The following is a 144,179-nucleotide window of genomic DNA, read 5'->3' as shown; positions in this document are numbered from 1 at the left end:
CTCCTATCTGTATTTTCATACCCAGTATATAATCCCTCTTGTATGATGTCTATATTATTTGACAGACTTAATTACTTGAATTTCCTGGACTGTGTTTCTCATTTTGACTCTTGTGCCTGAGAAATGGAGTATTTCCCACCATATCAGTCAACAACAGATGTCACAGTTATGGACAATTGCAGCCACCACAGATGGTGAGCTGGTAGCCCTCAGGGATCTCAGGAAGGAAAGAATACTTGTCATCTAGCAAATATCACTGAGAAGACAATGGCACCCCACTCCAGTATTCTTGCCTGGAAAATCCCATGGACGGAGGAGGCTGGTAGGCTGCAGTCCATGAAGTCACTAAGAGTCGGACACGACTGAGCGACTTCACTTTCACTTTTCACTTTCATGCATTGGAGAAGGCAATGGCAACCCACTCCAGTTTTCATGCCTGGAGAATCCCAGGGACGGGGGAGCCTGGTGGGCTGCTGTCTGTGGGGTCGCACAGAGTCGGACATGACTGAAGTGACTTAGCAGCAGCAGCGGCAGCAGCAAATATCAAGTTGCAGCTACTTCTCACAGTGAGCCCTGAGGAAACTGGCCCCAAATAGCTGAGATGTGTATCAAATGAATGACTTCAATGAGTCCAGACTCTTGCATCTTCCCATATAGAGAAAAGTTCTAAATTCCTTAGCTTGGGTTATCTGACTTTCTTTAATCTACAATAATCTTTTGACATTGACTACCTGCCCTTTGATGCAAAATTTCTATACATTATCTGGCTTTTCCTCTTGGCTCCTCCCCTTGCCTCCTCAGAGCAGTTCTCTCAGAGTTACTTGAGACGCTGTCTCTTGAAGTCTTAAAAAAAATTTCCTACCAAATATAACTCTCTGGTTTCCCTGGTGGCTCAGGGGTCAATAATCCACCTGCCAATACAGAAGACATGGGTTCCATCCCTGATCCAGTAAGATCCCACATGCCACAGAGCAGCTAAGGCTGTGTGCCACAACTATTGAGCCAGCACTCTAGGGCCTGGAAGCCAAAACTACTGAAGCCTGAGTGCCCTAGAGCCCACGTTCTGCAACTAGAGAAGCCACTGCAATGAGAAGCCAGCACACCGCAACTAGAAAGTAGCCCCTGCCTGCCACAACTAGAGAAAAGCCTATACAGTAATGAAGACCCAGCACAGCCAAAAGTAAAATAAATAAATAAATATTTAAAGATCCTGTTTATATATTTAAAAAAATAACTCTCAACGTTTAGGTCATAAATATTTTTTAAGTTTACATGCCATTTTCTCACAAGGTATCTGTTTCTGCTACTAGACTCAGAGTTCCTGGAGAACAGATTCCCCCCATGTCTTATTCATTATTGCACTGCAGATTCTGAAGTCCTGGTTTCTGTCTTCCTGTGCTCAGAGATACATATTTAATTGCTAGGCCATGCTGGTTCCTCACTTTTGCCTTTTGAATTAGCCACAGTGACTCTTCGTGTGCTGCTGCTTCCTGTTGTTCCTAGCTAAAACTTGGCTCCTGGCTGCTGTCCATCTTTTTTTTTTTTTTTTCCTCTTCCTCCATGAGAAGGAAGTGAACCTTTACTGATGAGGAGCTGAAAGCCAGTGGTCATCATTCTACTGTAGAGATCTCCCCACCCTAGTGACCTCTGTCCTTTACTAGGAGAGAGAAACTTTACCTCTTGGAAGTCTCTATTTCCCCATCTATAAAAAGGGTACACTTTAGTCTAATTCTCTTATAAGAGAATTAAATAAGTGAGAAAAATAATTTTCCCTCTACCTTTCTGCATTCTTGGCTGAGACTCCTGAAGGGGAGTAGAATATGCCTCTTTGGCATATGGATTATCTTGAGTAGGTGATTTTTAAGAAAGAGCAGACATAGGAGAAGCTCAGAAAACTAAGTATTAGAAGTTACTTTTTTGTAAAAGACATTTACGTTTATAAGGGAAATATTCATTTGTGAGAATGTCTCCCTCTCAGGAAGAGAAAGATGAGATTCTAATCTCCAGAAACTATGAATGCAGAAGTTTCTGCTTAAATCTACACAATAAGCATACCCTTGTTTATCATGCTTTTCTTGGTAAACTCCCATAACCAGCTTCTTCCAACTCCTGACATCTTTATTTTGTCTTTGGCGGAAGATGGTTTTTAATGGGGGCTCTTGGCCAAGAATCTAGAAGGGTAGGAGGAAAATTATTTTTTCTCCCCTATAGCTTTATGTAATAAAAGACAGATTACAAAGAGGAAAAACAAAGAACATGAATAACATGTATACCTCCTGTATACATAGGAGAAACCCAGGAAATCTGATTAACTCTTCAAAATGGTCCAGTGCTTAGTCACTTAGTCATGTCCAACTCTTTGTGACCCCATGGACTGTAGCCCTCCAGGTTCTTCTGTCCATGAGATTTCCCAGGCAGGAATACTGGAGTGGGTGGCCATTTCCTTCTCCAGGGGATCTTCCCGACCCAGGGATCAAGCTAGCATCTTCAGTGTCTCCTGTATTGCAGGTGGATTCTTTACCCGCTGAGGAATCAGGGAAGCCCATCTTAAATGCCATCTTCAGCTCGTGACATAAGAAAGACATTTGGGGTTGAGTATTGTTTTTGTTGTTTAGTTGCTAAGTCACGTCAGATACTTCTGCAGCCCTATGGACTGTAGTCCACCAGGCTCCTCTGTCCATGGGATTTCCCAGGCAAGAATACTGAAGTAGGTTGCCATTTCCTTCTTCAGGGGATCTTCCCAATGGAAGGATCAAACATGCATCTCCTGTAGGGAGATTCTTTTACTGCTGAACCACCTGGGAAGCCCTGGGGGAGCCTGAAATGAAATGTTACCAGGAAAACCACTGTAAACAAGAAGAGTGAAAAAATGAAACAATTCCATTCTTCATTTGGGAAAGAATGAGGAGGCTGGGCAGAAGTAGAAAGATGCTCAGTTGTGGATGTGTCTGGTGGTGAAAGTAAAGTCTAATGCTTTAAAGAACAGTATTACATAGGGACCCAGAATGTTAGATCCATGATCAAGGTAAATTGGACGTGGTCAAACAGGAGATGGCAAGAGTAAACATCAACATCATAGGAATCAGTGAACTAAATTGGACAGGAATGGGAGAATTTAATTCAGATAACCATTATATCTACTACTGTGGGCAAGAGTCTCTTAGAAGAAATGTAGTAGCCCTCATAGTTAACAAAAGAGTCCGAAATGCAGTACTTGGGTGCAATGTCGAAAATGACAGAATGATCTCTGTTTGTTTCCAAGGCAAACCATTCAACAGCACAGTAATCCAAGTCTATACCCCAACCACTAAGGCCAAAGAGGCTAAAGTTATCTGGTTCTATGAAGCTCTACAAGACCTTCTGGGCTTCTCTGGTGGTTCAGATGGTAAAGAATCTGCTACAATGCAGGAGATCCAGGTTCTATCCCTGGGTCGGGAAGACCTCCTGGAGAAGGGAATGGCTACCCACTTCAGTAGTTTTGCCTGGAGAATTCCATGGATAAAATAGTAAAGGATGATGCTATTAAAGTGTTGCACTCAATATGTCAACAAATTTGGAAAACTCAGCAGCGGCCACAAGACTGGAAAAGGTCAGTTTTCATTCCAATGTCAAAGGATGTTCAAACTATCCTACAATTGCTCTCATTTCACATACTAGTAAGGTTATGCTCAGAATCCTTCAAGCTAGGCTTCAGCAGTACATGAACTGAAAACTTCCAGATGTACAAGCTGGGTTTAGAAAAGTCAGAGGAACCAGAGATCAATTTGTCAACATTTGTTGGATCATAGAAAAAGCAAGGGAATTTCAGAAAAATATCTATTTCTGCTTCATTGATTATGCAAAAGCCTTTGACTGTGTGGACCACAACAAACTGTGGGAAATTCTTAAGGAGATTGGAAGAGCAGACCACCTTACCTGTCTCCTGAGAAATCTGCATACAGGTCAAGAAGCAATAGTTAGAACCGGACATGGAACAACAGACTGGTTAAAAATTGGGAAAGGAGTACCTCAAGGCTGTATATTATCACCCTGCTTATTTAACTTATATGCAGAGTACATCATGTGAAATGTCAGGCTGGATGTAGCACAGGCTGGAATCAAGATTGCAGGGAGAAATAGCAATAACCTCAGATACGCAGACGACATCACCTTTATGGCAGAAAGCGAAGAGGAACTAAAGAGACTCTTAATGAAAGAGAAAGAAGGTGAAGGTGAAGTCATTCAGTCATGTCTGACTCTTTGCGACCCCATGGACTGTAGCCCACTAGGCCTCTCCATCCATGGAATTTTCCAGGCAAGAGTACTGGAGTGTGTTGCCATTTCCTTCTCCAGGGGATCTTCCAGACTCAGGGATCGAACCTGGGTCTCCTGCATTGCAGGCAGACGCTTTACCGTTCTGAGCCACCAGGGAACCCCATGTGATCTCACAAAGAAAAATCCCATGTGATCTCACAAAGAAAGAGAAAGAGGAGAGTGGAAAAGTTGGCTTAAAACTCAACATTCAAAAACTAAGATCATGGCATCATTTCATGGCAAATAGAAGGGGAAAAAATGGAAACAGTGGGAGATTTTATTTTCCTGGGCTCCAAAATCACTGTAGATGGTAACTGCAACCAGGAAATTAAAAGATGCTTGCTCCTTGGAAGGAAAGCCATGACAAATCTAGACAGCATATTGAAAAACAGAGAGATCACTTTGCCAACAAAGGTCCATATAGTCAGAGTGGTGGTTTTTCTAGTAGTCATGTACGGATGTGAAAAAAAGCATAAAGCATGAGTTCTCAGTCATGTCCAACTCTTTGTGACCCCATTGATTGTAGCCCAGCAGGCTCCTCTATCTGTGGGATTTTCCAGGTAAGAATACTGGAGGTAAATAAAGACCACTAAGTGCTGAAGAATTGATGCTTTTGAATTGTGGTGCTGGAGAAGACCCTTGAGAGTCCTTTGGACTGCAAAGAGATCAAACCAGTCTGTCCTAAAAGAAATCAGCCCTGAATATTCTTTGAAAGGACTGATGATGAAGCTCTAATACTGACTCATTGGAAAAGGCCCTGATACTGTGAAAGATTGAAGGCAAAAGGAGAAGGGGGCAACTGAGGATGAGATAATTTGATAGCGTCACTCATTCAATGGACATGAGTTTGAGCAAACTGTGAGATAGTGAAGGACAGGGAAGCCTGGAGTTCTGCAGTCCATGAGGTTGCAAAGAGTTGGACATGACTTAGTGCCTGGAGCAAGAACAAAAGAAAAACACTGTAAACAAGAATAAGGTTGCTATGCAGATTTAAATGGAATCCTATTGGTAAAGAGTTTCTAGAGATTAGGAGTCTTATCCTTCTCTTCCTAGTAATAAAGGGAAAAATCCTTATAAATGGAGATTTCCCTGTACATGTAAATATCCTTCACAAAAGGGCAACTTTTGCTCTGCTTTCAGAGATGCTCAGCTATCTACAGCTTCTCAAGATAAGATAATCTTTATGCCAAAGAGGTATATTTTGGTGGGACAAATTCTATTCCCTTTCAGTTACATGTTATTTTCTACTCCATTTGCTTAGGCTTTCTATTAAAAGAGGTCATTTCATTTAGTACTTTATGCTAATTTGTCAAAGTTCATCAGTTATCAGTAGAAAACTATGTTATTTTTTGAGCATTATATGAGTCAAAGACCAGTGTGCTCCTTTGGATTCTTTGTGTTTTCATTCTATGGAGATTTTTAGAGTAGACTCACTGGAAAAGACTCTGATGCTGGGAGGGATTGAGGGCGGGAGGAGACGGGGATGGCAGAGAATGAGATGGCTGGATGGCATCACCGACTCGATGGACATGAGTGAACTCCAGGAGCTGGTGATGGACAGGGAGGCCTGGCGTGCTGTGATTCATGGGGTCGCAAAGAGTCAGACACGACTGAGCGACTGAACTGAACTGACTGAACTGCAGCTTAGCACAGTTTACAGCGATAAATGACTCTTATTCTAAAAGTTCCATATATTCATTGCTTGTTTTTACTACCGTTTAAGACAATATATTTTGTAGCTAAAAAATGAAGGAATCCCTTGAAGAAGAAAAACATGGACACTGGCAGTAAAAACACATTCGTTTTGAAATATCCTTGTGAAGATTGAGTAGTTTCTACACTGACGAAATAGATCACATGCTTAAGCTTTGTCTGTTCGGAAGGTAAGAGGTATGATTCCGGAACGAATGCCACGTCTTTCTTATTCAGCGCTTGATTCCGGTGCCTCAGACGGCGCCTGACCCTGCTGTCCGTGAATTTAAGATTCTTTCTTTGTTAGGAAAGAAACTGGAGATGAAGCAGAGAGATTAAGGAAGTAAAGTGAAAGTTTATCTAATAAGGATATGCTTCAGAGGGAGAGCGGGCAGGCAGGTGCGGAGCTGCAGCCCCAGGCCTCCTTGACAAGCTGGCTATAAGGAACATGCAAATGAAGGGGTGGAATAATTACTGGGGAAGGAGGAGTTTTGGGATCATATTCTCTGATTTTTGTCTCAGCTCCCATTTCTTGAGGAGAGGAGGGATCCTTGTCCTAATTCAGCTTAGATCAGAAGTCTCATGGCATTGGTGCCTGATGGGTGCTTGTTATCTGGAAGGCTGATTTTATTGCAATGAGAGCATAATGAACAATGGGTTACATTTGGACACAGGATATCCCCACCTTTCCCACCTTTCTCTGTCTGCCATTTGGTTCCTGCTTTCCTCTTTCTGCCCAGGGACCCCTGCTGTCCCCAAGCTGTATAATTTCCTGCCACCTGGCCCCTGCCCCCCTTTCTCTGCTCATACCTGTCTACCTGCCTGTTGTAACAAACCTAGTAGGAGCTCAACAAATATTTGGTGAATGGATAAGTGAATGAGGTAAATAAGCTCATTTGGGGGACTGTCGGAATTTAAAGAACCTAAATATATTGAAGCAAACGAAGACACCTCTGAAGAGACAGGTTCTTTGAGGTTCAAAATTTTGCCGTTTGGAAACCACTTGATGATTCTGCTTGATCTATAATAAAGATGATCAGTTGTAACTAGCACAGGGCTTTTCAACTGGATATTCTCCAAATGTTTCTGGAATTGAAGGTGGTAACAATATTTTTTAGTCCCTTTGTGTTCCTGCTGTTTGTTGCACACTACAATTTTTGAGTCAGGGTTTTCTGGAGTAGTTTTGCTGTAATAAAAGGCTGAAGTACTGATAGTTATCTTGTCTTTGTCAACATTATACAGTTCCCTATACTTGTCATTGTTGGGAAAATGATACTGCTAACGTTAGTATACATCGAGTGACTCAGTTATTTCATATTAGTCTTCTCGTTCATATACTCTATTCACATTTTAAATAATTTGCAGCTATTTTCTTATTTTCTTGTCAAGTTCCTGTTTATCTGCTTGTCTCAGATTTTCTGAACACTTTTTTGTCTTTTTGCTCCTCTTCAGTCTGAAGAATTGACAAATGACAATATTGGGATGGGGTGGGGGATGGGGAAAGTACTCTATAAATCATCAAAATGCAATGTACTGCATATTCTCAGCATTAACTGAAATGAAAAATTTAAAAAACTGCAAATCATTTCCTTTGGGCTTATACTGGATTGACTGCAACACAGATACTGCTGTGGGTTGAAGGCATTTTCTACTTTGGCACGACTATGTCCATGGGGAATGGTGGAGTCATGATACAGCAGCAAGGTTCTGGGAGCAGGCCAGCATCTACATCTGTTCTGAACTGTAAGTGGACTGGGAAAATGTTTTGAAAAAAAGCCAGAGAGGGAGGTGAAGGAAAACACAAAACCTTTGCCTTCAAAAGGCCGTGGAAAATGATTCAATCAATTGGAGATTGAATTTAGAGAAAAAACTTTATAGAAAAAAAATATATACAATTCTATGTCTTACCCATTAAGTCTCTCCTTATACTATTAGAATCATAATACATAATACAAGCACATCTTATTAGGAAGAACCAAAGAGTCATTCAGACTTCGGATGAGTCTTTGTGATTGAAGTACAATGCCTTAGTAACAGCTTATAGACCTTAAATATACTTTTAGTGGATCTCTTTTTCCCAAATATGTGACTATATCATCTTGCAGAGATCCTTTATTTATTTATTTTTTATTGTTTGCATTAAGAAATACTCTATCAATTGCATGTCATAAAGATCAGGGATAGGAGAGAATGTGGCTGATTGATTTACTGGAAAGAGTTTGGAAACAGACTGGCCTGGGTTCAAATTCAGATTCCATCATTTCCTGCCTGAGTGACTTAATGCAAGTTGCTTTCTGGCCTTCAGCTTTTTCACCTGCAGTGGGGATCAGTTCAGTTCAGTTCAGTCGCTCAGTCGTGACCGACTCTTTGTGACCCCATGAATCACAGCACGCCAGGCCTCCCTGTCCATCACCAACTCCCGGAGTTCACTCAAACTCATGTCCACAGAGTCGGTGATGCCATCCAGCCATCTCATTCTCGGTCGTCACCGTCTCCTCCTGCCCCCAATCCCTCCCAGCATCAGAGTCCTTTCCAGTGAGTCAACTCAACGCATGAGGTGGCCGAAGTATTAGAGTTTCAGCTTTAGCATCAGTCCTTCCAATGAACACCCAGGATTGATCTCTTTTAGAATGGACTGGTTGGATCTCCTTGCAGTCGAAGGGACTCTCAAGAGTCTTCTCCAGCACCACAGTTCAAAAGCATCAATTCTTCGGAAATCAGCTTTCTTCGTAGTTCAACTCTCATATCCATACATGACCACTGGAAAACCATAGCCTTGATTAGATGAACCTTTGTTGGCAAAGTAATGTCTCTGCTTTTTAATATACTATCAAGGTTGGTCATAACTTTCCTTCCAAGGAGTAAGCGTCTTTTAATTTCATGGCTGCAATCAGCATCCACAGTGATTTTGGAGCCCCCAAAAATAAAGTCTGACACTGTTTCCAATGTTTCCCCATCTATTTGCCATGAAGTGATGGGACTAGATGCCATGATCTTTGTTTTCTGAATGTTGAGCTTCAAGCCAACCTTTTCACTCTCCTCTTTCACTTTCATCAAGAGGCTTTTGAGTTCCTCTTCACTTTCTGCCATAAGAGTGGTGTCATCTGCATATCTGAGGTTATTGATATTTCTCCCAGCAATCTTGATTCCAGCTTGTGCTTCTTCTAGCCCAGCGTTCCTCATGATGTACTCTGCATATAAGTTAAATAAGCAGGGTGACAATATACAGCCTTGACGTACTCCTTTTCCTATTTGGAACCAGTCTGTTGTTCCATGTCCAGTTCTAACTGTTGCTTCTGGACCTGAATATAGATTTCTCAAGAGGCAGGTCAGGTGGTCTGGTATTCCCATCTCGTCAAGAATTTTCCACAGTTTGTTGTGATCCACACAGTCAAAGACTTTGGCATAGTCAATGAATCAGAAATAGATGTTTTTCTGGAACTCTCTTGCTTTTTCACCTAGAGCCAGACATCTTGGAATGTGAAGTCAAGTGGGCCTTAGAAAGCATCACTACGAACAAAGCTAGTAGAGGTGATGGAATTCCAGTTGAGCTATTTCAAATCCTAAAATATGAGGCTGTTAAACCACTGCATTCAATATGCTAGCAAATTTGGAAAACTCAGCAGTGGCCACAGGACTGGAAAAGGTCAGTCTTCATCCCAATCCCAAAGAAAGGCAATGCCAAAGAATGCTCAAACTACCGCACAATTGTACTCATCTCACACGCTAGTAAAGTCATGCTCAAAATTCTCCAAGCCAGGCTTCAATAATATGTGAACCGTGAACTTCCAGATGTTCAAGCAGGTTTTAGAAAAGGCAGAGGCACCAGAGATCAAATTGCCAACATCCACTGGATCATGGAGAAAGCAGTGGGGATAGTAATACCTAATTCATAAGGTTGTTGTGAGGATTAAGTGAATCCCTGGCTGCATGGAAAGCATGGGATAAATGTTAGCTTGTTTTCTCTATTTTCTATCAGCTCCCTTTTCTTTTATCTTAATGTCCTGCAGACACTGTTGAATATCCAGAGACTTGGTTTCCAGAGAAAGTCTTTTTGTCTGATTGGAGTCAATTAAACAAACTTGGCTTATCTAAACCTGAAATTGTTTTTCTCTAACTAGTAAAGAGTGACTAGAAAAACCAAGAGAGAAAACAGGCTGCATCAAAACACATACGGAGGGAGATTCTTACTTGGAGAAGCTGGGGCAAGGATCAAGTGAGCTATTTAGCCAAAATGCCAAATTCTTTTTGGAAAGACTTTCTGAAACAGCAGCTGAATTTCAGTAAGTGGCAAATGGAAGATTCAAAATAATAGAAATTATAGATATAATTTATGCATAATTTAGGAAACTTATGTTTCTTAATTAATTTGTGAGACCTATAAAGAGAGTAACAGGTCCAAGAGCCCTACTCAACTTCTTTGAGTTACTGTAAAATGAGAGAATTGAAATGAAATTGATTACTTCTAAGGTCGCCTTTAATCTAAAATTCTAAAAATTTGAGGAAAGTGGTAGTTTTCTTCTTGAGGAAGCTGAAGTGAAGTGAACTCGCTCAGTCATGTCCGACTCTTTGCGACCCCATGGACTGTAGGCCACCAGGCTCCTCCCTCCATGGGATTCTCCAAGCAAGAGTACTGGACTGGGTTGCCATTTCCTTCTCCAGGGGATCTTCCCGACCCAGGGATCAAACCCAGGTCTCCTGCATTCCAGGCAGACACTTTAACCTCTGAGCCACCAGGGAAGCTAAAGAGAGTATTCAAATTATTTTTCCAAGGTCATCCAGTTAGCAAAAGGTAAAGCTTAGATTTAACTGGAATTCTGATTCTAGCTCATGCTTTTAACCCACATACTTTGGCCACCTCATGCAACAAGTAGACTCACTGGAAAAGACTCTGATGCTGGGAGGGATTGGGGGCGGGAGGAGACGGCGACGGCAGAGAATGAGATGGCTGGATGGCATCACCGACTCGATGGACATGAGTTTGAGTGAACTCCGGGAGTTGGTGATGGACAGGGAGGCCTGGCATGCAGTGATTCATGGGGTCGCAAACAGTTGGACACGACTGAGCGACTGAACTGAACTGAACTGATATTGACTACTAGTATATAGTAAGCACATTGCTTATTGACAATGAAACTATATTCAGTATAGTTCAGTCGCTCAGTCATGTCCCACTCTTTGCGATCCCATGGACTGCAGCACGCCAGGCTTCCCTGTCCATTACTAACTACCGGAGCCTACTCAAACTCGTATCCATTTAGTTGGTGATGCCATCCTACCATCTCATCCTCTGTTGGCCCCTTCTCCTCCTGCCTTCAATCTTTCCCAACATTAGCGTCTTTTCCAATGAGTTGGTTCAAACTCATGTGGTCAAAGTATTGGAGCTTCAGCTTCAGCATCAGTCCTTCCAGTGAATATTCAGGACTGATTTCCTTTAGGATTGACAGGTTAGAACTATATTAGCAACAGAGAAAATTCAATCTTTCTGAAAAATATTCTCTAAAATAAATGGTATAGTGAATAACTGTACATATCAGAACTGGGAAATTTGTCAATGCTCTGGACTGTGAATCCCAAGGGTAGACAATTTGTTTTGTTTTGTTTTACTTTGGCTCTCATTTGCCTGGTGTAATAGGCATTGAGTAAATTTTTATTGAATGAAATATAGTGTATAACCACATTATAAATCATTATAAAGGTTTTTAGGCTAGAAGCAACTTTCTAGCAACTTTCTAGCTCATTTAATCTCCCACCCTACTACTTTATAAAAGGAACTGAAATTTGAAGAGTGGAATAAGGAAGCAGTGACTAGCACCCAGGGCTCCTAAGCAGTCCAGAGCTCTTTCTACTTTATTGCAACATGAATCATTTGCTTCCTGACAGTGTATTCAATGCCTATCTCCTCAGCAGCTGAGATGCTCAGGTCTCAAGTTTATGGCCTCTACATTTTTGCCCATTGTCCATCCTTGAAAAAAGCTGAGGGCACAGCAGGAAATGCCAGCTAGCATGAAAAAGAACTCCTTTGAGAGAGAACTAATTTTGCCTGGCCTTGGAGAACTTGCTTGCCTTTTTTCCAGCTGTGTCTGGAAAGGATGTTTCACCATCTGCCTGTTAGTGGGGGAATTGCCCTTTCTGCTCCTCCAACAGGGTTTTGGAAGGCTAGGTGGCTCAGGGCCAGTCCACTGAGGCGCTCATGCTCCTCCTTGGATTGATCACATGTTGCTAAAGGAAAGGAAATTCTGTGTTGAGCTCCAGAGCCAGGGGTGACAAATGGCTCGCGTGAATGTGCAACAGGAAGTATGATCCGAACAGAATTGCACACTGTTGCAAACTTTCTTCTAAATACATGTCACCACATTGGGACAATCAACTGAGAAAGACTAGACTTTAAAGAAAAGAAAGAAACTTTTTTTTTCTTAATTACAAAAGTACTACATCTTTATTATAGAAAATTTAGAAAGTGTAGACAAATACAAAGAAGAAAATAAATGCCAACTATTAGATTATTATTCCAGGGGAATAATCAGGAAGTGCTTTTTTAAAATGTTATTTATTTATTTATTTTTAGTCACACCACACAGTTTGTGAGATCTTAGTTCCTCAATCAGGGATTGAACCCAGGCCAATGGCAGTGAGAGTGCAGAGCCCTAACTACTGGATCGCCAGGGAATTCCATATTATATACATTCTTTACAGATTTTAAAACATGCATATATGGATTCTACATGTAATATATTCTTTTTTCTTAAAATACATCATAAACATTTTTGTGTGCCATTAAATCTTATTTAACACTATTTTTAGCAGTTTTGAATAGTCATTTTATGCTGATAACCCTATTGCTGGGTATTTAAGTGCTCTTCAGTGCTTTTTTTTTAATGTAATGTGGTGATAAACCTTAACTATGATTGTATTCAAAAGCAGAGTCTGTTGAATCATAGCATGACTAGTTTCTAGTTTTAAAGCTTTGTTATCTACTGCTGAATTGCCTTCCAGCAAGGTTATGCCAATTCACATTCCCACCAATGGTGTATTAGCCAGTTTTTCAGTGTTGCGACTAACACAGGGAGTTAGCTTGTACAATCTTTGCCGATATGATAAGTGAAAAACGTTAGCATTTCACCTTTACACTTAAATATAGGTGGTTGACCACAATACATTTCCTTAATTTCAGTTCAGTTCAGTTCAGTTCAGTCGCTCAGTCGTGTCCGACTCTCCAAGCTAAAGTTACAAAGAGGGCTTCCCTGGTGGCTCAGTGGTAAAGAATCTGCCTACTAATAATGAAGGAGACGTAAATTTGATCCCTGGGTTGGGAAGATCCCCTGGAGAAGGAAATGGCAACCCAGTCCAGTATTCTTACCTGGGAAATCTCATGGACAGAGGAGCTTAACGCTGCAGTCTATGGTGTCGCAAAAGAGTCAGACACAACTCAGTCATTAAACAACAAAAGTTACAAAGATTCATACACAGTCAGGTTTGTTCCCAAAGACAGTCATAACTGAGCCACTTCTGTATGCATAATTTTTTTTTCTTGTTCCTTGCACAAAAGTCATGATGCCATCCCAGACTCAGTTTTTCCACTTGCAGCTAATAATACTCATCTTGGAGGAGATAAAGTTTTGTATCTTTTTTTTGTTTCAGAGAGGAAAAGTGGTTGTTCTGCCTTTTGCAGTTACGATAAGGAATATTTCCAACAAATATTTATTTCATGAGTATGATAAGTACGCTGCCAGTAAAGTCCGGGTAAATTCTTCTGTGTAGCCATATTTTGATAAGAATGAAATGTTTCATACAGTAGAGGTATTGTTGGAGTAGACTTTTTTTCACTTTCTGGGAAGAAAAACTTGAAACATTTTTGTGGAATTATTTATAAGTTGTTAGAGAGGAGCAAGTCATTCTGGTTGGTTGGACGGTTTCAATAGTCAGGAGTAAGTATGGCTAGGTTGTTGTGCTCAAGAGAATGACATACTCATCTTCATATTCCTAGTGCCTATGGCTGTGCTGGAAAATATGTTCTCATAATTTACTATTTCTCATGAAAGCTGGTACTTGATCTGAAAACAAAACCATCAATGGTAAAGGAGAAAAAAAGTTTATTGTATATCAAAGAAAAGGAGATGATTAAATTAAAATTTTATTTCAAGTAAACTCGTGTAATGTGACCTACCTTTGGTTTCCCCAATATTTGTAAAATCATCTTTTATAAAAATATATGCACTATATTTCCAAAGCATTTATAGTTTTTCACTTGGATGAAAAATGTTTGCAATTAATAAATATTTAGTATTGAATGTTTATTCTCTGTATAGATAGAAAAGTTTTTCTATAATTGCAACAAGGGGAGAAAATCCTAAGAAAGATGATTTTATTTGTTTTATGATTTTGGCTTTTCTTGTGTTATGAAAGATCTCGCTATAATACAAATGCTGTAGCTAAACACTTTGTTGTTCTTCAGTCACTCAGTCATGTCCGACTCTTCGCAACCCCATGGACTGCAGCTCACCAGGCCTCCCTGTCCCTCACCACTTCCCAGAGTTTGCCCAAGTTCATGTTCATTGCATCAGTGATGCCATCCGGCCATTTCATCCTCTGGTACCCTCTTCTTCTTCCACCCTCAATCTTTCCCAGCATCAGGGACTTTTCCAGTTAGTCATCTGTTCGCATCTGATACCCAGAATACTGGAGCTTCAGCTTCAGCATCAGTCTTTCCAGTGAATATTCAGGGCTGATCTCCCTGAAGATTGACTGGTTTCATCTCCTTGCTGTCCAGGGGACTTTCAGGAGCCTTCTCCAGCACCACAGTTCGAAGGCATCAATATTTTGGCATTCTGCCTTTTTTACAGTCCAGCTCTCACTACCGGATGTGACCAGTGGGAAGACCATAGTCTTGACTATACAGACCTTTGTCGACAGAGTGATGTCTCTTCTTTTCAATGTCCTGTCTAGGTTTGAGGTCACTTTTCAATCGTCTTCTGATTTCATGGCCGCAGTCACTGTCCACAGTGATTTTGGGATCCAAGAAGAGGAAACCTGTCACTCCTTCCACCTTTTCCCCTTCTATTTGCCATGCAATAATGCGGTTGGATGCCATGATCTTAGATTTTTTAATATTTAGTCTTAATCTGGCTCTTTCGCGCTCCTCCTTCACCCTCATCAGGAGGCTGTTTAGTTCCTCTTCACTTTCTGCCATTAGAGCAGTATCATTCACTCATTCACATATCTGCCTATATTGATTCCAGCTTGTAACTCATCCAGCCCGGCCTTTCTCATGATGTGCTCAGTATACAGGTTAAACAAACAGTGACAGCAAACAGCCCTGTTGTACTCCTTTCTCTTAAACCAGTCAGTTGTTCCATACAGGGTTCTAACTGGTGCTTCTTGACACGCATACAGGTTTCTCAGGAGACAGGTAAGTTGGTCTGGTATTCCCATCTCTCTAAGAGCTTTCCACAGTTTGTCATGACCCACACAGCCAAAGACTTTAGTATAGTTGATGAAAGATAGATAGATGTTTTTCTGAAATTCCTTTGCTTTCTCTATAACCCAGCGAATGTTGGCAGTTCTTCAGCTACACACTTAGCTGAAGAAAATATGTTGAAATGGACAAAAGAGGGAGGATCAATGGATCTGAATTTTGATTCCACTTTAATGACCAGTGAGGGAATTTTGGACAACCCAATACTGAGTCTCAGTTTCTGATCTGTAAAATGTTGGATTTGGACTTATTGATCTCTTCCAGGTCAAGCAGTTCCTGACTCTATTTGTCAATTTGATAATGCAGTTTAGCCAGGGGGTGTCAAATTTGGCTGATGTCAAATCTAACTAAAGCAAACATCATTTTGCAAAGTATCTCTTTATTGAAGTAGTTTCTTTTTCTTCTGTTCTTTCCCTTCTCTTTTTGGCAGTATGATATTTCCATCACTTTTTTTTTGGCTGCACCAAGCAGCTTGTTGGATCTTAGTTCCCCAACCATGGATCGAATCCACGCCCCATAATTATAACAGCAAAGTAAAAGAAATATGAGTCTTCATATTCCCTGTAGTGGAAGCACAGAGTCCTAACCACTGAACCACCAAGGAATTCCCCCCGTCACTTCTTAGGTGGTATAGATAGAAATACAGTCTTTCCCTTTTCTTCACTTCCCAAAGGACATCTTTTTCTGAGAGAGGGAATGGAAAAGATGCAATGCTGAAGAAGAAACTGAATTTTTGCCATAGAAGCAAGCACAGGGAACTACTCAAAGAAAGAAAAAATAGGGAAGAGGACAATTGAGAAGGAAGGCTGGAATGGTGAGCGTTTTAAGGAGAATGATTCAAGAAGTTAAAGCAACTGACACTGGGGAAAAGGAAAGAACAGGTGGGTGTTTACTAAGGAAAACATTTATAAAGGTTTGCTCTGTGTTGTGCAATGAGACCTAGAGTTAAGATCTATATCTCTTGGTTGCTCCCTGGAGCAGGATTGGTCTTTCTTTTAGACATGACAGTGTAATAAACCAGGACATGAGATGGTCCTATTGTTTTCAGGTTAGACTTATGAGCTAGAGAGAGTTACTTCAATTGCAGCCATCACTCATACAATAATGTTATGAATAAATAGGAAAAAAATAATTTATTATGTACCAGCCCTTTCATATATATTTTGTCTAATATTTTGAACAATTCAACAATGGGTTTTTTCCCTTCATATAAAATTCTGCCTCTGGAAATATGAGCATTTTTATCTTGAAGCATTGCATGCCTATTTTTAGGAGAGTCTCAAAGAAATATTGAATCGAATATGCACAAGTTTGCAAATTTCTGCAATATTCAGCCATTGCTATCTGTCTTCTGCCAGATTAAAAATCAGTTAGGTAATTCTGTATTATATTAATATTACATTGTGAACAGTAGCTGTAGTTAAATCTTTAAATATATTATGAATAAAAAGTATGAATGTATTCTTCCACATCAAATATTTAATGAATATTTAAATGATAGAAATATAAATTTTCATAATTATAACAGCAAAGTAAAAGAAATATGAGTCCTCATATTGAGCATGAATATTAAAAGCCAAGGCAAAGCTTCTAGTACTACTATAGAACTTGGTTCCTTCGCTTGTACAAAGTTATTTAGAAATTGGTCTAGCTTGAAAAGAGAACCAGGTCTCTTGACCCCCAGGCCTTGTCTGACTTTTGTTGCCTGACCTACTACAAAGACATGTCCTCAACTCTTACTCTTTATCCATATTTTCAGCAGCCTCTAAAAACAGTCATTCAATTATAATTATATTCTGTTTTCTCAGCAGGGATAAGGCTGAACTCAGGATCTTCCGGGTGTTGAAGAGATCAGGGGCATTTTTAGAAGAGCTTGAAGCTCCACACAGGTGCAGTAGCAACCTACCCTCAATCATACCCACACTGGCTGGGTTATTACTTCAGAGAGAAAGAAACCAAGAGCTAGAAGCAGAAGTTCTTAATAATAAGCTCTCTTTGCCTGATAGGCAATGGTGCCCTCTGCTGGCAGAGCAGAGCATTTCCAGAAAGGGGATAGAGAATCTGACGGCTGATGGCTTTGGGTACTCAAATCATTCTATAGCCCCTAAATCTTCTACTTACCTCTGTATTTATTATGAACTTTACTTGAGCTAGGTGGAAAGCAATATATTTATATTTGTAATTTAAAATGCAAATTTCTATGTCAGTCTAAAATAGTTTACAATATTCCTTTTATGTATACTTCATATTACCCTTTTAGACATTTTTCAACATATAAAAGGAATAAAGTTAATCATTATGAAGTTTAACAATAATCATAAATTTCTTCAGATGAATTTCCTTAGTGTGATATTAGTATAAAGCTCATAATAACCAAGCTATTTATATTAAGGACACATTTCTTTTAAAAATGCTATTGGAGAAGGAAATAGCAATCCACTCCAGTATTCTTGCCTGGAAAAGTCCGTGGACAGAGGAGCCTGGTGGGCTGCAGTCCATGTACATGACTGAGCTTGCGTGCGTGAGGGTGGACGGAGATGGGTTGGTGGCAATAAACTGGTAGAACTAAAAAAAAAAAAAAATGCTAAAGAAGAAAATGCAGCCAAATATGCACTATACTTTTCAAAAGGACATAAACAATACTTTCATGTATTATCTTCAGATTTCCCTTACCAACAATATATTCAATGTCCAAATGCCATTGTAGAAAGATGACTAAAGCAACTTTGTAGAAAAAGTTTGCATATAATGCAGAGAAAATGTAAGATTCATTCCAAAAGTCTGCAATGATAGTTAATACCTGAAAGGCTTGGAGTGTCTTCATATAATTTAAAATTATACACCTATTATATTATGTCACTGGAGTTATATCTTAAATAGTATTTGATGTACAGAATTTGTACCTTTAAAGTGACTTTTAAAATTTATTATATTTCAGATATTTCACTTCTGTACTTTTTCATAGTCTCTGACTATGTGTAGTAGCATTTATTTGTAATTAAGATATTTATTTATAATAAGGGCTTCCCTGGTGACTCAGTGGTAAAGAATCTACCTGCTAATGAAGGAGACTCAGGCTCGATCCCTGGGTCAGGAAGATCCCCTGCAGAAGGAAATGGCAACCCACTCCAGTATTCTTACCTGGGAAATCCCATGGACAGAGGAGCCTGGTGGGCTACAGTCCATGGAGTCACAAAGAGTCAGACATAACTTAGTGACTAAACAACAGTAACAACAATGTATACTAAATGTCTGATCAGTCATGAAAGCTAACTCATAAATCCTAGTGTAAAATAGATACATTCTAAATAAGCATTTGTTAAACATATGGATATTGGACTTTTAAAAATGACAATTTTAGAAATTCCCCATGTTTCATCACACTGCCTCGCTGAACTTCATCTACTTCTTATAAAAAGTATTCTGCTTATTCAAGCAGAATTTTGCTCCAATCCCCTTCAAATTCTTTCTTTCATAGGTATAGTGGATCCACAAGTTTATTGTGTATGTTCATTAAAACTTTCAGCAGTTTACAGTTTTAACTCAGTTCTAAAATAGCATCTTCATCATATCCAAAACTAATTCAGGCATGCTGCTTGAAAGGTGAAACCATCCGCATGTGCTAGACTCCTCCTTCTATTCCTTTGTGCAGGACAATTGCTATTCCTCCAGCTTCTTTATATTTTCTTTTCAAATGCATCACACTTTTTGTAATTATTCAGCACTCCCATCAAAAATATGAGTAATTCTTAAGATCTATGTCAATGTGTTTTTAAAAGTTATTCTACATGGAAGAATAGTAGCTTTGGGGGGACTTCCCTGACAGTGCGGTGGTTAGGACCTCAGGCTTCCATTGCAGGGATCTGGGATTCTGTCCCTGGTCAGGAAAACTAAGATCCCACAAGCCAAGCAGCCAAAAAAAAAAAAAAAGTGGTAACTTTCAGGATGATTGCTGGGAAATCTTGCATATTCATGCATGTTCGATATCTTCACATATTTAAAAGGAAGGTATCCATTCTTATAACATTTTATTAGTTCTTTTATAAGATACTGTAGGCATTTGGAACAGGCCTCCCCAAGATGTGCCACCTTGGCATGTGGATTATTTTGAGCTAAAGGCAAAGAAGACTCTGTGAACTGGAGAGAAACTACTGCCCTTAATTTAATTGGGGATTTTTCCCAGAAAAAATGTTACTATCAGAAATGCATTGTATCTAAGTGGCCCCAGCTATATGGCAAGGTAAACATCTAATTACCAAATACATGCTCTTTTTTTGGCCAAGTGGCATGTGGGATCTTAATTCCTCAACTAGGGATCAAAGCCGTGCCTCCCTGCATTGGAAGGGCAGAGTCTTAACCACTGGGTCACCAGGGAAGTTCCCATCTTGTCTAATCATCCTGTGAATGATCCTCCTGGCCTTGGAAACCCCAAGCTCCTATTCCATTCCTTGTCTCAGGATGGCATATATACCTCATTTTACCTTTCTGTCTAAAAACTCTCATGTGTGGAAGTCTCTGACTCTCTTATGTATGTTGGATTCCTGTATATACAAAATTAAATTTTATTTTCTTTTGTTAATCTATCTCATGTCAATTTAATTAATTCTTAGACTAGTTAGAAGAATCTAGGAGAGAAGAAAGTGTTCTTCCTCCCAAACAATATTAATGATGTATATTAGTACACCCAGTGGACCGATAGACTCTTCTGATGCTAGGGCAACAGGCACCCCAGACAGCTCTTTCAGAGAGGAAACGTCTCCTGCTTTATCTTGAGTTATTAGTTGACCACCTATACAACGCTAGCTTCTGAACCTGCAGTTATTTACAGAGTAACTTGAATGATGCTACAAATTAAGATGCAACAACTTAAACTGTATTCTACACAAAAAAATAGATGCCATTTTCTATTTTTTTAAATTAAACTATTCTGTTCTTAATCGTGATGATTTTACCTCGTTCTTTTGTGCTGGTATAGACATGTATTAACATAATAGCCAAAGTTGATGAGTCATTGGACAAAGAACCAGATTTGAAGAGGCAATCTGCATGCCATTCATGACTTGACTGCAGCAAAATAACCATACCCACTTTGTATTTTCCTTTCATGGGATCATTGCCAACAGAGGCCTGCCATGATCCCACAGCCCACCACTAAGGACTGCTGCATTTTGAGACACGAAGAATTTGCAGCAAGCAGCCTGATATGGCCATGTGGGAAGAATTGCTTCCATCTTATTTTTAATTTCCCATACATGTCATGAAATATTTCCATAAGAAAGTACTCTATCGAGTAAAATATTCTAATTCAAGGGCCTACCTGCCACAATAGTAGATGGCCTAGAAAGCAAATGCAGTTTCAAACACTTGGAACTGGGGCAAGGCAACCTCTCTATTGGCACCCCTGCCAACCTTGCTGAAACACTATATTGAATTTCCTTAAAGCAAGAGAAAACAAAAGGCTTTTATATTGCCCTGTATTTTTATACTAATGGCTTCTTTTGTATAGTTCTATGTATTGCATAATTAAGAAGAAAAAAGCCTATTCACTCTGAGAAGAAAATTCTTTTAAAAATGTTGTTTCTGTTTTTGAATCTCATTGTCCTCACTTTCAGATCTCATTCCCCTCCAAGTCCTTCAACTCTCCCCCAAAGCACCTCAGTAAAATGGTTTGATTTCCCCAGAACATTTTTAATAAACTACCAAATGTTGCAAGCCTTGTAAAATATAGCATATGATGAAAAATACTGTTTTCTTTTCAATGAGAAAAACATTTTTTAAAAAGATTAAAGTTTAATGTATGCACTAATAATCTTACAAGTCTATATATTAGGTGTCAATGAAGTAAAAAATATTTTACAGTGATGGAAATATGCCACACATTATCTTTTCTTCATGCTCTGTACAAACAATGTGGTATCTTCAAAAATAGAACAGATAGAAAATGGAAGCGTATGTTTAAAGAAATGATCTGAGGCAACTGCAAGTATCACACATGCTGAAATCTGGCTTGCTCTACTCTTGTTGAAGTGTTCCAGAAAGTTTAAACCCTCACAACATTTATATATCTCTCATGGTTGAATAAATATTCAAAGACAAGCCACTAATAATACTAATAAAAATAAGTCTCTCTGTCCTAAGTGAAAGTGTTAGTCTCTCAGTTGTGTCTGACTCTTTGTGACCCTATGGACCGTAGCCAGCCAGGTTCCCCTGACCGTGGAATGTTCTAGGCAAGGCTATTGGCATGGGTTGCCATTCCCTTCTCCAGGAGATTTTCCCAAGCCAGGGATCAAACCTGGGTCTCCTGCATAGCAGGCAGATTCTTTACCACCTGAACCACTAGGGAAGCCCCTAATATCCTTATTTGAAAAAAATCTCAAAGCTATTGGCATGTTATCAAAAATTATTAATGTTATTTTAAAAATTATTAACACTATTAAAAATTTAAAGTCCACGTACAAAACTCTTGAGCTTTGCCTGTTAACAACTTGGAACATGTAATGCAAAAAAACTGAGGCATAGCCTGTCAAACCCTTAAAAAAATCAGCTTGAAAAAAATAGTAACCTTACTTGTATTTCCTTTTCATAGAGGGAAGTCTAAGGGCTTACAGATACTACTATTATTCCTACAAATCCTATTTCAAACTGTCACTAAATTTCACAGCTTGATTCTTTCTATTGAGGTAAGATATGAAGGGACTTGTACTCATTTCAATCTCTGTTTTATTTTTTTTAACAAAGAAATGACCACACTGTGACTAATTTTAAACATTGAGTGAACTTCTAATTTTTATTTATTTATTATTTTAAAATTTTTTCAGCATATGGGATCCTAGTTCCCCAACCAGAGATGAACCTTGTCCCCTGCAGTGGAGTCTTAATCATTGGACTTTGAGAGAATTCTCTCAGGTGAACTTCAATTTCTATAGCTTAATTTTGAATGTAATGTTTCCTACTGAGAAATTTTTGACAGAAGGTAAAAAACAGGTTTAAAAGAAATTATCCTGAATGTAGTACTTTCCCAACATTCTCATTTAGGGTGCTCATAAATTGGGGGATTGTTTAGGGAGGGTCATTTTCTAACTCAGTTCACTCAGCTCATTCTGGGAGGCAGAAAATTCCCTTCTGCGAAAAGACTGCAGTAAACTTCACTCCAAGGCTGTCATTTAGATGGTGCTGTAATATTATTATAACGTGCGACAGCTCATGTTTCCACATTTGTTCATTCATTTGATTCTCTTAACAACTCTAAAGTAGTGAAAATAGACATACCGACCTGTTTTACAAGGTTCCAGAGGTAAACTAACATATGCAAGGATATGCAGAGCTATTAAGAGGTAGAGGCAAGCTTTCAGCTCCTAATTTTTGTGACTCCAAACCTCAAGCTCTTTCTACAACCTTAGAGTAAAAGGTTCTAGATTCCCTTTTTTTGCCACGCCACTTGAGAGATTTTAGTTCCCAACCAGGGACTGAAGTTGGGCTGTGGCAGTAAAATCACAGAGTCCCAAACACTGGACTACCAGGTATCTCCCTGGATTCCGTTTTTAAAATTGAGATACAACTGACATGTATTAGTTTTAGTTGTACAACACAATGATTTGACATTTATATACATTGTGAAATGATTCTCACAATAAAAAGCTAGAGACTTTCATAAGCAAACTCTTACTGCTGCCAACACCCATCACCCCTCACTGAACCCTTCTAGTGGGCCTGAGTCGTGGCCTTCTTGGGTCACAAGGAAAGGAAGGAGAGATAGAGGCAAGTGTAATCTCAGGATGCTCACCAAAATTTTGGCAGCTAGGTATGTGCTGTCACAGTTTTACCTCTCAGGAGTAAACGTTAGTAAAGTTTAAATAGATTAGGACCGTCTGTTGCACAACTCCGTCCTATTATCCCATCACCATGGCAACCCACTTGACAAATAAGCAAAAGTTTTATCAGGAAAGCTTGTAAGAAAGTGCCAGCAAATGGAACCCCCATTCCTAGTTCCAAAATTATTTCTAGGATCTCAACTGGTGTTCAGTCTCCTTGCTTCCTGGCATCCTGTGACATTCAGCTGTCACCCATGAGCACTGGAAAAGTCCCAGGTGGATCCCAATACTCCAGACATTTGGCACCAAAGATGTCACATGGATTTTCCCATGACTTTCCCAATATCCAGGCTCCATAGATAAGAATGATTGCATAACGGAGAAGGCAATGACAACCCATTCCAGTACTCTTGCCTGGAGAATCCCATGGATAGAGGAGACTGGTAGGCTATAGTCCATAGGATTGCTAAGAGTCGGACACGACTTCATTTGCACTTTTCACTTTCATGCACTGGAGAAGGAAATGGCAACCCGCTCCAGTATTCTTGCCTGGAGAATCCCAGGAACAGAGGAGCCTGTGGGCTGCCGTCTATGGGGTCGCACAGAGCTGGACACGACTGAAGCGACTTAGCAGCCGCAGCAGCAGCAGCATTGCATAAATGCTCCTGGTTAAAAAAAAAAAGAAAAAACTGTCCTAATAGATTACACACAGTTCAAAAAAGGATTGTCATCTATCACTGAATGGCCCTTATGATAACAATGAAAAACAAAACTTACTGAGCATTTTTTATGTGCTAAGGAGTATGCTGAGAACTTAACACGCACTGTATTATTTAATCCTTACAGCCATGTCATAAGACGAGTATTACTTTTATCCCATTTTACAGATGAAGAAACTAAGTCCAAGAAAGTTAAAGTGACTTGCTAAAGCTCACTTCAATTGTAAATTAAGAAGCTGAAATTTTCAGCAAGACTTACATCAGAATGTTGGTTATAAAAGCATTGTTTGGGGAGACAAAAGGAAGGACATAGGGGCTAAGAGGTGGTTGAAATAACCACTGACTTCCTTCCTTAAGTGTAAACTTGATTTTATTTATACAAAGCTTCTATGATTTGATGGGAAATGACTGAGATGAATCATGAATGGGCTCTAATTTTATTTGGATTGGTTAATTGATCAAATATTTTGTTGTACTGTTGTGTAAATAATGCTCTATGAGAACATCTTTTTCTGCCATGCAAATCATACGCAAGAATCTTTCAGGATGTACTATGTAGACCGTGCTACAAAGTAGTTTCTTTGCACTGGAAAAGGAAGTAAGAGTAGATTGAACTTAAGATAATATGCTTCTCCTTTTGTATTTGTGCTTTAATAGCCATGAAACAGGTGACCTTATCTTTGTGTCTCTTGTATGTTATTTCTTCGTTCATTTCAACCTGAGACCGTGTCAGGGATTTTTCCCATGTGAAGCTACTAAAGTCAAAATAGTTGGTCCTGTAAACAGTGTACTATGACTCCTTCAATCCTGTGATAAAACTGAAAAAGAGTTGCCTCTCATACACAGGCTTTGATACATTACCTCTCTTTTTTTTTCCTCTACTGAAAAGGAGCAAAGACATTTTAATGGAAAGCAGTAAAAGATACCCAATCTGGGAACTTTCTTTTGGGTGCCTCTACTTGGTACTTTCCTTCATAGAAGAAAATAAAAACAAAGAAGCAAAGAAACTAGCAAACAAAACCGCATAACTGAATTTCCTTACTTTTCTTTCATATATCATTTTTAAAATTTATAATTAGTTTATTGATATAACATATTCATTAAGTATACATTCACTCACTGATTTTTCTTTAGTGTATATCAGTTCAGTTTAGTTCAGTTCAGTTGCTCAGTCATGTCCGACTCTTTGCGACCCCATGAATCACAGCACGCCAGGCCTCCCTGTCCATCACCAACTCCCGGAGTTCACTCAAACTCATGTCCATAGAGTTGGTGATGCCATCCAGCCATCTCATTCTCTGTTGTCCCCGTCTCCTCCCGCCCCCAATCCCTCCCAGCATCAGAGTGTATATAGTAGACCTTATTTTTTAGAGCAGTTTTAGATTCACAGTCAAATTGAGTAGCATGTACAGAGGTTTCTGATATACCCTCTGTCCCTACGTGTTCATAGCCTCCAACATTATCAACCTCCACAACCAGTGATACATTTGCTATAATTAATGAACCTACACTGATACATCATTATCACTCAAAGGCCACTAGTGTTAGCTCTTGTTGCTGTACATTCCATGAGCTTGGAAAAATGTATAATGATACCTATTCACCTTTGTAGTATCATACAAATTAGTTTCCCTGCCATAAAAATTCTCTTTGCTCTGCCTGTTCATCCCTCCATCTCCCTTAACCTCTGGCAACCACTGATCTTTTTCACTGTTTCCATGAATGTCATATAATTGGAATCATATAGCATATAGCCTTTCAGATTGGCTTCTTCCACTTAGTAACATGTGTTTAAGATTTCCCCATTTTTAATGACTTGATAGCTTAAGTATAAAAATAGAATATAAATATTTTAAATATATAAGTAAAATAATATTTAAAAATAAAAGTTTGAAAATGCAGAATATATTTTAAAAAGGATAATAGTGCCTGAATACAGAAAAGAATTAAAAGACATAATGTAGAAAGTGATCTCCAACTTTTTTGGTACCAAGGACTGGTTTTGTAGAAGACAGTCCCTCACCTCCTACTGTGTGGCTCAGTTCCTAACAAACAGGCCACTGAACAGCATCGGTCTGTGTATTAAAGGTTGGAGACCCCTGGTGTAGAAAGACATAGAACTCCCAAGATAGTCATCTTTTGAAAGGCCTGCTTGCAAGGCTAGCCCAAGGTTGACACCTGGGAAATTGGATTTGGAGGGGAGTTCCACCTTTCTTTTATAAGAGTGGCTATTTTCCTTAAACTGCACACAATATGGTTTATATTGGATACCTGTTTTCCTTCTGAGGGTCTGGAATTTTAGTACATCCTAGGCAGAGAGTACCTATGTGAATAGCCTTGATAAAAATTCTTGTGGTTTCCTCCAAACTTCACCCCTTGCACCTTTTGCCTTTGCTGATTTTTCTTTATATTTATTTACTATAATAAATTACAGCCATGAATATGACTGTATGTTGAGCTTAGAGAGTCCTCTGAGCAAATTGCTGTACTTGGAAGTGGCCTTGTGGACCCCTCACACAGCCTCCTTTACTAGCTTTTTCCAAGTATTAAAGTAATTTCCAAGTAATTACACTCAGCATAAATTATGACAATAAATAATAATAACACAAATAAATGATAGCTAGGAGTATTACTTATCTTGTGATAATCTGGTAGATTTGAGTCATATGCTTAAAGGACATGGAACAGAAAAATGGCACTAACTACTCTTGAACTTTATGAATACTTTCCAAAGTGAATGCCCTTAAAATAACTGCAAATAAGTCCTGAGCTTTTATTTATAATAGAACAATGCTGTATACTGCTTAGACCCTTCTAGCAGACTTGAGTCAATGAAAATTTACACATAACAGCCAGGTATATTCTCAGATATCTTTTGTGTGTTGGGGGCAGGGAAGGAACAACACTGTACCATTCTGGGCCTTTGAGAAAATTTGTTCTTGCCACTTCCTGTGTTTAAAGAATTGTAATGTATTAGTATCTGACAAGACCCCATTTGTGATTAAAAAAATGAAGACAACAGGACGTACTTTTTTCTTGTCAAGGTAGAACTTTCACACCTGGCTAATCAACTAGAAAGTTTGATTTTTGCATGTCTTGGGAAGAAAAAAAAGGTTCTAGATGACTTTGGGGTTATATTCTGTAGTTTTTACTTACTCTGGCTGGGTTCCTATATACAAATTAAAATTGTTCTGCTGGGTCCCCTGGTGTTCAACTACCTTCACTGTCATGTTTATCAAAAACAGATGAATGCTTGAAAGCACATGTATGTGTTAGTTACCTCTCCAGCTCATATGCTCAGTGATGTGAAAGACTGCCAGGTGCATGTTAGGCTTTGGGGGCCTTGTGCAATAAAGCACTTTGCAGCAGGTCCAGGTTGAGGTGTGAGCACCCTTGTCACCTGGGCCCTATGAGCCTGCAGTCTCCATGGTTTTGGAGGTATCAGCAGTAGGAAAAGATGCTGTATGGATTTTGTGGCAAAAAAAATCTCCAGTGGGAGAATCACAATTCAGAGCCTTGGGAATTGGGAGTCAGGCCATGTTATCTGCAGTAGGGAATCACATGCCTTTGAAAAAGTACTCCTGCCATGCTTTCAGGCCCTAGTAAAGACAGAAAGTCTGTCAGTCTCACTAAGTGAGCACATAGTGAAACATCTTATCATGCACTGCAGCTGATCAACCCAGTCATAAGAGAAGCAATACCTCACAAAAAAGGTGCTACATCCAGGATTGAGCACAAGCAAGACCAGAGGGCACAAGTAAGCTGCATGAACAGTAGCCCGAACACCCCCATGGGACCTCCCACTGTTGCTCCCATACTGCCTTCTCGCTCACACATAAAGCTGTATGGGGATTTGGCATGACCAGCTGAAGGAGGAGAAAAGAAGCTGGGTTTGCTTTGCATATGTGAATGCAAGCTGGAGAAGGAGGCTGGCTTCTCTACAGTTTCCTCAGAAGTGGCCTTGAGAGACAGTGTAAATAGAAAATCCTCCAGTACATGGAGTGCAGAGTGGTACACTTGAACATTCATTTTATACAGAATGAAAAGTAACGTGGGGTTAGAATATATATGAACTCAAGGGCAGTGGCAAATAGCGTGGCCAGTTGGCCAGTGATCTGCACAGAAGGATAAATAAGTTAGGAAATTTGCAGACAAAGAGGTCTGGAGTAGAGGCATATGGATAAACACAGCAGTGGGCACGAAGTGTATAAAATGTTCACATCTACCAGAGAGAATCTACAGAAGAGACACTAAACAGCCAGTGGTAGGAGATAAGATGCGATGATTAATCTTTTCAATTTGGAGGGAGCTTTGGGCTCCTTGAAATTCTGTAGATATGGCAAGCCCTGAATCTTCACAGGGCTTCTTTCTCTGGAACACATGTGTCTTACAAAGCCCTCTGAAGTGCTAGCCATTTCTCTCTCACCCAGTCCAATCAGCACATCATCACCAGTAATAATGGATCAGTGTGTTGTTCTGTGAGATGCCCAGGTTCTCCAGATTTCTTTGGACTATATTGTAATGGAAGGAGAGTTAATATATCCCTGGGGAGAAACTGAAAATATGTATTTTTGCCTATTACATGAGAATTGACACTTTCTGTTTCTTCTTTTCTGATGGAGAGAAAAGAACACATTTGCAAAGTCAAAGTCAATTTCTGAATTGCCATTGTCCCAACTATTGAAAAAGCTTACAATAATGTACATAGAAATATTTTTTAAACACTTATTTATTTGGCTCTGTCGGGTCTTAGTTGAGGCATGAAGGCTTAGGTGCCCTGCAGTATGTGGGATCTTAGTTTCCTGACCAGAGACCGAACCTGTATCCCCTGAATTGCAAGGAATATTCTTAACCACTGAATCAGCAGGGAAGTCCCCCGTTTATTTATTTGGCTATGCCAGCTGTTAGTTGTGGCCCTCAGGATCTTTGATCTTTTTTGTGGAATACAGACTCTTAATTGTGGCATGTGGGATGTCGTTCCCTGACCAGGGATTGAACCCAGCCCTCTTTCATTGGGAGCGAGGAGTCTCAGACATTGAACCACCACAGAAATCCCACAAGTAGTGTTTTTCTCTGGGATATTTGCAGATAGCCAATATAAAATGTGTACAGATGCTATACACTCTAGCACAAGTTTTTGGGTATACAGCTGTCTTGGAAAAGGATGATACTGTCTAGAAATTCAAGGGTTACAGATACTTGGCAACCACAGCCAAAGCTGAAGTAAAATGTGGACAGGAATATTTATGAAAGTAATATAAAAACAATCAAGCACTTAAGCTTGATCCACACAAAGATATTTTGATATTCTTCCAGACTAGAGGGAAAAAATAGACTTTAGCTGCTGACTCAGCTATCATTCCAAAGTAAGGTTTTATTGGTTTAGACCTCAAAGGTCTTGTCTCAGATGTCAAGCTAGATCATCATCTGTGCTCACAACAGATATTGCTGAGTACATGTGTCCAACAGAAGTGTCTACCAAAATCTACTGATAGGTCCTCTTCAGTCTATATTCCTGAGGCCATATTATCTCCTCAATGAAAACTATCACATCTGGCCTGGCATCTGTGATTAGACTATTATTTAGTTGAGTTTGCAGTGGTCCACAATTATCCTACTGGATCCATTCTGCAAGTGACAGACCAGTGAATTAATGAAATGTGATAAAGACTACAATCCTTAAATACTGTAGGTCCTAAGATGCAATATAGCTGTGTGTTAGTCGCACAGTGGTGTCCGACTTTTTGCGACCCCATGGAGTGTAGCCCACCAGGCTCCTCTGTCCATGGAATTCTTCAGGTGAGAATACTGGAGTGGGTTGTCATTCCCTTCTCCAGGGGATATTCCTGACCCAGGGATCAAACATAGGTCTCCTGCATTGCAGGCAGCTTCTTTACTGTCTGACCCAACAGGGAAACCCAAGATGCAATATCATTTGTTTCTTAATAACAGGATATAGACAACATCTGCAGCCTCAGAAAGTTCAAGGAAATCTAAGGAATCAAAATCTTTGGGGATGTCTGCCCAGATGTTCCAAGTCATGTGTCAGAGTCCCTAGTTCCCCAAACAGATCTCTGACCTTAGTGTAGCAGAGTTTCCTTGGTTAGGCTTTTAATCATCTCTGATGTTCAAGCATTCTATTAAGACTGACGCTTGGACCTTGACTTTCTATACTTTCCAGCATCAGAAGATAAGAACTCGTCTGCAAGAGGCCCTCCTCCTTTCACATCTGAGTTTCAATGCCTTGTTTCTTACTTTCAGCTATTCTGTCTTTCTATAGAACAATAGTTCTTAGCAATAGCTCTTCAATACGGCTACCCTTACAGCTTCTACTTCCTCCCTATGTCTCATGTGCCTGGTTCATCACATCTGCTAGTGTGTTCCTTTCTCGATTCACTACCAGTGAAAGTTTATGACAGAGATTATCTGTGCTCCACTGATGGAGTCCTTATCTCCAGTCTGGGCAGTGAGTGATCTGGCTCTAAATCCCATTTTATCATCTGTTTTTTCGGAACTTTCCTGGGACAGCCCAGGTTCTCCGGAAGCAGATGCTGAGACAGTTTGGCTTGCAAGATATTTGTTGCAGTTAACACTTCTGTAAGGAAGGGGACGCAGAGGGAGAAATTTATCTTTGATGTATGCCTGACAAAGTTTCCAGCAACTCAGCTGGCAATGTTGGAGTGAATTACTGTTATAGTTGTCCATCAGTGAGCAAAAATGGGTAGGCCTTTATAACACTTGTCTGTCAGTCACCAGATGCAAGCTGCCCGTCAGATAAGGAGCCCCTCAGATGAGGCTCTCTGCAGCCAAGGCAGACCCAGAGGGACTGATACTCAGAGGCTGTCTGCTGATTGCCAGACGTGAAGGAAAATCTGAGCAGTGTCTCTCTGCTACACAGACTCAACCTTTCTTCATGCACTGCCCCCAAACTTCTCTCTCTTCCATTCACTTTTTCTCTTTTCTTCTTACTCTGTAAAATCCTAACCTGCCTTCCAACACCCCTCTCCATGCCCCAAACCCCCTCCCCCATCTCCAAGAGTGGAATCCAAGAGATAGTGGGAGAACCATTTCCTTGTTTTGTCGCGTCCTTCTTTTAGGGGCTTCTAAGTCTGAGCTGGGTTAAGACTGAATTGGAGAGGAGTAAGGTTTTAAAAATAATTCCTTACATTTGCCTAGGATTCACAAAGCCCTTTCAAATACATTTTTGAATTTTACTTCTCATAACTGCTCTGTGAAGAAGCTAGCATTATTCTCATCTTACAGATGAAGAATTTGAGGTCCAGAGAGATCATGTGACTTACCCAAGCTATGCAGGTCCTATGAAGTGCTGGACCCAGGCCTTCTGATCCCAAGTCCAGGCCTTTGGGTGCTGTGTCTTAGCTACTGTGTCTCCCTTGCAGTGGGAAGTGCAAGTCGCTCAGTTGTGTCCGACTCGTTGAGACCCAATGGACTCTTTGGAATTATCCAGGCCAGAATACTGGAGTGGGTAGCCTTTCTCTCCTCCAGGGAATCTTCCCAACTCAGGGATTGAACCCAGGTCTCCCGCACTGCAGGTGGATTCTTTACCAGCTGAGCCACAAGAGAAGCCCTGTACAAGGGAAGACTGAGGAAAAGGCAAGGCATTATTTGCATAAAGAAGATAAGAGCTAATAGTATTCTGGCACCAGTTCTGGAAACCAAGGTCGGGAGTGGTTTCTCACATAGTACCAAGCACTTTTCAGAGATGCTGACGTGGGTGTTGTGCAAGTCAACTCAACTCTGACACTACCTACCTACAGATAATGTCATATTCCACAGGTTAAAGGTGCAGTCCTACAAGACTGCCTATTCCCTGGGACCTCCCATAGTGGTTAAGACTCTGCACTCTCAAAGCAGGGGGCCCAGTGTTTGATCCCTGGTCAGGGAACTTGATCCCACATGTTGCAACTAAAGATCCTACATGCTGCAACTAAGACCTGGCACTGCCAAATAAATAAACAAATAAAAATATATTTCTTTTAAAAAGCATTAAAAAGACTGCCCCACACACTCCACTTCAGATGCCAATGGCAGGTCCAGTTTGTCTTCAGAGCTTCCAACAGGCCAGCTATAGGTGGGAGGTTCCCGAAACAACCCCCTTAGGTTGGGTTAATTTGCTAGAGGGGTTCACAGGACTCAGAGGAAATATTTTACTTACTAGGTTACTAGTTTATTATAAAAAAGCATGTTATTCAGCAACAGCCAGATACAAGAAATGAATAAGGAAGGTGTGAGGATAGGGTGCAGAGCTCCCATGCCCTCCCCGAGCTAACCATGCTCCCTGAATCCCCATGTGTTTCCAAACCTGATCCCTGTCTGTTTTTATGGAGTCTTCATTACACAGACATGGTTGATTAAAGAATTAGTCACTGATGACGGATTCAACCTCCAGCCCCTCTTCCCTTCCCCAAGACAGGGAAGTTTCAATCCTCTAATCCTGTGGTTGGCTCTGCTTAGGCTTGGTCCCAAAGGCACCTCATTAACACAACAAAAGATACTTAACTCTCATCACTTAGGAACTTTTAAGGGTTTTTGGAACTCTGTCAGGCATGGGGATGAAGACCAAATATTTATTTTTTATTATAAGTCGTAATATCACAGCTAATGTTAGGTGGGTGATTGCTGTCTCTCTCCTAGGACCCACCAGCTAGATGTTAGTGACATACTGGGTGGAATGAACTCGGTGTTTCCCAGGTGATACTAGTGGTAAAAAGTCCATCTGCTAATGCAAGAGACACAAGAGACGTGGTCAGGATGATCCTCTGGAGGAGGGCAAGGCAACCCACTCCAGTATTCCTGCCTGGAGAATCCCATGGACAGAGAGGAGCCTGGCAGCCTACAGTCCATCGGGTTGCAAAGAGGCAGGCACAATCAAAGCGACTTAGCACAAAAAGGATCCAGTTTGATCCCAGTAATCTTTGTACCTATGTTCTATTCCTAGGCCCAAAATAAAATCCTGGGTACCGTGTGGAATTGGAAAATAAGCATTTCCTACCTCTTCTCTGCCTTCACACTCATCCTCCTACTTTTTCTTTTCCACATAGCAGCTGGAGTGACCCATCATAAACTAAGTCAAATCAAAGTCCCTCCTGTGGCCTCCAAGCCTTTATGAGGTTTGACTCCAGGATGCCTCCCGGACCTCCCACCACTCCCTCCCTTACTCACCTCACAGTGGCCTCCAAGCTGTTTCTCAAACACACGGAGTGCATTCCCGTTTGGAGCCTTTGCATTTCCTGTTCTGTTTTCCTGGAAAACTCCCCAGATGCTTGTGTGGCTTGCTCCTTCACTCCTCTCTGGCACTTGTTCAAGTGTTTCTTTCTTAGCCTTCCCTCACTGCCGTCTGCTAAACAACCTCCTCACTGCTTTCTTTCTTTTGCTGCATTTTTTTTTCTGGTACTTATCACAGTGTGACATTATGGCATGTAATTGTTTGTTTACTTGTTTATTGTCTCCCTCCCCCATCTCCACAAGAAAGCTAGTTCCACGTGGCAGACACTTTTTCTATTTTGTTATGTCTCCAGCTCTTGGAACAAGGCCTAGCATATAGTGGGAACTCAATATAGATTTGTTGAATAAATGAATGCATCTTCAGTTTTCTTTCTTTTTCTTTGTAAGGAATCATGAACTCTTGTCCTTAATTCACCACTTCGGACTATGGTGAATTATTTATTCTGAAAGGCATCATTTTAACTCAAAATATTAACCAGAAAAATGTATAAGCTTCCATTTTCTTCCTTTCTTCCTTCCTTTTAAGATCCAGTTGCTCTGGCTACATTTAAAGCAACCAAGATCCCCAATTCCAAACAGAAACAAGGGCTTGACCTCCGAAGTTTTACTGTCAATTCCGCCTATTCTTACCAGGTATGGTCATCTCCTGCTACAACTTGGTTAAGGTACTCTTCACATGGAGTTGCTGAACCTCGATTAAATTAATGGATGGGATTCTGGGGACTCAAGAATCTCCTGGAGTTAAGTCAGAATTATGTGTGCATCTTTCTGGATTTTAAAGGAGATCTAATGCCTCATACAGAGATTAAGAACTCCTCATATCATGACAGCTATCACCATACACCATGCCTTTATCCATTCTTTGTTGCCAGTATAGGACTACTGCTTGGGCAGAGGCTTGAGGAATAGCAGAGGCCTGAATTTCTCCCTTTTCTTCCTAAAGAGAGTATGCGTGCGTGCATGCTGTTGCTTCAGTCATGTCTGACTCTTTGTGGACATGTAGTTTGCCATGTACTGTAGTCCACCAAGTTCCTCTGTCCATGGGATGTTCCAAGCAAGAATATTGGAGTGGGTTGCCATTTCCTACACCAGGGGATCTGGCCGACCCAGGGATCAAACTTGTGTTTCTTTTGTCTCCTGCATCGTCAGACAGGTTCTTTACCACTAGTGCCACCTGGGAAGCCCAAAGACAGTATCAGTTCAGTTCAGTTTAGTCGCTCAGTCGTGTCCAACTCTTTGCGACCCTATGGACTGCAGCACACCAGGCTTCCCTGTCCATCACCAACTCCCGGAGTTTACTCAAACTCATGTTCATTGAGTCAGTGATGCCATTCAAACATCTCATCCTCTATTGTCCCCTTATCCTCCTGCCTTCAATCTTTCCCAACATCAGGGTTTTTTCAGATGAGTCAGTTCTTCACATCAGGTGGCCAAAGTATTGGAGTTTCAACTTCAGTATCAGTCCTTCCAATGAATATTCAGGACTGATTTCCTTTAGGATGGACTGGTTGCATCTGCTTGCAGTCCAAGGGACTCTCAAGAGTCTTCTCCAACACCACGGTTTAAAAGCATCAATTCTTTGGTGCTCAGCTTTCTGTATAGTCCAACTCTCACATCCATACATGACTACTGGAAAAACCATAGCTTTGACTAGATGGACCTTTGTTGGCAAAGTAATGTCTCCACTTTTTAATATGCTGTCTAGGTTGGTCATAACTTTTCTTTCAACAAGCAAGTGTCTTTTAATTTCATGGCTGCAGTCACCATCTGCCGTGATTTTGGAGCCCCCCAAAATAAAGTCTGTCACAGTTTCCACTGTTTCCCCATCTATTTGCCATGAAATGATGGGACCAGATGCCATGAAATTAGTTTTCTGAATGTTGAGTTTTAAGCCAACTTTTTCACTCTCCTCTTTCACTTTTATCAAGAGGTTCTTTAGTTCTTTGCTTTCTGCTATAAGGGTGGTGTCATCTGCATATCTGAGGTTATTGATATTTCTCCCTGTAATCTTGATTCCAGCTTGTACTTCATCCAGCCCAGCATTTCTCATGATGTACTCTGCATATAAGTTAAATAAGCAGGGTGAGTGACTGTAAAAGTTGGCTATAAATACTAATGTCTGAAAGCCTAGGATCAAATCTAGCAGTCCATCTGTCCTCCCACTGACCTCTAGTTCTTTATGGAATGATATTCCCTGCACATTTATACATGTTGAAGTCCATCCATCCATCCAAAATTTCCAAATGGCATGTCATTTCTCAATTGATACAGACACATTCTGTTTTCTCTTCAGATTCTAACCCTAATGACAAAATTCCATTTTCAAATACACTGTTGGTATGACTTTCTTCCCTGCTATCTTTTCTGATCTTGGACATTAAGAATAATGCCTCCAGTAAGAATTTCATAACATTGTTCAACACACTTTTGCTGGTGGTGAATGTTCACTAGTAAAAGTGAAAATGAAAAAAGATATTTGCTTCTTCCTGAAATGAAGATAACTTTATTTTACAAATAGTCACACTTTACTAAATATGAAAAAGTCAGTTGAAATCAATTCCAGTCTTCCTTAGAGGCCGTCACTAGTGATATTCTGGTATATTTATTTCCAGACATTTTCAACTCTCTCAGAAACACACACATACACATTTACTTTTACAAAAATGGAAATATACTACACATACTATTTTAGAGTTTGCTTTTCCATTTCATATATGATGGCCATCTTTCATTAAAAGTATATTTGCATTATTATTTAATAGCTACAGAGAATCTAATGTATTGACAAAATAATTTCAAAAAAACAACTCTTCATTGATAGACATTGAGATCATTTCCTTCCCAGCATTCTCCTTATTCTAAACACTGCTGGATGCATATCCTTGTAAGACAACCATGTGCACTTGTCTGATTATTTCTGTTGGATATAGTTTTGTGTTTTAGTCTCCTTTTCTGTAAAACAAGAAGTTAAATTGGATGATCTCTAAGGTTCTTTTTAAGAATCCATATTCTGAAAGATACCTTAAGTTATAATGTGATTTCTTGCTTTTCCATAAACATTTCTTATACATATCAGGCAAGGATCAATAGAGATTCCCTTAGTAATATGTTTTAGTGCTGAAATATTGTAGTCATGCCTAGTTTAAACCTGATATTACCATGTAAATTTTTTAAAAAATATTAATTTATTTATCTGACTGCACTAGGCCTTAGTCATGTCATGCAGGATCTTCGAACATTGATGAGGCATGTAAACTCTTAGTTGTGGCATGTGGGATCTAGTTCCTCATCTCGTATGGTATTTTATTGTGCTGAGCTGCTCAGTTGTGTTGAACGCTTTGCTACCCCATGGACTGTAACCTGCCAGGCTCCTCTGTCCATGGGATTTTCCCAGCAAGAATACTGGAATAGGTTGCCATTTCCTCCTCCAGAGGATCGTTCTGACCCAGGGATTGAACCCAGGTCTTCTGCATTGGCAAACAGATTTTTTACCACTGTACCACCTAGGAAGCCCTGATCAGGGATAAAACCAGGACCAGAGCATTGGGAGTGAAGTCTTAGCCACTGGACCACCAGGAAAGTCCCTATTGCCATGTAAATTTATTTAAATAAACTTATTCGCCAGTGGAGCCTCTCTGAACCGTCTGCCAAAGAATAATGCTCATTATATATACTTTCAAGGTTTAACGGTTAAAACTTTCTCTTCTCTTATAAATGTAATTCTAGCTTTTCCTGGAGAAGACAGATTGAATTGATAAAATACTTGGTATCACAGTCAATGAGAGTTACCATTATTATTTTGCCTATACTAAGGGAGATTATACGAAACAACTCGCCTGTACTTTCGTTGTTCATACCCAGAAAAACGAATGAAAGACTAAGGGATTGCTCCAGAGTCAGAGAAACTAAAGAAACCAATGGGAAGCAGAGGCTATGGATGATCCTAGACTGGATCCTGGATTCGGATTGGGTGGGCGGATTGGAGTTCTGTACGTGACATTGTTTGGCTAGCTGGAAAAATTAACATACAGACTGTACACCAAAATTTCGAACTGTGGTGTTGGAGAAGACTCTTGAGAATCCCTTGGACTGATCCAACCAGTCCATCCTAAAGGAAATCAGTCCTGAATATTCATTAGAAGGACTGATGCTGAAGCTGAAACTCTAATACTTTGGCCACCTGATGTGAAGAAGTGACTCATTGGAAAAGACCCTGATGCTGGGAAAGATTGAAGGCGGGAGGAGAAGGGGACAACAGAGGATGAGATTGCTGGATGGCATCACCGACTCAATGGACATGAGTTTGAACACACTCTGGGCATTGGTGATGGACAGGGAAGCCTTGCATGCCGGAGTCCATGGGGTTGCAAAGAGTTGGACACGACTGAGCGACTGAACTGAACTGATGCCAAAATTTCTGAATTTGATCATTACGCTGTTGTTCTGTGAAAAAAGTCTCTGTTTCCGTGAGATATACAATGAAGTAGTTAGGGGTAAAAGGGCATGACACATGCCATTTATTTCAAATGGTTCAGAAAAAATACAGGTAATCTGTAGATAGAGAGATGAACAAATGTGGCAAAGTGTTAATAATTGAAGAATATAAATGAAGAATACACAGGAGTTGTTCCTAGCATTCTTGCAACTCCTGTAAGTTTGAAATTAAAAATGAAAAGCAAGAAAGAAGAAAACAACCCTTTAGAGGATCTTTTTTTTTTTTTTCTTTTCTAAGAAATCTTTTTCACATTCAATGTATTAAGCTTCCACTTGTAATCTGGAGTTCTGCAGGGTGGGATGTGTCCAAAGACAGTTAATTTCAGTCAAATATGAGGTCAGGCTTTTTCCTCCATTCAGGTGTCATACAGTTTTTTTTAAATTAATTAATTTATTTTTTATTGGAGGCTAATTATTTTACAATATTATATTGGTTGGTTTTGCCATACATTGACATGTGTCACACAGTTTTTATACACTGAAAAGGAACCAAGGAAAAAGTAAAAGCACAAAAAACCTCTTTAAAAAGATATTTACATGTAAAAGGAGAACGTGTCACTTTTCCTCAACAGTTTTTCTTTTACTATGAAGAAAAGAAAGTCCATAGAAAAATAGAATAAGTGAAATAAACACCTATAAATCCATAAGCTAGAGTGAACAATTGTAACTATACTGTCACATGTGCTTCATTATTATTTTTTGCTAAATTTTTAAGAGATGTCTTAACATTTAATGCCTAATCTTCAGTGAGAGACTCTAAAAATAAGAAAAATTTTCTTTATAACTACAGCACCACTAACACACCTAACAAAGTTAGCAATAAATATCCCCTAATCTCTAGTCCATATTCAGATTTTCTTATTTACTCCCAAATGTGTCTTTCACTGATTTCTTCAAATCAGAATCTAGTCATTACACTTGCTTATTATTTAAGTCTCTTTAATCTATAACTGTTTCTTTTCTTGCTCTGCATTGTAATCTTTTTCCTCTTGTGTCCAGCAAATATAATCTTGGGGGGAGTGTTAATTAAGAAGTTTGAATCAGGCTGTCTTTGTATACAATATGGGCTAATCATAGAGACATATTTAATTAAAAAAACAAACAAACAGGTGATGTTTTTGTTTCTTAGAGACACACTTTCTGTCATCTAATATTTGAACCTCACTTTTCTCATCTATATAATGAGGATGATAATCCTTGTCATGTCTATTCCGTAGATGTGGTGAGGATCAAACAAGACAGACTTTGTGAAAGCATTCTTTTCACAAGCATGTGCAGGTAATTCAGGATTATTATTATTATTTTTTTTTCCAGCATAATGACTTTTTAACTTGAGAGTTAGCGGGAGACATTAATTCTAAATGCTGCCACAGGCAGAGGAGAACAAAAGAAAAGTCCTGTTATGACCAGTTAATCCCCCTGTTTCCTTATCCCTTCAGAATCTAAACCCCAAATCTAAATCCATGAAAATAACTCTTCAAACCGTAGTTTCAAATATGTAATGTGGGCACCCCAACCTCCCCTCCAAACAGCCTGAGCCTTGTAGGAGCAGCCGGCAGGAGTGGCCCGGGGCCGGAAGAGAGATGCAACTGAAACGTGTCGGCACAAACCGCCTCTCTCACCCACTCCTTTTCCGCCCTGCGTGCGTCAGCGCCCCGCAGCGCAAGCAGGAGCCGCAGCGCTGCTGACAATGTTATTTCCTGTGTGAACTGAAAAGTTCAAAAGAATGGAAGGATGGCTGGTCGCCCTGTCACACGATAACACCTAGGGTTTGGTTTTAGGAAACATTCTTGGTTCACTGCCCTGTCTCCTAAAGCCTGAGCCAGAGTGAGTGGCGTGCTCTCCCGAGCTTGGAAGATGTATGCTGCCTTTGGCCCCCATCCCTGGGTGGGCATCCACTGCTTCTCATTTTAAACTCCTTTCTCCTGTCTGTCCAGGTTGAATCCCTTTAGCTGTTCACCCCGTACTAAGATTAGGAGCTCCTGGGATCTCTGTGATGGAAGGAACCTCAAGGTCATTGATGCCAGCACCCACCCAATTAATAGTCAAAGGTCCATCATATGATTGCTTGTGTATACTTAGGTTGGAAAAGCAAGACTCCCTGAGTTCAAACTCCTGGCACTTACTAGCTGTATACTCACACAAACTACTGTGTTGTTCTTAGTCATTTCGTCTTTAAAGTATGGATAATAATAGCATTTACCTAGGGTTCTTATATGAAGATCACCAGAATTTATGTCTAACTATGTATCTCTGTCTCTATCTATACCTGTAAAACATACACAGCAGTTCCTGGCTCATAGGAAGCATTATATGTGTTAACAATTTACATGAAGCTGTCCAGCCTCTGCACAAACATCTCCAGAGATGGAGAACTCCCTACTTCATGAAGCAAGTCATTTAATTGTCGGTCTGTTCCAACTATCATGTACAAAGCTCCTTATACTGTAGGGGGGAGGAAGAGAAAGGTAGTGCCCAAAACGTACTAGTTCCTGTGGAATTATTTATCCTCATTTTACTGCTTTATATATGACTAAAACAAAGTACAGAGGATTTAAGAAATTTGCCCAGAGTCAAACAATGATCCTGTCAGAATTTGAACTTTGGGCCTCTTAGAGGCTCCAGTATCTTTAATTATTGGAAGGTAACTGCCTTTTTCCCATTGAGACTCTGTTTTTTCACAGAGGTTGGCACATAGTAAGTTCTCAAATGATAGGAATTATCATTGTTAATTTCCACTAATACTTTATATGTTTGAACCATTCTTTCTCTTTTTTTTTTCGTGCTGAGGTAGGCTGCTTACAACATCTACTTGACTGGGTTTGTTTGTTTGCCACCCGTTTTGTTTCAACTGAAATAGAGTTGATTTACCATGTTGTGCCTTCTTTACTGGGCTTCCCTGGTGGCTCAGCAGTAAAGAATCTGCCTGTAATGTAGGAGACCCAGGGTTCTTTCTTTGGGTGGGGAAGATACCCTGGAGAAGGGAATGGCAACCCACTCCAGTACTCTTGTGGAGAATCCCATGGACTGAGGAGCCTGGAGAGCTACAGTTCATAGGGTCGCAAAGAGTTGGACATGACTGAAGTGATGGCATCACCGACTCGATGCACATAGGTTTGGGTGGACTCCGGGAGTTGGTGATGGACAGGGAGGCCTGGCGTGCTGTGGTTCATGGGACCGCAAAGAGTTGGACACGACTGAGAGATTGAACTGAACTGAACTGAACTGAAGTGACTGAGCATGCCTGCCTTCCTTACTAAGTTTTACCTATATGAATTATTAGTAGCATAGTCCTGCCCCGGTCACCAGTGTCCACAGAGACAATTACTCACCAGATAGAGAAGTATTTGATAAGAATCCCTTTTCAAGTTAGTTTCTTCTGTTGTATAGAAAGTTTTAAATTCAAAAGTCAGTCCCTTAGTGGTTCTGAGAACTTCTTTTTCTTTTTTGCACTAGGGTCATTTTTCTTCCTGAAGATTCAGCTAGAATAATTAGATGTGCTGTGCTATGCTTAGTTGCTCAGTTGTGTCCAACTCTTTTCAATCCCATGGACTGGGACCTGCCAGGCTCTTCTGTCCATGGGGATTCTCCAGGCAAGAATACTGGAGTAGTTTGCCAAGCCCTCCTCCAAGGGATATTCCCACCCCCAGGAATCAAACCCAGGTCTCCCGCATTGCAGGCAGATTATTTACCATCTGAGCTACCAGAGAAGCCCATGAATCCTGGAGTGGGTAGCCTATCCCTTCTCCAGGGGAACTTTCCGACGCAGGAATTGAACTGGAGTCTCCTGTATTGCAGACAAATTCTTTACCAGCTGAACTATCAGGGAAACCCAAGATAACTAGATACCAATAGGTTATTCTAACTCTCCATCAGATGCTTAGCTGTAGCTTCTTCTTACATGTGACCAGAATGGAGTGCTTCTGAGGTAGCCTGTTTCATTCTGGATATACTTATTATTTTATTCATTTATTTATTCATAAATATTTATTAAGATCTGTTGCCAACCAGCTAGGGACTAGGGATACAATGGAAGGTCAAGATAGCAGTTTCTTCATAAGACTGGACCAGATTTTGCATCCCTTGACTTTCTACCTGTTGATATATCACTTTCCCCTCTAGAGCAGCAAAACAACATTAATTTCTGGTCCTTACAGCAACCCTTCATATACTTGAAGATAGTTTTCCAGTTGCTTGTGTAACTAAGACTTTTTCCCTCCATGTTTCCTTGTAAAGATAGTACTTTCTTTAATATTGGCAGGTGATCCAAAGTGATGAAGAAAAGTGGGTCTCCTTTACTTTGTCCAAGCCTCAGTTTCCTTATTTGTGAAATGAAGATAATTATCCACAAATGGTGACTGCAATTTTGAGATATTGTGTTACTTATCTGAAATAGAATGTGTGTGTATATTAGTACATATTAATAGCATTAAATAACTTTAACTGTATGCCTAAATGCAGGTACTCTTCTAAATGCTTCACATTTATTATCTCATTTACTGTCATAACAGCTCTGTGGGGTGGATGTGATTAGTCTCATTTTACAGACAAGGAGACAGGCACAAAGAGCTTCAATCCCTTGTCCAAACAGCTAGTAAGTGGTATTGCTAAGGATCTGAAACAGTATGACTCCAGACCCTTGTTTAAGGGTCCTTGGTTGGTAGCTGTTTTTAAATTGGGAGGGGCTGGGAGAGGGACAAGAGTCAAATGGTCTAGAAGGTGAAGTGGAAATGAGACTGAACTGATCTTTGATTTGTGGTATCATCTACGGTTTTAAATAATTGCTTAGAATTTGAAATGTAGTCTTGGGTTCACAGTCTAGCCTCAGAGGAGGTTTCCTCCTTCCCTGAGTGCAGATCCCTGTCCATTCAGCCCCCTGCTCACATGTGCTGGTTCTTCTGTGCCCCATTGTGTGGTTCTTGGCAGCACATGGTACTTTTCTTTCCTCAACACATTATTTGTTAGTTTCTGACACTGGTTAAAATGTAGCTTACAAACATATTTTTTCACTTAAGTGTGGTTTTTTGGAATTGTTTGGTTTTTAGTTATTTACCATTTCTAAGTTAGTCTACTAAACTGGGAAATCATAGTTTCAACTCAAATAGCAAACAAAAGGATAATTTCCTTAATACCTATAGAGCTTTTACAAATTAATGACAATAGGAGAAACAGCCAAGGAGAAAAATAAGCAAAGGATATGAACATAAAATCACAGACAAGGAACTACAAGTGGCTCTCATATATGTAAAAAGACACTAATCCATGGTTGAAGTGAAGCGAAGTGAAAGTCGCTCAGCCATGTCCGACTCTTTGGGACCCCATGGACCCAGGGAATTCTCTAGGCCAGAATACTGGAGTGGGTAGCCTTTCCCTTCTCCAGGGGATCTTCCCAAATCCATGGTTATTTTTAGGCAAATATATGTTAAAGTTATGATATTGTTCCTACAGCAAAGATGGGTACATACTTTTACATCTATATGTATATCTACATATCTATATAGTGACACTGCCAGTGAGGTAATAGGGAAATAGGTACTCTTATACTCTGCTCCTGGAAACATCCATTGGCATAGCTTCTATGAAATAGTCTGACAATTACCTACAAAATCATAAATGCATATACCCTTGTTGAAGTCAGAGTTTCTCAGCCTGGGCATTATTGATATTTGGGTACAGAGAATTCTTATTCTGGACTTTGCAGGATATTTAGCAGCAGACCTGGCCTCTACTCACCCACTAGATGCCTGTAGTACCTCTCCCTCCAGTGTGGCAATGAAAATTGCTCCCAGATATTGCCAGAAATCTACTGGGGGACAAAATTTCCCTTTATCAAGACCCACTGGTTGAGGGTTTTTTAAAATTTTATTTACTTTTGGCTGTGCTGGGTCTTTGTTGCTGCTTGGGGGCTTTCTCTAGTTGCTGAGAGTAGGGGCTAATCTCTTGCTGTGGAGCACAGGCTCTAGGGCACGTGGGCTTCAGCAGTTGCTGTGTGGGGGAACGGTAGTAGCAAATTGCAGGCGCTAAAGTTTGGGCTCAGTAGTTATGGCACACAGACTTAGTTACCCTGCAGCTTGTGAGATCTTCCTGGACCAGGGCTCTAATGTTGCCTGCATTGGCAGGCGGATTCTTAACAACTGGACCACCACAGAAGTCCGAGATATTTTTTTATTACTGCCAACAAACTTAATGGCTTAAAATAACAACTAGTTGATTTGCTAATGATTCTGAAATCAGTTGGGCAGTTCCTCTACTGTTCTTGACAGTGGTCATATATATAGCTGTGTCTATTTGGTGAGGTAGGTGGGGCTGACCTCAGCTGGGATACTGAGGTGGCTGGGTCTTCTCTCTTTATAAGATCATCTTTCATCCTTTTACCTAACACATGGTCTCTCAGTATAATGAGAAATCGAAAGTAGAGCACTCTTTCTATGTGACTTCTCCAGCAGGGTAAATAGATTTTTACATAGCAGCCCAAAGATTCCAGGGACACAAAGGTAAAAGCTGTCAGTTCAGTTCAGTCGCTCAGTCATGTCCGACTCTGCGACCCCATGAATCACAGCACGCCAGGCCTCCCTGTCCATCACCAACTTCCGGAGTTCACTCAAACTCATGTCCATAGCGTCGGTGATGCCATCCAGCCATCTCATTCTCTGTCGTCCCCTTCTCCTCCTGCCCCCAATCCCTCCCAGCATCAGAGTCTTTTCCAGTGAGTCAACTCGTCACATGAGGTGGCCAAAGTATTGGAGTTTCATCTTTAGCATCAGTCCTTCCAATGAACACCCAGGATTGATCTCCTTTAGAATCAGGCCTTCTTAAAACTGTTGCTTATATTCAACTAAGCAATTTTCTACATTTCTATATAAAGTGAAGAATCTGTCTAGAAAATTCTTAGACCTTAATGATTTCTTTTAATTTACTTGGTATCTGGATAAGGCCAGTCCAAGCAGAAATTATGCAAAAATTTCTCCTGAGTCCATAAAATTCCAAGCCTAGATTCCCTGGTCCTCAGGGCTAAGCCTGCTCTGGTCCTTCCTTTTTCAGCATTGTAGGTCATCTTCCTTCTGAAATTTCTGTTCTTAGGGTTAACATCCTTAGATCTTGATTTAACTATCAATATCTGCATTCATTTGGCCCTTTAACAGCTCAGAGGTTAGGGATGCCCACCCTGCATGCAGTTGAAAATTCTGATATAACTTTGCAGTTGGCCCTCAGTACCCCAAGGTTCTGCATCCATGGATACAACCAACCTTGGATCGTGTAGTACTGTTGTTTAGTTGCTCAGTCGTATCTGACTCTTTTGGCACCCCATGGACTGTAGCCTGCCAGGCTCCTTTGTCCATGGGATTTCCCAGGTAAGAATACTGGAATGAATTGTCATTTCCTTCTCCAGGAATCTTCTTGATCCAGGGATTGAACTTGCATCTCCTGCGTTGCTGGAAGATTCTTTACTGCTAAGCCACTGAAGAAGCCCATGTAGTACTATAGCATGTATTTACTGGAAAAAAAAAAAAAAATCCACCTATAACTGGATCCACACAATTCAAACCTGTGTTGTTCCAGGGTTCCCTGTATTATGTATTCTTAACACTTTTGAAGTCTCTGCTGACATCATTGTTTCATGTTGCATTGGCCAAAGCAAGCCACATGGCCAAGTTCAGAGTTATTATGGAAGCTGACCTTGCAAGGACATGAATACCAGGAGATGTGGTTCATTGAGGACTATTGATGTAACTTCTATCCCACTCATTGTTCATAATTTTGCTTATCTCCTTTAGAGAATTTATCATAACCTATATTATCATTTGCTTATTAACTTGTCTGTTTCTTTGTATTAGTGAGAGAAATCCATACCGAAGTGCTTTGGTATTACGATCTTTTTCACTTCCAAAGTCTATCAGTGTTTGCCACACAGGCCAACAATAGGCATTAATATTTGTTGAATAAATAACTGAATTTTCTAAACTGGGTTCAGCTCATTTTACAAAAGACCCTGTGGTGATATGACCATGGAAAGGGTTGAAATTCTTTCTTCCATTTTGAAGCACATTGTACATTTTAACAGTGTTCTTCTGAAAATAATGCCTCAGTTTAAAGATATGTTGTAAATTTTTACATCTGAATGGAACATAAAATCAGATTTTTCAACTTCTGTCATTTTGGCTATTTTTCATTGTACTCTTAGAAACTGGGAAACATTTGATTACTTTTGTTAGTTTAGAATAATAAATATTTCAAGTAATCTTAATTATCTTTCACACTAGTCTCATATTCATTTCTTTACAGAGGAGTGTGGACATGTTGCAAAAGGGATTTGTGGAGTTGAACTGGACTGATGGTAACTTCTGGCAAGTTGTTAATTGCAGATTTTCAAATCACTGGTGATTTCAAGTTTCCTGAAGAGGCCTTTTTTTATCTAGGTGAAACTACAGGAACTTATTTTTTTTCTTGTACTTTATTTAGACTTTAATAATAACTATGGGAAACACAGAGAGATTTTACACAATATACTTTGGAGAATTTGGCAGCTACAAATTTATGCAGATCAGGTGCTCTTAATCTTGCTTTTTCTTTCTAATTCTACTCCTTTGAAGAGTTCACAGGATTCTTAATCTTTCAGTGTAGAGTGAGTTTATGCATCTTTGCTGGTTGCCTGGAAGGGAAGAACAGGAAAGAAGGGATAAAACCCAAGAGACAATGCATGATTTCAGGGTATTGGTATTATTTCACATTAAAATTTATATACATAACCAACTTTCTCAATTCTTACACAAATTCACTATTTAAGATCTATCAGTATACATCTATATATAAATATAATTAAAAGGTGCTATATTTCTCATATGTATTTTTCAGTTTACTTACATCATACAATCCTCACACAGCAAACATAAGATAGTGGTAGCAATACTGTATATATTTTAGACATTATATAAGAAAATTTTAATCCAAAACAGCAGTAGCAGCCCTTTTTTTAAAAAAGAATTTCTTTCTTTATTTGGATGGACCAGGTCTTAGTTAGGACACGTAAAATCTTTTGATTTTTGTTGTGGTGTGCGGGATCTTTATTGTGGCCTTTCGTTTTGGGATCTTAGTACGGCATATGGGCTCTACTTCCCTGACCAGGAATCAAACCCGGGTCCACTGAATTGGGAGTGTGGAGTCTTAGCCACCTGACCACTAGGGAAGTCCCAACAGTAGCAACTCTTACAGTTTTAGCAACTTCATTCTAGCTGAGTGATCTCAGGCTACTCATTTTCTTTCTTAGAGACAGTATCCTCAATTGTGAAATAAGACAATTGAGAAAATGTCCCTTCTAGTTCTTGGGTTTGGGTGCCAGCAGCAAAGCAATGTCACTTATATAAAGATGCCTGTAAAGGCCTTAAAATAGAAAAATACTAAGGGCGTATAACGTAAGAGGGTTTTGTACAAAATCTGAAGGAATCAGGATGGGGTATCACTTTTTTCCAGAATAAAATGTCATGTTATTTAATAGGAAAAAGAAAAGATAATTAATTCCTACTTAGTTAACAGAATTTAGAGGCTTAAAAGAAAATAAATATCTTTTTTTTTCCTTTCTCTGAAATGACTGTGTCAGAATTTTAGCTATATCTGAATTGCTTACATCATATTGGTACTTTAAAGTAAGTATCTAGGGGAATTCCCTGGCAGTCCAGTCCAGTGGTTAGGACTCTGCAGGGGACTCGGATGCAATTCCTGATTGGGGAACTAAGATCCTACAGACTGCATGGTGTGGCCAAAAAAAAAAAAAGAGGGGGAAATAAAGCAGGTATCCAGAGAGTTGAACTGAAAATGTATAAAGTCCTCATAACAAGCTGATGAAGTGTGAGAATGAGGTTGGCTCAATGGAAGGACATAAAGAAAGAAAAGATGGTTTTGTAGACACTCAGCTGTATTAGAGCAGAGAAAGGTTACACTAATATTTTGTAATGTTATTGCATTGGGTCACTGGGGGGAAAGTTCCTCTAAGACTTAATTACTGTGAGGATGGCAAACAGCATATCAATGCTTTCCTAGTGAAGCATGAGTCATCTGGAGAATCATTTCCATACCTTCCACCAAAATGTAACTGGGAACAAGTATGGACAGAAAAACATGGTTTAAAAAAGATCTGTTCAGACCCTCATAGAATGAAAGGCTGTTTGTAGGAATTAGTTTCTACAGCCTTGGGGAAAGGGAAAGAGTGGGTGATAGTCAAGAGAGGTTCTGTCTTAAAAGGGTTTGGAGCTGGAAAATGCAGAGCAAGAAGAGACACTGAAATGCTGAGCATGAAGCTGTACAGACTGTTTCCAAATCATGGTATTTGGTCCGCTGCTCCCCTGCCCTCTCTTGAAGGGCTCTGTGAACTTTGTCATCTATTCAGTGAACAGTGTCACTCAACAACTGATGCCCTGAGGATTTAAAAATGAATAAAGATCAATCTCAAATCTCTGAATTTTCAGGTCCCCAATTTAGCAGCTGTGAGGGAATAGGTGGGATGGGAATAGCTGGGAGGGAGTCCTGTGTGATAATCACAGTGCATTGTGGTAATGGTTGTAGCAGATGAGTGTGCAGAGCCATTGGAGCTGAGAGGAGGCCCTCACTGGTGACCCTAGAATGTCTCAGAGAGGGTGACATCTGCTGCAACTCAGGAGAGGGAAAAGGATAGCGGCAAGTAGAGTACACGGTTGGGCCAGTCAAGGTACTAGATTCCCAGGTGGCTCAGTTGGTAAAGAATCTGCCTGCAATTTTGAAGATCTCCTGCAGGAAACCTGGGTTCAATCCCTGGGTCACGAAGATCCCCTGGAGAAGGAAATGCCTGGAAAATCCTATGGAAGTCAAGATAGAGAATAGGAGAACTGGCATTCCAGAGATATGTGAAGAGGGAAGCCAGAGAGATTTGCAAGAAAAAGACATATTTGGAGTCTGACTGCTATTTCTCACCATTTAAAAGAAAGTTGTAGTGTCCTTTAGGTCAGCAGTCCCAATCCTTTTGGCACCATGGGGTGGGAGGGATGTTTTGGGGTTGATTCAAGTGCATTACATTTATTGTGTGCGTTATTTCTAATCTAAGACTGCTGCTGAGGTTGGGGACCACTGCTTTAGGTAATGTTCATTGCATGTATCTCATGGCCTTCACCTCCAACCTGGATCCAAGAGCATTCAGTTTCCTAACCCCAGGTTGTGATGTAAGATTCCAATTTAGCAAATCATGGAGGGCTAAAGAAGAAATGACCAAAGACACCCATAAAGCAATTTGCTGAACACTTGTGAGGTGTGCAGCTAAACTCTTTAGAGCATTACCAGATTTAACTCTCATAATGATTCTATGGGCTAGGTACTATTTGTTTAGTCGCTAAGTCATGTCCCACTCACTGTGACCCCGTGGACTGCAGCATGCCAGGCTTCCCTGTCCTTCACTGTCTCCCAGAGTTGGCTCATGCTCAGGTCCATTGAGTCGGTGATGCCATCCAACGATCTCGTCATCTGTCTATTCCCGTTCTTAAAATAAAGAAACTGAGGCACAAAGGCATCATGTTCAGTTGAGCTATGCACCCTGTTTCTAACCCAGACAATCTGACTGCAGGGCCTCAAGTCTTAGCCTTGAGTGTGCTACCCTTCCTCATGACTGTGAGCACTGCCACCGCCAGGAATCAAAAAATATCAGATGAGTATCATCCCACTCATCCTGGGTCTTTTCCTCCTCACATGGTAAGGAAGCACAGTGGCGAGAATGAGGGTGTCACCATTGTGTGAGTGGGTGACATGGAGTTCACCAGCCAGATCTGCCTTCAAGGGAGGATATGCTGTCTAGCTCTGAGTGCTGTCAACAGCTGGCCCTTTCAGGGACTGCCTCAGCTGCTGAGTCACCTTCTCGAGGTCATGCTACTCCCCAGGATGTACCAGATCCAATGACTAATTCAGAAGGCTGTATAAAGTTCCAGCCATGTAGGTACAATACCTCCTATGAGTCAGGCTAGCTGCAGGGCCTCAAAGGGAGGTCTGCTGAGCCTGTTGCTGGGTTTACATTGACGCTCCACTTTTCACTCTGTTCCATCCTGCTTCCTGTTCCACCCTCCACAGGTGTCAACCCCATGGGCATTCTTTAATGACCGCCCTGCCACTCTGTCTCAGAGCCTGCTTCCCTGGGGACCCAATTGGTGACAACATCAATTCCATTCTGTGACCCCTCACTTTGTTTTGTCTCCTTTGTAATGTCCTTTCACATTAGTTTCAAAACCATCTGTTTTTGTTGTTGTTTTTTAAGGACCCTTGATTTTTCATATTTCAGATAAATATCCCAGAACAAAAGTTAATAAAATTCTTAAAGGTAGGTTACACAAAGATTTAACCTGCTCCCCCCCCACTTTTTTGTTTTTGTTAATTGAATTTATTTAGAGCAGCATTAGGCTCACAACACAAAGCAGAAAATGCAACGAGTCCCCCTATATCCCTTGCCTTCTTTTCACATGCACAGCCTCCCCTACTGTCAACATCCATTTTCTTTGGTTTTGGCAATATATATAGGTTATAGAGGGGCTTCCCAGGTGATTCTAGTGGTAAAGAACCTGCCTGCAATTGCAGGAGAGATGTAAGAGATGCGGGTTCGCTCCCTGGATCTGAAAGATCCCCTGGAAGAGGGCATGGTAACCCATTCCAGTATTCTTGCCTGGAGAATACCATGGACAGAGGAGTCTGGTGGGCTATGGTCCATAGTGTCGCAAAGAATTGCACACGACCGAGCAACTGAGCATGCATGCACACACAGGTTATAGAAATAAGATCTCTTTAAAACCAAAGCCTTCATTACAATAGTTTATGTAAACTTCTAATTACTATTTTTGATTTTTGAGTTGTTGGCTGACTTTATTCCAATAGGCTCTTGCTGTGTGCACTTGGCAGGCTCCTTAAACTTTGAATCTCAGTATCTTCATCTCTAAAACTGGGAGGATTATATGAGATGTCCCAACTTTAAACAAAGTGCTCGGCACATAATAAAGATTCAGAAAATGGGTATTTTAATATAAAGTTGGCACTGGGTATATTTGTTCCCTGTGGCTGCTGTAATACATTACTACGAGTGTGGGGGCTTAAGACAACAGAAGTTTATTCTCTGAGGCTCCTGGAGGCCAGAAGTCTGAAACCAAGGTGAGAGCAGGACTGCTATCCCTCTGGAGGCTCCAGGGGAGAATCCTTCCTTGTCTCTTCCAGTTCTGGTTACTGCTGGCATTCCTTGACTGCATCACTCCAATCCCTGCTTTCCTGGTTACACTGCCTTTTCCTCTCTGCCTTCCTTTTGTAAGGATACGTGTGATTGCAGCTAGGGCTTACCCTGAAAACCCAGGATAATCTCTTTAACTCAGATCCTTAATGTGTATAGACTCTGTTTCTATATAAGGGGACATTGCCAGGTTCTAGTAATTAGAATCTGATATTTTTGGGGACATTTTTTAGCCTACCACACAGGGTGACACAGTTCCTGTCCTGTCTTTACAAGGCATGGTTCTGGACATTTTACCTTTCAGTTCAGTTCAGTAGCTCAGTCATGTCCGACTCTTTGTGACCCCCATGGACTGTAGCATGCCAGGCTTCCCTGTCCATCACCAACTCCCAGAGTTTACTCAAACTCATGTCCATCGAGTCAGTGATGCTATCCAACCATCGCATCCTCTGTTTTCCCCTACTCCTCCCGCGTTCAATCTTTCCCAGCATCGGGGTCTTTTCAAAGGAGTCAGCTCTTCACATCAGGTGGCCAAAGTATTGGAGTTTCAGCTTCAGCATCAGTCCTTCCAATGAATATTCAGGACTGATCTCCTAAAGGAGACTACAAATCTCCTTGTAGTCTAAGCGACTCTCAAGAATCTTCTCCAACACCACAGTTCAAAAGCATCAATTCTTTGGCGCTCAGCTTTCTTTATAGTCCAACTCTCACATCCACACATGACTATTGGAAAAACCATAGACAACTAAAATTGCTGTTTGTTCCCCCCAGTTTGTCCATGGAAACCATCTGCCTTATTTTAAGAACCTTCCTCCCTCTGGTTTCCCTGGTGGCTCATCTGGTAAAGAATCTTCCTGCAATGTGGGAGACCTGGATTCAGTTCCTGGGTTGGGAAGATCCTCTGGAAAAGGGAACCACTCCAGGGAGTGGGACAGGACTGGTTGAGCGACTTTCACTTTCCCTTTGACAAAAAGGACCGTGGCCATCAAAGTTGGGTGGTTTCTTTAAGGTCTCAGCATTAGACCCTGTTGCTATCTTAGAGGCATCCTTCCAAGGTTTTATTTAATTCCAGGATGCCCTCTAGCACTTTTTCTCAAACTTACACATTCCCGGCACCTCTAATTCAGTAGGTGGTGCTAGGTCCCGGAATCCAACATTTTCAGTGCCTCTTGGGAATTTTATCAGCCAAAATTTAGAAAGATTAATTCCAACAAAGTTCTGAACCAAAACCCTCGAAATAGGGAATTCCCTTTCCTGCCTGCTGGATGTGTCATAGTTACATGACTGAGTTTTTATTAAAAAGGCGGAGGAAAAAAAAAAGGCAAGCCTGAAAACTGAACAGTCCTATCTGTACAGTATCCACTGAAAGAGTTCCCTAGAGGGAAAACTTCCAGTTCCGAATGAAGTGGCGGATGACGACAGCCTGGATTTGGCAGTCCTCCTGCTGTCATTAGCCCGGGACCTCGTGGGTCTGACTGATCAAGCGCTGGCCGCGCCCTCAGCGGGAGCCAAGGCTTTCCTCGATGCAAGCAGCCCCAGCTGTGGTGGCCACAGGGTATCCCAGCCTAGGTATGGTGTCCATAAGAGAGGTACAGCGTAGTTGGGGTGGGCCAGGGAGTGGTTTTCAACGCCACTCCCGCAAGCGGCAGCCGCTCCAGAGTGGTGCAGGCAAGGGGACTGGGGGAGACGTAGGTATATTTATACTGAACTGGATGCCGAAGTCACTCTCTGCCGCCGGAGGAGCTGTCCTGAGTTCTCCCGAAAAGGCTAAGAAGCCAGCGCCAGTGATTGGCCAGGTGGGGGCAGCCTTGATGCAGTGGCGGAGCGCACAGAAAATTTTCGGGAGTTGTGGAAGTCCCTTCGGGGATGCTAGGCGCAGTTTGGCTCAGCCAGGAGCGATGAAGGAGCCTGTCCTGCTCAGCCTTGAGAGGCTGGGGCGCAAAGTCAGGCTCAGCCGGGAGGTGATAGGGGTAACATGTCCAGGTCAGCCATGGAGTGATGGGTGGCTAAGTGTCGGGTTCAGCTGCGAGTGTCGGGGTGCCGTTGTCAGGCTCAGTGGGGATGTGATGGAGGTACAGAGTCAAGCTCAGCTGAGAGGGCTCAGGTTAGGCTTACCCCTGGAGGTGCTGCGTGCCGCAGCGGGGGGCGCTGGTTGGGAGGGCTGCTCCGGCGGCCGGGCGGCCAGGTGCTGTTCCGGGGCGCGGCAGCGAGAGGCGCTAAGGGCCGGCGTCCGCAGCTGGAGCGAAGCGGGACCCGCGGGCGGGGCCCTGCGCGGCCACCACCTCCTCCGGCCGCAGGCTCCTCCTCTCCCCCCGCCTTCTTCGTCTAGCCCGCCCGCGCGCCCAATCCGGAGCCGTCGGCCCCGCAGAGCCGGGCTGCTTGTCTGGCCGGCGGAGGCTGAGCGCGACTTTAGCGAGCCGCGGCGCCCGCCGACCAGGGACGAGCCTGACTCCCGGGGCCCCGCTCTGCCCCCGCGCGGCCGCCCCCTCGCTGTTGCCGCGGGGACGCTCCGGCCGGAGCCGCGATTCTCCTCCTCTTCCTCCCGAAAGCCGAGCGGCTGCGCTGGAGAGAGCGAGCCGAGGCCCTTGCCCCGGAGACTCGGGACTGGAGGAGGCGGAGGCGGAGGCGGAGGGAAGTGCGCGTCACTCCCGGGAGGAGAGTGTTTCACCTCCAGGCAGAGGCTGCGGCTGCCAGTTGCGTAAAAGCAGCAGCGGCGGCGTCGGCGGCGGCGGCGGGCTCCGGGGCTGGAGTGGCTCCCTGGCCATGGAGGGAAGATCCGGACCCGGGGACGCCAGGAACTCTGCTCAGTCTCTTTGGGCTGCTGTGTAGGCACCTGAATTAGCCAACGCTAAGCGGGGGAGGGGAAGGTAAGAGGCAACTGGGTCACCAGCCCCCTCTCCCTGCCTGGTCTCCCTTGCTCCCCGCTGGGGGCCACTGCCAGGACGCGGACGGTGGTCCTCCGGTCCTTCCTGCCTCCCAATAGTCGCATCTGGGCCTTTCTATTGAAGCAGCAAACATTCTCCCGCCCCCCAACAGCACCCTCCCGCCCTGCCCCCGCGCACCGCCTTTCCCCTCTTTGGATTAGGAGTAACAAGGCTCCCCAGAGTAAGTCCTCTCCATAAGAAAGGGTCTTTGGGAACCGAGTCTTGATTACTTTCTCTCCCTCTCTCTTTTCATTACTTTTACGGGGAAGGAAACAATGGACCTTTGAAAGTCAGTGTGAACAGCCTTAAACTTTTGGAGAGGGCTGGTTTGGGGGAATAAACCCCACAGGAAGCCGATTACAGTGAAAGATTGGTGGAATGTGCATTGCAGACTTTCGGCTTCAGTGCGCGCGCGCGTACGCGTTTGGGGTGATCTTTGTTCCGCTGGGTTGGTTCCCACCCCCATTGTCCCCCACCCCAGTTTCTGTTAGTTAAGGTGGGGCAACTCTTTAAGATCTCGTGCAGCTTTCTTTAAAACTGAGGAAAGGCTTAGCACTGGATCCTCCACTTCTAGCTTTCCTCTGCAAAGTTGGGAGGTCTTGGCAAAAGAAGGGGGTCTGGTTCTGCGAGGACCGCTGAGTGCTGCAGTTAATGCTGGCTGATTGCTGCACTCCTTGCAATAAAACTAAGGCTCTGACGTCCCTGGATGCTCTCTGCTGAGGGTTGATTTGTGTCACCAGATTTCCCGTGGAGCGGAAGCCACTCACTTAAATTCTCCGCATTAGGTTAGGAAAACAGACTTTGATATATGTCTCCTTTCATCAACACTAGGGGTTGCGAATAGAGTGCTTCATAATTTTAAGAACTTTCATTCTGCACAGGAGCCATTCACTGGTTTGTATTCACTCCCCTTCTTTAAGTGTGATTGTGATGCGATATTGCATAATTTCATGTGTTGAGTCTGCAGATGCTACCTTCTGTAGCTCTTCCCAGAACAAAGTGAGAATGATTTAGAGGAAGGGGGATGAAGGAAAGTTTCACCTGAGCTGAGGGAGGACTGAATCCTCAAAACAGCCTGCTTACCTGTTGGAAACGTCTCTGTTTTAAAAACCAGTCCATTAAAAATATTAGCCTTATGGTTCTTTGGTTGGCTAGAATGGAGCTCTTAATGTTTGATGCTTGAAGGAAGCTTGCTATTTTCAGAATTGGTCCGGCATCAGACTTTGGTTGTGTCTTTGATTAGCTACTCAAAGTTCCAAGAGTTTGCATTTCTGGGCTAAGTAGAAGATAGTGCACTTCTTCTGCTTAGTATGAGCTTCCCTTGTGGCTCAGCTGGTAAAGAATCCAACTGCAATGTGGGAGACCTGCGTTTGATCCCTAGGTTGGGAAGATTCCCTGGAGAAGGGAAAGGCTACCCACAACAGTATTCTGGCCTGAAGAATTTCATGGACTGTGTAGTCCATGGGGTCGCAAAGAGTCGGACACAACTGAGTGACTTTCACTCACTCACTTGCTTAGTATAGGTCAGGTAGCGCCTTCTGGTGCTTTATCCTATACAGTAAAATCACACCTCTCAACTTTTTGCCTATCTGCACTGCAGGATGAGTGTGTGTGTGTTTGTAACTTAAAGTCTTGTAGTTTTTTTCATTTCAGTCCACTTGATGCTGTTTTACGTGAATGTGTTTAGAGGCCCAGAAAAATAATGTGAAAAGTGAGTTCTGAGTTGTCACCTGTTCCTCTTTAACAGCCTGTGAATGAGCAAGCAGGCTGAGGACTGGGCACTGTGCATGTGGACAGGAAATCTGAATCAATAAATTCTTATGTGGTACTTGTTTAGATTTCCTTTGACACAGCTAATTGTCTGAGTAAAGTATCTTTTCGTGATCTGGTTGGTAACCAACCCTTCAAATTTTCAAAACTCTCAGATTTCACAACAGGAAACCAGAGTGGGACAACACCTTATTCATGTTCTAATAGACATAATCAAGCCTGTTCTCAGCTATGTTTGAAATGAAAAGGAAACAAAGCAAGAGAGTGAGGTAGGCTTGTGGACAATTTCTGAAGTTGAAAAGTTACTACTTACTAGGTAGGTGCCTCTGGGCGGGTTTCTGCAATTGAGAATGATGAACCAGATGTTGGGTAAGAAAACTTAAATTTTCATTATCAAATTAACAGTTTTAGACTCACAGGAGATGCTGTATGTAAATGCATACCTTGTAAAGTGCTGTAAAATATTTATAAGTATTGCATCATCCACCATCCACCCACCATCCTTTCAGCTAACAATTGTTAACCACCTATTGTGTGTCAGGCTGTCTGGAAGCAATCTGATTGCCCACTCTCTTGCGGAGTGTTCTTTTTGGTAGAGAGAGGGAGTTAGATGAAATGGTTGAAATTTGAGAGGTCACGAGAAGCAAAGATAGTCCGTGGTGGCCACCATCTAAAGAAAGTTAATACAATCTCTGTTGTTGAAGAAATGAGTCTATTCAGGGGCAAAAGGAAGTGGACAATTAGAAGGCCCAGTAAGCGGAGAATTATGTATAGAATGCTTTAGGAACCCAGAGGAGGATCCGATCAGGAATGCGAGGGGGAAGCAATTTAGTGAAAAAATAAAATTTGCCAAATCAGACAAAATAGTAGGGGCTGGAAACTGATGTTAGAGTACCATTTTGAAATATAAAGATTGGAGGACTTGAAGTCAGAATTGAGTTGAAAACAAGGCTCTGACAGTTAACAATTTGCTTATCGGGCAAATCCCCTGATTCTTCACATAATTGTTTCTTTATCTGTAAAATGACTTTATGAAATTCTTTGAAGATTAACTTTGATTTAATTTTCTGTATATGTGATAAAGTACCATATAAGCTAGTGGTGTTTGGTACTTTCAAAATATGTTCTTTTTTTAACAGCTGTAAGTAGATACAGTTTATATCTTAGTGTAATTGGTCTCAGTCACAGATGTCTGTTTTATTGGCCCTTTCCTGAGGGATCTGAACCCCATCTTGAGTATAAGTCTTCAGCTGTTGTCATATGGTGAAGCTCACTTGTTCCCACCGTCTTCATCTCAGCCTTTGGAAATCTTTTCATTTGGGTTTGGGTTGTGAACGCTAATTAGAAGTAAAGGCTGTCTAGTACAGTACATCAAATGAGAGGGGCTTGTCTGGGTGTGTACTGTATAACTTCCGTGCTCTCCTCCCTGCTGTCCAAGCCAGGCTTGTTCTTCTCCTTTTCTTGATCCTAACAAAAAGCTATGCATCTGTGTTTCTGAGACCATGAAAATCACCCTTAGTAGTTTTCTCCATTTGTAAAGAGGTATAATTTTCAACTACTCTGTTAAAGACTGTGCTCTCAATAGCAACAGCTGCTGTCTAGGTGAAACTTGAATCTGTAAACAGTACTTGCTTTAATATATGTGCCTTAATTCTCCACTTGAAATAGACTTAAGCTCATCTGACATTTTAATAAATTGCCTTTGATAGAAATCCATACTCAGATATTTAAAACTGCCATGTTCCATGTGACTTTTTAGGGGGAAGGGTGGCATGACTATAAATCAGTTCTCAGGACAGTTACATGCTGAGTCTTGACATGCAGTTTAATGGGCTTCAAAATAATATTAAAATGAGGAAGTTGAGACCCACAGAGGCTAACTAATTAGGTAAGGTCATGTAGTAAATTAATGGCTGAGTGAGGACAAGAACCCCTTTGTCCCTATTTTCAGCCAGCATTTTAGTTTTTCTCCAGTATACTCTAATATGCTCCTGTTTGGTTTTGTTAGAACTTAGTTATTTTAATGTTTTAATAGTGAAATAACTTGCATTTGGGCTTAGAAACCCATTGCACCCAAGTTTAAGGCAGACACTATACCTTCTGTTTCATTTGTGAGAATCTAGATGTGTTATGGTGCACAGAGGGGGTGAAGCTACTTGTAATAAATTTGTCAAATAAGGAACTAAATGTAAAAGTATGTTAACTTTACTTGCATTTTCCATAAATAGTATACCAACTTAAAGTTGAAGTACACATTTTTAAAAAGAAGCAAGTTCCTGGGAACATTATTCAGATTTGTGTTTGAATCATATGATAAAATCATGTTAGAAACAGATTTGCATGTTCTTTTGTTCCCTGTACTTGCTTTGAGAAGACTTTAATGCTGTTTGTTAGAAACTATGTTCAGCAATTATCTGATTACATTCCTAAGATGTGCAAGGCACTGGCAAGTTGCTGTGAATGATACAAAGATGTATGAGGCATAGGGTCTTTATTAAAATGTCTCTTTACAAAAAGTGAAACAGACTTGAAGCTGTGTGTGACCTGAAACATAGAATTCCTATCTCTCAACAAATGAGTCCTTTGATCTAGTAGGCAAATCTGCTCTGAAATTATTATTAGACTAATCAGGCTTATAGCAAGATATTTCTTTTCATTACATGATGACAAGTGATTAATCTTTTACATTTATTTTATCAGTGCTTCATCTTCATTTGGACTATAAATAAAAACTTGGCAGCATTTGATGAGATTTTGTATTATGAAAAGTTTGCCTAGGAGAGCTTGTGGTGATCTTAGCTTTGCTGTGCTTATTTGCTCAGTCGTGTCCAGCTCTTTGCGACCCCATGGACCGTAGCCCACCAGGCTCCTCTTGACTTTAACATTGCATTTAGAAGTGTGACTGGAAGGAACATTGTTGTTGCCTGAAAAGGTTGCAGTTTGAGACAATCCATATGGAGCAACCAAGAAAAGAATTGTCCTCATTGATTCTGGGTTTGATGTAAGTATTAGAACATATGCATATTCTCCACAAATTAGATGTCCTAGTCATGTCTGAATACTAAGTATCTCTGAAGAATAAAATTATTATTGATTTGGGGGCTCTTGCCTAAATTACTGGTTTGTAACTTAAAACTGCAAGCCTTCTCTTATCATAATGGTTTCTGTTTATAGTGACTCATTTTCCTGAAGAATAAATGAGCTTTTTTTTTTAAAACACACATCAAAGTTAGAAAATTCATTTTAATATTTTAGAGATTGGACAAATTAAGTGTAGCATAAGGACAAATGCCTGATTCCTGTTTCAGAAGGAATGAAAGAAATGAGTCATTAAAAAAAAAATGTTGCTAAAAAATAAAAACCCACACATAACATCGTTTTTGCTTCTCCTGTGGCTCAGTGGTAAAGAATCTGCCTGCAATGCAAGAGACCTATTCCTGGGTTGGGAGGATCCCCTGGAGGAGAGAATGGCAAGTACTCTTGCCTTCAGAATCCCACGGACAGGGGAGCATGGTGGGCTACAGTTCATGGGGCCACAAAGAGTCAGATACAACTGAACATACACACATGAGGATTTAAAAAATATTATACTTCATTAATGCAAAAGATATGGATTTAATTGTTTAATAGATGCTTAGTCATAGCCATCCCCTAACCATCCAGTGTCATAGAAGGAAGTGCCGGTAATGCTGAGAAGCTAGCAATTTGGTAGGCAGTGGGCTGTGTATGAAGGTATAGGTGAAAAGGCCAAATGAGAGATGAATCGTCTTCTCTGCATGATTAATGATATCTTTCAATGGATGTTAGTTGCTGTTTTCCCAAATGCCTGCTGATTTAGACACCGTCTGTCCTTATGATATGGCCACCCTTAACAAAGATCATGGCATCTGGTCCTATCACTTCATGGGAAATAGAAGGGAAAACAGTGGAAACAGTGTCAGACTTTATTTTTGGGGGCTCCAAAATCACTGCGGATGCTGATTGCAGCCTGAAATTAAAAGACGCTTACTCCTTGGAAGGAAAGTTATGACCAACCTAGACAGTATATTAAAAAGCAGAGACATTACTTTACCAGCACAGGTCCGTCTAGTCAAGGCTATGGTTTTTCCTGTGGTCATGTATGGATGTGAGAGTTGGACTGTGAAGAAAGCTGATCGCCGAAGAATTGATGCTTTTGAACTGTGGTGCTGGAGAAGACTGTTGAGAGTCCCTTGGACTGCAAGGAGATCCAACCAGTCCATTCTAGAGGAGATCAATCCTGGGTGTTCATTGGAAGGACTGATGCTAAAGCTGAAACTCCAATACTTTGGCCACCTCATGCGACGAGTTGACTCACTGGAAAAGACTCTGATGCTGGGAAGGATTGGGGGTGGGAGGAGAAGGGGACGACAGAGAATGAGATGGCTGGATGGCATCACCGACTTGATGGACATGAGTCTGAGTGAACTCCGGGAGTTGGTGATGGACAGGGAGGCCTGGCGTGCTGTGATTCATGGGGTCGCGGAGAGTCGGACACGACTGAGCGACTGAACTGAACTGAACAATATATGGTCAGTTCTTGGATAACTTTCCCCAGCTGCCTGGTTGCTATGGCCTTAGCCTTGAAGTATCTCTTCTTGCTCCTGGACTGTGTTTGTGGCACGTGAGCTCGTCACTCAGCCCCTGTTTGCTTCCTTCTGCTGGCTGTATTCTGTCCCCGTTCAGCCATGCAGAGTCCAGTCTCTGCTCCAGCTCGTTCAGTGGAGGTCCTACCTTTTGACTCTGGTTCTGTTGAATTCGACGAATGTCAAAGAGACTGGGGGAGGTGTAATATGGTCCCTATAGTAGGCCTAGTTTTCACAAGCCCTAGGAAGACAGGGACTGTAATTCCTTTGTATTAATATTTTGGCCAGGAACTCACCTGTGGATGACACCCACCAGCCAGCCTTCAGAGAATACGAAAGACCTCACGAGTTTGTTGTTTCCTCCCTATATTGGTTATTGCTGGACAATGTGTTGTCATTTTAGGGGCAAAATTCAGTGGTAAATTTTAGCTCACACATACAAAGGAAGCGATTAGTAGCAGTCTGATGTATACATTTGGGTAAGTTAGTTTGGAATTAAATAAAATCAGGCTATCACCTCTTTAGACACACCAGCCTAGTGTCTTTGCCTCAAAGTGTATTGTTATTACTTGTTTATCTGTGTCAGCCCCGACCCCCACCTCCAACACTAGACTTTGAGCTCCTTCACTCCCCCCACCTCCAACACTAGACTATGAGCTCCTTTAAGTAGAGATCATGTATATTTTTGTATTCAGTTCAGTTCAGTTCAGTCGCTTAGTCGTGTCCGACTCTCCGCGACCCCATGAATCACAGCACGCCAGGCCTCCCTGTCCATCACCAACTCCCGGAGTTCACTCAAACTCATGTCCACAGAGTCGGTGATGCCATCCAGCCATCTCATTCTCTGTCGTCCCCTTCTCCTCCTGCCCCCAACCTTTCCCAGCATCAGAGTCTTTTCCAGTGAGTCAACTCATCGCATGAGGTGGCCAAAGTATTGGAGTTTCATCTTTAGCATCAGTCCTTCCAATGAACACCCAGGATTGATCTCCTCTAGAATGGACTGGTTGGATCTCCTTGCAGTCCAAGGGACTCTCAACAGTCTTCTCCAGCACCACAGTTCAAAAGCATCAATTCTTCGGCGATCAGCTTTCTTCACAGTCCAACTCTCACATCCATACATGACCATAGGAAAAACCATAGCCTTGACTAGAAGGACCTTTGTTGGCAAAGTAATGTCTCTGCTTTTTAATATACTATCAAGGTTGGTCATAACTTTCCTTCCAAGGAGTAAGCGTCTTTTAATTTCACGGCTGCGGTTGGCCTCTGCAGTGATTTTTGGAGCCCCAAAAAATAAAGTCTGACACTGTTTCCACTGTTTTTCCATCTATTTCCCATGAAGTGATGGGACCAGATGCCATGATCTTTGTTTTCTGAATGTTGAGCTTCAAGCCAACCTTTTCACTCTCCTCTTTCACTTTCATCAAGAGGCTTTTGAGTTCCTCTTCACTTTCTGCCATAAGGGTAGTGTCATCTGCATATCTGAGGTTATTGATATTTCTCCCAGCAATCTTGATTCCAGCTTGTGCTTCTTCCAGCCCAGCGTTCCTAATGATGTACTCTGCATAGAAGTTAAATAAGCAGGGTGACAATATACAGCCTTGACGTACTCCTTTTCCTATTTGGAACCAGTCTGTTGTTCCATGTACAGTTCTGACTGTTGCTTCCTGACCTGCATACAGGTTTCACAAGAGGCAGGTCAGGTGGTCTGGTATCTCCATCTCTTTCAGAATTTTCCACAGTTTATTGTGATCCACACAGTCAAAGGATTTGGCATAGTCAATAAAGCAGAAATAGATGTTTTTCTGGAACTCTCTTGCTGCGGAAGTTGGCAATTTGATCTCTGGTGCCTCTGCCTTTTCTAAAACCTGCTTGAACATTTGTCTCATAAGTGATGCCCAAGCCCGTACACATTCCCTGTTTGATTAAGCTTTTCTCTTAGATATACTGTGTTAAAAATAGACTATGTTGTATAGATAAAAAAAATTACACATTTGGATTATGGTCCTTTTCCATTAATAGAATGGAAATAGAATGGTCCTTTTTCGTTAATAGAAAATTTGCTTTGTTGCTGAATTGGGTAGCCTGGATCACTTCAGTCTGGTCATCGCATTATTCATCTGGAATATTTCTTAGTTTGAAAGGCATGTCAAAACATACTTGTTACATGTTTCCTACTGTTATTGCATTTTGATGTCTGTATATCACTGGATTATAAACTTTTGGTACAGTTATGCTTATTTATCAGACACATCTCTATTTCTTTTTTCCCACCATTCAACGTTCTACCACCACGACTTTCTTGAATTTTTCTCCTGGAAGAGCATCTTAAAGCTGCATCCCTGCAGCCCACAGGCAGCTCTGCCCTTTGCTGTGATCTTAATTAAATCAGCCTCCCTCAGGTCAGGCTTAGGCTTTGGTTCTTTCTTTCAAAGGCCAGCTGCAAGGCTGATGACATGCCTGCGCCTGCCATTGTGTGCCTCTGCATGGCCATCCTTCACTGTCAGCAGGTTGGGAGTCTCTCCACAAGAGTGAAGGGGGATGGTATAAAGACTTGAGAGGGAGGAGAAGAAAAGAGAACAGCTTTTCAGGAGAAAGAATTAAGAAAAAAGAGGAATCAGAAATAATAAGCAGAAGAAAGGAAACAAGTGCGGAGCGGAGGACTGGTAGGTAAAATGATCCTCTCATTCTGTCTTCAATTTTCCAAGTTGAAAAACAGTCATCCTCTAGTTTTATCCTTTAGTTTTTTTTTTTTTTACTTCCAACCAGAGGCCTATGTACTTTGCTTTTTTTTTTTTAATTTTATTTTTGATTGGACGAGGAATGTTCGGTATTCCTCAGTTATCACCCTTTCTTCTGCCTTGGTATGTAAATCTGTATTTTTTGCTCCCTTTGCTTGTCTTTTGTTTCCTGGGATAACGTTCTCTAGCCTTTTCACTCTATCAGCCATCTTGGCTTTAGGGTCAAGCCTTGCTTTTCATGGATAGACTAACAGATTTGAGAAAAGACAGGATTAATGAGTATATTTGGTGGCAGACAAATCAGACATCTGCCTCCTATGTTTTGCATAAATGAGACGAGTGAAATAATGAATTAAACTATTTCTTAAAGGGCCACTCAACTTAGCTTTAGAGTGGGAAAGTGTTCACTGGGTTTACTTTGGGTATTAGTATAAATACTCTTTGTTTTGAGAGATTCATATTTTAACAAGAGATTCCAATATAATTTGCCAAGGATATAGACATTTCAGTGAAATTGTAACTAATGAGCTAATCTGAAATCCTTAAGCACAGGCCCCATAAGCATATATAGTTTTCTTGTTTTCCATGTAAGTAAACTCTTGGTATTTGTAGTTAATTTTTCTTTGCCAGGGATTTACTGTTTCTTGACTACAGTTTTCTAACAAAGAGAGTATAGCCTAAATGAAAAGTAAATTTCTAAGCAGGGAAAAAAATGTCTTCTAAGTTTAATAATTATTTCAACGCAAATGCTTGTGGCAAAACATTTTTTAGAGTAAATTTAGTCTTTTTAGGGCTATACATTTGAAATATTCCATATGAAATTTCTCTGTATTGCAGTTTAATAGAGTTAATGTATTAAATAGAGAGTTATTTCCCTTTGAGGGGAGAGATGTGAGCAATATAGGATGCCAAACTAGAAGGCAAGTGTCTATTGATACTTACATAGTAGGTTAACTTTTGAGTATATCATTCATCATATGTGTCTAAATTGACCAAGTGGAGAAAGAATAGGATTAAAGAGTCTCAGTCCCTTATACTTTCACTTCATAGGAAGCTGTTTATCATTAAGGTTTAGTGCGTTTCCCTTCTACTTCTGAACATTGATTTGGGTAATTAGCACAATGAACAGGAGCCAGTGCAGATAAACTTAACTGTGCACAGTGTCTTATTTCTTGGGAATGTACCAGGTGATAGTGACTCATCCTGATTTTGAGAGTTGAAGGAAAAAGACAGAAGGGCTGTGGCAAGTGCTGGGCAGCCAGGGAGAATGTGAACGTAACAGAGTGAAGGCACTGTTCTGTTTAGACATCTCAGAGTATTCAGTTCTTTTCGATTCTGCTTACATAAAACCAAGCAGATCTCTGAATGAAAGTGAACTTAATTTTTTCCCACCTTCTGTCTATTTTCTCTCAAATAGTTGTAGGAATAGACTTAGCATTTATGCTGAATTCCTTCACAGTGTTTGTTGTAGAAAAGTGTATTTTATCTTGTGTGCTCTGATAATAGACTATGAAATAAAGTATATTCCGCTAAACTGTGTATAAGAGAATTCCCCCTTCTGAAACTCTTTGCTTTATTTTTTGCATTTGAAAATCTTTATATGAGAATATTGATAACTTAACATTGGACAGTTTGTGAAATTAAAGATCCTAAAAGTCAGCTTTGCTAAGTTTGTTTCTTACTGAATAGTTTTTGTATAATTGAGGTATTGAACTCATTGTTTATCAGTGACATAACCTGAATCTAAAACAAAACTAGATGAAACATACTACTTCTCCCACAGAAAACCCAAACCTGAAAATCACCTTGATATTATTCTTTTTTTGTCCTTTTCCTGTAAATAGGAGATTGGAAGTTAGAACTGTTAATTGAAAGCTCAAAGCCATTAGAAGATAGTTAAGGATTTTATTAGGTCATGGTTTGTTGTTGTTCAGTCGCCCAGTTGTGTCCACCTCTCTGCGACTCCATGGACTGTGGGACGCCAGGCCTCCCTATCCCTCACCATCTCCGGGAGTTTGCCCAAGTTCATGTCCATTGCATCGGTGATGCCATCCAGCTATCTCATCCTTTTTCGCCCTCTTCTTTTCCAGCATCAGGGTCATTCCCTGTCATCACTAGTAATTATAAACAAAATTATCATTTGTTTTCACAATTTATGAACACCTCTCTTTTCTGGCATGTTTTACTTTTACTTTTTGCTGTGACTGAGCATACCAGTCAATGTGTTACAAAGACGTACTAAGATATTAAAAAAAGGAAAAGTTTCCTTAACCAGGTTTTGGCCAGTTGTACTGAAACTGTTGGAAAGTAGACTCACTTGTAAAACTGACCTTTAGCTTGGATACTGTTTCAAGAGTTATGTCCTTGCTCCAAGAAGGATATGCTTGAGGAGATCATGCCAGCTTCTCGACTGTTCCTACAAGCCTGGATTTTCCATTCAAAAATAAGCTTTCATATCAAGTGTAGGAAGGATTTATGAGAGCTTAAATCTGTCAAAAGTACTGCATTTTCATTAGGAGTTTAGTGTGTTGGGGCTAAGGGCTTCCCAAGTGGTGCTAGTGATTAAGAACACACCTGCCGATGCAGGAGACTTAAGAGATCATGTTTGATCCCTGGGTGGGGAAGATCACTTGGAGGAGGGCGTGGCAACCCACTCCAGCATTCTTGTCTGAAGAATCCCATGGACAGAGGAGCCTGGTGGGCTACAGTTCATAAGGTTGCCCACAGTTAGACACGACTGAAGTGACTTAGCACACATGCACACGTGATGGGGCCAATATGTACGACATAGCAGTGGGCTTTGGGGCTCCCTCAGCTTTGGGTTGAAGGGGCTGGATGATTTTGCTGACTGTGGGGCAACTGTACGCAACCACCGAGTGATGAGCACTTGTAGTAGGCAATTGGTCTTCTGTATTAACAGCTCCGCAGTAGAAAGAAAATGAAAACTCAACCTTTTTAAAGAAGGAGTTTTCAATTAATTGCTGCTATCTCTGTATTGAGAAGACTTTTCCTCTGATAAAAGCTTACTTGCTGTCAGCATAACAATATAAAGTGAAATGAAACATTTCCTTTTCCTAAGTACCTACTGCATTTTACAGTGTGCGGTTAAAACTTAGAAAATATTGTGAAAGGTTGAGCTTTTCTAGATAGTTTGCTGCTCTTTATCTTTAGAATTCCTATTTGCATTTGTTAATAATACCTTTTAGTTACCCACTGGGTTGCATATTAGGGTTGCATTTTTAAAAAATTAATGTGCTGACTTTTTTGCTTGAAATGTTCTCAGCTTTCTTCAAATTAGGGCAACTAATACAGAGATTAGACAGATATCCCAGAGCCTCAAGGATGTTGAAAAAGGAGTCAATGGGAAATTCCAGTCTGTGTGTGTGTGTGTATAAGTGTGTGTGTATAAGTGTGTGTGTGTGTTTATAAGTGTGTGTGTGTATAAGTGTGTGTGTGTGTGTGTGTGTGTATGAGAGAGAGAGAGAGGAAAACTTTTAAGTTCTAAATTTTCAGTAAGCACTTAACTGAGTTCCTACTGTGTGTAAGTTCCCATGAGAATGCCAAGAGTAAGATGTTGTACCTGCTCTTAAGAGGCTTCTGGTCAACTGCAGGAGAGGGCTATGTACTTACATCATTTGAAACAGAAGATAGAAAGCAAGGTGATTCAATAAGAGTTTTAAACAGAACACAGGGAAGAACAGGCAGGGAGCTTATTGTGGAATCCTGAGAAGGTGTCATGGATGAAATAGCACAGTGTTTGAAAATTCTATAGGGGAATATTTCAACTTTCCTAACATCATGCCCCTTTTTAATAAATCATATAAACCCAAAACTGTGATCTGCTGGACAGGGAGGCCTGGCGGGCTGCGATTCATGGGGTCGCAAAGAGTCGGACACTACTGAGTGACTGAACTGAAGTGAACTGAACTGAATGTTATTGATATTCAAAATAAATTAATTACTTTCTGAGATAATTTTGATTTATAACTAAATAAATTAATTGAATGCTCTTACCAACTGTATAAGCCCCTTCTGCAGTTTCTGTTTGAGGGTATACTCTTTTTGTACAAGAAAAGAATTTTATTTTAAATAACAGCAAATTTTTAAGATTTTGTGTGTGTGTGTGAGGGCAACTGAGAATTTGACCAAAGTACTAGGTTTTAAAATGCTTCTGTTTTTTCTCAGCATTTATAGATCTTTAAGTTGATATGATTTTTTTCATATTTTTAATAATTTCTTTCATTATCTACTTTAAATTTTGCCTAAATCCCCTGTGCAGATTTTTAATTGCATGATTTTATTTTTAATTATTACCAAACTTTTTGGGCTACTAAGTGTTTTAATCATCCAGGAAATAAATACTCACAAGATAATTCTTCCAAGGAACATCTAAATACCAAAAATTATGCTCCAAAACCTTTTTAGGGTGTATTTCCAAATTTGATATGAATGACTTGGATTATTACTCACTATGGATTTTCTGCATTTAGATGTTTAGCACAGTCTGTAATAACTGTTAAAATCTTGGTGTGGTCCTTCTGTAGTCTGTGTGCTTTCCACTAGAAATACAGTCCTTTTAAAAATGACAGGTGATATAAACAAATGAACAGTGTATTAAGTAGAAACTTCAGTCTGTAGTAAAAATCTTAAAATGACACCTAATGGTCACCTTGAATAAAGCTTGAAAGACTGGGGGAAACTCTTCATCCTCTTTCCTCTATTAGGTCTATTCTTTGTTTTGGGGACCCCATACTCAAACTAACGCAACCAAAGATAACAAACTTATGGATTGAACAGCCTGAGTACCTCTCACAGTATTTTACAATATTTCCTTGGTCAATTTCACTCTTCCTTCAGGCAAGGATTTAAAAATTGGATTTAGGACTCTATGTATAATATTGTTTAAAATTTTATGCTATTTCACTTGTACAAATACTCTTAAATACTTGGGATAATTTTTAAAAATAAATAAAATTGAATTTAGGAATTGCATTTCTTGGGGATGCTATATATCTTTTGTCTTTATCACCCATAGTTCCTACCACAATTCTCTAATGACAGCAAGAGCTCACAATTGTTTTTGAATGAGTGAAATGTCATTTTTTCCCATGAATTATTAAAATCTATAACTAGCAATTAATATATTTTAAAGTAATTTATAATACCACTCCTAAACTAAACTCATAAATGTAAAGTGAAATCCTAAAGCAATGTATTTGTCTTATATATTCTAAAATCATAATAGGATAATCTGCATATAATATGATTATTTTCTTGTAAATTCACTCTTAAATATAGTTGCAATAATTTATTATTTAGGAAAATAATGATTGTATTTATTACTATGTATTTTCATGTTTCACTAAAATAGAGCTAATGGGCTCAGAATATATAGAAAAAATATATATTGTTTTGGAGAAGATTTATGGGGCAAACACATCATGATTATTTTTGATTTATTGATCATGTCAGTTTGTGACTAACACCATGTGAAATTTCTTGTTAGGATACCATTTTGTGAATGTGGAGACAAAATTTTTTCCAAGTTGGATGGTGATTTCATTGAGCCTCTTATTGCCTTTTTATTTGTCGTTGCTGTTATGGGTACATCTGGAGACATTATCTCCCACAAAAGGGGCCTCCAGCCTGTTAAGTAATAACAGCCTTTCTCACCCTGAAACAATGAAGTTTCAGATGATTGCAGCTTCAAATAAAAGATTCCCATTCCCTTTCAGAGGAGATTATAGTCTGATTCCCCTCTCACCCTGGTGAGCCTGGCACTCAAGAATATCTAGTTTAGTCCTTTCTTTGTTAATGGATGATCATAAAGGGGTCTTTGTCATAATTTCTCATTTGTTCCAGCAGGATGTATCCATTATTTTGTTCTGCTGCTTGGCACATGCAGCAGTTTCTTCAACAGCACCTTGAATCATGTTGTTTTCCCTTTGTTATGGAGCTTAAGCTTCATCTAAATAATTACTTTTGTTCAGAAATCAAACTCCACCAAGTGCTTTTGACAGACAGACTGACTCTCAGAATGTTCTTTGCCCCATGTAAAATCAGCATCAATTTCTGATTAGATTCCCTTTCTGTCCCCATTTATTTCCAGGTCGTTTGGGTCCTGGGAACACTTATTTGTGGCTTCTTTAATTGGTCACATTTTGTGTTTAGTGGATTTGCTGTAGTTTAGAGCAGTTTAGAGGTACCATTTTGTTGTTTTGGCAGGAGATGAGGGGGATTAATTGTAAGAGTACTGAATGAAGTTAGGTGACTCTGAGAAGCTATAGTTGTTACGGAGAGAAGTAGTGAACATCATGTCTCTTATTTATCCACAGCTGTTGCAGTAAGAACATTAAATGACAATGCTTCTTTCCCTTTTTTCCCCCTCCCTCCCTTCTTCCGTTCTTTCTCTTTTTCTCCCTCCTAGCCCCCTTTCTCTTTCATTTGACAAAATTGGAGTCAGGTTTCATTTAAAACTCATTCTTTTATTCAGAAACTAAATGCTTAATATAAATAATATAGAAAGTAAAAAGGACTGCCTTTTTGTGTTTGTGTCAAGTTCTCTTAGATTAGAAAGAATCATATATAGTCTGGTAAACTTCTGCATGAAGAAGTTCTGAGAATACTAAAGTGCCCTTTCAGACTCAACACAGTTCTGGTTATACCTCTGCAGGATTGAGTCTTTGAAATTACTGTCTCTCAAGTGTTTTGGAAGACACCTTAGTGTAACTGTTAGTCAGCATTCTTGGGTTCAAGTCCTGGTTCTCTGTAAACTAGCTAATTAACTTTTCTAGTCCTCAGTTTTCTGGTCTGTGAAATGCAGATAATGGCACCTCCTCATAGATTTGTTGTATTAAATGTGTTAGATGAGTTAACACAGGTAAGGTGTTTAGAAAAGGACCAGGTAGTAAGTGCTCTAGCAATGTTAGCAATTTTTAAAAACCATCTTAAACATATTTGAATGCCTGCCATTTTTTAAAACAAAATTTCTATATTTAAAAAGGTAATATAGACTTTCTCATTAAATGAATTCATAGTCTATTAAGTGATAGCATGGTTAAAAATAAGGTATATTACCAAGACAACAACAAGGGTGTGATCACTCACCTAGAGCCAGACATCCTGCAGTGTGAAGTCAAGTGGGCCTTATGAAGCATTACTACGAACAAAGCTAGTGGAGGTGATGGAATTCCAGCAGAGCTTCTTCAAATCCTAAAAGATGATGCTGTTAAAGTGCTGCATTCAGTTGGCCAGCAAATTTGGAAAACTGAGCAGTGGCCACAGGACTGGAAAAGGTTAGTTTTCATTCCATTCTCAAAGAAAAGACAGTGCCAAAGAAGACTTAAACTACCGCACAGTTGCACTCATCTCACACACTAGTAAAATAATGCTCAAAATTCTCCAAGCCAGGCTTCAACAGTACGTGAATCATGAACTTCCAAATGTCCAAGCTGGATTTAGAAAAGGCAGGGGAACCAGAGATCAAATTGCCAACATCCACTGGATCATAGAAAAAGCAAGAGAATTCCAGAAAAACATTTGCTTCATTGACTATGCTAAAGCCATTGACTGTGTAGATCACAACAAACTATGGAAAATTCTTAAAGAGATGGGAATACCAGACCACCTTACCTGCCTCCCGAGGAATGTGTATGCAGGTCAAGAAGCAATAGTTAGAATGGAACATGGAACAACAACTGGTTCCAAATTGGGAAAGGAATATGTCAAGGCTGTATATTGTCACCCTGCTTGTTTAACTTCTATGCAGAGTACATTATGTGAAATGCCAGGCTGGATGAAGCACAAACTGGAATCAAGATTGCTGGGAGAAATATCAATAACCTCAGATATGCAGATGACACCACCCTTATGGCAGAAAGTGAAGACGAACTAAAGAGCCTCTCTATAAAGGTGAAAGAGTGAAAAAGCTGACTTAAAACTCATCATTCAGGAAGATCATGGCTCATGGCAAATAGATGGGGAAACACTGGAAACAGTGACAGACTTTATTTTCTTGGGCTCCAAAATCACTGCTGATGGTGACTACAGCCATAACATTAAAAGACGCTTGCTCTTTGGAAGAAAAGTTATGACCAACCTAGACACCATATGAAAAAGCAGAGACATTACTTTGCCAACAAATGTCCAGCTGGTGAAAGCTTTGGTTTTTCCAGTAGTCAGGTATGGATGTGAGAGTTGGAATATAAAGAAAGCTGAGGGCTGAAGAATTGATGCTTTTGATCTGTGATGTTGGAGAGACTCTTGAGAGTCCCTTGGACAGCAAGGAGATCCAACCAGTCCTTCCTAAAGGAAATCAGTCCTGAATATTTATTGGAAGGACTGATGCTGAAGCTGAAACTCCATTACTTTGACCACCTAATGTGAAGAACTGACTCATTTGAAAAGACTCTGATGTTAGGAAAGATTGAAGGCGGGAGGAGAAGGGGATGACAGAGGATGAGATGGTTGGATGGCATCACCGACTCAATGGACATGAGTTTGGGCAAGCTCCAGGAGTTGGTGATGGACAGGGAAGCCTGGTGTGCTGCAGTCCATGGGGTTGCAAAGAGTTGGACATGATTGAGCGACTGAACTGAACTGAACTGAAACATGTATGCTTGCCTGTTGGAACTTGTTAGGACCACCTTGTGGTCCTCATATGACAGATGGACTTTAACTTCAACTTGAAGAGCTTTACAGTAATTATACTCAAGGGTGAACACCTGATTCAGTGTCACCAAGGTACATTTAAAAACATAAACTCGGGTCCTCTTTCCACCCACTGAGCCAAAATCAGTGGGGTGGAGAGCCTAGGAATCTACCTCTTCAACAAGCATCCCTTGTGAATCTTATGCACAGTTGAGAAAAGCTGCCCTAGAACAGTGGTTCCAAGATGCCCATTAGAATTGCTGTATCATTTAAAAGATATGGTTGCTTGCCTCCTGACAATTTTTGGGGTGTGTCATTGGGCATTAACATTAACAGGTGATTATAGTGTGTAGGGTGGAGAAGCAGCGGCATTAGATCACTGAAGGTGATTGTTGACATAGTTTAATGTATCAGGATGTAAGCTGACTTGATATGTTCAAAAAAGTCATTACAGTGGTGACTGGGGAGAAGGAGGGGAATGTTTTTGCTTCATGGGTGCAGAGTTTCTGTTTGGGATGATGAAAATGCCCTGGAAATGGATGATTGTGATGGTTGTTCAACATTGTGAATGCGCTTAATGCCACTGGATTATACGTTTATAAATGGTTAAAATGGTAAGTTTCATGTTATATATATTTTATTTTATCACACTAAAAAAAAGGCATTATTGTTCTCACATTTCTGAGCCTGAATTTTTTTGTTTCTTTTTACAGTGACAGTGTATCATGCATGCCACTAATTCCAGGGGACACTCCCCTGCTTTCCTGCAACCTCAGAATGGAAACAGCCATCGTTCATCTGGCTATGTTCCAGGGAAGGTTGTCCCACTGCGTCCCCCTCCTCCTCCAAAGAGCCAAGCTTCAGCCAAATTTACCTCCATCAGACAGGAAGCCCAGGCCAGCTTTGCTTTTTCACCTGAGGAACAGCAAGTCCAGAGAGAGCGCCGAAAACAGAAGAGGCACAAAAATACTTTCATTTGCTTTGCTATTACTAGTTTTTCATTTTTTGTTGCACTTGCAGTCATTTTAGGAATATCCTCAAAATATGCTCCAGATGGTGAGTGCATATAGAAGAAAGAAGGGAAGGAAATAGAGTAAATTCTGAAAAATCTTTTGTTATCTTAACTTGGCTCTAGCTAACTTATATATAATTAGATAATAGGAGCTGTAACTTCTTATGAATGAGAGCAATTGTTAAAGGAATCCATTGAAAATGATAAAAGATTGCTCTTCCTTTCCATTTTGCCACTTTGCCCCAGGGCTCAAGACCTTCTTGGAACACTTCTTTTCAAAATAGTAATTTTAAGACTCTACTGAAATCTTATGGTGGCACAATTTCATCTTTTGTAGTAGGTATGATTTTCAGATTGCCACAAGTTTTCAGTAATAAGAATTACTAAATACAGTGGTAAAGTACATTTAATTGGGGAAAAATAGTGAAAGCGATAGGATTTGTGTTCTGTCATTTGAAACCAGTTGAGGGGACAGTTCCGAAAGAGAAGCTCCCAGTATTTTTGAGGAATAATGTGTATCCTTAAAGGAAAATATCCATTAGTAGGTATAAGTTCTGATACATTTGTCTTCATTAAACTTCATTTCGGAAGATTTTAATTTTTTAAATGGTTTTTGCTTTTCGAGTTGGTAACATATCAGTACTTTGAATGATCAGTCAGCCTCAATATAGTACTGTTAAAATGTGTGTGTGCTTAGTCGTGCCTGACTCTTTACAACCCTATGGACTGTAGCCTGCCAGGCTTTGCTGTACATGAGATTTCCCAGGCAAGAATACTGGAGTGGGTTGACATTTCCTCCTTCAGGGGATCTTCCCAACCCAGGGATTGATTGAACCTACATCTCAGGCAAATTCTTTGCCTCTGAGCCACCTGGGAAACCCCAGTACCAATGAAGACTGGCCTCATAATACACCCCGTCCATCTCTAAATATCAAAGGGCTCAAAGCTGTGGAGAAAGCAGACTAGGCCACCAGGATTAGCACCATATTGGTCTGCATTATTTTATCGTCTGCAACAGATTTTTGTTGAATTAGTGCCTTCTTAAATGGATGTAACATTTGAGAAGTATTTTGCTGGTTATAGGCTTCCCTGGAATGAATCAGGTGGTAAAGAATTTGCTTGCAATGCAGGAGACCTGGGTTTGATCCCTGGGTTGAGAAGATCCCTTGGCGAAGTGAATGGCTACCTACTCCAGTATTCTTGCCTGGAGAATTCCCTGGACAGAGGATCTTGGCGGGATCCAGTCCATGGGGTTGCAAAGAGTTGAACATGACTGAGTCACTAACACACTTTCACTTCCTGGTATAAGACTTAGAAACATTAGTCTGTTTAGTTTTCATGGGTGATTTAGGGGTCTTAGAAACTTTAAGGAACTTTAAGGTTTAGGGGGAGATAATGTCAATACTTGTAAAAAAGTAGACCTGTAGTAAGAGAGATGTTCATTTGACTTTTTTTTAATGTATATGTGTTTTTTTTGTTTTTGTTTTTTTTAATTGGAGTGTAGTTGCTTTATAATGTGTTAGTTTCTGCTATACAGCAAAGTGAATCAGCCATATGTATACATGTGTCCCCTCTTCCTTGGATTTCCTTCCCATTTAGGTCACCATAGAGCATTAAGTAGAGTTCCTTGTGCTATACAGGTGGTTATCATTAGTTATCTATTTTATACATAGTAATGTATGTATGTCAATCCCAATCTTCCAGTCCATTCTACCCTACCTTCCTCCCTTGGTATGTCTCTATTTCTGCTTTGCAAATAAGTTCATCTATGCCATTTTTTCTAGATTCTATGTTTTGTGTTAATATAAAATATTTTTCTCTTTCTGACTTATACTTCATTCTGTATGACAGAGTGATGTTGAGGTGTCTCTCAACATCTTTGTTGGCCAAGCCAGTGAACCACATCCAGAACTTTCAACATTGCTTTTCATTGCACATACCATTGACTTTCTCTCCTCTTTTCTCCAGAGAAATAACCAGGTTCACTGCTGTTGATTCATTCTTTCCAAGCAATCTGCAGTAAATGGATGCTAGATCATGGAAAATCAGAGCTAAAATCTGTGGCTTTAATTGACATTTTCATATTCCAGCTAAGACAGTGAATTGGTGATGTGGTTCCTTGAATCAACATTTTTTAGTTTCACCTTTTGGCAGTATAAGAGCAGAATATCAGTGGAAAGATCTGGTGCTGAAATATTTTAGAATCAGCCCTACTGTGGTTACTGCTGTTACATAACTTTATTAATGGATCCCACTACTCAACAAGTGGGTAGCCAAGAAGGTGGGGCTGGCTAAGCTATTTTCTGATGCTTTCTGCAGACTACATGTTTTCTCATTAAATGTGCTTTACTGGAAAAAAACAGACTGGAATTTGGGGTGATAAAAAATTTTTAGTGAATATAATATAAATATAAATATTTATAAACAATTAAGAGGAATTATATAATTATTATAGTAGGTTTTAGATCTTTTGAGGTTAGATTCCTTCTGGATTTTCTTCTCTAACTGGGTCCATTGCTTGTTTCTTGGGACCTACATTTACTTGTGATATCATGGATAATTCCAGTTAAATGTTTTATGGATAGAGAGGGAGGTACAAGAAAAGCTCAAGAAATCCTCAATATTAAGTCAGAATGAATTCAAGATGTTTCTTGTTTCTTTGATAGAAAAGTTTGACTGTTCTTAGTATATTAGTGATGATCTTTGATTTATCAAAGATAAATTTAAATATCAATGATTATGAAGCTGCTAGGACAAAAATTAATTCCATGAAGTAATTGCCAAGGTCTTACCTAGTAGGATTAATTTTAATGGTAGTGGTTATGATCACCTCAAAGAGAAAGCATAAACCAACATGAATGCTTAGAAATAGATGTTTACGTTAGTGGTGTGCAAGTTCAAAGCAAGGAATCACAATTTACTTGCTATAAAAAATTATATCTGTGATGTACGCAGTATCTCTACTTTTTCTCACATTATCCTGTAGTATATATCTTCCACCTTCATACAAGTGTATCCTGTCCTTTCTAATCTTTGCTTAGTTTAAATGTAGGTGACATCTGGCTATTCTAAATGAGCAACCAAATGGACTTGGACCATAAGGGATATTTGCATCGCTAGTATTCATATCGCCCCTTCATGCTGCTCTTATTTAAATTCTGTCCACTCTTTGGGGGTCTATGTCTGCTCCACTGAAGCTGTCTCAGTTACTCTAGCGCCACCTCTCCTTTCTCTGAGCTTTTTTGCATCTAAAGAAACTACCATATTTTCCAGTATTATTTCATACAAAACTAGATTATATACTCTAAGGGCTGTGAGCTCATTTTAAATTTTATATATATAAACTTTATGAATTTCACACTATCTAGTCCAGAGTGGACAAACTGGTCCTCAGTAACTACTTGGTTATTAATTGGTCAAAATTTATGTGATAATGGAGAGAGTAGCATGGAAACATATACACTAACATATGTAAAATAGCCAGTGGGAATTTGTTGTATGATTCAGGAAACTCAAACCAGGACTCTGTGACAATCTAGAGGAGTGGGATAGGGTGAGAGGTGGGAGGCAGGCTCCAGAGGAAGAGGACATATGTATATCTGTGGCTGATCCATGTTGATGTATGGGAGAAATCTATACAATATTGTAATTATCCTAACATTAAAAATAAATATAAAAAAATTGGTGTGATATTTTTTTCCTCTCTCTTCCAAATTATAGCAGAAATGAAAGGTCTCATGCATTAAGTAGCTTTGGCAATGCAAAATACTTTTTATATTTTCATCATCATCTATTCAAGAGAGAAATTCTAGCAAAGGAACACTGCAAGGAAAGTAAACCTCATTTCTTAAAGTAGGTGTTTTTGGCCATTTGCTTCTTGCAGTTTTGTTGGGGAAATGTACATGTCTGAAGATACCGCTATTTACCAGCGAGCTACCTTTGTGATGAAGGAAGTGCCGTTATCACCTACTTTATGATTCACCATGCATAGGAAGGAACCTAATATACATATTGCTTGGCAATTTTCCTGTTTTGTTTTTTTTTTTCATTTTTTTAATCTGTCAGTATGTTGTGAACTTATATTCTTTTTTAAACACAATTCAGAGTTTTGCCTTTTACTGTTGATTTGTTTCCAGAGTAGATAGTTCAGGGGAACTGTTTTTACTGGACTCTGACCCAAACTAGATGGCAGCAACTTGCTTTTGTGATGAAACCTTTTTTATGTTTTGAGGAAGTAAAGGATTTGACATAGTTCTGTTTGGTGGGATGGGATAGAAATTCCATCGTTATGGAAAGAAATTAAAATATGTTAGCCCATTACTTGCAAGTTGCAATAAACAACAGTAGTACTTGAATTTGGCTAAAGGTATTTTTGTGTCTTGTTGGTTTAATAGGGTATTAATGTTGCTTTGATTTATAGAGAATTGCCCAGATCAAAACCCCCGTCTCAGGAACTGGGATCCAGGACAAGATTCTGCAAAACAAGTTGTTATCAAGGAAGGAGATATGTTTCGTCTGACCTCAGATGCCACAGTGAATTCTATAGTTATTCAGGATGGAGGTAAGTAACGGTCCCTGTCTATGGGAACAGCAACATTTGATGTTCTTTATGTAGAAAACTATTGTTGGTGTTTAGAATGTGGTGTCACTCTAACTGTGAAGACAGGAAAGATTCTTAAGTTAGAACCGTAGAATTCAACAGCTGGAAGGGCCTTAGAAATCAGTCAAGTCAAGATCATTGATTTATACAGAAAGAGCTCCAGAAGGTCATCTCTCATAGCTAAGTCTTTGTTACAACTATGGAGAGTGATGAGAGAATTAATGTAGGTTAATATAGGTAAAAATGAGATTCAGATTTGTAGAGTCTTAGATATTTTTCTAGAAATGATTTACCTTTAAAGTGAATGGATTGAAATTCTTACACATGAGCTTGTTTAGGGTATTGAGACATGAATTCTCCATTTCTTTGTTTTGAAAACAGTTTCAGTTTTCTAAGCAGACTTTTAGTAAATTCTTTTCCCCGACTTAACTGTGGAAGTGCTTTTTTCCCCTCTTAAGATGAAAGCTATTTCTCTGTATCTTAGAAAGATATTTCAGAAACTGGCTTACTTAGTGTTATTCCCTGCAGGACTGCTTGTATTTGGGGATGATAAAGATGGATCCAGAAATATTACCTTGAGGACTCGTTACATCCTGATCAAGGATGGTGGGGCGCTTCATATTGGAGCAGAAAAATGCCGCTATAAATCCAAAGCAACAATTGCCTTGTATGGCAAGTCAGATGAAGGTGAAAGTATGCCAACATTTGGCAAAAAATTTATTGGTGTGGAAGCCGGCGGGACACTGGAATTACATGGGACACAGAAGGCATCATGGACATTGTTGGTGAGAACTCTGAATTCTTCAGGCTTGACCTTTGGCTCCTATGCCTTTGAAAAGGACTTTTCCAGGGGCCTGAATGTGAGGGTCATTGATCAAGACACAGCCAAAATTTTGGAAATTGAGAGATTTGATACCCATGAATCCCAAAATGAAAGTAGGCGACTTCAGAAATTCCTGAGAGACCAGGATCCAGGACGGATTGTTGCCATAGCTGTTGGAGATTCAGCTGTTAAAAGCCTCTTACAAGGAGCCATACAAATGATCCAGGACCGGCTGGGAAGTAAGCTGATCCAAGGGCTGGGCTACAGGTGGGCATGCATATTTTTTCTTTTTAGCATGAAGATATATTTTACAATTATTTATTTTTGACTGTGCTGGGTCTTCTTGAAGCAAGGGCTTTTTCTAGCTGTGGCGAGCCGAGGCTGCTCTCTAGCTGTGGTGCTTGGGTTTCTCATTGTGGTGGCTTCTCTTGTTGCGGAGCACTGACTCTAGGCCCCTCAGGCTCAGTAGTTGCAGCCTGAGGGCCCAATTGCCCCTCGGCTGGTGGGATCCTCCTGGACCAGGGATCAAACCCATGTTCCCCTCATTGGCAAGTGGATTCCCAACCACTGGACTACCAGGGAAGCCCCATACATATCTTTTTTTACTTTCCTTCCCGCTGCGTATTAGAATCTGTGTCTGTGTGAGGAGAGTGTGATGGAGAAAGTCAGATGTCAGAATGGCCACTACAATTTGAGAGTCTGCTTGCCTCTTGCTTTGAATTGGAGGACAGAATACTGGTTACAAAGCTCTTTTCTAAGCATTGGTTTATGAAACACTTTGTGAATCTTAGCATTGGACTTGTGAAAAATTAAGAACTGGAGTGTGGTTCTGAAAAACAATCAGTTTAAGAACATTGACTTCCTTCTTATAGTATCTTCTGAAGATCATATAAAACTCAGGCTAATTGAGGCACTTATGAGTTGAAAGGTTAGGGCCCCATTCTGAGCTAAGGTATAAAAGTTGTCTTAAAAGCATGAGGAGGGGTGGAACATGCACAGGTTTCTTTTTCTTTTCTTTCTCTCTTTTTTCTTTTGTTTTTTGAATCCTTTAATTTGAATTTTGTTTGATTGGCACTGTTCTATGAGACCCTGGCACAAGTTGGAGAGCTAGGAAGTTCATCCAAATAGTAGGATTCATTCCTACAATTTATTCTTTTGTTCTTGTGCCATATTCTGGTTAATCATGATTTCCTAATGCAGTTCTGGGGAAGTAGCTGATTCAACATTTACAAAAAAAGCAGTTTTCTGCTTACTGTTCACAGTAAAGTCAGGGAGTATCTGCAGTGAAAAGTTAGAGAACTTCAAAACTGGCATGTTGAAATGATCTAGTTTCTCTTTTTTTCCTTTGATGGTTAATTTATCTAGTTATTAACTTTTCCATTGGTCAGTGTTGGAATAGAATATTATCTACAGAAATTGTAGAGAAAGTTAAGACAAAAATTAGTGAAGAAAAAAGATCTGTAGTGGTTTTAAAACTCTTTTTACTCACACAGGGAATATTTGTTGTTGTTCAGTTGCTAAGTCATGTCCCACTCTGCGATCCCATGAACTGCAGCATGCAGGCTTCCCTGTCCTTCACTATCTCCCAGAGTTTGCTCAAACTCCTGTCCATTGAGTCAGTGACGTCATCCAACCATCTCATCGTCTGTCGCCCCCTTCTTTTCTTGCCCCCAGTCTTTCCCAGCAACAGTCTTTTCCAATGAGTCGACTCTTTGCATCAGGTGGCCAAAGTACTGGAGCTTCTCTTCATGCTCATGGCCAGGTATTTCTACAATTGATAGACCTAGGAGTGAAAGCATGGTCTGCTCAGATACCTACTCTATTTCATTATACAATAGTACCAGAGATAATAACTTTTGTTTCTTTATGTCATTATTGTTCTAGATTTGTGTGATCATTAGCTCTGAATGTTTTGACTTTTGTTTTGACTTCGCTCTATTGTTTTCAAATTCCTTTTAAAATACTGCTGCTGATTTGACGGAGAAATTAGAATTGTGATCCTTTGCCAGTGTTCCTTTGCATTGACATTATCTCCAGGGTACATAAACATGCCCCTTTGAAGATAATGTTCTGGCATGTTGAAATTTTCCTCAAGTGGAGGAGGGAAGTAGGAGTGTTTTGGAGATAGTGTCAGTAGAATAGAACATTGTTTTATAGTTGCTGAGGCAGTTCTGGTAAATAAAGGAAGCCTCTGATAGTCTTCCTCTCTTTCCCTCACATAGGAGTTAATAAATTGAAGCATTCTTCATCTGATTCTTTCTGCTGTATCAAAGAATATAAATAGAACTATAAAGCACAGTCAGCCAAAGAGTAGCTAATCCATGCAGGGGCGGGTGTGGGATTTGTAAGGATGTAGGCATGCATTGGTTAACTTTCATCTGTGAATATCCAGCCATCTGTCTAGCATAGATTATATTTGGCATTTTTCTCCCTACAGTAGGAAGCTAAGATTTTTCTTTTCATGTTTTAAACCAGGAGTCTTAAGGCTAATTTTCTGATGTTTTGTCTTTGTTCTTTCTTTTTTTGAATTGACTTTGGTCACAAGCTTGAACAAAGTCCCTGGAATGTTTATCACAGTATCACAGAAATAAAATGGTGTTTTTCAAGTGTATTGCTTTCAATAAATAGATATAAAGCATGTAAAATTAAAAACCTGTTGAATAGTGTTTCTACAGCTTTAATAATATTAAACTAATAATCCAGTGGTTCTCAGCTTTGTTTGCACACCTGAGATCTTAAAAAATCCCATGCCCAGGGCCCACTGTACATCATTTACATCAGGATCTCTGAAGTGTAGGACATCCCCCCCGCTCCCCACTGGCAATGTGTGCCGTCAAAGATGACACCTACTGCTCTAACCTCTGACCTATGACTCAGGTTCTCAGTGTGGTTCCTAGACCAGCAGCATCAGCATCACCTGGGAACTTGTCGGTAATTCTATGGCCCCACATCAAACAATCTGGGTGGGGCCCAGCAGTCTGGTTTAACAAGCCTTACATTTAATTCTGATACCAATGAAGGTTGAGAACTCCTGCTGTAACTTGGTGGTTCTCCAGTGTGGCTGCACAGTCAGAGCATCTGGGGAACTTTAAAACAGACTAATGCTGGGCCCCACTTGTAGAGATGTTGGTTGCATTGGTGTGGGCTGGGTCTAAGCTTGGATATGTTTCTAAAGCTCCCATATGATTCTATTATGTAGTTAGATTTGAGAACATTGCAGAGATAAGAGCGGAAAAGAGACCAGGCAATAATCATTTAAAAAGAAATGGGGGCTTCCCTGGTGGCTCAAATGGTAAATCATTTGCTTGCAACGCAGGAGACCTGGGTTCAGTCCCTGGGTCAGGAAGATCCCCTGGAGAAGGGAGTTGCAATCCATTCCAGTACTTTTGCCTGGAGAATTACATGGACAGAAGAGCTTGGTGGGCTATAGTCCTTGGGGTCGCAGAGAGTAGGACACAACTGAGTGACTAACACACACTGGTGATCCAGTGGTTAAGAATCTGTCCTCTAATGCAAGGGATGCGGGTTTCATATCTGGTTGGAAACTGACACCCCACATGTTGAGTGGCCAGAAGATTAGAAAAAATAATAATAAATAATAATGTGAATGAAAAGAGTGTGCATTGAGGAAGTCAGTGATTAATTGAAATCATAGTAATCAGTGTTTCACCTGTTATAGAACTGGACAAACAGGAATTTAAAATCCAGGTGCATTTCCTTCTGTGATGTCAGTTTTTTCAGTCAAGTTTGGACTTGCAACCACATGTGGAAAAAGAGTTGGAGGGATTGACAAAAATGAAATAGAATTAATAGCACCTGTCATAACATCTGTGTTGGGGATTTGGGTCAGTACCATGACAAATAATCAGTTGCACCTGCTCTTTTTCCTTCTAGGCAAGCTTGGGCTTTGGTTGGTGTCATTGATGGTGGCAGTACTTCTTGCAATGAATCTGTAAGAAACTATGAGAATCATAGTAGTGGAGGGAAGGCTCTTGCCCAAAGAGAATTTTATACTGTGGATGGTCAGAAGTTCTCTGTGACTGCTTATAGTGAATGGATTGAAGGTAGGTGAACACAGTTTATGCTCTTGTTAATACGTTGGTAAGTATTGTGATAGGTGTTTTTTAAAGTGGCATTGTATTCAAATGACAGTCTGTTTTGATTTCTCAACTGGTTAAAGATGAAACCTATAGTTTTCCAACTAGTTGATCTTTAAGGCTGAAACAAAACTTATTTTTTTCTGGATTAGAAAATGATCTAGTTTAGGCATCCTCAGTTGGACATTGTTCTTCATTCTTGAGTCATTAGGTGTGATTAATGAATGTGTTTCCTAGATTTAGTATCAGTCGAACTAATCTGGATGTGATAGGGTGAGCTGTCTTTGATTATGTTCTGTGACAGTGAACTGGTTTTGTACTTTGGATCTTATTGTTATATAGCTATATCGTCAAATATTACCTTTGAACACATGCTGTGTAAACAAATTACTCATTTTCTTAGCAATGTTTCCTTGATAATCCAGCTACTATGTTTATCTTATAGACAAACTGGAAAACAGAGAAAAGTACAAAGTTAAAATTAATGTTTCACCCTATCGTTCAGAGTTAATTAGCATTTAAAATCCCTCCCCTAGTGTTCATTTTGTTTTAACCTGCTTTCCTTTCTTTAAATAATATATTATAAAGTTATCTTAGGTTTTTACTTTTCTTCAGCATATTTTGAAAATTAGAATCCACCCTTCAGAAGAAATATCATGTCTAACAATGATACTCTGACTTTTTTTTTAAAGGAAATTCACTGAAGAATTTCTTTTTTTAGCTGCTAGATTTTTTTGGCTCCAGGTGAATTGGCAGCCTCCTGTCAGTGCTTGCCCACCACCTTTCTTTTCCAACCCGGTATTATACCAAAATTAATGTGAAATGAGTAATTAAAAGGTGCTTTATTACATCTGTAATTACTCAGAAAGGTTTATTTTAGGCTGGGCACATACCTCTGTTTTTAGGAACACTGTAGCAAAGTATTCACTGGGATGGATTTCTGGAGACAGAATGCCTGGGTTCATGTCCCAGCTCTTTTGCTTACTACATGATGATGGCGTATGGCTTTAACTTCCTAACCCTTAGTTTCCTCATCTGAAAATGGGGATAATAATGGAAAATACCACACAGGGCTGCTGTGAATATCAAACATGAAGAATATGATGTTTTTAGCACAGAGTATATAAAAAGGTTAGCTGTTTTAACAGTAATACAAACATGACTTGAGATATAACTGTATTTTGTATCCTTGTAATTAAAAAAGAGTCTTTTGCTTTAAAACAAACAGATGAACAGAGTTCCTGGTATGTAATGGGACTTTCACATGCTCCATTTAATCAGCCTTCTGAGTTTGAGTTGAGGAGATGGTATCTATTATGGATGAGGAAATTGGAATCAAGCCTAAGTTTTCTGCCTCCAAGACTATTGTTCTTTCAACCACATCATAGTTGCCTCTGGCAAAAAATATAGGTAGATGAGAAATATTTCTGAGCAGGAATTTGGACTTGCATGAAGAGTTTAGTGGAACTTCTTTCAGTAAGACTCCAGGCAGAGGATGACAAACTTGGAGTCAACATTTTCTTTGTGAGAAATTTTGCTTACATTTTCACATTACCAATGACTGCTCATTTCTGAGAAAGGATACATTCTAGCTATCTATTGTAAGATATTGTTTGTGTTCTGTGTTCTCAGTGTCTCCTATTTTCTGGAAGAGGTAGAAAGTCACTCCAGGAAGCTAGGATGATGAACGTATTTCCTTTCATACTTCCGGTTCATTAGTGCCAGTAGGAGATCTCTCAGGAAGGATTTTCTACATCCAGAAAAAAGTGAAGAATTGTTGAATAATACAGATTTTTCTCTATGTAACCTTGCTTTTTTTTTTTTAACAGAAATTCTAATGATCTTTTAAGGTAAAAATTATTTATCTAGAAATTTATTTAAAAAGCATCATTGAAATTTTTTCTGAAAAAAATTAATGTTTCTTAGTTGCCCTTTTTTAGATAAATCTTTTCGGTTAAATCTGAAATTTGGGTAGTGATTATCATTGCTACCATGAGATTTTGGCTTATCTTTACTCTCAACCTGCCTGTTTTAGTTCTTAGGAAGGAAGAATGATATAGAGGTTAGGAAAATTGGACTCTGGAATTAAATTAGCATTCCTTGTGGACTCTCTTTTTAGCTATTAGCAGACTATCTTTTTTCAGCTATTAGTTAGACTCCCTGACCTTTGCTTCTTTTATCTCTAACGCATATAATAGTTCCTCTATCTCAAAGCTGTTTTGATGAAAGGTTATTATATATGTGAAATCCCGACAATTGTTAGCTATCATTGATAGTTATTATCTTTATTTAGACAAAATTCCATTATGGGCTTTAGTATTTATGTGAGAGAAACATAAAGAAAAGATACTTTACATTTATTAGGTTCCTTCCTTTTTTCTTTTTTTCTGTTTTGTTTTGGTGCTTTGTAGAAATAGGAAAGAATGGTAGATCAGTCTAGTGGAGCAGATTTCAGAACTTGCTCAGGTTAGGTAATATCAGGTATCCCTAAGACTCTAAGGATATTTGTATTATTCTTTGTGCCTTGCCTAAATATCCTGCATTTTGATTCCTCTAACTTAAGTAAATGAGTTTTTTTATTCCTATCATTGACTATTATTTTTTTTAAATTAAAAAAAAATTTATTTATTTGGTTGCACCAACTCTTAGTTGTGGCGTGCGGGACTTTAGTTATGGCATGCAGGATATAGTGTCCCGACCAGGGATTGAATCTGGGTCCCCAAGCACTGTGAACTTGGAGTCTTAGCCATTGGACCACCAGGGAATTCCCTCATCGACTTTTAGGGTCAGTATCTTCAAGTAGCCCCAGAGTAGTTTGTCAATTAATTGGAAAGGTGATATTGAAATACAGATAGTAAACAGATGTCTTTGAAATATGGTGTTTCCCCACATTTCCATATTTTCCACAGCTTCCATCTATTCCATATTCATTTGCATTAAATCAGGTTTTGGACCATGACAGATTATATTGTGGCCACTTTGAGAAGCAGGAAACAGTGTAGAAGCAGTGTAGAAGCTTCTGTACTTGGTTGCATGTTCAAGAGTGCAAGTTATAGAGATGTTGGATCAGCTTTTCAGTTGCCATCTGCCTAGTTGGGAACCAACTCTGAATTTCAGAAGGGGGTCTCAGGAAAGATCAGTAATTAGTAGTTCCTGAATTGCAAGCCTGATGTTATCCCAGGAAAGGTGCTGAGTTGGACTGGGGCACTACCATGTGGCCTGTAGGTCACTTTGCAGATGATAGTGGGGACACTCATCCCTTCAGTAGACATTTTATGAGTCTGCACTGTGAGACAGAGTAGTGAATACATGGGGGCTGTGCTTTGCTCTCTTCACTGATGTAGCTTCCAGGGAGGTGAGCTGTCTTCCCATTGGAATGATACTAATCATATCAATGGTAAATGTCAGAATAACAGAATAAGAATACTGGAGAGAATGGTTACTTCCAAGATGTTTGGGAAGGCCAGAAAGGTTTGCCTGAACTTTATAAGATGAATAGTATCTTGGTTGGTAAATTAAGAATGGATGGACACTGTAGACTAAATGATGAGCAAAGGTCTAGAAATGAGAAATCACCTAAGGCTAGCTTTTATTCTTAATGTTAAGATTATGTGTGTTCATGTCCTATCTTTTCCTGTGCATGGGTCAGATTGAAGCATTGCTGACTTACATTTATTTTTTGATTTGTGAATCAGTGAAAGGGTTAATTTTAGAAAAAAAAAATCACTTTCTTTCTTGCTTTTTGGTCTAGGTATTTCTTTTTCAGGTTTCTCGGTAGAGGCCATAGATGGAGTAAAACTGCACCTGCTGGATGATGTTAGTAGTTGGGAACCCGGAGATCAGATTGTGGTCGCAAGCACGGACTATTCCATGTACCAAGCAGAGGAGTTTACTCTTCTGCCCTGTCCTGAATGCAGCCGCTTCCAGGTCAAAGTCAAAGGTATCAGACTGCTCAGAAGGCTTCTTGGGAAACTCTCTTCTTGAGATATGATTCTTGGGGTTCTTTGTTTTTCCTTCAGTTGTCATTTTCGTTATCGTCGTCATCAATGTTGAAGGTCTTAGCAGTGAGGTGCATTGAACACTAGAGTACCGGAGGATGTTAGATAAAAGTAGTCATTGAGCAATAATGTTGCTGTTAATGATGTGTTATAGACAAGTCAGTGTTTTTATGCCAGTTTCTATGTTTAAAAAAGATGCAAACTAGATGGATTGAATTTTTTTCAAGATGCTTTCAGACTTCTTTTTTATTAAATTTCTTCTATTGAATAATGGTAAACTAGGTTTATTTTTTTAAATAGAAGTGTCTCTTTTTTATGTTAAAAAAAATGAAACTTGTGGTCTTTGAGTGTCTGCTTTCTTGGCCAGAAGTAGATCTTACAAATATTTTAAATGAAACCAAAAGGGTATTTTCATAAAACTACATTTCCTATCATAATCTTGACGAATGTTATTTTTTGAGAGAGAGCAATATACAGTGAGATCCTTACGGTAAGCTCTGTTTAGAAAGGATGACTGACATTTACCAGTTACTTATTTTGAGGCTGGTGATAGGCAGCTTCTTCCTTCATTGCCTCAGTTATAGGATTCACTATGCATTCATTCATTACATTGCTTTCCTTGCTTCTGTAATAAAAATGATGCATTATACATTTATGATACAAAACAAAAGAATTTAGAGTAACGATTTAATGAGTACTCACTCAATGGGTAATTTAGAACTTTCAAGGTTAAAGGAAACTTTTTTGCTTTAAAAAAAATGAAATTGACTCACTTGGCAGTTTTTTCCTGCTTCACTCAGTGTTGTACTTTTCCTTCTTGACATGCAGGCCATAAGCAGAAAACTAAAAACTAAAAAATCATCATACCATCTGTCATTAATTTTGTTTGGAAATTCCCATTGTTGTTAACAAGTATACATGATAATGAACCTCCACTATTTGGTTTACTTGTGTTTTTCCTTCCTGAGTTTATACAGTTAAGATCAGATAAAAGCTCGTTGGTAAAGTGTTTCTAAGTTTTTAGTAAAGGTGGGGATTTAAAAATGCATAATAATATTAAAATAAGAAGTGGAAAGAAAAGATGGTTATTTCTGGACTGTTAATGTCCAAATGCAGGTTACTTTAGCTTTGAAGGAGAAGCAAAAAATACTTGACACCCTATTATCAACATCTACAAAACCATTAGTTTTCCAAGATACGGCATGCACTTGAGTATTCATGTGTCCTCAGGGGAGTAGAACAAGAACACATGGACAGGAAGCAGAGAGAGATAGCATGGATTCTTAGTTAGGTTCCAGATTATTGGTGCTGTTCAAGAGAAGATTGAACTATTGGCTTGGCCAAAAAGTTCATTTGAGTTTTTCTGTAACATTTTCTGGAAAAACCCAAATGGAACTTTTTAGCCTTCCCAGTACTTTAGGGAGGAGTAAGCTCTCAGTGTGTGGGTTTGATAGTTGGGAGTGAGGGTTAAGTGCACTGAGTGTGGGTAATTAGAGTAGGCCGTCCATAAAATCTCTGCTTCCTGGGATTCTTTTGTTCTAAGGTATTGAAGAATGGAAACAAACAATACATTTAATAATGTCTTGAAGTTACAAGATAAAGATTACTGTCTTTTTGATGTAAGTTTTATGTTTTTGTTCTGATGTTATTTTTGCCTTGCCCTCATCAACCAGAAACGCCTCAGTTCCTGCATGTGGGTGAGATTATAGATGGTGTAGACATGAGAGCTGAGGTTGGAATTCTTACCCAGAATATTGTTATCCGAGGAGAAATGGAAGACTCATGCTATGCTGAAAATCAGTGTCAGTTCTTTGATTATGATACCTTTGGAGGACATGTCATGGTAGGCAAAAGGATTTAATGAATTCTTTGAAACTCTGACTGCTAAGTACATGTTTGACAAAGCTTTCAAGTTGAAAGCTGTTGAAATCACATTTTATTTCTCTTTCCAATGACAAGGAGATTTTAGATGATTAAAAGATAACATTATATTGTCATTTAGTTGATCTGGACTCTTAGTTAAACCCTTTAAGAATTGTCCTGTGAAGAATGAAATAAATTTACATTGGGAAGAATCAGTTATACAGACAAAAATACCAAATAATCTCAGTATCATGCACGCATGATTTTTTTTTTAACATGATATTATGAAAGGGTAAGCAGTAGTGATGTACATATTCAAGATATATTTCTGTAAAGATATTTTTTATTTGCAGATTTTTTATTCTGTAGAAGTACTGAGCACTTATTATATCCTAAATGTTGCTCTATGTACTAATTTATTGGACTCCTGGGCTGCATTTTGGCTACATGTGTCTTAAAATCAGTTTTTGTGTGTTAAGTAGGATATTATTTTTGGCTGTTTCTGTTACACTGATTTCTGAAATGTTGGTCAGTGTCATGACTTTGTTTTTAGTAGTATGATTGAAAATCCAGAGTTTATAAATGTTGAGACTGCTTAAGTTGTGGATCATAGAGGCATTTTTTACAAAGAATGGAAGTAAACAACATTATATGCTAACTAAATCATTGAGGGAGGATTTAGAAATAATTATTTATCAAACTACAGTGGAGATTATAGAAATGAAAGAACAAGACTAGATAGGAAATGACCAAAATATTTGAACAAACCCACACATATATACAAAAATCATTTTTGTAGCCTTCCTGGTTACCTTTCCTTGATTCCTAATAAGAGGCTATTTTTTATTGCTCTTTAAAGTATTCATTTATGTAAAGAAGCATTTGCTAAATTCTGAGCTGGAGATCCAAGAAAACAGGATGTGAAAGAAAAATGCTTTCATGTCTGGTCTCCTTCAGATATTAAAACAATATTTTGGGGGGATTTCCTTGGTGATCCAGTGGTTGAGAGTCCATTTTCAAGTGCAGGGGACTCAGGTTTGATCCCTGGTCAGGGAACTAAGATCCCACATACCACAGGGCAACTAGAGGGCCCATGCACCCAACAAATATCTTGCACGCTGCAACCAAGACCTGATACAGCCAAATAAATATTAAAAAAAAAAAACAATGTATTTTGTTACTTTGCTTCTGAGCTACTTTACCCTAAGCTACTTTGCTTATGTGTTAGTTTGATTTTTGATTATCTTATAGATACAGAAAAATTTTACTTCAGTCCATCTTTCTCATGTGGAATTGAAACACATGGGTCAGCAGCACCTGGGGCGGTACCCTGTTCATTTTCATCTGTGTGGAGATGTGGATTACAAAGGAGGGTACAGACATGCAGCGTTTGTGGATGGCCTGTCTATTCATCACAGCTTCTCAAGGTGCATCACTGTGCATGGGACAAATGGCTTGCTGGTAAGTAACCTCATATTGTGTTGATAGATTTTATGGAAACAGTCACCTCTCCTTCATTCCCATGACTTGTCAATTTTATGGAGAATCCCAGGGACGGGGGAGCCTGATGGGCTGCCGTCTATGGGGTCACACAGAGTCGGACACGACTGAAGTGACTTAGCAGCAGCAGCAGCAGCAAGCTGTTGGACCACAGGTCTTACTCTATCTTGCTTTCCTGAGAATTCTGCTGTTTTTCTCTGTTCCCTTAAGAGATCAGTGAACCCTGACATTTGACTTTGCCCCATCAACTAAGATGAAAATTTTTTGCTTTTGTACTCAGCATGCCTCAATAGCACTTGTCAACCACAGCCAGTCTTGTTACCAATGACATTATACACTTGTATTTTGGCAGATAAAAGACACCGTCGGATTTGACACACTGGGTCATTGTTTCTTTCTGGAAGATGGTATTGAACAGAGAAATACTTTGTTCCACAATCTGGGACTCCTCACCAAGCCAGGCACACTCCTTCCCACGGATAGGAATAATTCCGTGTGCATCACCATGCGGGAAAAAGTATTTGGAAATTATATCCCTGTGCCTGCCACTGACTGTATGTGAGTAATAGGTGGAGTGAAGAGCTCACGTGTGATGGCCGAGGCCTGTTGGCTGTTGCGGGATATGTTTAGAGGGAGGTTTTTAGAAGATGGGATTTTTCCTGATGAATATTTAAATCACCTTAAAAAAAAATGCCTTTCAGGGCTGTTTCAACTTTCTGGATTGCTCATCCCAACAATAATCTGATTAATAATGCAGCTGCAGGCTCACAGGTAAATAACACTAAAGTGCATCAGTATTTTTTTGCATTCTTGTTTGTAAGTGTTCTGTTTTAAATGTATATGCAACACAGTATGTGGTAGTCTAACTCAAGCACCTTGCTTTCTGGTACTGCTTATTTCAGCCTGCTCTTAGAGCAGGCTGTGCTTGAGATGGTTCTTCTATTTCTTCTACATCATTTGTGCCAGTTAGTATTTATGAGTGTACAAAAAGACAGATGCTAAATGGAAGAAAAGGGGGAGCTAGTATATCGGGTTATCATGTCATCTCCAGAGTGTATTTTTAGTGTATTATGTACAATCCTTCTGGCTTCTCCTATTTCAGTCATATGTTCATGAGTGAAAAAAGCCTTATGAGAATGGGTTATTCTGTAGAATATTATGACAATGGTCATTCTGGTCAAGGGGGCGTATCCTTTTTGTTAAATACAGGGATTTTATACACTTGGAAATTCCGCCTCCTTGGTGAAGCAAGGACTCAACTGTGTGTCTTTATTTTATTTATTTATTTTTGGCTGCACTGAGTCTTCGTTGCTTTTCTGCGGCTTTCTCTAGTTGCAGCAAGTGGGGGCTACTCTTCGTCGTGGTGAGTGGGCTTCTCACTGTGGTGGCTTCTCTTGTTGTGGAGCACAGGCTCTAGACACACGGGTTTCGGTAGTTGCACCATGTGGGCTTGGTGGTAACTGCTCGCGGGACTGTAGAGCACAGACTCAGTAGTTGTGGCACACAGGCTTAATTGCTCTGAGATGTGTGGAATCTTCCAGAATGAGGGGTCGAACCTGTGACCTCTGCATTGGTGGGAGGATTCTTATCCATTACACCACCAGGGTGGTGTATATACACTTATACACTACACTACATCAGCTGTGTGCCATGTACTAGTTATGTGCCTTAAATTGTTTCACATACACATGCACAGGGATAATTTAAGAGAATAAATGAACTATTTTTGGATGTCAGAAATGTCTCCTGGATAAACTCGGAGAAATTTACATTTGTAATTGAGTGTTTTTATAATACAGCTGCTAATTTATAATGTACAAATGAATCTTTAAGACATAATACTATTATGATTATATCTGTGCTGAAAACTATAGCACAGAAATATGAACTTTGCAGCAAAACCTGAATATTCATATACATACATTATGGCTATTAACATTTTAAAAAGGAAAGGAATACCTATCATTGTTTTCCAGAATAAAGTAAAAAATTATCCGAAGAGAGTAATTCTTCAAGATAGCCAGAAAACAGGTATCACTGGGTGATGGTAGAATTTACATCTGTGGTTTTTCTTAAAAACATAAAGCATAAGATTCATACTTGACAGGGCAGAGACCTGGACGTTCAATCATTTCAGTCTTCTATTCATTCATGTTTCATCAAATATTTGTTGAGCCTATATAGGATTTGTACTGAGAGTTTCTAGTTGGAAGATGAGATTTTGGGTAGAGGTGGCCAAGGATTTGATGTGCAGTCTTACCCCAGGATCATCTGATCTACATTACATTACAAATGAACACAGAGCAGAGACTCCTTTCAGCTATTTTTAGAAGTTATGGGTTGCAGATCAAAGTATATTGCAGTCCATGAAAAATGTAAGTTGAGGTTGCCAGACATCCTTACGAGGGCTCATGCGAGAAAAGAAGAAAGCAGGTGTCTGCCTTTTTCCGTCTCTTACATGTTCTTCTCCCTTTTCATTCTGTGAGTTCTTTTTTTCTCTCTAGAAAAACTGCTCCCGTAAAGCTCATGTTTTGGCAAGGGTTTTCCTCCCAAAGTAAATCAAACCTTTTTTTCTTGTACCTTTCCACTGCCTTTTACAAAGCTGCCTTTACCTGTCTTGACACCACAGTGTTTTAACAGGAAACAGCTGCTACCTCATCCCCCTTTTTCCATCCCCCAGCCCCAAACTCCACTGTGTCTTGGGAGGATTCACTGCCCTTAGTTTACAAGGCTATGGTATGGAGCCTTCTTCATAGTCCTCTGAGTCTGTTCTGTGCCCAAAAGCATAGAGGTGGCAGACACATTCTTCAGAGGAGTTTGTTTTTACTGAGACCTATCTGTAAAGTTTTATCATGGAAAAATGCCAAATACTGCTTTCATTTTGCTGATATGTTTTCCACAGTTCATCTGTGTTCATAAAGGACTCTGTCAAAACTAGTATAGTACTTATTAGCTATACTTTAGTTGTCTCTATGTTTCCCATTAGACTATGAATTCTTTGAGCATAGGCTATTGTATACCTGGCACTAAATGAATGTCTGCTAAATTTGAATCGATACTGTACTTTTGGACTATATATTTGAGTTTTAGCAATCTGCTGAATCAATGTTCCTTGATGGGAAGTTGTCCTTCACATTGGGCTGATTTTTAATTGAATTGTAAAATAAAAAATTGTCACAGAGATTAAGAACATTTCATTTCGATTTTTATATCCCATTTTGAGTGTCAGAAAATTTCAAACTCTTCTGCTGTTCCAGTTAAGGTAAGTAACACTGAGATTGAACAGACAGGACCCAGACGGAGACAGCATCCTGATTCATGCATGTGGTGGTTTTTTCTCTTTGGCAAAAATTTGCCTCAGGATAGGAAGGGCATTGGAGTTGTTTGAAAGAAGTCAGTGATCTCTGCATGTTGATGGATAGTTGTTTAATAGGTGTGACTCATCTATTGATCAGGTTTGGAGGTAAATAGAAAAAAAAACTCATATTGCTAAAAGACTCTTCTGTCCTGGTCATGTGAAAGGAAGGGAGGCTTGTTTGGTTTTAGTTCTGCATGACTTTTTAAAGCTAATGATAGGAAAGTTATTTTGAATAAAATTTTGGTATCAGCCAGTTCTGTCTTTTGTCCCATCTTAAAAGCAAAATTAAATTTGCTTTTTAAAAAGTCAAACCTGATACACCACTTTGAGAGTGCTACATGAGTGCACAACTTTTTAGAGTCAACTCTGAACCTGAAACAATGAATAATTAGTGTTAAAAAGGTTAAACTTGCTTGTGAAATGCTTAGTTTACGTGAGGGGGTTTCATAGAGTGGTTTTATAAAAGGATGCCTTTAATGACCTTGCTCTTTTAATTATAGGATGCTGGAATATGGTATTTATTCCACAAGGAACCTACGGGGGAATCCAGTGGATTGCAACTGTTAGCGAAACCAGAACTCACTCCACTGGGAATATTTTATAACAACAGGGTCCATTCAAGTTTTAAGGTAGGTTCCTAAGTTTTAACAATCAGTATGTATAATTTACAGGGTAAAGGATGGACTACTGTGATTACAACTGAGAGCTGTTAATACTAGTTAGAACTTGTCATCAGAGAAAGTAATTTGTGATTAAAAATCTGACTCCTAATCCTGCCACATTCAGGATGTATAGACAGCTTTCTGTTTATATACACACAGAAATAAGTGCTGTGGCACACATGTACATGCAATCTGAATAATTATAATAATGGACTTGAACCATGAGTCCTCATCCTCTTTCCTTCCGCTCACTTTCCTTCCAATCTTTAATATCATTGCATGTTTCTAAGGATGTACACATTAGTGTATTATATGCTTTTGGGGCTTAAAAAGCATATTTTCTCTCTTTCTCAGTGCTGATGGAATGTCCTACTGGACATTTAATATAGTTATGTAAACAGTGAAATATTGTTTAAGAGTATTTGACCTAATTTAAAATGATATGTATGTCAAATAGATGAAAGACCATTTGGGAACTCAAATTTTCATGATATTTGACACTTAACCAATCCTTAGTGATAAAACGCATCTGGTTCATTTTGTACTCTTGAGGCATCTTGATATTTTTATCATGTGATACAGTGCCCAGATTCTTTCCTCTGATGTGATCCACATCAAAGTTCAATTAATAATTTCCCTTTATGAAATTCAGAGGGTCCTTTAAAAACCTAAGTGTGATATAATTTAAAGAACTTAAAATCACTTGATGAAGACTTAAGAGAGGAAAAAACTTTACACAGAATTGTGATATTTATGAACTGACTAGTTGATTAAGAGTGGTAATAATTGAAAATAGCACTTCAAAGTAGAAGTCCTCAAAATTTTAAAATTATTAGTGGTATTACAAAAAGCACCTCATTCTAATTAATTTTTTAATGTCATGTACCATGAGGAAATGGTACTATATCAATTTAAAATAAAAGATATTAGATCTGAATAAAGGGTGGATTATTAGATTTTAAATTTAAATTTGTTAAATTTGAGACTACAGTATTCTTTCTTAAAATGCAGTTGATTACATAACCTTTATTAAAATCCCATTGTCTTGATTCTTAAGCAAACTGACTCTGCATCATCTGGCATTTTCTTCTCTTTAGTCTTATTCCTTAACTTTCCTGCCTCCATATATTTCCTGATAATCCATCTAAGATTTTTTTTCCCCTCAGGTGTGCCATACTTTCATCCCCAGAGGTTTTGTACAAATGATTCCCTGGAGTGCTTTCCTCTGCATTCTTTAGATGTTTCCCACCTACTCCCTGCCCTTCAGTCTCTGACCTGGCCTTCTGTGTGGCTGGTTCCTTCAAGGGTCACCTTTCAAATTCAGGACATTCCCTGAATTCTCTATCCTGCCTTCATAGAAGGTCTCATCTTGGTGCCTTTCTTTTTTTTTTTTTACTTTTGAAAGGTAATTTTACTTGGTGCCTTTCTTATGTGCTGCCAAAGCATCATCTATTTCCTTCGTTATATGCTTACTATATTGTTTTTTTATTGTTTAATTGCATATCTTCCTCCTCGTTTATGGAGTAACAGCAAAGACCATGGTTTTCTGGGTGACGTGTAACTCTTGGTGACTCCCAAGGTGGGCACTAAAGAAAGGTTTGACCAAATGAGTAAAATTATTAAAAAAACAAAACAATGAAGTAGCCATTTTTGTAATACCTTTGTTTGGCTGTTTACCTCTTCTCCCTCCGTTTTTGGTAGGATAAGCTAAAACTTATTTTCATGTATCCTATATGTCATTATAACTTGGGATTTATATTCATTTCAGTCCATTATTATGTTTTCCAGGCTGGCTTATTTATTGACAAAGGTGTCAAAACAACCAATGCTAGTGCTGCTGACCCAAGGGAGTACCTCTGTTTGGATAACAGTGCAAGGTAGAACTGGTCCTTTTAAGTCACACTTGAGCCATATCTTGCCAAAGTAAAACTTTCTGAGTTGAGCCACTGCCCTCTTCTCCAGTAACATAGTTAAACTGAAGTTTTCAAGGTTCCTAGGAAGGTTTTGAAAAAACATTTATTTTGCTGTTCTAGGTACTGTGGCTGGGCTTTTTATCTTAGTGAGATGCCAAAGAAACTGATGGTTCTTCTCTTTTTGACAGTTGCAAATTGATGTTAGAAAGAGTTGTAGAAAAAGAAATAAAAAGAAGAGAGATATGTTGAAAAAGGGTCCAAATTTGGCCTACAGTAGAATATGATTCATCAAAAAACAAGCTAAGATGTTTTAATATAATCCCTGAAAACCATGGAATATGTAATTTATTGTTAGTGGTCAAAATGGAATGTTGCATTAAATCTGTTTCAAATGGAAAAGTCTCAAACTTGATCAAGCTAGTTCTGGTTCAGTTGTTTGTAGTCTCAGATTCACATGATAGCTGGGCTCTCTGTTACTCTCCTTTATAACCACAAAGTGTAATTGGAATATGGATCAGCATTTCAACAAAATTTTGTTTTTTTTTTAACATCCTGGAAATGAGCCAAAATAAATAAAATGTCTCCAATCCGGAAGATGGCAACTTAGGGTCATATTCAGTAGAAACTGTGTATGACCCTAAGTTGCCATTTTTTCTGGGAAATTTTGTTTCTATTGGAGACATTTAATTTATTTTGGCTCATATACTGCATGTTTAAAAAAAAAAGAAAAAACTTTGTTGAAATGCTGATCTGTATCCCAGTCATTTTTCAGGTGGCTTAGTGGTAAAGAATCTGCCTGCCAAAATGCAGGAGACATAGGAGACATGGGTTCGATCCCTGAGTCAGAAAGATCCCCTGGAAGAAGAAATGGCAACCTACTCCAGTATTCTTTCCTGGGAAATCCTATGGACAGATGAGCCTGGTGTGCTACAGTCTATGGGGTTGCAAGAGTCAGACATAACTGAATGATTGAGCATGAGCATGATATGAGCCAAAATAAATAAAATGTCTCCAATGGGAACAAAATTTTCTGGAAAAGATGGCAACTTAAGGTCATATTCAGTAGAAGCTGTGTGTATGTATTTTTCTATACTCAGATGGATTGACCAACTAAAGGGTTTGAAAAGGTGCTAGGTTTACTAGACTGTTTGCAGTCATTTAAGAAAAGGATGCCAGGTGCTGTTGTTCACAAAGGAATAAAGTAGGAGCCACACTGTAGGTTGGTGAAGCAGAATCACTGTGACACAGTAATAAAAGGTCAAGAGAAAACATGAATGTGTTAGTCACTCAGTCATGTCCGACTTTTTGTAACCCCATGGGCTGTAGCCCTCCAGGCTCCCCTGTCCATGGAATTCTCCAAGCAAGAATACTGAAGTGGATTGCCATTGCCTTCTCTAGAGGATCTTCCCAACCCAGGGATTGAACCCAGGTCTCTTGCAATGCAGGCAAATTCTTTACCATTTGAGCCACCAGGGGTGGCACTTAAAGAAAAGGATGACAGGTGTTTTTCACAAGGGAATAAAGTAGGAGCCACACTTTAGGTCAGTGAAGCTGAATCCTTGTGACACAGTAAAACTGGGGAAATAAGTTAGTAAAACTACTCATCATGAAAGATCAAGTTAAGCCTGAAAAATATTAAAGCAATGCTGAGATAATGTTTGAGAAGTGGAGAAATTGTGAATTTTGTTTAAATAAAACACAGGGTAGTAGACACTTCATAGCTGAGCAAGATATGACGTAGAAAAAGAGGAGATAAACTTAAGATGAAAAAGGAGCATATAGATGGCAATAAATTATGAACCAAAAAGAGAATATTAACTGACAAAGGAATCTTGCTAGAAGATTACTACTGTTTTTTGAGAGTTTGTTATATCTGGTAGAACTAGTAATATGTGCTTTGCTAAGGTATTAATAGTATTAACCAAAAAATCTTTACATAAAGCACAATCAGCTCTCTTATCTGCCTTAAAAATTATATGTGTGTACATGAAAGGATGAATGAAGAAAATATATTTCAGAATCTGTTGATGTTTTCATTATACTTGACAATAAAACAAACCTATTCATAATGGCCTAAGAAGCTCTTTACCCTGTGTATGCGTGTCTGATATCATGATAATGATAATCTTTTCTGTGCTTTCTATACTTTTCTCACTAGTTTATAAAGCATACATGTTGGTAAGGAGTTAGACTCCATTTGGAATTTGTTATTAAAAAGAACTGATTGTAGAAGAGTAACAAGACATTTGGCAGCTAGTATATACATTTAATTTTGTATAAACTGATGAATAAAATATGCCCACATGCATTCATGCAGTCCAGACATGACTAAAAATGATAAAACTCAAACACAAATGAGTAATAAGTCAGCCCATGAATTAAACACCCAATTCATGGGATTCAGAAGGTATTTAATGTGTTCATCAAAGGTGAAGTTGACTTAATAGTTAAATCAGATGAGTCTTTCCTTGTATCTTGAAGATGTGAAACTATGGGAATCCAAAGATAGAATATTTTAACTCCAGAAAGCTCTCAGGTTAAGACAGGGAAATTTCATCTAACAGAGTAAAAGAACATGAAAACTGACTAGTACAATTAAAGCAGAAGACAAGTGAGAGTCGGGAAGTGTGCTAAAGGCTCATAAATCGAAGGGGATGGAAAATTAGCTGCATTTTCTATAGACTAAGTGGGAAGGAAGATGAAAAATAAAGGGTATTTAAACAAGTGGTCAACGATTTATATGGATAGGAATTTCAGAAAAAATGAGATGGCTACGGCAGAAAATGAGATGTTGCTTTATTGTATTTTTTTTTTTTTTTTGGCTTTCTTTTAGAACATTGTGTAGTTTCCTTTCCAGAACTGTCCATCTGCTTGATATTATGTAATGACCACAGAGCTGTTTGGCAGCAGCTGCAATGCCAGAAGAGTGGGTGATGGCTCAGTATTTTTACCCCTTAGGTCAGAGCTATTTAGTGTAAGGGTCACATACCCAATCTTAAGGGTGGGTGGAGTGCTTTCTAGAGTTCTGTCCTTATTATCTGTTCTCCATGATCCTGTCACCAAGTAGCAGCTAGTGACCAGTTAAAAAGTGAAATTCGGTTATATTATTGCTCTGACTCCATGTTTCTGACAACTTTCATCACACTTATTGATCTACCTACTTTATTCAGGTATGACTGACATGTAAAAAGCTGTGCATATATAGGTGTCAAGAACTCAGTAAGTTTGGAAATAAGTACACACCTATGAACCATCAAGGGCACAGTTTCCTTTTGTCTCCTTTATGGACATTATTTTATGAAGTAAAAAATTAGTTTTTTGTCAAGAGACCTATAGACTAGCTCTCTAGAATTTATTTATCTTATAAAACTAAAGCTTTAATACCCTTTGACCATCACCTCCCCATTTCCTCCTCCCTCCAGCCCCTGGCACAGCCATTCTGCTTTTCCCATTGCCTTTAGAATAAAGAACCGCATCCTTGCCTGAAACGTGCCTCCGCTCTGTCCTCTTCCTCTTGCTTTGTACTTACCAGCCAGCCTGCTTGCTCTTGCACGTGCCAGGCTCGCTCATGCCTTTGCACTTGCTGCTTTCTGTGCATCGCCGCTTCTCCCATCATAACATACGTCTTTGGTTCCCTGGTGGCTCAGAGGTTAAAGCGTCTGCCTCCAATGCGGGAGACCCGGGTTCGATCCCTGGGTTGGGAAGATCCCCTGGAGAAGGAAACGGTAACCCACTCCAGTATTCTTGCCTGGAGAATCCCATGGACGGAGAAGCCTGGTAGGCTACAGTCCATGGGGTCGCATAGAGTCGGACACGACTGAGCGACGGAACGAACGAACGAACAGAACCGTGTCCCAGCAACTTTCATAGCAGCATTTGTGCAAATGATACTTCATGATTATATGGTTGAAGCATCTCAACTTGCTGAATGGGTTTTTCTAAAGCTCTCTAGTTTTTTTCTCTCCACCTCCCCAGCTTTGTAAGATTATGATGGACGTGATCTTATTTTAAGTTAGGCGGCCTTCTGGAATTATTTGAGCTGTTACACTTAACAGTTTTTGACACCAGTTTTTTTTTTTCTTGGTCTTTTCATTAAGATCCTTGTAAACATTTTAGGAAGAGAAAGAAAAAGTAAAATTCAGTCTTTATAACTAATAAGTTGATGAAATACAGTCTACTTTTTAAAGTGCTGATATTTTATTTTTTATATTTTTATTATAATAGATTTATAGTATCTTGGTGTCAAATGTACAGCAATTCAGTGTTTTTTTAGATTATACTTCATTTAAAGTTATTATAGAATAATGGCTTCATTTCCCTTTGCTGTATGGTATATCCTTGTTGCTTGGGTTGCCATTTCCTCTTCCAGAGGATGTTCCTCACCCAGGGATCGAACCTGTGTTGCTTAGGTCACCTGCATTGGCATGCAGGTTCTTTACCACTAGCACCACTTGGGAAGCCCTGTTTATTTTATACATAGTAGTTTATATCTCTTAATCCCATACCACTATTTGCTCCCTCCTCCCTTCTCTCCACACTGGTAACTACTCTGATAACTACTCCTTTGTTCTCTGTATCTGTGAATCTGTTTCTTGTTATATTCATTTGTTTTATTTTTTAGATTACACATAAAAGCGATAATGTGGAGCATTTATTTGTCTTTCTTTGTCTGACTTATTTCACTAAGCAGAATACCTTTTAGGTCCATCCACATCACAGATGGCAAAATTTCATTTTTTATGGCTGAGTAATGAGATGGCTGGATGGCATCATCAACTCGATGGACATGAGTTTGAGTGAACTCCGGGAGTTGGTGATGGACAGGGAGGCCTGGCGTGCTGTGATTCATGGGGTTGCAAAGAGTCGGACACGACTGAGCAACTGAACTGAACTGAATATTCTATAAATACAATCTTTTGAATTTAGGCATTTTAAAGACATTGAACCCAGATTTTGCTCTATATCTAAAATATTTCACCAGCATACAACTCATATAATACTCTGGTTCACAGATATGTATGTTGAAATATATGATTAATTTTTCAGTTTATTTTAATATCATGTAACTTAAGAATTTGTGAAAACATGCTGTATTTCCTAGTTTGAGGTTTTTGTTTATTTTTGAAATGCTCTTAGTGCTTGGAATGTTCTGTAATGTCCACTGTATAAGATAAATTGATGAAAAACAAACTGAAATATGAAATCAGTTCTCTGCAAATTTGTGAATTTTTTCAGTATTTTAAATGCAGATATTAAGTTGTATCTTGTTTTTTTTGTCTTGTTTTGGTCAAATTTGAATCTTGTTTTTTGACACTTAAGCTTATAATTTTAAATAGCTGATTCCCATTGCCTTTTCATTACTCTTTAAAAGTCTCTTTTTTTTCCTTCCAACCCTAAGGTTTCGGCCTCATCAGGATGCAGACCCTGAAAAGCCACGTGTTGCTGCTTTAATTGACAGGCTCATTGCTTTTAAAAATAATGACAACGGAGCTTGGGTTAGAGGAGGAGACATTGTTGTTCAGAATTCAGCGTGGGTATTCTCTGTGAAGTTATTATCTGATGACACTGATATATTTATTTTTTAAGGCTATTTTTAAAAGCCCAGTAGACTGAAGGTACAGTGGTGGTTTCTGGAGTCACAGTATCATTGCTAACAGACAGGACAGGCTCTGAGGAAGTATGTTAACCGACTTCAAATGTTTGGGATCGTCTCATTCTGCTGCTGTTATTGGAACTGAACTTGTCTGGTGACATGAGAGCTTTTTGATGAGATTAAACAGAAACTGGGACTTTATATAACAAACATGGTCTATGTCAGAGAACTAAATAAAGATTTCGAAACTACCTGCACTTTTTTCCTTCCTCTTGGAAACTCAGTTTCATGATGCTCTTCCACTGCCATTCAAAACAAAAGTTGAATTCCACCTTAATAAGTCTGTTGACTTATGTTTTAACATGACTTGAGGCAGTAAGCCTCTCACTTCTTTTCCATTTGTATACTTTTAGGAGAAGCCTGAAGTATGTCGAGCTAAGATTTGGTGTTCAGGAGTTTAGAAAAATGTTTTTTTCTGGCTGATACTGACGTTAGTTGCTTGGCATTTATCATGAAAAAACTGACACTGTATAAAATCTGTAGAAATAATTTGGAATTAATATTGAAAAGTTTTGAAGAGAATACTATGATCTAATTGATAAAAATTAGTCATTCCTTGGTATTCATGGGGGATCAGTTTCAGGACCCTAATGGGTACTAAAATCTTGACGCTCAAGATCCTTATATAAAATGTCATAGTATTTAGTATTTGCATATAACCTGTACACATCCTTCTGTATACTTTAAATCATCTCTGGAGTACTTATTATAACTCAAGACTGTAAATGCTACCTAAATAGTTGTAAATACAATGTAAATGCTATGTAAATAGTTGCCAGCACTGGACAAAGTTTTGCTTTTTGGAGTTTTCTGGAATTTAAAAAAACATTTCTTATCCACAGTTGGTTGAATCTGTGGATGCAGAACACACAGATATGGGAGCCAACCTAATGATAAAAATTGTAAATATAGGTTTTTAGCACATATTCTCTTTGGGCTTCCCTGGTGGCTCAGACGGTAAAGAATCTGCCTGTAATGTCGGAGACCCGGGTTTGATCCCTGGATTGGGGAGATGCCCTAGAGAAAGGGATGGCTACCCATTTCAGTATTCTTGCCTGGAAAATTCCATGGACAGAGGAGCCTGGTGGGCTACAGTCCATAAGGTTGCAAAGAGTCGGACACGACTGAGTGACTGACACTTTGACTTTTCATGTGCTCTTTACTCTGTGCCAGACGCTGTTCTAAATAGTTGAAATGAATTAGCATTTTAATGCTTTCAGATATCCCATGAGGAAGCTTATAGTGTTATTTCAACCTTTAGGTGAGAAAACTGAGGGACACACAAGTAACTTGCCCAAGGTCACACAGCTAGTAATTGGCAAAGCTGAGATGCAAACCAGGTGCCTTTACTGTGGAGACTATGCTTTTAGTTATTGGAAAATGAAATTTTTGTGTGGTCTTGGAGAGTAAATATTATTGGAACTTCTTGGATTTTTATGACAATTAAATATTGAGAGAATTACCTCTTCTTACATGATGTGATAAATTAAAATGTTCCTTCATTCTCTTTAGATTTTCAGACAATGGAATAGGACTGACCTTTGCCAGGTTTGTAATTACTTAAAAAATATTTATCTGTTTATTTTAAAGTTGTAAGGTAAAATAACCTTGATTTTTTTTTTTTGATAGCACAGGAATGCTGTGTCATTTATTAACATTAAAAAAAATAGCACTCACTTCTTGATGCCACTAGAGGGCCAAAAATACATTTTTATTGATTAATTGAATTCACACCAAACTAGGAGGTTGCTCTAGCTGGAACTGCACAGAAGGGTAGGCCCATCATATTTTTTGCTTAGATGAAAACCCTTCAGTTTTTGATTAAAGATCTTAAAAAGTAGGGGAATAAAGAGGAAGGGAGTAAAAGTTGGCAGCAAATTAAATATTTTCTTTCTTAAAAATTGGTCTCATTTCACAGTGGTCCTTAAGAACTGAACTTTTTATGTTACATATTTTTCCCCAGATAACAGTTACTCTCATGCCCATCTTAAACATGTTTGTCATCTCATTGTTGTGTTCAGGGCAAGTTTATTCTCCCCATTTGCAATATTGTTGCTTGAGACTAAAATAATTAGTTGTTGCTGCTAAATCTCATTTGTTTAAGTCTAATTTGCAAACTGCATATTAATTTATAAGAGGTATACTCACAACTTAGAGGCACCTTTTGATGACTCACTAGTATGTATTTAAGAAGCTGCTAGCTACTTTGAAAATTTTTAGGTTTTTAAAGTTATAGCTTGCCTTCCTGTGTGATTAGTGATTATTCTTATTTTAACAGTGATGGAAGCTTCCCAAGTGATGAAGGTTCCAGCCAAGAGGTATCTGAATCTCTCTTTGTTGGGGAGAGCAGGAATTATGGCTTTCAGGGTGGTCAGAACAAGTATGTAGGCACTGGAGGGATAGACCTGAAGCCTCGGACATTACCTAGGAACAGGTGAGCATTGCTTTATCAGAGGAATGTTACCTTTAAACAATAAATGAAGCTCTAACCCTTACAGAAATTTCCATAATAATCCTGAATGGATTCCCACTGTGACACTTTTCCCACCATATTTATTATTATTAAAATGCTTCATGTTATTTTTGCTATTTCTATTGTATGTGTTATCCTCTGTGATTCTTGAGCATTAACTATTAAACATTATATATAGATGTCATTATCAATTTTATGGGGCTTCCCTCGGTGGTAAAGAATCCACCTGCAGTGTGAGAGCCCTGGATTTGATCCCCGGATCAGGAAGATCCCCTGAAGAAGGGAATAGCTACCCACTCCAGTATTCCTTTCCGGGAAATTCCTTGGACAGAGAATCCTGACTGGCTACAGTCCATGGGGTCACAAGAGTCGGACATGACATAGCAACTAAACCACCACATCAGTTTTATAATGAAGGAAACTATCCTGTTAGTCCTTCTTGGATAAGGCCTTATGTAAGCTGGTAGTTTTGTTTTTTCCCTTTCTTGAGCCACAGAAAGTCACCAAACCATAAACTATGGACATCAAATCAGTTTTTCTCCTTAATATGGTGATGCTAGTTTTAAGAAATAGCCACTGGAAAAAAGAAATTGCTTATTGAAAAGAGTCCTAGAAAATGAGTTGATAGATGCCAAAGCTGACTCAAAACCTAACAAGCTGTGTAATTAACATTGTTTCAGATGTTGAAAGGGTATGGGGTAGACTTTTGGCATGTTTTCTGTCAAAATAATCACAGTCATTAAAATAGTACTTAGCACTATAAAGATTCTTCAGAACTTTTGGGAAACTATTACCTAATTAATCTGTACTTCAGCTCTGAGACACAGTTTAGAGTTGTCATCCTTTTACTACAAGAAAACCAGGTAGAGAAAAATTAGTGTTCTAAAGTCCTTACATCAGAGCTAATGTCAGATTTCATTAAGCATCAGTCCCCTTAAACTATCCACTGTGTCTGGATATTGGGCTAGGACCGCTCAGCGGGGTAAGGCAGACAGACAGGTGACTTTAAGGGACAGGTGGTGAATATTGGCTGAAGGGCTTAACTAGCTTCTAGCAGAGGGCAGCCTATCCTTGGCCTGTCTCCCCTGTGCTTATTGTTGGGAAATGCTAAACGCCTTCACTACATGCTGCACTATGTGTAGAACTTCTTTTATTCAGACCATGGAAGCCACTAGGAAAGGAACCTCATGGATATTTAATAGCTAACATTTACTAAGTATTTATTATGTATCAGGCCCTGTTCTGAATATTTTATTATTCAGTTAATCCAGGTGTTGTCATCGTCCTGCTTTATAAATGAGTAACTCACTAAAAGTAGCTAATGTGGGACTCAAAACCTGTTAGTTTGGCTTCAGTGCTCTGCTCTTCCCCATTAAGCTAAAGCTGCCTCTTCTAATATGTAAATTAAAGAAAAAAAAAAAAGCTGTATTAGTTGGGTATGGGCTGCAGTAAAATGGTGGGCAATTCAATTTCATTATTTTGATTTCTCATTGGCCTCCAGTTTTACTTCAAAATGCTGTTGCTTCTGTGCTAGGGAGGAATTTTTGAAACAAAGATTGCTGGTTGGTCAATGAGCCTAATTTTTATTTTACTGTATCTTTGCAGCCTTTTCTATGGTAGAGGACCATTTTGCGATATATTCTTGGATACACAAAGATAGGCATAGATTTTTAACCAGATTATTTGACTTTCTTGCTAGTGTATGTGATTTTTTTTATTGTAAAACACTGCCAAGTTGTAAACTAATTAGTTGCTATAGAAGTCCTCTGCAATTCTATTAAAAGACTTAATAGGGGAAAAACCTAAGGGATCCAGAATATTATGGGTTTTGTACATTAATTATAGTTAATAACATATGATTAGTAAGTTAAGGAGCTTATATTTGGACAGAAAGGAGTAAAATGAATAAAATGAATTTCTCAATCTAGCTATAGTAAGCCTTGCAGACTTATACTTTTGTACATTTAAGTATATCATTCTCCCTATCACTGTCATTTAGTGGCTTGAAAGGAAGTCTCTCTGATTAAGTACAGATTTGCCTTCTTGTGCTAGAGATTTTGGAACTAAAGCTAAATGGTTTGAGTTATCAAAGAAAAGATCTTAACTGAGTTGATTCAAGGAAGCAAAGTCACCTCTTGGAGAGGCCTTCTCTGTATCCAAAATAGCATCTCTATCCTACTCAAGTCTATTCTATTACTACGTCTTTTGTTTTCTCATGCTCTTGTCTGAAATTACCCATTATGTTTTTGTTTGCCTTTCTCACTGCAGTATCAGTTCAGTTCAGTTCAGTCGCTCAGTCATGTCCGACTCTCTGCGACCCCATGAATCACAGCACGCCAGGCCTCCCTGTCCATCACCAACTCCCGGAGTTCACTCAAACTCATGTCCATCGAGTCGGTGATGCCATCCAGCCATCTCATTCTCTGTCGTCCCCGTCTCCTCCCACCCCCAATCCCTCCTAGCATCAGACTCTTTTCCAGTGAGTCAACTCGTCGCATGAGGTGGCCAAAGTATTGGAGTTTCATCTTTAGCATCAGACCTTCCAATGAACACCCAGGATTGATCTCCTTAAGAATGGACTGGTATAGGTTTCATTAGATTGGAGATCTTGCTTCATTAGCATTGTATGCTAAAATTGTACTTTGTATATATGGGATATTGAACAGTATTTATGAAACAACTATGTAAGTGAAATGCTGTTAAACAGATGGGCCCATATGCATTAAAAAAAATTTTGTATTTCAACAGGACATTTCCAATTAGAGGCTTTCAGATCTATGATGGGCCCATTCATCTCACCAGGTGCACTTTCAAAAAATATGTGCCAACTTTGGATAGATATACCAGTGCTATTGGCTTCCTCATGAAGAATTCCTGGCAGATAACCCCCAGAAATAACATCTCCCTCGTGAAGTTTGGTCCACATGTAAGTACGTTCTTATGGTTCCTATACAGTGACTATGGTACCAAGCAGAAGGATGGCACATTTCCAGAGAAAGAAACACAAAGATAGGATTTGCACCAAGCTTTTAGGCTTGGGAGGCGAATTCTATGCAAGAGTAACTCCTAATTTCAGGTACTCTGTCCTGCTGAGTTTAGGGTGAGAGCAGAAGTCCCATGTGACCTAGAGTATTTTTGATATTCTGGTGATATCATCAAAGGGAAAATGACTTAATGTGTTGATACAGTGGTGAGAATTGTAGAATTTCATAGGAATAAGAGGACATATGATTTTGGGGAATTCAGTATAATAATCCATAAAGAGATTTGGGTTTTACCTGCTATTTTACTTTTCTGAGATCTGTTCTTCTGGGGAGCTGGAGAACAAAAGATTGGGAAAGAATAGAAATACTGGGGTGACAGGAAACAAACTGGGTTATTCCTGATATAAACTATTGGAATATTTTTATGAAGATTGCAAAAAAGACTTAGAAATAATTGTTTACAATACAGTAGGCCACAGAAATCGTTTTCTCAGCAGTTTCACCAGTACCCTCCTTACCATCAATACATAGGCCAATCTGATTATATTCCCCTAGCCTCTTCCCATCTTGCCACTTCTAAGATGACAGTGGTGTAGAGATTGAGTCTCGGACCATCTTGTTTTCTACTCCCACAGGCAGCCACAATTGTAAAATAACTCATAGTTTTGTCATTCATGTCCATAGGCAAACTCTGTGGTTCCCCAGTTTAAAAGAGAATTTAGGTTAGTTTACCAAAATCTATAAGTGGTTCTTGTGAATAGCCGAGGCATGGAACAGAGGCCCAGGTGCAAATTGATTGACTGGTTCTCTTCTAGACTACATAACTCCAGGGGAAGACGAAGAGCTGCACCGTGGACAGGGCTGCGTGTAACTAGGGAGGGTCTTGGATTGCCTCTCCATTGTGGAGGTTGGCAGCTCACTTACAGCCTGGATGTTCTCTCCATACATAGAATTTAGTGATCACTGACATGGTCATACTGAAAGAGCAGTTTTTAGATTTTGCTTTTGTTGGAGAGTTAGAGTTCTCACAGCCTAAGAGAATCCATGCTGTTTAAGGCCAGTGTTTCATCAGCCTGGAATTTTCTAAGGTGCTGATGCTCTGGAACCATTTATGAAGGGTATGTTCCGCAAATTTATTCTTCCTAAAAAGATGAAGAATATGTCCTCGACTTTAAGATTTAACCATGGGAGGTATAAGGAAAGAGAGAAAAGAGTCTAGAACTAAGAACTGAGAACCATTTGTTCCACACATCACTGACTTTCCATTGAGTTGCTTATCATTTATATGTTCAGTTGATTTTAAAACTTGCCAGGGCAATGAGTGCATAAAAGCATCGTAAGGTGTTATCTGCATGGTTTGAATAACATTAGCCTGGCAGGCTACAGTCCATAGGGTCGCAAAGAGTCAGACACAACTGAAGCAACTTAGCACGCACCCAAAGATTATAAATCATGTAACCTGTAGCCTGCTTTGTAGCTAGCTATGTACTATGTGTTTGATAAAGGCATTGAATTAATGTATGAAAATTATTGAGCTGGACTTAGTCTGTGTTGAGGAGAGAAAAAAATGACACCTTTCAACAGGTTCTAATGAGTCCAGTGGTCAGGCAACCATACCAGGACAGTGTTTAGACTGTTTCAGTTTGGAACTGTGCTTATTTTTTGGTGGCAGGAGTCATTCACAAGTTAACTAAAACATTTGAAGTAAAATGAAATGATTAGCTCAGGAGATCGAACTTGTAATATATTTTAATTTAATTGAGGTATAATTTGCATACAGGGAAATGCAGAGATCTTAAGTGAAAAGTTTTTAAGTTTTAACAAATACATATGACTACATAGTTCCTCTTTCTACAACTATTCTGGTTTCTGTTACCATGAATTCGTTTTATCTGGGGAACAGGTAATCGTTTTTAAGTTGAAAAAAGGGAAAACATCAAAGATGAAGTTGAATGCTTGCTGCCTGAACTAAGGCTTCAGGAAGTTTTTTTTCCCCGTTCATGTCATAATTAGTCAAAAATGTTGGTTGACAACTATGCTGTGACTCAGAACTGCGTAGTCTTAAAGGAATTGTAATGAATTGTAGTGAATATGAAGTTTGGTTCTTGCAGGGGATGCTGGGTAACATGACAGGAGCCCTCATTATAGGATGTCCTTGTTTTTCACCGCTGTCAGGTCTCTCTTAATGTATTCTTTGGAAAGCCTGGCCCCTGGTTTGAAGACTGTGAGCTAGATGGTGATAAGAACTCCATATTCCACGACACTGATGGCTCTGTGACGGGATACAAGGATGCTTATGTGGGAAGAATGGACAACTACCTGATCCGCCATCCAAGCTGTATAAATGTTACCAAATGGAATGCAGTGGTGTGCAGTGGGAGCTATGCCCAGGTAGGCCAGAATGCATTGTGATACCTGATTCCCCCCCAGCTCCTGACAGCACTGTTTCTATGTGGAGTACTCTTCAGATCTTTGGGCTGATGGCTACTTCTCAAAGCATGATTTTTTTTTTTTAAGTGGTAAAAAAAAATAAAAATTTCATTAGAAATCACAGACTTACAGAATTTTATTTAAACTTTCCCCACTACAAACCGATTTAGAAGTGGAAAAGTGAGCCCAAGAGAAGTATGATTAATTTGCACTTGGTTAAATATGGTTGGGAGACAGTTGGGGTGAGAAACCATATTTCCTGAGTCTTAGACCAGGTTTTCTGGCCATGCTACAGCTGTGCCCCTTGAGAAGGCATTTTATTCTTTGCTTTTAGGGTTACTGAGTGCTAAGTTGCTTCCATTGTGTCCAACTCTTTGCGACCCTATGGACTGTAGCCCATCAGGGTCCTCTGTCCATGGGATTCTCCAGGCAAGAATATTGGAGTAGGTTGTCATTCTCTCCTCCAGGGGATCTTCCCAACCCAGGGATTGAACCCGTGTCTCTTACAGCTCCTGTATTGGCAGATGGGTTCTTTACCACGCGTGCTACCTAGGAAGCCCTTCAGGGTTATTTTCTCTATTCATCTCTAAATTAGGGAATCTGGAAAAAAAAAAATAAATTAAGGAATCTGACTTGTGAGGCAGAATATCAGTAGGTCACATGGAAAGTAATATATTCTCAGAAACAGAGTTAGGAATTGGAAATGAGTGGACAAGGAAGAAATTCAAGGAAATTCTGCAAATCATAATATATCTATGAAAATATGAAGGAGATGCTATAGATTGGGAAACACTTCTTTGAAAACATTAAGCTAGTATGCAGTTATTAACTGGATGCCAAGTATAAGAGGATGGAATACTTTGGGAGGTATTATGTTCAGAAAATAGATGCTGGAACTAGACCACGTGGCTTTGAATCCTGGCTTTGTTATTTTCTTAAATAAGAGACGTGTAAGTTAATTAGCTGCTCTGTGCCTCTGCACAGTGAGAATAATATTAGATTCTTTCATATGTGGCTGTTGTGAAGATAGAATGCATGAGTACTGATAATACATTTCACCCATGACCTGGCACATAGTGAAGTGCTTGCTGCAATTAGTATTACTTGAAGAGCAGGGCTCTAAGTTGCAAAGATGATTTTAGTAGTGATATTTTGGATGGATAGAAGATTGCAGAATGAAGGTACCAGTTGCCAGAATTTTGAAGAGAGCAGAATTTTGTTTCCATATTTTAGACAATTACATGGTCATAGGACACAACTGAGCGACTGAACTGAACTGAACTGATTTAATAATAAATGTTGAGGGAGACAAAAGAATAAAGGAAAAGGATAACTGGAGCATGAAGAGGAGAATTAGAGGAAGAGCAAGGTATCCTCCAAGGCAGACTGGGCTCTGATGGTCTCAAAGGCAAGAAAGAAGCCTCACTTGCTGATGTACTGCTGAATTCTTTTATTTGTCGAATGGGTTTTTCCTGGGGAAGGACCAGTTTGGTGATGGAGCACCTTTGCTGAACTCTAGCTACTTTACCCATCAAGTGTGTGTTTGTGGCTCCTGCTTTTCAATTTCTTGAGCCCCTGGAGTCTTATGGTTTCTTCCATTTAATAAGCCTTCTGTAGTGGGAGCTTCTTGAAGCAGATTTGTTTATTACTCTTCAGACTTTGAATCATCATTGTTAAAGAATGCTATGATTCTTAAATTAAAAAAAAAACAGCTTCAAAAAGATTCTCATCAATAGACAAGACAAAGGGCTTAAGAGGGATAAAGATTAGAAAGATTTTTTTGGCTTATTTTAATGGAATACTAGCTTCTTTGTTGTGGGATTTCTCATCCCCATGGGAGCAAGAGGAATCATACTTGCCTGAGTTCCAGGAAGAACCAGGAAAGGATGGAGAATTAATTATAATAAAAAATAAAGAAGAAAATAATGTGGTTAAAAATGTGATTTATTTTTTCATTCATTTTATTCTTAACCAGAATTGCCCTCTAAAATTAAGTAGACTCATTAATGCCTAAGAAGATGTAGAAATTTGAGAATTAAAATAGAAATAAGAAGCTTTTAAATTCTTTAGTAGCTACAGTTGTAGTTAAATTGCTAGCCATGTGTATTCAAAGGTACATGTATCTGTTTGTCTTTCTTAACGTGGTATGTACTCACTAATGAAGACTTTATATTTTATGTTAAATGTCTCTGTAATCTGGATTTGATATACTTTAGTATGTGAACCTGATACTTCTGTCTTACAAAGCAAAGTAGTAATTCTATTTTTTTGTTGTTGTTTGTTTAATCCTGCCCATGAGGCTCTGGGAATGGTAAGATAGAAATTTTCTCCTGGGGATTTGAAATTTGGGCTGGGAGCCCAGATCTACAGCCATTTGTTGTTCCTTGGGTGGTATATAATACTGTACATTTTTAGCAAAAATTAGAAACAACTGGATCTCAAGATAGAATAATCATTATTTAGCTATTTGTAAATATTTTTAATGGAATGTCTGCTTTTTGCTGACCCACGGATAAGGGTACTCAAGAAGAAAGGTGGTATCATAAGAAGCATGCTGTGCTGTGCTTAGCGGCTCAGTCGTGTCCGACTCTTTGCGACCCCGTGGACTGTAGCCTGCCAGGCACCTCTGTCCATGGGGATTCTCCAGGCAAGAAGACTGGAGTGGGTTTCCATGCCCTCCTCCAGAGGATCTTCCCAACCCATGGATTGAACCCAGGTCTCCCACATTGCAGGCAGATTCTTTACCGTCTGAGCCACCAGGGAAGCCCAAGAATACTGGAGTGGGTAGTCTACCCCCTCTCCAGGGGATCTTCCCGACCCAGAAATTGAACCAGGTTTCCCACATTGCGGGCGAATTCTTTACCAGCTGAGCTACCAGGGAAGCCCTCATAAGGAGGATGTGCCACCTCAAATCCTTGGATTTGGAAGAAGGCAGGTTATAGATATGTGTTTGGGGTGGGGTGTGTATTCTATTTTATATATAACCTTTATATAACCTATTATTGGGTTGGCCAAAAAGTTCATTTGGGTTTTTCTATTGCGATGCAGTGAAAAAACCGTGAAAGAACTTTTTGGTCAACCCAATGTAATGAAGTACAGGTCACATATAAACATTTAAATAAACAATAAGTAAATATGATATATTAAACATATATATTTAAACAAAGACAGTCAGTCTCAAACTATGTATTTCCTATCTGTATTTTAATCTTTACATGGTGTCAGTAGAGAAGAGTTATATCGAAGTATTCAAACACAAATGACAGTTAAGACTTTCTGGCTCAAAGAATTTATAATTAAGGAATCACTATGGACAAAACTGTGGAATAGAAAAACAGAAAACAGAAATCGTGTGGGTTAAATGCAGCATTCTGCAGATGTTTCGATACTTCTGGGGAATTCTGTTACAGATGCTGATTTGTTTTAGGAAATTGTTCTGAGGTTTGTTCCTTGGAGGATGCATTTGGGGAAGATTTTGTTTTGGTGTAGTATGGGGCCCAAATGCCAGTGGAATAAACTCAGGGCTTTCAAATTTTGCCTCAGTTTAATATGTTTTTCCAGTTTTTGCAAAACACTTTATAACTTTTTTTTTTTTAATGGGTGAAAAATGATTTCTTGGGCTGATGCAGGTCATGGAAAATCGAAAGCCAAAGCTCTAAGATATTTTAAATTTCCACCTCTTATTTCAGAGGAAAGCCTTTCAGATTTAACTAGAGTGTATCAGTTTTCACATTAATTTATATATGTGTGTACTTCAGATTGAGGGATTTCTTTGACAAGCTATGTAAACCACAAAGGTTTTATATTCTGATGAATAAGCTGGCCTGTTGTGGAAGAGATGATGAAGATCTTGGCTAGCAGAACACATGGTCTGTTTTTACCATTTCAGTTTAAGTAGGCTTCATTGTAAGTGGAGCTTAGGATGAAGTTGGCTACTACTCATTTTTGTCTGGCACAGATCATAGAATCTCTCTTTTGAAAGTAGAGACACTTGACTTTTGCTGGAAATTTTTTTTTTTTTAGCTATTTAAATTTTCATTCTCTTTTCTTTCATTCTTAATTATTTTTTGAAGGTCTATGTGCAGACATGGAGCACTCCGAATCTGACTATGACCATCACACGAGATGAGTATCCAGACTACCCTATGGTGCTCCGAGGAATTAACCAGAAGGCAGCTTTCTCACAGTACCAGCCTGTGATCATGCTGCAGAAGGGCTACACCATCCACTGGAATGGGCCAGCACCCAAGACTGCTTTTCTATACCTCATAAACTTCAACAAGTATGCTTCTGTTACTGTTATTTCAAATAGTTGAGCACGTAATAGTTTAGTGGAGAAAAATAATAACCCATCTCCTTGGTAGCAGGTAAAGAATGCCGGCTTTATGCACTTTGTTCCTCCTGTGGAAAGGATATATCTGTTATATTGATGGAATTAAGGGCTTATATAGGTTAAATCCTCTCCTTTTAAAAGCATGTATATTTCTCTATGGCCAAGGTATTGTGTGCAGAAAGCCATTTAACAGTAGGATTTTTTTTTTTTTGCTGTGCCCTGTGTCTTGTATGTGGAAATGTGGGATTTTAGTTCCCCGGCCAGGGACCGAACCTGGGCCCTCAGCAGTGAGAGCACCAGTCTTAACCACTGCCTGGCAGAGAATTCCCCAACAGTAGATTTTAATACTGTATGCTAACTACTTTAATTCTCCATAGCTGGGGTGGGAAGACATTTTTATCTGGTTTTCCACATGAGCACTTGGTTACCTAGAAAGTAAAAAGGTTTTTGAGGCCAAATTTGGACTTGACAGAAGAGAGTGTTATGATTGATTATTCATGTCAGCAGTGGGCACGGAGTGGAAAATTGTGGCGTGAATGCCAGATATTTTGCACCTCTGCCTGTATGTGAAGTCATCTTTCTGTTCCCTCTTGACTTCTCAGTTGTCTGCTCTCATAGTATTACTTTTAATCAAGACCTCTGTTTTTACATTAATTTAAATGTTTACTGTGTGCCAGTTGATATAAGGATGACCGAGAGGACTACTTGCCCTTTAGGAGCTCGCAGTATACAGGTGGAACAAAATTCAAGTAAATAAGCCAGTACTGTTTTTTAATGGACAAAGGATAAGAGCAATTATTCTGCATAAGGGAGTTGGGCCAAGCTGCGCTGAGGAAGTGACAGAAAGTGATCATTTTGTTACAAAAGCAGCAGAGTCCGTAAAGGGCTAGTTCTGCTTGATTGCTGTGGAAGCCTAGGTCAGGGAAGTGACAGAGATGAGACTAGAAACCAGAGCTGGGACTATCTAGATATGTGCGGTGGTTAAACTATGGGACTCCATGAAACTTCTCGGATATGTCCCTGAAAAATTGAAATGGTTTGTTCACCTGATTGGTCATAAACCTTGACTTGTCAGAACTCTCTTAAAGTACTAACTGAAATAAACAGAGATGGACATAGATCATATCGGAATTCGCCTCTAAGTAGGCCACTTTCAAGAATGGCTGAACATATGGTAGATACTCTTATTCTGAGATGTTAGGCCTCTGGCATATGCTCTAAACTGAACCATTACTGTTTTCCTGTAATACTTGTTGCTGCCAAAGAACTGCACCTTCACTTACTGAGTCAACCAAGTCAAAAAAAGAAAACAAACTCAGGACTCATCTTTGACTCTTTTCTTTTCTCTCATTTCTCCATCCTATTAGTGGCCAAGCCCAGTTGGTCCTGTCTCCTTAATATTGCTCAAGTCTCTTCACTCTTGTGACCCTCACTGCTTATGACTTAAGTCATTATCATCTCACCTAGATCCCTGCAGCAGCCTCCTCCTCAGTCTCCCCACCTCCCCCCACTTCCAATCCTTGGCCCACATTGTGTCCAGGGTATAGTTCTTTTTAAAAGCCAGTCTGATCATATCACTCCCATCTGTGAGCTACCTAGAAGTCAGTGAAAGAACAAATGATTGTCAGGGGCAGGGGGTACATGCCAAAGAGTGATCAGCAGTCCAGAAAGTTATAGCTGGCAGGCTGTGAACCCGAGGGTGAGCTATTACAGTCAAAAGGTGAACAGGGTTCTGGACATATCAGGCATAATTTTTTGAATAAATACTGAGCAAGTAAACAACATTTTAAAGTGAAAAAAGGGCTGAGCCAGAAGTTTCAAAACTCCATATGGGCTTGAAATTCAGTCAGACTTTCCTTGTTTAATCATCTAAAAGTTTGTAAAAATTATATCATGGGCAGAGGCAAGAGGAAGAGATGTAAGTTTTTTTACCCATATTTAAGATAATTATAGAGAGATCATGGATTTTGTCATAGTGGCACTTTTGAAAATAACAGTTTAAAAGTTATAAATCTATACTTATTGCACAAACTAAGAAAATGCAGCAAAACATAAAGAAAATTGCAATACCCTATAATTCTTCTAATCAAAGTAAGGCATTATAAATGCGTATAGGGTTCTTGTCTCTTTCCACCCTCAAAGGTTCTCTGAGCATATCTTATACAAAAATGTATTTAACTATTCCATTTCCCCCATGAACATTTAGATTGTTTTTCTCCTGTCCCTCCTCCCCTTTTGGTATTACAAATGATACTGGATAGAACATTTTTCTTATTTATTTTTGGTCGTGTTTCTAATTCTTTAGTGGGATTACTGAATGAAATTTGTGTGAACAGTTTTAAACCCTCGTTACATATTGTTTTAAAATTCTTTAGAATCATTAAAAAGTTCTGGAAGTGAATAGTGGCGATCGTTGTACAACCTCGTGAATGTACGTAATGCCACTAAACTGTAAAGTTAAAAATGTCTAACATGGCAAATGTTGTATTTTACCACAATTTAAAGAACATCAGAAAAAAGAAAATGATAAAAAAAAGGAGAAATATTTTTAATGGTTTTCGAAGAGTATTAATTTTATATCCAAGAACATTAGGTAAGAAAAAACACTATTGCAATTTGGTAATACTATCAAAGACTTTAAAAATGCGTGTACCTTTATCTCTAGCAATTTTAGGGCTTCCCTGGTGGCTCAGTGGGAAAGAATCTGCCTGCCAAGCAGGAAATGTGGGTTTGATCCCTGGCTTGGGAAGATCCTCTGGAGAAGGGAAATGGCAACCCACTCCAGTATTCTTGCTTGCAAAATCCCACGGACAGAGGAGCCTGGTGGGTTATGGATACAACTTAGTGACTGAACAACAAAAATAACAATAACTGGCAATTTTTGGAATTTATCCTAGTGCTATTATAAAAGATAAAAATATATTTATGAATAAAAAAGTCCTTTGGAAAACTTTTAGCAGTGTATATTTCCACAATCAGGCTATTAGTGTTGATTCCATCTTAGTGTACCCATTCCCAACCGTCTCATTTATTATCTGCTTACAGTATCTGAGTGCATCTTATCCAACATCTATTCACATTCTCTGAAATCTTGTTGCAAACAAGATTTTTCTAAGCCATATCATTGTTGTAAATATACGATGATAGAAATCTGGGTAACATGGAAAGGTGGATAACTTAAGTGTGTTAGGGTTCAGGACTTTCATTGTTAGTGGCTGCATACACAGTAGAAATTTAAGGAGAAGATCATGGCTAAAATTTACATATGCTGAAATACTCAGAAGATATTGGCTCAAATGTGGACTTGTGTTTTTATTGTCTCTCCTTTATAGGAATGACTGGATTCGAGTTGGTCTCTGCTATCCATCAAACACAAGTTTTCAGGTTACCTTTGGCTTTTTACAGCGGCATAATGGCTCGTTATCCAAAATGGAAGAGTATGAGCCTGTTCATTCGCTGGAGGAATTACAGAAGAAGCAGTCTGAGAGGAAATTCTATTTTGACTCCAGCACGGGGTAATTCAGGGCAACCAGTGAATGAAAATTTTTGCTGTTTTTCTTTAATGGTGAAATTACTAGTTCTTCAGTGTAACTAAGAATAGGCTGTGATGTGACGGCTAGTTAGAAAAGCAGCTGATGTGGGTAATTCTCTGCTCGTCACCATTAGAGGTTTAAGGAGAACTAGAATGACTCATAATTACAGTTGGCAGTAGGAATGGAGTGAGATGTTTGCTGTATACCTATTAAGGCAATTTAGAGAGAGAAATTATCCTTGTCAATAAAGAACCAGTAGGCCCAGTTGAAAATTAAAATAATGTTTTATATAACAACTCTAAAGATGATTATTTCCATATGATATAGTTCATATTTTGGCAAAAGCTCATTTTTCTCTTCCTTTAAGGCTATCTCTCAAGTTGACCTTGGGTTTAAAAAAAAAACAAAAAACACTGTGTAACCGTGGCATATTTGCTTTCAACTTTCTCTAGGCTGCATCTTTCCACTTTTTAATTCTAATCCTGTTCACCTGGGGTCCTGTTGGCTTTGTCTGCTTTTATCCAGTTACAGTCTCTCAGCCTTTGGGTTATGGTAGGCTTGATCTCCTGTACTCTTCCAGAAAGTAGCATGCTCCTCCAATATCCATTCCTTAAGCTGACATTTCTACTCCATGCTATTGTCTAGGTACTATAAAGATACTCATGTAAATGAGACGCAATTTCTTCTGCAAATTCATTGTCCACTGAAGGATGTGGGCATGTAAAGCAAGTAATTAGAGGGTGAAAGGTTTAAATGCTGTAAGTCCTTTGAGATAATCCACAAGTTCAGCCTTGGGTGGTCAGTGACAACCCACAAGTGTGACACTGGGGCTAATTCTTGAGGATTGATTAGGAGGAGACAAGTAAGTGTTCCAAGAACAGTATGGATAAATGCATGGAGGCATGAAAAACATGGCATGGCATGTTTGGGGAAAGAAAATTTTGGACTAAAGAGAAGGGTGGCAGGACTGACTGTGGGGGAATGAGGTTGGAGTTCACTCAATTGCTTTGTTATCCTTTGGGTAAGAAGCAACTCATTTGCCCTCCAGGGCTGGTGCAGCAGCCAGTGTGATTAGCTTAAATCCTTTCTTATTTTCTCTTATGTTTAACTTCTAATTAACCTTTAAAAACTTAGTTGAACTTTTATTCTATAGATGACAGAACAACCACATTCCCAGTTGATTTTATGCAAAAATAAATGTAAGGCCCAGATTTGTGAGGACAGTCTGGTGATCACAAATTAATGATTAATATGTACAATGATAGGAAATATTGCTTCATTTGGGTATTTCTAGAACCTTTCAGCCTTTGAGGTTCAAATTCTTTTTTAATTCTGTTCATTTTGATGATTTTAATTATATATCAAAAGGCACATGCCTAGTTAAATCCCTGTCGTTCCTTATGTATGTGTTAAAATTATTAGATGTTGGAACAGTGGCTGATTTTTACCTCATAATCTCACCTTTGTATTGTTTGTTGGCCTCATTTTAAAATGTGAACTCATGAACTCCAGTAATCAATCACAGTTGATCAAGTCATTTTTAGAATCTTGACTTCCTTTGGTTTAGAAGGCCTAGGTTTGCTGACAAGATGTTGGGCTGCTGCTTAGAAGTTGCATTTCCATTCCTTTTGGAGGAGAATTCAGACTGGGTGGGACTGACCATTTCACTTGATTTTGGTCAAAGTATAGACAGAAGGACTCCAGGCCCATCTGCTCTTAGTATACATCACAGGAATTGATTTGAGACCATATCTTGGCCTTAAACAAATAAGTATCAAAGTTGCTGTTTTTATTATTCCAGTTTTGTGCCTTAAAACAAAATAATGTATACACTAAAAGAAAAAGAAAAAATAAACCACCCTAATTTACCAAATTCTAAACTCAACATAAGTATTAAGTTTTCCAAGGAATGTTTGAGCCAAGCCAATTCCATCTTCCCAAATTACCTATTGAGGTTATTCAAACCAGAAATTTACTTTGATACTGTCTATAATGAAGGAATCAGATTTTCATGATATTTTCTAAAGTGGTATTGTGTTTGACTTAGAACCCTATGAGGACAGAAAGGAAAGAGAAAAAACTTTATTAGTTTTATAAGTTATTTTTCTTTTGAGAAAAAAATTACTTTATTGGAGGAATATCCCCACTGGCCATGAGTTAATTTGAGGAACTTTTGTAAGTTTTTGAAAATCAAAGTCTAATACCCTTTGGACTGGTCTGTTTTGTGCAGGTTGCTGTTTCTGTATCTTAAAGCCAAAAGCCACAGGGATGGTCACAGTTACTGTTCATCTCAGGGATGTGAAAGAGTCAAGATCCAGGCAGCAACAGACTCAAAAGACAGCAGTAACTGCATGGCCAAAGCGTATCCCCAGTATTACAGAAAGCCATCAGCCCTCAAGTCGATGCCGTCCATGCTCAAAGGACTGTGTCAAGGCTGTGGAACCCGTCAGGTAAAACAAGGAATAAAAGTGGGTTTTGGTCCAAGAGAAAAAGTCAAAAGGTTCTGTGCAGTCAGCACGTTTTTTTTCCCACTGAAACATCTGTGCTGCCCATTTATTTTATTTTTTTAATTTATTTTTAATTGGAGGATAATTGCTTTACAATATTGTGTTGGTTTCTGCCATACATCAGGATGAATCAGCCATAGGTATACACATGTCCCCTTTCTCCTGAACCTCCCTCCCACCTTCCACCCCATCTTACCCCCTAGGTTGTCACAGAGCACCTGATTTGAGCTGCTGCTGCTGCTGCTAAGTCACTTCAGTCGTGTCTGACTCTGCCTACATCATACAGCAAATTCCCACTGGCTGTCTATTTTACGTATGGTAATTTATGTTGCCATCCTACTGTCTATTTGTCCTCCTTCCCCCACAGTGTCCACAAATCTGTTTTCTATGTCTGCATCTTCATTGTTGCTCAGCAGATGGATTCATCAATACCATCTTTCCAGATTCCATATATATGCGTTAATATCCAACATTTGGTTTTTTCTTTCTGACTTCATTCTGCATAATAGGCTGTAGGTTCATCCACCTCATTAGAACTGACTCAAATGCATTCCTTTTTAATGACTAAAATTCCATTGTATATATGTACCACAGCTTCTTTATCCATTCATGTCGATGGACATCTAGGTTGCTTCCATGTTACTGTAAATAGTACTGCAGTGAATATTGCGGTACGTGTGTCTTTTTCAGTTATGGTTTCCTCAGGGCATATGCCCAGTAGTGGAATTGTTGGGTCATGTGGTAGTTTTATTTCTAGTTTTTTAAGGAACCTGCATACTGTTCTCCATGGTGGCTGTATCAGTTTACATTCTCACCAGCAGTGCAGGCACCAGGGCTTCCTTTGTGGCTCAGATGTTAAAGCATCCGCCTGGAATGCGGGAGACCTTGGTTCGATCCCTGGATTGGGAAGATCCCCTGGAGGAGATTCTTGCCTGGGGACTCCCCATGGACAGAGAAGCCTGACGGGCTACAATCCATGGGGTTGCAAAGAGTCAGACACAACTGAGTGACTAGCACAGCACAACAATGCAAGAGGATTCCCTTTTCTCCACACCCTCTCCAACATTTATTGTTTGTAAATTTTTTGATGATGTTTGCTGCCAGCTTATAAATACTGAATGGTTTCTCCTGAATTTTGGCCCACTCTAGAATTTGATGATCATAAGAAGCAAACCAGTCCAAATTTATAATAAAATCAGTAAAAATTTATTTACATATCAGTTTGCCCTGGGTCATCGTGGATTTATTGGTTGTCATCTTTTCTTTCTCAACCGTGATTTCATTACATTATCACTATTATGTATACATGTCAGTGATGTGGAAATACCTGTTTTCTTGGCAGTGTGAAATTTATCTTCAGAAAAGACACTCATGAAAATTGTTTCCTTTAAGATGAAAAACCATTCATTTGAAGCATATTCTATTATGTTTACCTATAATTAAAAGTACAAACTGACTTTGGCTAGAAGTGAAATGCTTCCTGTGACATACTCTTAATGAGACAGTTTTCCAGGTCTTGAGAAAACATGGCAGTGAAAGTAAATCCAAAGTATGAGCTAAAATAGGCACGGGAAACCCCATAGGAAGTCACGTTGATTCCAGGAGAAAGAGAAGTACAGAATCAATATTGCCCTAATTAATATTTAACCTATATATAAACAAATATGGGTCAAGAGGAATGGTTCTCAACTTGTCCCCGACCAGCAGCATCAACATTACCTGAGAACTTGTGAAAAATTCTAACTCTTGGGTCCCACCCAGTTCTACCCAATCAGAAACTTCAGGAGTGGGGCTTACGGTCTTTGCTTTAAGAGGCCCTGCAGGTGATTCTGATAAATGTTCACATATAAGTTTCACGGGCCTGGAGGAGTTTTTTTAAAAAGTTCTTACTGCCACAGAAATGCATACTGTAATAAGAGGGAGAAAACCTCTAAATATTTCTTTTTATTTCTTATTTCTAATTTTTCTTATTTCTGTCCATTGGTGGCAGTAAGAACAGGGAAAGGAAGGGGGATTTATGCTTCCTGTTGTGATATATGATGATTAATTTTCTGATGACAGCTCACTATCACAATCTTGGTCTCTTATACCCTTGAGCCACCTCTATACTCCAGTTCAACTAAACTAACCAACAGACTAAAAAATAAACCAGGTACATAAATAAGCTTATATGAATCCTTGCCTGTCCCTGTCCTCTGTAATGTTTTGACTGTTAAAGTGAAATTGTCAGATAATCTTTGTGGAGAAGTAAATTTTCCAGCCAAATTCTCAAGTTGAATTTGTTAAGAAAGTCCTTTATTACTGAGAAGACTTCAAATAATTTATACTTATTATAAGAATTACTAGAATTTGTAAAGATAATTTAATCATCTTCGAAACTATTCTAGGCCTATCTTGGGAGAAGGCAATGGCAAGCCACTCCAGTACTCTTGCCTAGAAAATCCCATGGATGGAGGAGCCTGGTAGGCTGCAGTCCGTGGGGTCGCTAAGGGTCGGACACGACTGAGCGACTTCACTTTCACACATTGGAGAAGGAAATGGCAACCCACTCCAGTGTTCTTGCCTGGAGAATCCCAGGGATGGGGGAGCCTGGTGGGCTGCCGTCAGTGGGGTCACACAGAGTCGAACACGACTGAAGTGACTTAGCAGCAGCAGCATCTTGTTAAATGGTTCCATGCATTGATGTTTAGCATTCTTTATTTTGGGGCTTAAAATATTTATCAGAATTCATTTCTTAAAAATGTATTGACTACTGACCTGGCAGTTGGGAAGTATTTAAAGTGTCTGTGGACACCACTTCTACTTGGAAATTTGAGGATAATTTTTGTTTTAATGTCAAAAACACATGTAAATTAGAGATAGGTAGGAAAATTCACAAGAATTTTTGACTTCAGATCTGAGACTTCAAACAAATGTTCAACTTCTGGATACTTAACATCATGATTATCTGCTCTTGCCATGATTATTTGTTCTTGTTGGCATTGATTTATAAGAATATATATATATATATATATTTTTTTTTGACCGTACCACATGGCTTGTGGGATCTTAGTTCCCTGACCAGGAATTGAACTCAGTCTGAGGTAGTAAAAGTGCTAAGTCCTAACCACTGGAGTGCCAGGGAATTCCTCAGTACATATACTTTCAAGTGTTAAATTGTGTGAAGAGTTGAGTGCTTTTGACTGAGAAGATAGCCTTTGGGAGGAGGTAGATCGTGGGATTTGGAGGTTGGAAATGGTTTGAAGTAGAAGGGAAAATGGAAGCGCATTCTTGGGGAAGGAACATCATCTGAAAAGGCAAGTGGAGAAGCGTGGAAAACTGAGGGAACTGCCCTGCATGCTGAGTGCGGGTAGAATAGTGGCTCTATTTGTGGAACATTTTGCAGGTCAGAGAGAGGAATTTAAATAAAATTGGTGATGTACAAGGCCCCTAAAAGCTTTTAAACAGAGTAATCCTTGTCATCTATACTTCTTTCCTCAATCCTGGAGTGACTGAATCACAGTTGAGGATAACTGGTCTGAAAAGAGCCTTCAAAAAGATTTGTGACTTTTTTGCATGAAATGTTTACAGAGATTTAGATATAAAGCATATTTATGTAGTCATTTAGAGAGCTGATCTTAACAAGATTGCAATGACTTGAAACTGGGATTGCTCTAGAAAATGAGCAACATACTATTCTCCTATTAAAGCTTATATCAAAAAATAAAATTCCAGGTCATGAAATATGTACAGAAAGTTCAGAGAAAGAAACCAAAAAAACCATTCACTGGCTTTGATATAGTTGAGTTTATTTTGAAGGATCTTTTTGGAAGGTTGACATAGATATGGAACTTCTTCCCCATGTAGGCGGTGTTTACAAGTGATCCACATACAAGCTACCTCCCTGTGCAATTCCGGTCACCCAGTCAAGCAGAGACTCAGCGTGGAGACGTGTCTGTTATTTCTGTGAGTACCATCTGCTGTGTACACTGCCTCAGCTTCTCACTTTTTCATTCTATCTTGGTAACATGAATTATCTCTGACAACATTCACTTGTTTCTAATCACATTTTTATTATTGGTAGTAAGCTATACAACAGAGGTATAAATACTCCTAAACATATGTATTTTTAAATAAATGAAATTTATTAACATTTTTTTCTCAGTTAAGTTTATTGATTACTTTTAGGCAAATGTTAAAATTATTCAGGTGACCCAGATTCCTTTTCTATAGGAGAAAAGGTATTTTTGGTTTAAAAAAATTGTCATTGGTAATCAATATGTAGAAAATTGTTTTTAGCTTCAGTTTTTGAAACTTAAAAGAAGCTCCCCAGTTATTTGTTTAAAATATGGAAGGTGAAGGTTTTAAAATCTCCTCAGTCTCTTATTTTGAGATTGCTTGGCTCCCAGTTTTTCAGATGAGGAAGGTGACAATGCAAAGTGTTAGTTGTCTTTAAGTAGGTTAATGGAAGTATAAGTGTTGGCCTGAGTGTCAGTATTCGAATTTGGCCTAAAAGCCAAGTTCACCAGTAAGGTTAATCAGCTCTAGGAGTGAAAGTGAAAGTCACTGAGTCATGTCCGACTCTTTGCGACCCCATGGATTATACAGTCCATGGAATTCTCCAGGACAGAATGCTGGAGTGGGTAGCCGTTCCCCTCTCCAGGGGATCTTCCCAACCCAGGGATCAAACCCAGGTCTCCTGCATTGCAGGCGGATTCTTTACCAGCTGAGCCACCAGGGAAGACCAAGAATACTGGACTGGGTAGCCTATCCCTTCTCCAGCAGATCTTTGCAACCCAGGAATCGAAACGGGGTCTCCTTGATTGCAGGCAGATTCTTTACCAACTTCGTTATCAGGGAAGCCCGCGTTAGGCATGTGGCCTATCCAAAACTGAGTTGCCCAGAGTGCATCTATGTAAAGGGCTCTTTGGGTAGGAGGTATCTAGTCAACTGATACCCAGCCAGGGCCTGGGTTCAGTCTCATGTGGTCTCTTTGGGAGCTGTTTTTGGTTTTTTTTAAAGTGGTGGACAACACATTTACAAATTCACATATATGTGAGCAAACTTAAATCTTTTTTTTTTCTCTTTCAATCTCTTTTATTAAAGTACACATAACATAAAATTCACCATCCGAACCATTTTTAAGTATATAGTTCAGTGGTATGAAATACATTCATAATATTGTGTGGCCATCACCATTATCCACCACCAGAACTTAACTCTGAATTAAGAATTTTTTAATAATTCTGAATTAAAAATACCCCTACTTAAGATGGGGAGGATGAAACGTATAGTTATTAATCATCAGCCATAAAGGTTCAGTTGAGTAAAATACATAAACTCTCAAAATCTGCTTTACAGCATTTTCCTTGTAATCAGTAATAATATATTGTCCACTTAAAATATTTAAGAGGATGGATTTCATGTTAGTATTCTTACCACAATTAGAAAGGAGGGAAGGAAGGAACAGAAAGATCCCTATTCAAATATAACTCCAAGGTTTCTCACGTATATATTCCTGTTGCTCTATATTAGCATGTCTTCATTTTGTAGTATGTTCATGATGTAGGAAGTTTGTTAGCTCGACATCTCAATAAAGTCAGCAGTGTGAGGAACCCATCCCAGCCTCCTCGTGTGGCATCTGGTGGGTGTCAGTTGCAAAGGGATGCAACTGGGTGCTGAGTCTGCTCTATTAGCTTACTAGGTAATTAAACAAGATACTGTATTGCCCAGACAGTCTCAGGTCGGGTATTCCTCTGGGTCTGCAGACATTGTTTGACTCCATTGCTGGAGTCACTGTGTGCCTGGGACCATAAAAGCGGTCACAGAGGACTGTGCTTTGTCATGTTTGCCTCCAATACTTTTCACATGTATTACCTGAAAAGTCTTTGCTGGACGTGGCCTTGCTTTAGTTTTTGTGGAAAATTTTGTGTTTATTTTAAGCAGCAGGTTTTTGGAGGTACTTTTCAAGGGAACAGTTTGAGTGTGTTAAAGATCATGATTTTTTTTTTTTAAATGTGTCTTAGTTTTAAGTGTTCAGATTTTAAAAAATGAGTCACTTTCAGTCTTTCTAAATATAGAATGACACTGTATACTAAGCACTTCTAGAATTATTCTCTGGACTAGAGCAGTTTAAATACAGGCAAAAAGCCATTTTGAATTCCTGTGAGATCATTAGTGATTAGAAATAAAATTTAAGTATAACTTCTCCAAGTGAGGACAGGTGTAATGAAGAGAGCATCTCTCCTTTGATGTTAACTTTTGACGTAGTTTATAATTTTACACATTTTATAGAGAAACAGTGCCTATGGCTTAGTGTTAAATCATTTTTCAGTCAAGATTTTTTTCTTTCCTTTTTTGGTCGAGGAATTTATGAGATTTGGATATATCTGGAATTCCTTTTTCTTGAAAATGTCTCGAGCTATTAATTTAAAGAGAACGACTGGAACTTTCAGTTCACAATAATTGTTTGAACAAGATATCACTACCCTGTGGCTTAAATCCTGGTAAAATTTCCTGTTTTCCATTTTGATTTTAACGGAGAGCTATATATGGAACAAAGCAGATGAAGCTATCTGCCTCCTTTGATGTTTCAAACCTAAACTCGAACAGGACAGGAGTTTATGTGGGTTAAGGAATTCTATTTATCTCTGTACTTACCTACCTATATGACTAGATGCCTATTGTATACAGTTATATTTTTTTCCTGAACCAATGTAACAACATCTGAGCTTCAGTATAGAGGCTGTCACCTGATCACTGAGTTGGAAACTGACCCCAGTGAGAGAGTATGTGTATAAGAATGAAAGCCCTGAACCTGCAGAATCATCCTACTCAGCTGAGTGTAGGCTGCCATGTCTTGCTTAGAGCATCTTATCCAATCAGTAAAGACCAGTCAAGGCAAAAGCCTATGAAAACACAGACTCAGTTTCAAATTTGGCAGAGGAAGAGTGATGTAACATGCAGTTTGAATTTTGGGATTAATATTTTTGATTCATGGGTTTAGAAGACAGAGGGAAAGGGGCTGGAAAGATACTGAAATGGTGATGACAGCAGAGGACGATCTTGTATTCTCAGATCAACGGCACCGACTTTCCCTTCCAAAGTGTGGGCGTCCTCCTCCTGATTGTGGATGCCTGCAGTGTTCCCTTCCGGTTGACAGAAAAAAAGGTTTTCTCTTTCACTGATGTCAGTCGCATGGAAGAATACTTAAAAACAAGCATCCCTCCAAGGTAGGTGAAGCTTGCCCTGTATAAGGGATTAGGTACCTTAAAGATGACACCTGGCTGACTCTGAGTTTTGGCTTGTCTGCTTTCTTTTTTACTCTGGATATTTAGGATTCTTGAAGGATGGATACTCATTCCTTCCCAGTTTCAGGTTGATGCCTGTGTGATCTAAGTTGCTTATCATTGATAAGTGAGGACTTGGATGTTAGAAGAGTTTGCAAATGATGGGAAGGTTCTTGGAAGGAGAAAAGCTCAACATTTGGGATCATTCCTATCCCACTTCTTAGTATTAAGCTGATCTACATTGTATCCAACTCTCTCAGAAGGCTCATTATCATTTTAAAACAATTTTATTGAGTTTCGCCTTTGTAACAGTCTATCCTGCTGATGAACCCTTGGACAGCATTGTACTAAGACTCTGGTATAGGAAGTTGCCACCTGGGTCACTTGGAATTGACTGGAAAGGACTAAATTGATTTTTTAAGTGGATGATTGTGTGATCTCTTTCTTAAGAGCCCTAGCATGATTCGTTTTTCTTTGTTAGTGTCTGAACAAACGTGCACAGGCGAGAAACTTTGCTGTTTTTGTGTTGGGCAGACCCTGACTGGAGGCAAGAAGATAAATTCAGTCCCCTTTCTGCCCCCTTTGCTTTGCTGCGGACTTTGTTACACACAGGCTTTCATTAAATGAAGCCCCAAAGGGAGGAGCATAGGCTTCCCAGGGAGCAAAGTCTTATGTAGCTTTTGAATCATCATCAACTGATCTGGTCACTTATGCTCCTTAAACTTTAAAGAACCAGCTCTCAACAAGTCCTGTAAAGTCATTATATTCTTTGAGTGTAACATTCTTTGTGTACATATTCTTTGAGTGTAACATTCTTTGTGTACATAGATAAGCAACTTAGATCACACAGGCATTTGTAGGTATTTACTTTGCAAGGCCTCAATTTTCTTTATGTATCTAAAGATTTTTTTCCAAACGTTGGAAAATAAACACACTCAGTCACTTCACGTAAAACAATCCAGAACATAAAGCTCACCACAGATGTTTAGAGCAACACAATAGTCATGCAAAGCACCCAATATATTAAGAAAGAAATGCTTTATTAAAGGATACACGATAAGAGTAAAAGGAGAGGCTCTCCCTGCTTCTGGATGGAAAAGTTAATACCATAAAGATGTTACTCTATCTAAAGTAAAATTTAAATCTAATACATTTCTGTTAGTGTCCCAGTAGGTTACTTTTCTATTGTATTTGACAGTTGATGATGAAGTTCATCTGGAAAAATAAGTAAGGGAGTCATAAAACATTTAAAAACTAATTACAGTAATACAAGGGGCTTATTTTATCAGATATTAAAATAAACCATAAAGTGAAAGTTGCTCAGTCATGTCCAACTCTTTGTGACCCCATGGACTATACACTCCATGGAATTCTCCAGGCCAGAATACTGGAGTGGGTAGCTGTTCCCTTCCTTCTCCAGGCGATCTTCCCAACCCAGGGATCAAACCCAGGTCTCCCACATTGCAGGTGGATTCTTTACCAGCTGAGCCACCAGGGAAGCCCAAACCATAAAGCCATAGTAATTAAACTGTGTAGTAGTGGCAAAGGAGAGAGAGATCAGAAGAGACAATCCACAAACAGATCTGATTGTATGTGTTGATATACTCATAAAAGTAGCAATTTAAACCAAGCCATGGGAAACATTTTTTCTTTTTTTTTTTTTAAGGATTGGCGTTTATCCATTTACTAAGTAAATAGATAGTAGAACATAAGTAGATGTATAGAACGTCTGAAACAAACAAAATCAACCTCCTCTGTTAAAATAGTTTGCTCCATGAAAGAGCTGTGTCCCAAGCCATCCACTGGGTCAACTGATGTAAATGAGTTTTAGTTTTCCCTATATTTAGAGACCTCCTTGTAATAGAAACGTTAAGCTCTAGGGGCGGAATTGAAGTAGACCCTTCTAACAACAAGGATGAAAAGGCGTGTGGAGTGCTTTTTGTTTTTTGAGTTCTGCTTTTATCTAGTATTTACTTCAGAAAGGTACTCAGTAAACACATGCTGAGTTATTTAAATTTGCTCTGATTTTCTAACTTTTACAGGTCAGTTGTCCTGTTGAGTACAAGAGGACAGATAAAGCAGTTGAATATTTCTGATTCATTAGTACCTCTGGGATTAGCCAAGCCAGCCAATCTTTATAACAAAGGTTTGTATCTGTATTCTTCCATAAAGTTTTTAGGAGAGCAGCCACATATTCATTTTTATGGTGGAGTGTAGCTACCAGCCTGCTTTCATGAGCTTGTTAGGCTGGGGTGGGTATTATGAAGATAATTTCTAAATCAGGAGACAGTGTTAGAGGAAGTGTGTTGGGATGTAGTTTGTTATTTGGGGCAGGAGGTGGGTGGTAAGAGTTCATTCTCTGACGTAAGGAAGTATAGTTTTTTTGTTGTTTTTTGTTTCGCTCACCTCCATCTCACCTTTCACATTATCTTGCCTGAAACTAGTAGAGATACAAATTGAACTTTTTTTTTTTTTAAAGGGAGTACCATATTTTTGGGATTCAATGGAAATTTTAAACCATCATGGACTAAGCTGTATACCAGCCCTGCTAGAGAGGGCCTCGGGCTGCTTGAACAATTCATACCTTTGCAGCTGGACGAATATGGTTGTCAGAGAGCTGGCACTATCCGCCGGAGAGACCTGGAGCTGTTGAAGCAAACTTCAAAGGCACATTAGAGACTTAACTGTAACTTAAGTGCTGGGGGATAAAAATGTGAACTAACTTATTTAATTTATGGCATTTTAAAATGACACTGTTAACCCAATGGAACCATTTTCCTGTTTGAGGCAGAAAGGGGAGAAAAGTAAGAGTTGAAAGTGATTGCTTGAATACCAGCTCACGCACCTTCTAGTTGTACAAAATGTTAAAGAATTTATTTGTATTTGTTAGGCTGATATATTTCAGAGATCAGTTCTCTTATCCCTCACGTCCCACTCCTGTGTTTTGTAGTGACCATAAACAGTGCTTCACCTTTTGTACAAAATGGGATGTTGTGAGGGAAGGGGAACTTCTGAGAGTCAGCCTGAGTCCTTGAGAGGACCAGCTCTTGTAGCACCTTGGATACTTGAAGACTAATGTTCGCTTGTGTCGTTGACTTTGGGTCAGCAGTTGACCTGGGTGGCTGGCATGTTCAGGAATGCCTTGGGCCCTGATTCCAGGCAGCCTTTGAGGATTTTGAATGATACTGAATGATGGAGTTTTAAGTGGCAACTCAGGCCCAGCTCATGCCCTTTTTTGCTTGGACATGTGCTATTTTTATTCATTTGTATATTGATTCCTTCTAAGGATTCAACTTTGAAACAGCAAGTATTACTGGGAAAAAAGGGCTTTTATGGGTTCGACATCCCTTTAATCTGTGACCATTGGGCAAAAATTGGACCTGCACCTTGGTCTGTTGTTGGTGGGACCATTTTTGCAGCTTTAATCCTTAGCCTGTTTGACTGTATATTTGTATTTAAAATGCAGAGCTGAGCTAAATATTTACATTTTTTTAAAAAAGAAGCAGGCCATTTTCCTGAACTATAAACTTGTGTCATTTCAACTTGCACAAAGGAAGTCTGTTCTTGGAGTTGCTCCTGCACCCGTTTTTTAAATTTGTTTTTGTGTGTGGATTTTTTTAAAAAAGCTTCTCTGCTCACCAACCTGGCAGGACAATTGCAAAAAACATAATGATACCCCGAAATATTGTACTCAGGGAGAGGAAAAACAGGAGAACCTTTTAAGGGCCAGAATCAAGGAAAGAATATTCAGAAACAAACCTCTTTTTAGCCTTAGAGGAATCCATCATTCTTAAGTAAATCGTTAGAGCCCACTGAAAAAAAGGCACTGTGATGCCCTATTTTTCTTCCTACTGGGTGTGTGCATCTCCTGCCAGTGAGGACCGCATGTGGCTAAAGGAGATTGGTGCCACAGCCAGGATGTCACGCCACCAAGAGGAAAGAGGTGTTGAAATGCTTTTATCTTTTCCTAAACCCACAATGCATGAAGGGTAATGTGGGGATGGCCACAGCAAGGAATATGTTCAGGCTGATTTTGGCAATGAGTACAGACAAATTCACTCTTCTCTATCAAGAGCAACAGCTAACAGCCTGTCCTTTTGTGTCCAAAAGAAACCGCAGAGCAGCTCTGTGACTTTATTTCCATTACTTTACAAAATATGCTACCTCAAAGTGCTACCGATAAACTTTTCTAACTGTAAGTACTCTTGTTAAGAGTACGTGTCTTAATCAAAGTTTAGGTTTGGGGGTGTTTTTTTTGTACATTGATGAATGAAATCTTACCTATTAAATATATTATTGGATCATGGTTCCTTAAGGTGATTAAAGTTTGTTTGTGTGTGTGTGTTTTTTTTTATGATAAATATCTTTTATGTGTGATTTTTAGAGTTTGGCTCTTTAAAGATTTGAAGAGGATATGTAAATTCTAAAGCACTCAGTTTTTCTGATTTATATGCTAATGGTCAGGACCCAATTTAAATAAAATAAAAATATGTGTGCATGTATTTTTTCATGTATGTGTGTGACTATCTATCTAGCAAGCAGTCAAATTTTTTTTTTTCATTCCATATCCCATCTGTAAAGAAGCTATGGGCAGAAATAACAAAGAAATTATCCTCCACTAGGTAGATTTTGTAAGACTAACTTCAGAAGGCTGGTGCAGAGGTTCTTAACTTTGACTGCACATTGGAGAAAGCTAGGGAACTTTAAAACCTATGATGGCCAGGTCTGTTCCCTTCACTCCAGCTCCTGCTTCACATTTAATTTGTGTGGGGTGCAGCCTGGCCATTTGAATTTTTTTAAAAGCTCTCTGGGTGATGCTAATGTAGCCAGGATTAGGTATCACTGCAGTAGTATAAAAGGCCCAGTGTTTAACTTCAGTCTATAATTTTTTGTGTGATAAAAACAAAATTATAATTATCAATTTTTATTTGTGTTTCCTATATTGCTTATGGAACTCCCAGCCCTAAACAAAACATTTTGCTATTGTATGAACTTTCAGATAGCGTTTTTAGGCCTTAGTTGTCTCAAATTGTTAAATTGGTTATCAAAGCTGATATACACATTTCAGGCAATTGGGAGCTTGCAGTCTGTTTTATTTCTACTGGGAAAATGTGTTCAAAGGTGATTTATAAGTTCGTAAGCATTTTCCATCAGGTGAGGCAGTTGGTTGAGTTCCAGAAATGTGGCCGTCCACGAATTGGCCAGCTGATGAGAAACACAGGGCCTTCTCATATGTCGACAGAAAGTCTTTCCTGTGAGATTTCTCCCTCTCCACCTGAATCAGCATGCTGTATATTATCTTCAGAGGCTGGAAGAGAGTGCTTGTGAGAAGATAAAAGGCAGGCTCATGGTCTTATAGAATAGGACTCCAAAGCAGTCACTAAACTGATGTTTAGACCTGAGGGTGGGGAGGAGGTTTATGACTCCTCTGTTCTCCAGCTCCATCAGAAGAGAACATATCCTTGTGCCATTAAATGGAATATTTGGTTTGGAGGAGGGGTGGGCAATGAGTTGATGGATAGAGGCTTGAATGCTTCAGATAACTTAAATTTTCATTCCTTAAGGGATGAGGTAATGTTTGGATAAGTCCAGTTGAAAGGCATTTCAGTAAGCCGGTATGTCCTTAATTTAAGTGTGTGTTTTTTTTAAGTTGGTTGTAGTAGGTAAGTACTTAAATTCCATTGTGACAGTGTTGATTTCATGATGCATAGTTGGAGTTTACCCTCTAGAATTCTTGTTTGGCTTTCAGATACTTGTGAAATCAAGTTTAATAACCTGAGAAATTCCCCTGGAAGTTAATACCATGAATGGGAGTAATTGGGTAACAGATTTGTATATTTATGGTTAGTCTTAACTTAGTAATAATCCGGACTTTTAGAAATATGAGTGCACACTCTGGACTGGAGCTCATTTTCAACAAAAGGGAGGGAAAAAAGTTAAGAAAAGGCATCACCAACCCCTTGCTCACAAATAACAAAATGCTGTTTATTTCTTGCTGGACTCTTGGGATAATTTGTATGATTGAAAGTTTTACTCACATTTATCTTCAATAAGAGAGAGAAGCTGAAAAAAAGGATGCTAGTTAGGCCTTGGTGTTGTGGGGAAGGGCACACAACACTTTGCTTTTATATGATTAAATTAAAGAATGACTGATTGAACTATGAAGATTTCTGAATGAGGAACTGTGCCCCACAGGGCATCCAAAAATATCAGCCATAGCAATATATAAAAATGTTATATCTGAAAATCCAACAAATAGTGGGTCAGAAAACAACTTCACAGATGCATTTAAAAATTTTTTCTAAGATGAACGTTGTAATTAGTCTGGTTATGAAAGTAATAACAGATTTAAGATTTGTCCTCAGAAAAGCTTAGACTTTTTCATCAAAATTGGTAAGTCAGGAACTGGAAAACTAACCTGTCGAACACCTTGACTGGTTTTGTACTAATTTTGAGCTAAGAATGGTTTCATATCTTCAAATATAACATGTTAGAAAAAGTCAAAGAAGAATAATATTTTATGATGTGAAATTATGTATAATTTGTATTTTGGTGTCCATTAATAAAGTCTTACTGGAGGACAGTCATGCTCATTTTGTTACATGTTTACTATAGCTTGCTTATTGCAATGGCATGTTTGAGTAGTTGCCGCAGAGATCATGGCCTGCAAAGCTGAAAATATAATATTTACAGGCATGCCTTGTTTTATTGTGCTTCACTTTATTGCATTACCCACGTATGGGTTTTTTTTTTTTTTTTTATAAATTGAAGGTGTGTGGCAGTACTGCATGGAGCAAGTCTATTGGTACCATTTTTCTAGCAGCATTTACTCACTTGGGTTTCACATTTTGGTAATTCTTGCAACATTTCTAACTTTTTCTAACAAATTATATTTGTTATGATCTGTGATCATTGATCTTTGATGTTACCACTGGAAAAGGATTACAGTACTCACTGAAGGCTGAGATGTTGATTGATTAGCATTTTTTAGCAATAAAGTTTTTAAATTAATAAATGAACATAGTTTTAGACAATGCTGTTGCCCACTTAATATACTGCAGTATAGTGTAAACTTTTATATGCACTGGTAAAAATATTTGTGTGACTTGCTTTATGATATTGTTTTATCACAGTGATCTGGAACCAGACTGGAAGTATCTCTGAGGTATGTCTGAACTGTATTCCTTTACTGAAAGAGTTTGCTGACCCTTAATCTTGGTGTAGAGTATACTGGTGTTCATTGTACTGTTCTTGGAATCTTCCTAAGGCTTGAGAATTTTTAAAACAAAATTAAGGGAAAAATCTTCATCAGAATCACCTGAGGTACTTGCTGAACCTGCAAAATCCCAAGCTCCAACTCAGACTGGAGAATTGGCATTTCCGGGAATTGCAGCTGGAAATATAATTGTATAACAAGCTCCTCAGGGGGCTTCTCTGGCTGTCCAGTGATTAAGACTGAGCTTCCAGTGCAGGTGGCACTGGTTCAATCCCTAGTTGAGGAACTGGAACCCCACATTCTGCGCAGCACAGCCACAAAATTAAATATAATAGTAACAATAAAAACAAGCTCCCCAGGTGTTTCTTATGAGCACTAACATTTGAGAACCCCATAACAAGTAGTAAGGCCCTGTTATCGCGCTCTCTCTTTTCCTTTAATAGAGGATACAGCTGAACCAATTTTTTTTTTTTAACTCTGACAGCTCCATCTACACTGTCTTCCCCACAATGTTTGGTGACTAATACAGGGCAGAACTGGTGCACAGCACAGTATGTGGTTGTTTCTGGGGCAAAGGTTTGGAACCTGTGATAAAGGCTCTTCACTGTCTGAAATTCTCACTGTTAGAATTATTCCTTTGACTAAAATTACTTCTAGAAAGAAATCCCAGCCAGCCTTGAAAGTTCTTTTTATTATTTTAAGGAGTCTAAAGGGAAATGTACAATAAGTCACAATCAGACTGTGTGACTAACAAAAACATAAGTTTCTTTGCTTTTGGATGGGAACTGTATTCATCCTAGTTATCCCACATTTATTGAAGTGCTGGTTGGCAAGTGCAAGTCTTTTTTTTAAAGGTAGAATGAATTATTTCATATAAGCAAGTTGCTTTGTACACGAAAGCCTCTTAATACATGAACTTCATATAGAGGTTTTGGAGACGGATGGATTTGAAGGGTCCTTATCAGGAAGGAGGGTAATATACTCTCTGGGAGGGCATGGAAGGTTTATCTTGTTCCACCTTCTCCCACCAGCTTTCACTGATCATAACACCCAGTTTCTTTGGTCAGATAAGTTTCTGATGTGGGAGAATTTAAGATCTTCAAACTTGGAAGACAAGGGGCATCATTAGTTCCAATATGGGTGAGAAAAGAAGAGAGTTCTGATGGGGGAAGGACCACGCCAGAACTTGTTGCCTGTTTCAAAATTATGCATGTGAACAGTCTTCTTCTCAGGAAAATAGCTCAGTGAATAATGGATTCCAGACACTGAAGTGCCTGATAGGGTTCATTGCTGAAAGTATGGTGGGTGTTTAATCTGATGCCACTAAGTTTCTTACCAGCAGAGTTTCTTCATACTGTTTCCTAATCCTGATCCTCAGCTTTTTCATCTATTAAATGGAATTACTAATAGTTTTGTAAAATTGCAGAGGGGATCAAATAAGAATAGTCAGCAAACCTAGGTGTTTTATTTAAAAAGAAAATCAGATTTCCAGATGATTCATTATCCAAAAACTAGGTTTGCCTTTTGTTGGCTATTAAGCTGAAGGACACAACCAAGCTGTGATGAGTAAGAAAAACACCAAGGGTCTTTCCCAAAGTAGTGTCTCCTGGAACAGCAAAACTGAAGTTTTAAGCTAAGGGTACAAGCACAGTCATGAAGGGGCTTGGCTGCAGCCAGAATCCAAGCTTTAGTTGACTGAGGTCAGAAAAGGTCAACACTGTTGTCCTGTTTGTTGTTGGTCAGTCACTAAGTTGTGTCTGACTCTTGGCAACCCTATGAACTGCAAGTCAGACTTCCCTCACTTCACAGTCTCCCAGAATTTGCTCAAACTCACATCCATTGAGTCAGTGATGCCATACAACTATCTCATCCTCTGCTGCCACCTTCTCCTTTTGCTTTCAATATTTCCCAGCATCAGGGTCTTTCCCAGGGCTCTTCACATCAGGTGTCCAAAGTATTGAAACTTTAGCTTTAGCGTCAGTCCTTCCAGTGAATATTCAAGGTTGATTTCCTTTAGGATTGACTGGTTTAATCTTCTTGCAGTTCAAGGGACCCTCAAGAGTCTTTTCCAGCACCACAGTTCAAAAGCATCAATTCTTCGGTGCTCAGCCTTCTTTATGGTCCAACTCTCACATCCGTATATGACTACTGGGAAAACCATAGATGTGAGTATAAAAATCTTTGTTGGCAAAGTGATGTCTCTGCTTTTAAATACACTGTCTAGGTTTGTCATCGCTTTCCTTCCAAGGAGCAGGCTCTTTTAATATCACGGCTGCAGTCACCATCTGCAGTGATTTTGGAGCCCAAGAAAATAAAATCTGTCATTGCTCCCACTTTAACCCCTTCTATCTGCCGTGAAGTGATGGGACCGGATACCATGATCTTAGTTTTCTGAATGTTGAGTTTTAAGTCAGCTTTTTCACTCTCCTCTTTCATCCTCATCAAGAGGCTCTTTAGTTCCTCTTCACTTTCTGCCCTTAGAGTGGTATCATCCGCATATCTGAAGTTGTTGATATTTCTCCCAGAAATCTTGATTCCAGCTTGTAATTCATCTAGCCCAGCATTTTTGATGATGTACTCTGCAACATTCTAAAGGAGATCAATCCTGGGTGTTCATTGGAAGGACTGATGCTAAAGCTGAAACTCCAATACTTTGGCCACCTCATGCGACGAGTTGACTCACTGGAAAAGACTCTGATGATGGGAGGGATTGGGGGTAGGAGGAGACGGGGACGACAGAGAATGAGATGGCTGGATGGCATCACCGACTTGATGGACATGAGTTTGAGTGAACTCTGGGATTTGGTGATGGACAGGGAGGCCTGGCGTGCTGTGGTTCATGGGGTCGCAAAGAGTCGGACACGACTAAGCGACTGAACTGAACTGAACTGACTCTGCATAGAAGTTAAATAAGCAAGGTGATATACAGCCTTGACATACTTTTTTCCCAATTTTGAACCAGTCTGTTGTTTCATGTCCAGTTCTAACTGTTGCTTCTTGACCTGCATACAGGTTTCTCAGGAGACAGGTAAGGTGGTCTGGTATTCCCATCTGTTAAAGAATTTTCCACAGTTTATTGTGATCCACATAGTCAAAGGCTTTAGCATAGTCAATGAAGCAGAAGTAGGTTTTTTCTGGAATTCCCATGCTTTCTCCACGATTCAACAAATGTTGGCGATGATCTCTGGTTTCTCTGCCTTTTCTAAATCCAGCTTGTAAATCTGTAAGTTCTTGGTTCACGTACTGCTGAAGTCTGTCTTGAAGGATTTTGAGCATTACCTTACTTGCATGTGAAATGATTGCAACTGTACTATAGTTTGAACATTCTTTGGCATTGCCCTTCTGTGGGATTGTAATGAAAACTGACCTTTTCCAATCCTGTGGCCATTGCTTAGTTTTCCAAATTTACTGACATATTGAGTGCAGCACTCATGTATTCTAGTTTAGTTTTTTTTTTTTTTTTTTAAGGACTAAGGATTCAGTTCAGTTCAGTTCAGTTCAGTTGCTCAGTCGTGTCCGACTCTCTGCGACCCCATGTATCACAGCATGCCAGGCCTCCCTGTCCATCACCAACTCCCGCAGTTCACTCAAACTCATGTCCACTGAGTCAGTGATGCCATCCAGCCATCTCATTCTCCGTCGTCCCCTTCTCCTCCCGCCCCCAACCTTTCCCAGCATCAGAGTCTTTTCCAGTGAGTCAACTCGTCGCATGAGGTGGCCAAAGTATTGCAGTTTCAGCTTTAGCATCAGTCCCTCCAATGAACATCCAGGATTGATCTCCTTTAGAATGGACTGGTTGGATCTCCTTGCAGTATAAGGGACTCTCAAGAGTCTTCTCCAACACCACAGTTCAAAAGCATCGATTCTTCGGCGATCAGCTTTCTTCACAGTCCAACTCTCACATCCATACATGACCACGGGAAAAACCATTGCCTTGACTAGATGGACCTTTGTTGGCAAAGTAATTTCTCTGCTTTTCAATATACTATCAAGGTTGGTCATAACTTTCCTTCCAAGGAGGAAGCGTCTTTTAATTTCATGGCTGCATATCAGCATCTTCAGTGATTTTAGAGCCCCCCAAAATAAAGTCTGACACTGTTTCCACTGTTTTTCCATCTGTTTCCCATGAAGTGATGGGACCAGATGCTATGATCTTTGTTTTCTGAATGTTGAGCTTCAAGCCAACCTTTTCACTCTCCTCTTTCACTTTCATCAAGAGGCTTTTGAGTTCCTCTTCACTTTCTGCCATAAGGGTAGTGTCATCTGCATATCTGAGATTATTGATATTTCTCCCAGCAATCTTGATTCCAGCTTGTGCTTCTTCCAGCCCAGTGTTCCTCATGATGTACTCTGCATATAAGTTAAATAAGCAAGGTGACAATATACAACCTTGACGTACACCTTTTCCTATTTGGAACCAGTCTGTTGTTCCATGTCCAGTTCTAACTGTTGCTTCCTGACCTGCATACAGGTTTCTCAAGAAGCAGGTCAGGTGGTCTGGTATTCCCATCTCTTTCAGAATGTTCCACAGTTTATTGTGATCGACACAGGCAAAGGCTTTGGCATAGTCAATGAAGCAGAAATAGATGTTTTTCTGAAACTCTCTTGCTTTCTCCATGATCCAGCGGATGTTGGCAATTTGATCTCTGGTGCCTCTGCCTTTTCTAAAACCTGCTTGAACATCTGGGAGTTCACGGTTTACATACTGCTGAAGCCTGGCTTGGAGAATTTTGAGCATGACTTTACTAGCGTGTGAGATGAGTGCAATTGTGCGGTAGTTTGAGCATTCTTTGGCATTCCCTTTCTTTGGGATTGGAATGAAGACTGACCTCTTCCAGTCCTGTGGCCACTGCTGAGTTTTCCAAATCTGCTGGCATACTAAGGATTAGGGAATCTGTATTTTTTAAATTAATTTTTATTGGAATATTGTCGATTTACAGCGTTGTGTTAGTTTCTGCTGTCGGGAATCTGGAATCTGTATTTTTTAAACAAACTTCAGAGATAATGTGAGTTTTGGGAACCACTGAGAACTCATTGTGAAAGCCCCTGCCCTAGTTTTAACACACTTTCTGTACTCAGTTGTTTGTATCTAGAAAAGAGGCCCTCAGGGCATGCAGTGCTTGTTTAGTGAATTGGTTTGAGCATTCAGAATGAGGTTTGCATTTAGGCCCTTCCTTGGACTGGCACCATAACTCAGCAAACCAGCTGTGTCCAGACTCCAGCTATGAAATGTGGAAAGACAACTATGAAGTGAAAACATGTGGTTGCACCCTGTTCTGTAGCTGGTGTGTGTAGTTTCCTGCTCTCCACTCTCATGAGTGAAAATTGTCGTTAATGGTTTGCCTCTTCTAATCCCTTTTAGCATAAACTAACATGGAATGCAAAAAACTCATTTCTGATGCTCTTTCAATACTTTATCCCCTTTTTACTCCTTATCAAGTAGGAAAAATGCTCTTGTGCAGTGAAATGGTTCAGAGGGAAGGTTTATGTAATAAACTGAAGCTGAGTTAGAGGACTTGGAAAGTGAGTACCTTTGGCAACAAATCTTACCATGTTTATGTTACCCCATTTCTTTGTAGCACAACTCCACCTCCATCTCCTCTTCACTCCCCAGGATCTACTGCTATAGCCTTGTCACACTGGGCGAGACCATGTTCCCAGCCCTCTTTGTACCTTTCATTCCCCATCATTGCTTACATGTTCCATGTCCAACCCTCAGCATCCTTAGCCTTTTGTAAGCTAGTTCAAAGTCAGACTGTTTCACATGTCTAAAACAAATTCCCTCCCAGGCAAAAAAGCCATTTTCCTATCTGCCCACAGTGCCTATAATGCTAAAAGTAGTGTGTGTTGCTTGAAGTTTTATCTGATTTGGTTAGTTTTTAAGACAATTTTGCCCTCCTACATACTTCACCTGCACATGAGGCTGATTCCATTGAAGCCTGGAGGAAGTTTACAAATCTGGAAAATTTACGAACCGGATAATCATTCACTTGGTAATGGAGTCACTACCATCTATAGGATATGAATAGTTGTATTTGAATGGAGTCCCTTCCGTTGAGCTTCAGGAAGGTTATGGATAATACTGTGATTTTCCTCCTGCTTAAGCAATGTTCTTAGAACATGGAGACTAGATGAGTAACTTTACCTGGCTCTGAAACATATAATCTATTTGGATTGCAGGCCCAGGGTCTTGGCCACAAAAAAGTGTATTTATTCCAACATCTTCCTGGAAGCTGTGCTCTGTGAGCCCTGGAAAATCCCCTTTGTTTATGGTATCCTGCATTTCTGTAAATCACCTTATTTCAATAGCTGAGAGGAAGAGATTTGGTAATTATAGCTTTGCTTTGTTGCAGCTCTATATTGAAAACATATGCCAACAAGGTTAGTAGGTAAGAATCCAAGTAGATAGATGATATATAAACAAGATTAGGAATCCATGAGGCTCAGGGGCTTCCTGTGCAGTAATACAAACCCCAAATTAGTTTTTGTTTTTTTTTTTTGCTGGAGGGTGTATGGTTTTATTAAACCAATAATCTATGCTTTCTGTCTCTTGCTTACAATTCCTTGAATTGAGTTAGTTTATTTCAATTATAAATTTTTAACATGGTATCAACAAATATTACATTTTAAATCTATTAAGTATAACTGTTGGGTAGTCATCTTCTAATTTATCAATTTAACACTTATATTGCAGCTACCTATCAGATTAAAATAGCGAGAATTTCTTTAAATTTTATTTAGTTCTTTATTTTATCTGTTTACAGAAGGTAAATGATAAATATGAAGCATAAAGGTAACCAATGAAAGACTTGGAAGTAAAGGATGAGGAGGGAGAATGACTCTACCCTGGTTTTCTTTAACTTTTTACTTAAGCTCTCTCTGAACTTAAGTTAACCAGTCAGAGCCAGTTGAATCTATCTAGTCATTGAACTTCTGAGTTTCCTTAGTGAGATAAGACTGTTTTAAACAAATCCTGCCTTCCTTCTTAGTGTGTGTGTTTTGCTTTCATATATCTGAAAGTTTATTCATTGAACCAATATCATTTTGGTGAGAGCTACAAAGAGAATATTACACTGGTGACTATGATGCTAAAGGAAAAATATTTCAAGACACTTGTTAAAGATGATAAGGCAGACTTTCTTCAAAAGGGCTATTACAATGGAGTTTTGCAGTAGGGGAGAGAGATGGAGTGCAACTCCAAATATAACAAGGACATGTGAAGAATTATACCCAAGGAGCAGTGTGGGGACTGGTGGATGTAAAATGACTAAGAAAAAGCATCAGGGGTTGGGGGATTCTGGCTTGACAGGAGTTTTGCTGAAGCTGGGCCCAGGTGATGAAATACTAAAGAGTGGTGAGGGGGAATGAGGAATTTGATTAGATATTAAGGATGGGGAGTTTTCAGTAAATTGGAGTTTTGCTAACACTGGATTAAAAAGGCCAAGAACAGAGCCCAAGGTCAGGGACCTCGTCAGAAAAAAAGACCCAGAGGAGCCTGACTCAAGTTTGGTCATGGAAAGAGCCTTTGTCAGTGGTTCAAGAGTGAAGGTAAATCTACTGTTAATTACCATGGGGAAGTTAGCTATTTAGATGTACTCACCTGCTTGGTATTGAAAGCTAGATAAAGGAGGTTTAGACTTTCTCTCTGATTAGATTTCTGTGAGTCAAACTGCCTTGAAATGGGCTGTTGAATTATGAATGATAAAGTTTCAGATGCCACACGGAAAAAGAACAGGTTTTAAAGATGGAGGAATCCTGGTTATGGATTCTGCCATTATCTATTGTTTCCCAAAGTACAGGATTCAGTTCAGTTCAGTTCAGTGGCTCAGTCGTGTCCAACTCTTTGCGACCCCATGAATCACAGCACGCCAGGCCTCCCTGTCCCATCACCAACTCCCAGAGTTCACTCAAACTCATGTCCATTGAGTCGGTGATGCCATCCAGCTATCTCATTCTCTATCGTCCCCGTCTCCTCCCACCCCCAATCCCTCCTAGCTGGGCGTTCATTGGAAGGACTGATGCTAAAGCTGAAACTCCAATACTTTGGCCACCTCATGTGACGAGTTGACTCACTGGAAAAAAGTACAGGATTATCCTTCTCAAAATGTAGTTTGTGGGCCGTTTCCATCAGAACTATGTGGTTTACTGATAAAACTGTGGATTCGTAGTTTCCATTCTAAATGGGTTGAATTAGAATCTTTGGTTAAACCCAGAAGTTTGCATTTAAACAAGCAACCTAACCAGTGAAGTGAATCAAAGAACGCAGAAACAGATTTGTAACAAAGATGGTATTACAACCAATGGGTAAAGGATACACTATCCAATACATGTCAGAAAGGTTGATTTTCCACATAGAAAATTCTGCAGTTAGATCCCTACCTTATAGGATGAAGAGAAATAAAGTCCATGTAATTGGAATATTTAAATGTAGAAAGTAGTACTATTAAAACTTCTAAAGTGAAGTGAAAGTTGCTCAGTAGTGTCCAACTCTTTGCAACCCCAAGGACTGTCCATGGAATTCTCCAGGCCAGAATACTAGAGTGGGTAGCCTTTCTCTTCTGCAGGGGATCTTCCCAACACAGGGATCGAACCCAGGTCTCCTGTATTGCAGGCAGATTCTTTACCAGCTGAGCCACAAGGGAAACCCATTAAAACTTTTAGAGAGTGGGAATTCCCTGGAAGTCCAGTGGTTAGGACTCACTGCTTTCACTGCCATGGGCTGGGATTCAATCCACAGCCACCCAGTATAGTCAATAAATAAATATATAAAATATTTAGAGAAAATATAGAAGAATATAATTTTGATATTGGAATGACCTTAAATACATGAAAGATTCAAAACATGAAAAAATAATTCTACTAAATTACAATGTAATAATTTTGTGTTACATTAAAAATAAAAGATAAAAGTAAAAGATAAAATAAGCAGTCAAGAGAAACACCACAAATTTGGATAAGGTATTTCTAACAAGTATAACAAGTAAGAATTGGCATAAAAAACCTAAGAACTTCTCTAAATCATTAAGAAAAATAAAAGCAAACCAAGGGAGGTTTTTAATCATATCCAACTCAGAACAGGAAATCTGAAGCAAATACATATATGATAAGATGTCTAACTGTATGATTATTTAGGGGAAATTCAATTAAAAAGTGAAATACTATTCAAAGGTTTCATGAATATGTAGAAAAAATGAATTTTTTAGATAACACTCTTGGCTGGAAAGTATACAGGGACAAACGCTTTGGAGATCAAATTGGCAATATCTAATAGCTTTGTGCGTATGCTATCCTAATTATATATATGCCTATGAGTTTTTTGTTCATGTGTGCAAAACAGGTATGTAGAGATACTTACTGCTGTTTATATATGGGTCAAAAATTGGAAGAATGTGAACACTCATCATTGATGGACTGCATAAATACATCATATCAATAGTATACTCACACATGGGACTACCATCCTCCAGTCAAAATGAATGAATTATGTCTTAGTGCATCAATATAGATACAACCTAATGCTGGGTAGCGGAGAAGGCAATGGCACCCCACTCCAGTACTCTTGCCTGGAGAATCCCATGGACGGAGGAGCCTGGTAGGCTGCAGTCCATGGGGTTGCTAAGAGTCGGACATGACTGAGAGACTTCACTTTCACTTTTCACTTGCATACATTGGAGAAGGAAATGGCAACCCACTCCAGTGTTCCTGCCTGGAGAATCCCAGGGACGGGGGAGCCTGGTGGGCTGCTGCCTATGGGGTCGCACAGAGTCGGACATGACTGAAATGACTTAGCAGCAGCAACTGCAATGCTGTGTAGACAAGGTACAAATTGATACATATGAAATGATGACATTTATGGGTCAAACATATTGTTGAAGTTGCTTGATCCAATTTCCTCTTACAAGAGGTTTTCTTTCTATTCTTGCTAACTTTGGAAATTCATTATCTTGTATTTTGATATCAGAATATTCAGGCTAAAATTACTTTATCATTCATATGGTATTATTGCATCCAATCTTTTGTATTTTGTTTTACAAACTCTTTTAAAATGAACTGTTAATTTTAGAATAGTTTTAGATTTATTGAAAAATTGTGGAGAGTTCCCATATACCTCACATCTAGTTTTTCCCATTATTAACATTATATCTTACATTATTAGCGTATATCTGCTATAATTAATGAAATAATAAGTCAAATTTCATATTTTATTCAGATTATCTTAGTTTTTAACTAATACCTGTAAGGTCGAAACAGCCCAATGATGTTAAACAAAAGAACCCAAACGCCAAATAGATAATGTAACAGGCTTTAATGGCTGTGCACCC

At 39.3% G+C, this 144,179-nt stretch overlaps 2 protein-coding genes across 2 annotated transcripts; one reads left to right on the top strand and one right to left on the bottom strand.

Moving 5' to 3' along the window:
• Positions 1–46,175: 46,175 nt before the first annotated feature.
• LOC129557134 (uncharacterized) lies at positions 46,176–53,938 on the bottom strand. The gene is made up of 3 exons (XM_055427686.2): positions 53,837–53,938; positions 53,065–53,782; positions 46,176–46,380 (listed from the first exon to the last, which is right to left on the bottom strand). Exons 1-3 carry the CDS (start codon positions 53,936–53,938, stop codon positions 46,325–46,327), a joined length of 876 nt encoding a protein of 291 aa, XP_055283661.2. The 3' UTR covers positions 46,176–46,324.
• On the top strand, positions 53,524–131,143 carry CEMIP2 (cell migration inducing hyaluronidase 2). Its single transcript, XM_055428380.2, has 24 exons — positions 53,524–53,816; positions 72,348–72,690; positions 77,067–77,207; positions 77,775–78,336; positions 81,964–82,133; positions 85,918–86,106; positions 87,838–88,007; positions 89,279–89,488; positions 89,880–90,085; positions 90,229–90,298; positions 93,386–93,514; positions 95,336–95,424; positions 100,859–100,990; positions 102,626–102,661; positions 103,392–103,547; positions 106,335–106,512; positions 108,746–108,961; positions 113,074–113,282; positions 116,666–116,848; positions 119,097–119,316; positions 123,220–123,318; positions 126,430–126,584; positions 128,684–128,787; positions 129,121–131,143. Exons 2-24 carry the CDS (start codon positions 72,360–72,362, stop codon positions 129,315–129,317), a joined length of 4,152 nt encoding a protein of 1,383 aa, XP_055284355.1. The 5' UTR covers positions 53,524–53,816; positions 72,348–72,359; the 3' UTR covers positions 129,318–131,143.
• The last annotated feature ends 13,036 nt before the right edge of the window (positions 131,144–144,179 follow it).

This window comes from Moschus berezovskii, chromosome 7 (assembly GCF_049115385.1).
Source record: "Moschus berezovskii isolate FMDL1 chromosome 7, NW_MosBer_1.0, whole genome shotgun sequence".
In the NCBI taxonomy this organism is placed as follows: Eukaryota; Metazoa; Chordata; class Mammalia; order Artiodactyla; family Moschidae; genus Moschus; species Moschus berezovskii.
Note: the sequence above shows the minus strand (reverse complement) of the source record. Positions and strands in the feature narration are given on the sequence as shown.

What these genes read in the sequence shown, in the direction of transcription:
- LOC129557134 (XM_055427686.2), bottom strand. Translation starts at nt 53,938, where the DNA reads ATGCGACTATTGGGAGGCAGGAAGGACCGGAGGACCACCGTCCGCGTC. An exon ending in CAGGCAGGGAGAGGGGGCTG is followed by an intron (nt 53,783 to 53,836) that starts GTGACCCAGTTG and finishes TGGCTAATTCAG; the next exon opens with GTGCCTACACAGCAGCCCAA. An exon ending in GGCACGCAGCACCTCCAGGG is followed by an intron (nt 46,381 to 53,064) that starts GTAAGCCTAACC and finishes CTTCCCTTCCAG; the next exon opens with GCAACCAGCAAAGATGCATA.
- CEMIP2 (XM_055428380.2), top strand. Translation starts at nt 72,360, where the DNA reads ATGCATGCCACTAATTCCAGGGGACACTCCCCTGCTTTCCTGCAACCT. An exon ending in GGGTCCATTCAAGTTTTAAG is followed by an intron (nt 93,515 to 95,335) that starts GTAGGTTCCTAA and finishes TATGTTTTCCAG; the next exon opens with GCTGGCTTATTTATTGACAA. An exon ending in AAGGCTGTGGAACCCGTCAG is followed by an intron (nt 119,317 to 123,219) that starts GTAAAACAAGGA and finishes TTCCCCATGTAG; the next exon opens with GCGGTGTTTACAAGTGATCC.